The sequence below is a fragment of the Tympanuchus pallidicinctus genome, unplaced genomic scaffold (assembly GCF_026119805.1).
Source record: "Tympanuchus pallidicinctus isolate F22 unplaced genomic scaffold, pur_lepc_1.0 scaffold4, whole genome shotgun sequence".
In the NCBI taxonomy this organism is placed as follows: domain Eukaryota; kingdom Metazoa; phylum Chordata; class Aves; order Galliformes; family Phasianidae; genus Tympanuchus; species Tympanuchus pallidicinctus.
Window position 1 is genome coordinate 30,964,356 of NW_026294758.1, and position 138,704 is coordinate 31,103,059.

The window sequence follows — 138,704 nt, forward strand, 5'->3', positions numbered from 1 at the left end:
GAGGGAGGTACACTCATTTTGGCCTGCCTCTTCTGGACAATGTACCTGTAGAATATCTTCATACTGTATTTCACATCCCTCAACAAGTTCAGTTCTGCCTGCGCTTTGGCTTTCCTGATCCCATGTCCACAAGTCCAGACAGCATCCCTGTATTCTTCCCAGGTGATACACTCTTGTTTCCAGAGCTTGTATGCACCTTTCTTTGCCCTCAGTTTGCCCAGCAGGTCCTTTCTGAGCCATGATGGTTTACTAACTCCTCTGCCTGCTTTCTTATTCAGAGGAATGGAGAGCTCTTGTGCTCTTGGAAAGGCATCCTTGAACACAGCCAGCTTTCCTCGATATCTTTGTCTTTAAGGACAGCATCCCAGGAAATCTTTGGCCAACAATTCCTTGAACAGCCTAAAGTTTGCTCTTCTAAAGTTCAGGGTCCTGACTCAACTCCATATTCCTTGAGATCGCAAACTCAACGAGGTCATGGTCACCACAGCCCAGGCTGCCTCTAACCCTAATGCCTTTAATGATCTCCTCTGCATCGGTGACCAGCAGGTTGAAGGTCCTGCTTCATCTCTGGTTGGTTTGTCCAATACCTGAACCAGAAAGTTACCATCAATGGATTCCAAGAGTCTCCTATATCTCTTGTAGGTCTCTGTGTGGTCTTTCCAATAGATATCCAGATGGTTGAAGTCCCCCACCAGGACTAGAGCCCATGAGCATGATGTCTCCTGCAGCTGAAGCAAGAAGGCCTTGTCAACAGTATCCCCTTTATCAGGCAGCCTGTAGTATATCTTTATCACTAGCTGGTCTTTATTGGTCCTATCCCTAATTCTAACTTATAGGCTCCCAGCCTGCTTATTTCCCAGGCTGTGTTCATTGGTATAAAGGAATTTCAGCTGTGTTTTCTGTCTCACCATCTTTCTTGAGGATCTAGAATCCCTTAGAACAACAGTATCCTCCTGCCCTTCTCCATCTCTTTGTACTCCACCCTCTTCACCCATCAGGTTTGGTATAAGCCTTCAAACTACCTACCTGCTCAACCCTAGTGGCCCTGATTTTGTCCCCTTCCCCCTTTATACCTAGTTTAAAGACTTTTCAATGAGTCCCACAAGTTCCTCAGCTAGGATCCTCTCACCCCTTGGAGACAGGCTACTTCCACCTGCAGCCATCGTGCTGACTAAATTGCCCCATGGTAAAAAAAAAAAAAAAAATTCCTGTGATTGCACCAACCACTAAGCCATTTATTTATGAGATAGTTTTTTTTTATCCTCTCAGTATCCCTTCCCACAACTGAAAGTATAGAAGATAAAAACACCCGCAGCACCACTCAATCGCAAGTCTGTCACCAACTCTGAGACAGGATCAAGAGAAAGCATGTTGCAGAAATAAATTGCTGTAAATGGAGGGTGTCTGATGGTTCATGTAACTTCCAAAAGTACTTTAAAAAAAAACATTTGCAGAGTGAAGAATTTTGGGACAAACTATGAAGGCATCTGGGAGGAAGGATCATTCCACACTTCTGTTTCCTTTTTTCTGCAATCACTGTTAGCAAGAAGGCTGGGTATTAGGGGATTAGGAAAAAAAATCCTTCCTCAAAATAGCATCCATACAGTGGCACCGGCAGCCTAAGGTGTCACCATCCCTGGAGGTGTTTAAGAACTGTATGCATGTAACACTGAGGGACACTTTCCAGATGCACTGGGTTGTGTTTAACCAGCAGGAACTCTAATGGTTCTTTTCGAAACTTCAGAAAAAAAATCTTTAAAAAACTTTTTAATCAGGAGCTCTACTGAAAGATTTTACTGGGTCTGGCTGGGCTCAAGCTATCTTCCCCACAGTGGCCCACGCAATGCTGCGCCTTGCACCTGAAGTCAGAGCAGCACTGTTGCTGAGCAGTTCTGGGACTGCAGCCAAGCAGTGTGGCACAGCATTGGGGCTGGCTCTCCAGCTGCCTCCAGGGGCCAGCAGGTCAAGATGGACAAGAAGTCGGGGGACACAGGCAGGACAGTTGAGCCAAGTTGACAGGAGGGACACTCCATTCTGTGTGATATCAATCTCAGCAAAAATAAAGCTGGGGGAAGAAGTTGGGGGCACGCATTGTAAAGGTATTTGTCTTCCCAAGTGACTGCTATGTGTAACAAGGCCATGCCTCCCAGAAGGTGGCTGGGCATCACTTGCTGGTGACAAGTTGATAATTTTTTTTTTTTTTCTTAATGACCTTTTCTTTCCTTTCATTAGACTGCCACTACCTCAAACCCAGAAGTATTTTTTTTCTCCATCTCATTTTCTTTCCCCCAACCTGCTGAGAAGAGAGAGTGAGAGAGGGGCTGAGTGGTAATGTTGCTGCCTACTAGTGTTAAACCATAACAAGAACTCAGTGTTGCATGTAGGAAGTAGAAAACACTTAGGCTTTTTTCTTGATTGTATTCAATTGTAAACAAGTCTTAGAGCACATAACAAGTACTTTAAAGTGGGGGAAGGAGAAATACAGAATTTGTGCTTTTATTATATGCAGTTCACGTCGCACTGAATTGGTATCTGTCACTGATCATCTACTTCCTAGAGAAAGGAAATTTGCTATTGTTCTTTCACATGGATTTCAACAAAGCATTGGTCAACTTGAGACATGAAATTTTTACTTAGAATGGAGAGATGGGGAAATAGCAAATGATGCTAGAGTTAAGTAGATGACTGACAAAAAGAAGGACAGGAGCAGATAGCACCAGAAGCGTTGAGAAAAACTAAGGATCTGAAGCAATTTCAAGGAAATCACATCGACCACACTGATGCCGGTATGTGACAGAAGGTTTCCAGTACAAACAAGTATTTCTGTAGCTAAGAAAAGGCAGCAGAGGAGCATGAGTCTTTTAAGTAGGTTTCTGGTATCTTGAATAGTGACTAAAACAGCAGTCTTTTGCATTTATTTAACTTTGATAACCATTTTATCAAAAGTTTAAAGCAATTTTTGTTTGAGACCTCTGCCTTGTGCAAACTTGGCTTAAAAGTACCTGGCAGCTTCAAAATTTTGGAAGGGAACAGAAAAACTGGCAAATACACCCACGCATATTTCTCCATAGTCTTTTCCCTCTAGAAAGCTTGGCTTAAAATATTCATCTATGTATAAATAATGTGTTAAATTATTTATAATGTAGCACATTTAATTACAATTAAATATTAATTATAATACTAAAAAGAAACAGACTAAAAAGATCATCTGAAGCACTGAAAATACAAAGCATTAAACAAGGTTGTCATAAAGCGGTATTCTGCATCGCTAGCAGATGATCAGAGCTCTCACACATTAACCCCTGCAGCTGGCAAACCTTTTGTTTGAAACCAAGTTTGGGAACTGTTCCCTATGGAGGACAGAGGGGAAAAGGACCATGTGAGGTGGCATGGAGGTGTTCTCTGCTATTGTTGCTTACAGTGTTGAGTCCATCTGCCTTGAAGACAGAATGATGTAAATGTATAAGGGGAAGAGAAAAGCCAACTACAATTTGGAAAACAAACAAACAAACAAAAACCCTAGTGCTTCTGTGGCTCAGCATCAAGTGATCAGTTTTGCAGTTCTCCCGTGGTGGTGGGGGGCACAGTCAGCACCTGTGCAAAGCTTTTTTGTCAAACCTGGAAGAACTCATGACATTGTTGGACTGCTCCACGCCTTGCTCTGGATACACCTTCGGTTACTACTCACAACAGCGCTTCAGAACAAACAACATAGTCCAGCTCCGTCAGGCTATGCACAGCTCTGTGTGAAAAGTAAGGCTTTAATGGAAGATGGACACACTGAAAGCCAAGGAGATAGCAGGAAGATACTTCTGCCATCCAAGCGCAGTACTTCAGTACACTGCAGACTCAGTGGGGATATGCACATTTCCTAGATTCTGCCCTTTTCTTTGGCTTAATCAGATTATTCAGAAATTCAAAGTGCCAAAATATGACCCGGGAAATGGGAGTCATTATGTAATTGTATGCAATTAACAGGTCCATTTGGGAGACATCCAAGTGCAGATGTAGCACTTAACATTGTAATTCATTAATAAAATAAATATAATTTTCAAGGAAAAAAATTTTGTTTCCTGCTATACGGGACATAGTTTTCCTCTCTTTTTTTAGATTTTCTCTTTTTTTTTCCAAATCCACTACCCATTTTCTTAGCACACATTTCAGTCATGATCAACAGGAATTTCTGGCATTAGATGACTGTATTTAGTTTTTGCTGACTTTTATAAGCAATGTTGTGTAAGACATCTGATCTGACTTTTGCTGCTCTGATACATTTCAAGCATGGAAGACCACAAACTTGGGTGAAAATTTGAGACAGAAGTGATCTTACAGAAGTTAAGCTATGCTAGCTGTATATAGCTGCATTTCCCTCTTTTTGTTTTCTTCAGTAATACAATCACACTGCTGGAGGTGCAGTAAGAGAGAGCAAAGTCCTCTGAAATACTTTGCATGACTCTCAGATATATCTTCGTCAATTACAGACAAACAATATGTTATGACATGAAGACTACTGGTTTTCCTACTCAGAACACTTCTTCACCTTTAAGTTTACCTTTAAACACCCTTTTAGTAAACACTGTGATTCTCTCTGAGTTTGCATATGTTAGCATCTTTCTCTTTGGTTTTCCAGTAAAACATCTTAAAAATAATTCTGCACTTTTTCCTTTCTGTTGTCATCATAATTGAATTACATGTAGTGGTATGCATATGACTAAGAGCCATGTGCACTCAGAATGACTGCATAAATAAATAAATAAATAAATAAATAAATAAAATTAAGTTCAAATAATGCCTATAGATTTGGGGCCACTAAGTTGAACAGCAACAAGCTGAAATCCAAATTTCCAGTGAGATATGTACATTGCACATTGTGATATTCATGAATTCATTGTTTTACTTGACAGAAAATATTGAAATGTGAGCCTGCAATAATTTATTATACAGGTCTTTAAGTATAGTTGCTGTTAAAAAAGGTTTCCACAACTCACAAAAAATGGTATCTTCCGTCAGTCCTTTGCTAATTTGGCAGATCCTATTCTATCAGACAGGGCCTGTACTCTCGGGAATCCTTCTCACAAAAGGATTCCCCAGAATCTGAGAGACAATCCAATTGTAAGTTAAAGAAACTCACAGCAAGAGTGGCTGACTAAAGATAGCACTCTCTGAGACTAACAAGAAAATACAAAGAAGGAGTAAAAAAAAGAAAAAAAAAAAGTGAGAGGCAGAGAGAAAGGGAGCTTCCATGTTTCTCACTTCCACGTGAGGAGAATTATAGGTGTTATATTGTAGGTGTTATATGGGGTGAGCGGAATCAAGATCTCGAGAATTGAGTTTGGACTGGTTTGTCTTGCTTCTTTTCTTCTTTTCTTCTGCTTTTCTCCCTCTTGCTATCTGCAAACTCCATATTTATATGAAAAACTTGCATTGATTCTATTTTTTACACTTTTTAGGTTTACATGGGTTGACAAAACAGGGCTCATAAATTAAAGGACTTTTTGGAGCAGAAGAGCATGGAAAGTTGAAGTCAATCCTGTGCTGACTCAGGGGAATTGCAGATGGTGGCTTGTCCTGGGAACATGGGGGAGGTTACAGAGAGCCATCATCTTGGAAATCCATCCCAGAGCAGGCTTATCCAAAGCTAACAGCTCTTCCCAGCTCTCTGTGGTACTGCAAGATGCCCAAAGGAGGGAAGTGTAATGTCATGCCTACAGAGCAAATTAAACGGCCACACCTTCCCATCCCATGTCTGTCACAAATAGTTTGATTTTGATCCCTAAACTGGTATAAAAAAGTGTCCAGTTAATTCAGAAGCATTTGAGAGAGACTGCTGATCAAGCCCATTTACTCTTCTTTTTGATTAAGAGCTCCTGACTCAGGCAGGCTGGGCAAATCTTACTGTTAGCCTTTGCAGGCTCAGAATTGTTCTTCTTGCTTCAGATGGCATCACCGTGAGTCAGCAGATTGCCTGAGTACAAACTGGGAGCTCTGTTTTAGATCACTGTTCTCACATGCACTCCTAAAACTGATTAAATTAATACAAACATAGCTGGGCACAGCCTGTGTTGGCAGCACAGCTTCTGTCAAGCATGGGACAGATGTTACACAGTATTTTGTCAGCAGATGCAAGCTTAGTCCAAGAAATATACTTTACTTCATCCTCTGTAGTCAGAAATTATGATGTTCAGTGCAAGGGGGAAATAAAATGGAGGGGAAAACATTGGGAGGAAAATCTGGTTCCCTTTTGTCTGTTGAGTGATCAGAACTTAAAAGTATAGTCCATAATTCTGGAGTCTCAGAATTTGTCTTGGTCTACTGAGATTTTACTCTAGTTCAATGAGATTCTCATTTTAACAGCAATTTTTAGGAAATTGTCAGTATTTAATAAATACTAATAATGCACACAGCACAGAACCATGGTGGGAAGGTCTGCATTATCATTTTCCGTCTTTCAAATGCTTTTCTATACAACTTTCCCCCTTTCAACATAGGTTATCTGTGGGAGTCTGAAATTGTTTGGAACTACTCTGCACATGAAAAGCCTCTGTTTCAAATGTCACATATCTATTATTAATAGCAATAATGCAGATGACACAGCGGACAAGCATAACTGCCTTTTTGTGGCTTATAGATGCTTCCCACCGCTAAGAACAAAGAGGTGTCAAGTTCTAGCTCCAACATAAATATATATAACCCCTTTGGTGCAAAATTTTTGGCTTAGCACTAAGTAAAATAGCAGGATGCCAGAGTGGCACAAGGAACAGCTATGCAGGCAGGAGCTGAAGGTTAATGTCCTCTACATTAGGGGCACTCAGCGGTCCATGGTAAAGAAAGACATCTAGCACTTAGGCATGAAAGAACAGTTTCTTGCTCCCTGTATAGTGCAAAATAAAAAAAACGTTGTACATTATTTCACATGATACAAATAAGAGCAGAAACAACACAGTTTCTAGAACAAGCAAACAAACAGTACGTCAGCTGCTGCCTGCAAATTCAGCGAACTTCTTCCCTTTGTCCCAGGAAGAAATGTGTGAGAGGATTCTAGTCTGAAGATGCCAGCAAGGTCTCCATCCTATTCTGCTTAATAGGAGAAACTGTGACATCTCCTTCACTTTCATCCTTCCCTTCCCACAGCCCCAACCAGCTGCTTGAAGACAAGCTGAAGGGAATAAGCCCAGACATCCACACACCTCCTCACACCTTGCTGGCATAATGAGGAGAAAAGTTGTCCTCTGCTTCCCTCCCTGGTCCTTTATATCACAGCTGAGCATCCTTAGGAAAAAAAGAAAAGAAACCCAAAGGCAGCCAAGTCCTCAGCATCCAACCAGCAGGCAAGGCAGTTTCATAAATCGCTGCTCTGAAGAGTCTTATGGGAAGCAGGGAGCACCAAGTGGCACAAAACCCCTGGAGCAGCAGGCCAGTTGAGACATTATGGCTCAGGACTCAGGGCTAGATTGTACAGTGGACTGTCATCATTAGATGACTATGGACTATGTCATCATCAGTACAGTTGTACTCAGCCATCAGTATTACTGGTCAGCTGGCACCAGACAACCTGCTCTCCTTCCAGAGGGCTGGAGATCAAATCTCCGATTTAATGGCTCCAATTAGCAAGCGTCAGCTAAGCAAGCTCTGACAGATGCAGGGGAGTTTGTTCCATCAAGACCCACTTTAGTTTCAAGCCCTGTTCTGTCCTGACAGGCTAGCCTCCTTCAGAAACTGCTCCCACAAAAGCTCTCACTCCAGACTCATAGAGAATATGTAGGTAGTTCCTGAAGACAAAGAAATGAATATTAAGCAGCGTTCATCCCCGAGTTAGTGATTAGTTTCCTACACCTGCACATGTCTAAATTAATCTCCAAATTACAAGCAGATAGTCACGGTTTCGTATACTTCCATCCTCTCGATATCTATATTCAGACTCATGGGTACATCCCTCCTCCTCTCTGCGTGAGTAAAATGCCAGTGGGGCTGCTGATTGATTGATGGCAACTTGCATAGTGCATCCACACCTGCCTCAAGCCAAGAATCACCACCAGTATTTGCTCCAGCTCCAAACTGCTCCAGGGCAGTGAAGTTATAAATTGACTGTCATTTTCAAAAGATAAAAATAAAAATAAAAAAACTTAAAAAAAATAAAAAGCATGACAATTCTGCTTCCAGAACTTTGAGTGAAGACTGCTGTTAGTGCTGTGACAGGAAATGCTAGCCAGGAGTAGCACTCAGAGTAGGAATATGGGCTCAAAGCATGGTCTTCCATCTGTTCCCCATCCTGCAGCTCTGGGGAATGCAAGAGAGGAGCAGAACTACAGGCCCAACTCTGTTCCTACAAGCCGGATGGGTACGTCATGTGTTCACAACACTATGGCACTACTTTCTTACTCCCATTTCCCTGAGGGCTATGACTGGGAAAAAAATGAGTAAGGACAGCTCATCTCCCATTTTAAGAAGGCTACATTTTCACTTTGCCCCAAAGAGCCTGAACAGTGAAAGGTCACCTTGTCAATTGGTCAGGTCTCTGAAAGGCAGTCGTAACTTTTGCAAAGATAAGAACATGAATTATACAAGCTGATGGCCAGGTATGATTTCAATGGCATGCAACCTGTTCTGATGGGCAACTCAGAACAATGTACAGATCACAACAATCTCCTGCTGAGGTTGAGGCTGAGACACAACCATTCCCAAAGGCATACAAAACTTGTGTTTTTGTAAACCTGCCTTTGTTAGATCTCTACTGCATAATGAACTATTGCAAAAAACATCTGAACTTCTCTTGCACAAATAATCTGCAGAATTCTGATCAGCTAAGTAGTACCAGATCTGTTACATAAAACATGAAGTACACATCTGTACTATTTTTAGTGCAACGTAATGTGACCACGTTTCAAAAGTGTGACCCCTTCTCCATAAACCTGTGCTTTTCTCTATGAAGGAGATGGGGCATCCAGGCAGCCCTGCTTATGGCTCTTCACTCATGCAAAACTAAAATTAGGCTTCTGCCTGGGTGCACACATGGCCTTCTTTTAATCCACTGTTATCTACTGAATGGCCAGTAGAACAGGATGTTTTCACTTGTTTACGTAGTTGAATACAAATATGCGAGCTATACTCAGTCCATCAGACAGTTGAATGAAAGAAAACGTACCCTCTAATTCACAGTGCCCTCTCCAATTGTGATACCTGTATGGAGGATCCATGCCACATCAGTAGTAAAAACGAACAGCAGGTATTGCTTGGATGGCTGATTGTGAGCTGCGCATCAAGATTTTCATTTACCAAGGTGCTGGAGCAGGTGGAGCAGTGCTACTCTGACATGAAGAACTGCTGGGCTCTGTGAGCATCGGCCTTTCAGCAGCCCCTGTTACCAAAACCTGGCCAGGTAAGCTCAGTACAAGATCAGCTATATTTTTTTCTAATGACTTCCACACACCTAAATAAATAAATAAATAAATAAATCCCCAAACGTTGTTTCTACTTTGCTAACAGTTAGCTATGGCTAAGGAACAGCTAAACTGTTAAATACAGCAGCTAACCCAGTAATAGCTGTATCTTCAATTGCTGCTACTTGAATTTGTATCAGCTCTGATACCTGTAAGCCTTAATATATTCTCTGCAGAGGTGGACCTTAGCGGTGAAGTTTCTTTGTGGTTTTGGAAGCAAAACCTGTAATTATGTTACCCAAAATGTAACTCAGATTTTCTTAGTTGTGAATGCTGCTGCATAAACTTCAGCAGCATAAAATGCTGGTAGTATAGAAAAGGCATTGTTGAACAGTAGTGAATAAAGGCAGGTGGCAATATTTGTCAAAACAACTGGTCAGATACTAAATACCTGGACAGATATTTCCTAATATTTTAGTGATGAGCTGTAAGATGACCCTCTAGAATTCACAGAATCACTAAATTTGGAAGTGTTATTAGCATCCCTGATGTGTCAGAAATGGTATGAAACAGAGATGGGCATGAGAAATGCATGTTTTTCTCAGAAAACTACACATTCTTGCATTTGAGAGAGTGGTGGCAGGTGTGAGAGCTGCAGGGCCCCGAGCGTTGCCGAATCCTGGAGCCAATGGAGAGGACTGCTGCTGCTCTCTCGTTCCCTGCCCTGGGTCCAACCAGGGCACACACCTCCAACCCAGTGCCAGCGAGGTGGGGCACTGGGGGGAACTCCTCCTTCCTCCGTTCCTTCGACCGTTTGTTTGGGGACGAGCCCCTCATGCCACTGTCCGATCGAGGCAGACTGCGCTGAGTGCTGCAGGGCTTGGGCCACACTGTGGTGCCTGGGGTCTGCAGCAGGGTTGGCTACCCACTTCAACCCACTTGAAACAAGGATCAAACAATCCAGCATGCACATGAGTCGGCAGCTCACATGAAAGCCCATGGCATAATGAATGTTTCAATGTCCCCCATCCTTGGAGTGAAAGTTCAGCATGAGTATGTTCGACTAACCACCAACATCAGGCTCAAAATATTGATCGGCCCAGAACATGAAATGGAAAGAGTAAGCATGTACTGTGAAATCTGCAGAAGGCCCTGGAACACCATCGGTCCATCTCACCCACCTCACCAGGGAAGTAGAGCATGAGTGCAAGAGCTAGGACCTGAAAGATGATGAACTATGTAGTTCCCTGCCCGGGCAGGACAAAGCCATAGGAAACTTTGGTGGATGTCCTGACATGCACGCTGGTCATCCAATCCAGGTGTAGGGGCAAAAGAGCAATCGAACCATATAGTAGCTGGTTCCCTCTGCAGTTCCCCGAAGGATAGCTGGTGCTCTCAGTAGTGGGGCAGTTTTACCTGGTAAAGTGAATGATTAGAAGTCTTAGGGCTGAAACAATCTCAATTCTCAATTCTCAAACTTTCAATGGGTAAGATGCCCAACTCACAGGCATGAAGCTAAACCATGGAATACTGGCACTCAGTAGGCCTTCCAGCCTGCCGCCAGGTTTTGGGGCCAGTTTGGCTTAATTCTATGGCTAAATGTGGTGGGGAGGACTATCTATCTTTGTAAAAATTTGATTTATCTCTTTTTTATAAACATATTTTAAATATTGGAAGGCTACAGAGGACCAGGACACTGGAAGATAGAAAAGAATTTTAAACTTCAAACTTTAACTCTTGTGTTTTCACTTTGCTTCCATGTGACAGTCATCTTTTTGGTAACTTTTTTGATGATAGCTCCAGCTTAAAAAACAAGAAGTTAGACAAATATTGTAAGGCCCCTCTTTCACAAAAACCTGAGAGCCAAGAAAGAGTTTTTGCCCTTCGGCTCCATAGGAGATGTCCATTGTACCTGGACTCAATCTCAGAAATGTAACTTGACAGTAGATCTGGTCTGCAAACAAGATCTGACAAATCATTATCCAAAACAGCTTCCTCCAAAAGTGTGGTGTCACTTCAAAATAGAGGAGAGCCATTATGGACACATTAGACCAAGGCAACATTCTCTTATTTTCATGAAGTCTTAGGAGACCAGTCCATCATACTTGGTAATGGTTACTTTTGGCAGAAGACACAGCACTTAGTGGATGCTTTAATACTCCCGTCTTTTTCTTTGCCTTCCAAAATAACTGCAATGTTAGATAAACAGCCAGGACTGTGCTAGTTCTTTCCAGTAGAAGTTTGTCACTATAGATTTCTATTCTAAGCATGTATTCCTCATCACTTCTTGCCATGCTGCAGACTCCACAGATCTCTGAACTTCAGTGGTAGCTTCTCAAGAACAGGGCATGGAAGCAGGTGCTGGCCATACAGAAGAAAAGAAAATCTCCTCTTGCTCATAACAGAAGAGAATCTATTTGAAGAAGTCTCTCCAGGCAGAGACCTTACTCCATTCCTTCAGAGAAATAAAAATCTGCTCAGAGGTAGCAAGCTTGCTCTCCTTTTCTGAGGGCAAAAAGCTAAATGTACATTTTCATCACTTGTTTCTGCCGTGATCTAGCTTCAGGCTCAGAGTAGATTTCAAAAAATTCAGTACCTCTTTCCCAGTTTTTGTTTGACTCTCTTTCTGTATTTAGAACAGTTTTTCCTCTCTGTTAGACTAAACAGGTCCCTTTGTCCTTTCGATTGTGGTTAAGGCTTTGGTACCTCTTAGTCTAGGTATGGAATTACCATCTGTATCAGTATTGTCTACTGAGCAATTTACTCAGCAGTTGTTCATGCCTGTCATTATACTGAGGAGACTGAACCCTGTGAACTCATCCTCAGGCATCTGCAGTCACAATTTTCCACTTGCTCTAAATGTAGGATAGGAATAAATATGAAAAGAGAGGGAGCTTACACAGGACAGCAGTAAGTCAGAGAAAAGCTCTTGGGTCCTGATTCTCAACCCCTTGCTCAGCTGCTTTCATTTAGAGTGCTGGTATTGTTGAGCACTCTGAATAAAAGGTGAATGTGAAGTTCAGTTAGAGCACATTTGGTTAGTGCAGATCCCGTCGCTTCTGATTTTTAATGACTGGAGTTGTTTTGTGCTCTTTAAGGTGTTTTGTTTCAGTTTGTTTTGCAGACCTGAAGTCTGCAGTGAAATACGACTAAAGAACTATTAAATGCCTTCTACATGTAACTGAAAATAACTTTTTTGGAAGACTGAATTAAATAAGAGAAGTATATTCTAATTCTTATCTCCATTCTCTACAATGAGTTTATGGGGTCTACCTTTTATTACTTCTCATTTGTTTCCTGGAAACAAATATTTATATTGGAGATTAGTAAGTCCGAAAGGGTGTTGGATGTAGATACCAAAATAAAGCAATGAAGCAAGAATAAGTGCCAGATTCTGCACCTGGAACTGGGCAGTCCTGGCTGTACATACAGACTGGGGATGAGAATTTGGAGAGTAGCCCTGTGGGAAGGGATTGCGGGGTTCTGTCTAACAGTGAGTTGAACATGAGGCAGCAGTGTGCTCTGGAGCCCAAAAGGTCAACCGTAGCCTGAGGTGCAGCAGGCCCAGTGCTGCCACCAGGTGAGGGGAATGGCTTCCCCCTCTGCTCTGCACTGTGCAGCCTCACCTACAGCACTGGGTGCCACAGTACGAGAATGACATAAACCTGTAAGAGTGTCCAAAAGAGGGCTACAACGATGATGAAGGGTCTAGAGGAAAGGATATACGTCGAGCAGCTGCAGTCCCTTGGTGTGCACGTAGTCACAGCACGTCAATCACAAATTTTGAATATAACAGCAGGTGATAACAGATAAAATTTTTGGAGAGAGAAGCTAGTGTTGAAAAGAAAAGCACAAATCTTCCACTGTCTGAGTTTCAGCACAAGAATAAGCATAAGACCTTTACGCAGTCATATGGCTCAAAGCAGGGATGGAAAAGACGGTAAAGACACTGCTTAGCTTACTGTATTTCTTTAGATGTAAGCAAGTTTCAGGTTCTCTGGACTTTTTGCATTTAATTTGATTTTGTTACCAACAATTAGTTTAAATAAGCAAAGCATGTGTATTTTTTCATTCATTCACCATAAAGCACAAATAACAGGTTTTTTTGTTTTTTTGGTTTTTTTAGCCATTTGAAATAAATTATTAGGAGAACTAGATCTGTAGTGCCACTTTTCAGATTGGCTTTCAAGTCAGTACACTACCTCAGAGACCTCTGTTTCACCTCATTATTATTCAAAGGAGTTCAAATCAAATGAAGCTATCAGAAAGCAGAATGGCTTTTCCATATTAAAATTATCAGTGAAGTGTTAAATTTTAGTGCTTGATTACATTGCATAATTGCTTCAGGTTGCCTAATTAGTACAATATATAGAGACAGAAATGGTGAAATGCCAAGAATAACACGTTACATGAGAACAGGTACCAGGCTGTGAATGCAAAATAGATGTGACTAAGAGCTGCAGCTGTGGAGGTGTCGTTTGGTGCAGAGGTTTCCACAAATCACACAGTAATTTGGATCAAATCTTTTTCAATAACAGGTACACGTGCAAATATCCTCAAGTCCTAGCAGGTTCTGCCTGATTTTCTGCAGTGTGCATTTCCGCTGGTGTGCTGCTAATTTACTTGCACAATATGTCTCTTCAGTTCTTCAGTTCTGCAATGTAGGCAGCTCCTGATGATAACAAGACAATAGGCAATGTCAGCAAACTAGGTGGTGAAGGAAAAATAAATATATACTTTCCTCTTATTCCAAGGAATAAAGCTTTTCTGGAATGTCTTACATTCTGTTTGTTCTCTGAATTTATATAAATACGTAAGCATTTACATTATTAAACCAGTATAGCAAGTATACAATTGCATCAAAACTTGCTCTAAATGAAAAAATAATGTTGGTCACTGTAGGGGTCTACTTTCATTTTTCCCTTTTCCTGATTTCGGTTTCACAGCTCCACCACTGGCATTGCCGCAGACACAAAGAACTGTGAAATAAATTCAGGAGTTATGTATCCAGTAAAGCTCTTGAAGAATTACTGTAATGAGAACACAATGATCAAGACAGACAATGCATAGTCTGCAACTGATTAGGACAATGGCATAATTATGTTATGGAGACTCAGCATGGCTGTTTAGTTCCTACTAAAAACTACGCAGTCAAATGCAAAATATCATTCCTGAGAAACAACCACAGCATTCAGAAGGAGCGTTCAGTGACCAACTCTTGCCAACAAGAATCATGACAGCTGCAGAGACATTCAGCTGGAGATGTCAGATGGGCACAGCCTGGGGCACGTTGGAAACTGTCACTATATCCATTCTTATGAGCTAGTCCTGACTCAGAACAAATACACCTCTCCCTCTTAACAGCATTGCAGCTCAGTATACCTCAGGAACATACAAGAGAGGAAAAAGAAAGACTTGATAAAGGCAATAAACATATTCATCTTTCCAGAGATCTGGTTCGTTGTTCCTGCCACCCCCCTGGAGAAGTGCTTCTCCCTTGGTTTGTGAGGTAGCTTTCTTTCTCGATTAACTTGTCCTGCTGTGCAAGTGGGAGCTTTGCATGTGCTTTGCAGAAGCCCTTTACCTCACAGAGACCTTCGCTCCCTGTCACTTGAGATGTTGCATGATCTGAGGATCCACAGTGCACATTACACAGAAGGTGCCAGCACCCCGGTGAAGAATGCTGCAGTGGAATACATTTGTTTGTCACGAAAGCTGTCCTCAAGAAGAAGGCACATAAACTGCGTATTGAACTTATCATAGACAGAGCATCATACAAAATACAGTCCCTAAAACTCCTTGGTCCATATGCTCAGGAATATAATCATTTCTCCTGATTGCCTGTGATACAACAGTTTTGTTCTGCTAAGTACTTCAGAATACTGAAGTGTATAGTGTTGGTTTAGGAGAACATGTTCAATAAAATTTAGGAAATAGAGGAATGCATTTTTGAGTCCTTCAGACTTGTATTTTTGAATCTTATGCTTACAGTTACCTTGAAATTCTTTGTTTGAGCATTCCAATCTCATGGTCCATTTGCATTACAAGCAGATTATGCTCCTTCCTCACCATCCTCCTTCATCAGCTTTACCCATTTGTATTCTTCCTTCATAGAACTAATGCAGCTAGCTAGAATGTAAATCCGAGCACATCTTCCTCATTCTCCTCTCTGGAGAGCAATTGGGAGGGCAGAGAAGAATCAGTCAAAGGTAAACTTAGATAAAAAGCTGAACAGTGACCTAAGAAGGCAGAAATATCTCAGACCATGCTTAAAAGTATTCTCATGGATGCTCAACTTGGCCTTGAAATTCCCATCCTGAAGCATTACAGAGAAAGTCCTGGTGCAGCTAAAATTCCTGTCCTTAAGCTGTATGTGTATTTATTTTCACACAGTATATAGTGACCTGTGAGATACAAGCCATTGGTGAGTGATCTTACCTGGAGCATCCTTGAGAGCTGCAGCCCAACACTGCTCTACATATATGGTTTCACAAATCATAGCCGTGGTAAACACACTATATAAGCAGAAAACATACTTTTTCAATTATTCCAAACTGCTCTTTCCTTGATGCTCCCTGTCTCAATGGCAGATTACATAACACTCAAAAGTCACACAAGTGAGAGCCACTTTCTTTACCTGTGAAGGATGTACAGTATTTTAACATCTGGTATAATGATTGCTGTTGGCAGGAGATGAGGACACGTTTTGGCTATATCATCAAAGATACTCCATCCACCTTAAATCCACCTCACCTTTCAAAGCATTAAATATACTCCTGTATGACAGAATCTCTGGATAAGGAGTTCAGGTTATGTTTCTGAAGCAAGGCTCCCAAAACACCTTAAACCCTACACTTCATTGTACCACTTGTACACCACACCACTAAGGTGCTGAAACACTAGTCTTTCAGATTGCCTTGACCTGCTTTTGTCATTTCCTGCATGCCCAGTCATTTCTAATCTATGTGTTTGGTAGCACCTTTTCTCCCGTCACCCCACTCTTTCTCCCATCTGAGAGTGTACATCCGTGCTAAGCCAGTATATATCTTCAGACCTTAAAAGAGAGGGAGTATGCTTTCCTCCAGTATCTGCACAGCTCTTAATATCTTACAGAAATTGCTGACAGTAAATTTATACTAATTATGAGGGGAAAAAATTGTGTTGGCTGAAAAGGCAGAACAGATTACTGCTGCAGATTTGGAAAGAGAGTACAAATTCCATTCTAAGGATAAAAGGAGAATAGAAGCAGTCAAACCGTTCACAATTCTTAGTTCACCTCTTAGAGCAGCCAAAGTAAAGTAGTGTATTGAATACCTGTTCCCATTGGATAAGTTACCTGTTTCAGCAGTGCACAGCTTAGTTTGTCCTGGTTCTTTCCTAAGCTTAGACAGACACAAGTCCATCTGATGCTGGAACAGAAACTAAGTGAATTCAGTTCATTTTATATTGTTGGAGAACTGCAGTAAATGTAGCCTTTTCCGTGGAAAACCTAAAAAAAAAATAAAAAAATTACGGGGAGCTGTAGTCACACTTTGCTAAAAATCTAGCCAATTGCAGCGTAGTGTTGAACCATTGATAAGAATCAAAGTCCTGTGTCCTATTAGCAAAGAAAAACATTGACTTTTGTATTCTTTTTTAAGAGGAGACAAGGAAAAGCATATAACCATTTTGTTAGCAAAAAGAAGTCTCTCTTAGATGCAGACTTAAATCAGTTAATCAATTAAATTAACCATCCCAATTAACATAGGATGTTTTGACATCAGCCAATATCTAAAGATCTCCTTGTTTGGATTTTTAGCATCAGAGGACGAATTTACATCCCATTAAACCCAAAACACACTGGAATTGGAAATATCTGAAATAGCTCAGACACTGTAGTTTCCCAGATTCCCTCCCTCATGAGGGAGTTCATGAGTTTAAATACATTCATATAGGAAGCTGTGTGATTCTTCTATACACTAAATTACAATATTCTGGGAAATTGAGTTCCCATACAACTTCTATATTGCCAAATTCATGGATATATTCAGGGAAAAACTGCAAGAAAGCCTCAAATCTCAAGCACTCAATTACACCAGTTAATCTCGTTTTTATGTCTTGTGATACAGTATAAACACAAACTGAAATATGGACAATTTCAAATAAACTAGAGATTTTTGACAAGAGCATAGTTTCGGAGGACTCAGTTCTTTTTTTTCTCCCAGCAGACTATCATCAAAGTGAGTCTTCATAAACAAAGCTAAAATGGTTCACAATTGGCTATTGTACAAGGATTAATTAAATAAAACTGCTGGCTGTGAAAAGTGTATGCAGAATTTATAAGTTCATATTAGCTACATCATGCAGAGGCTAGTGCACAAAAGTTTTGTTTTTTTCTTTTGTGACGACTAAGAGAGCAATTGACAGTAGCAGTTATACTTTGAACACAACTGGAAAGGGAAATAACAGATAATAGTTGATAAAAGCATACCTCAATGGTGTTTTTTTTAAAAAAAAAATCTGTTGCTTTTATTCAGGAATAAAGTTGAGATTGGGCATTAAAGATCAGAGAAAAAAGTAGGAAGCTTTGAAGTCACGTAGTCAAAGTTAGAAATTGAACTTCTTTTTAGTTTCGGAACTCTAACAACTATTGAAACTTTTATTTAGAAAAAACTAACAAAAACAACATCAACAAAAATCTACCTGTATTGAAATTTTTGGTGTGTTTTATAAGTTAATCTGTTAATTTGTAAAACTGGGATATTCACCTTCACAGTTAAATGGGCTCAAGTACACGTGAAAGCAGGAAACTCAATTATAATATATGTCAGAGGAGAGTCTGCTTCTTCAAGTATACTTGGCCAAGGACCTTTCCAAACAAAAGAGTGATAAAAAGGTAGAAGCCATATACAAGACCACCCAAAGAAACAAACTTGACAAAAAATGTCTGGTGTAGTTCTGAGGCTTGGAAAAGTAGGTAAGTGAACAGCCATGCAAAAGGAAAACACATAAATTGTGAGCAGGAAAACTGGAGCTTGGGTTAAAAGCAGGCTGGAGTTTTCTACTCTGAGAAACAAACATTTTGTAATCATTCATAGAAACATTCAATCACATTTTAACAGCATGTGCAGGCTATGTATGAAAGGACTGAGAGCAAATGTCTAATGGCATCTGCATTTCAGCAAAACTTCCATTTCAGCTATGTGTAACTTAAGTCTACAAGACTACCCAGGTAAATCTGTGCTCCTCCAAAGGCAAAAGAAAAGTCACTTGCTTTATAATTGCTTCACCTAAAAAGTAGCATGAGAAGAGCCACACTGAGACCTCTGCCACATGGTAGCCTGCATCAGGCTCAGAAGCACCATTTTTGGGTGACTTTCCATTTTGAACTGGGAAAAGAATTAATTCCAACAGCAGATCAAACTAAAGGAGCAAAAGTTCTCAATTTTTGATCACTGTGGCTGTGGGAATAAAGTGACAGTCTTTCCTGGCTCAGATTCTGTGACAACACCATATGGAACTGAAGCATTGTGAATTCTCTCTCTCTCTTTCTGATCAGTTAAGAAACAAACTTGCGGCTAACTGGTGACTAACAAAGAAAAACTGTAACAGACTTGTGAATGCCTTGGAACAGACAGTGTACTGTATCACTCTTGTGAAAGCTGCAGAACAAATACACGTTGTGTGCCAGCACAATGGGGCTTCTGCATCCACCACATGAAGGAAGAAGTAGTATGGCTGGTACATCATGCACACAGTATGTGATACCAGACACACTCTGCCCAGCAACAGCTCCTGGCCCAGTTGGAAGAGACAATCATACAGCATAAAAGGCATTGACAACACCACAGCTGGAAGTGCACGACCCACCACATCATTAACCACCCCAGAAAGAGAAGAAGAAAGAAGAGAGAGCTTCAGGACACAAGGGATCCACACTGGTGACTTGCTTTTCTTTCCTTTTTTTCTCTCTCTTCTTTTCTTCTCTTTTCTTTTTCCTCTCTTGTACTCTCATCTTTCAATAAATAAAGGCACTATCTTGCTCGATCAAAAGCTTGACTCCATGCCGAGTCTTAATTTAAAGGGATTAGGATCAATATAATGAAGCACAGCTTGCAAAATGGGTGAACAACATTTTCCTTACAAGTAGAAGAAACCAAATCAGCCAGTGAGAAATCCTCTGGAATGAAAAATAAAGCATTCCCCATATTTAATATCTTCATTGGAGGATAAATGCTGGAGGGGAACCTCAAAATGAAGACTACCTCATAGAAATGTTCATTAAGGTCCCATTTCTCCAGTCTCCTGTTGTTGTCCGTGATTACAGAAAAACTTACTCTGCTGACCACTTCGATACACGTAACAACAACTGGATGGCTATTGTGGACAGCTTTCTTATTGTGGCCATGCAGGAATGATACATGTTACTGATCAGGGTACTTGGGAAGCAAATACAGTGACAACAGATAAGTCACACACCAGCATGTATGTAAGAAGGCAAAAGAAAAACTGAGAAAACGCTAAGATTTTGTCGCATTAACACTGATACATTCAGAAAAGTGTAAAAAGACCTCAGGCACAGAGAAAGAGTCGAAAAAGATTCCCCCATATTCCTCTAATTCCTCTAATGCATCCACTTTTGCACAGTTCTACAGAGTCTCTTGTAATTCATTTCCTTAACCCCAGGAGACCCAGGTTAGTCTAGTTAACCTCCTTTTTCACTAATTACAACGTTCCAGTTGAAAGTCTCCAAGGCTACATCTGGTTATTGCAAAGATCTGTCCTTCGTGGACAGAAGAGCTCGGCCTCTGTATTTAGGCTTTTGTATCAGTGTGTTTACTAGGTTTTCTACTTCTCAGATTCATCGTTCGTGTTGAACAGCCCTTAACCAAATAAGACTGCAAACCAGATAGTCTCATGTCCCTCATACACTGCAATGCTGTAGTCTGGTATTTTTGTTGTAACACAGGGAATCTTGAGGATAATCTTGCAAACCCTTGGAAGATAGAAGGGTTTTACTTTAAGGTAAAAGAGTGGCTACAGATCTGTACTTAATTTTTTTTATTTTTATTTATGTTATTTTATTTTCAGTTTATATAGCTTGAACCATATGCATTGTTCTCTGAATAAGCAGCCTCCTTTACTATTTTTTGGAGAGAGGGAAGAAGAGATTAGGTTTGATTTCTTATGAATAAGAACTTCTATGAATAAGTTTGATTTCCTATTTACATAAGAATGTGATTTAGAACAGTGTTTTGTTTCCACAACGAACGAGATAAAATAGGGAATGGATATCTGAGGAGGTTAAAAATAATGAAGACATTTTACTACATGAGAAGAATGTTTTGCAGATTGGCATTGATAGGTCCATCTTCTGCTCTTCACCCTTTTATAGAATTGATTACTCAATATAGGGCTGAATATTGCATAGAAAAACAGGAAAAAGAACTGATTTGTTGTGAATAATATTCAGATTTCAGTAACTCATGGGGCCAGGGGAAAAATAAGTGCAGCAAGGAGGTAGGGTCTCACAGACAAGAACATCAAAAGCTCAGCCCAAAGAAGCGTCAGCTGTCAGGAGAAGGAAAAATAGTTGTGCTTACCAAACTTCCTTATATAAATAACTGCTCTCGCAGAGAGCCACCGAAGATATTGATGGACATATCCTAGTCCAACAACATGCAGAGAAATAGTTTTTCTGACAGTACATCCCCTAACTAGGATTCAGCTTTCCCCTACCCAATTGTACCCATTCTGTCCTGCAGTGAGCCAGATCTACCATCCAAATGCTCATCAGCCTCCAGTGACTCCAGTTGTTCACAACTTCTCTGATAAACTTGTACATTTTATCAAAGCATCTTCTCAGCATCTTCTGAGCAGGGCTGGGCAGGTTGGGCAGGCTAGCTCAAATGTTGTAGTACTCTTTTCTCCATGTTTCAGCTCCCAAGCCACAGAGTACATCCTTCATGTGCAACAAGAAACAAAATTCTGCATCAACAGAAGTGGGCAGTGCCACTTGAGGATAACAGATGCCTTAGCTTGGCAAATCACTTCTGCTGGTGAACACTTATCTAGGATCACTGCTATGAAAACAGCCCAAAATGCCTGAAGACTTCTGAAACTTGTTGCTAGCAACAGCTCTGTATTGACATAGAGCCAGATTTTCTCTGTTTCTTTCATCTTAATTCATAATTTCATTATACGGACCTAGAAAAATATTAATACATGCAATTAGAAAATTTCAAAATCAGTCCATAAATAGGAAGGGGACAAGCCCACAGTTAGCTCAGTATTAAATGGAGCTGCATAATATCCACAGCAATTAAGCTGCAAAGTACCATAATTTACATAAACAAACAAAAAAAATGGGGGTGGATGTAGTAATGTTTGTTTCATAAAAAAACTGAATACTTGTTTCAAAAACAAACAGCTCTAAAACAACACTGTAGCCAACATAACACTGCCTAGTAATTCTGGCTGCTGCTTTTACACAATTAACCTTCCTTCCAGATGGAGTGGCATTTGGGAAAAAAAGATGAACTGTTCCTACCAGAGGTAGAGCGCCCACTGCAGGTACAACATACAAAAGATGTCAAGAGCTATGGAGCATCTAACAAACATTTCTTCCACATCAATGGCCACCAAAAGAGCAAAGGAGAAACAAGGCAAAATGGGAATCAGCCCAACATTTTAAGTGGTAGGCTATGACTACACACCTGAAACTTCTGCAAGAATGTTAGAAATCTCTGAGCATTTATACTCTTCACCATCATGAAAGGGTGCTGACAAGAGTTCTACAGAAGACAGCCCTTCCCCCCACCATTAGCAGGAGTGCTGTCTGAGTCCCATAAGAAGAGAGACGTGTCAAGCAGTGCCTGAAGATGTCTTTGAGGAATATCAGCCTTCAGCTTCATTGGCAAAACCTATTATGAACCCTCATCAAATATCCCATCAGTTACATGCTGGTGTTGTAAATGCTCAAGAGGATGGAATCAGCTGATCCTAAAGCTCTCTCACAGCCTTGCTGACTAATTTGAGTGAGTAGGGATCACTCCTGATTCCAATGTCCGAAGCCCAACTATGAACAGCCAGCATTTCTAGAGCTAGAGAGAACACTCCAGTCCTCTAGACTGTTCTTTCAGTCAGTTGCCTGAGAGTAATGACATCCGCTTCCAGCTTACTGTGAAAGTCCCAGATAGAGTGCTAAGAGAACTTAAAAGTATATCATTATCTGCAGGAGAAATATTTCATCTCTCTTATGAATATGAATAAATATTTATGTGTTTGTTTATTGAAACATCGCAGTGTCCCCATAGGACAGAAACTGCAGTTTTAACCAGCTCATTTCTGAAATTCTTCAGCATTCTGCTGCTATAACTGCCACTCCAGACAAATCAAGCACAGCTCATCTTTCCTGTCTGTATACACAAGCCACAACAGCCAAGGAGTGAGAGAGAAGCAATGCTAACCCCTATTTCTTCAGGTTCCTCTCATTAATGTTTAACCAGACAACAAAAGGAATATGGTATCACCAACCACAAAGAAGGCTTTTACTGCTGAAAAGTATGAATTATTGCATTTAAAATTAGTAAATGTATGTAGAGGAAGGCAATTCCTGAGCAGTTCCAAAACCTGAAAGCTAAAACAAATTCAGTCCTAAAATTGTGTAAATGTCACAGAAGCAATTTCAAAATATTTTCCAGCTCTTTTCCTTGGGGAACTGAAAGCAGCTTAAATTTTAAGTAACATTATGTAGCCAATGTCCTGCGATATTTGTAGATTCCATGTTTCTCCAGAAGAGTCAAATTTTCCAGGAAAATGGTTTCTTTATCTCTAAGTCCTGTCTAAACTCTCAACTACTTTCAAAACTATTTATTTTGAATGAAGAATAACAGAAGACACTCCTGATCAGCTTCCTGACTTTGCTGCTGCGTTTCACACCAGAATCCTCCACCACCATGAAGCAGACTGTGGGTGCTCTCTGTGCTCCAGGTTGCCAGGCCAAGGGCACGACGTGGTGCTTGACCTCCATGCTCATACACCACATCATCTCCCTACAAACTGTCCACAGCAATGCACTCACAACACACTCAAGTCGGAGGCACACAAACCCCATGAGCCACAGTGCCAAATCCTGGTGGGATCAGACAAGATCTGACTCCAAGCTCCCTTCCTTCAGGAAGCTGTAAACTATTTGGGATCTGGCCACAGGTGGCTCCCTCACAGCTCTTCACACATCAACACCTGCATAAATCCTCTCCAAGTAGCAGTTGGGCCCTGGCTGATTCCAGGCTGACATTAACAAGCACAGATCTCCTTCCTGTTCCTGGTGGTACCACCTGCTGAGTAGATGTGCCATGCCAGCACACATCGAGCCACACTGTCCTCTGCCTAAATGGATTCTCTACCAGCATAGATGCAATAAATCCTGCAAATTCTTTTCTTCTCTTCCTCCCTGCACTGGATGGAAGCTACAGTAAAAAAAAATCAACGTTCTGCATTGTTAGAAAAAGTTTAAAATAATTTAAAAGCAAATAGCATACTTAGAACAGACTACAAAGCTCTTCCGCTCTCAGTTGAGATGTCTGGCAGGCAGCATAGACATGAAGCTCACAGTTTTACAGTCCATGGTAACAAGTGAAGACAGAAACAAATATTTAGGGCTTTCATCTGAATGAGCATTAAAAACAGATAAGCAAATCTCTTGGACAAGTTTGCCTTTCCTTGCTATGCAGTCAGAGCAAGGCCAGAGGCAACAGAATTAACTTTTGAATGTTAGCAGTGCTGATGCTCACGAGAGGTGGAATTTCTGTGAACTTCAGCAGTGGATAGATGGTCCTCTAGGATTTTGTTTGTCATCGACATTGATTGAGCACATTTTCATGCCCATTACAATGTTTAAGCAGTTCTGCTGAGGCAATTCTATTCAAGCCTATAGCTCCCTGACGCAAGATTTCACACATTTAATGGATGTGATGGCCTCAAAGATTCTCCTCAGCTCCTCTCTAAACAAATCAGCAGCACTCACACTTGATGCCTATGGACCTCCTCTCATTGTGGATTAGAAATTATTTACATAGACTTCTTGGGCTTAAGCAGATTCATAGCTCTTAAAGGACTGAGTGTCTATAATTTGAAGCCTGACCTCATTGGCACTGCACTACTTTCAGGTTGTTACCTACTTACTAGAAAAGTTCCTTTATAAAGAAACTTCCCATGGACGCAAATCCTGGAAGAGGATACATAGCCTTTGGCAGTCTTTAAATGCTTGGTTTCAAGTATTCATACAGTTATATAGTCTATCTCTGCTGTTCTACTAGTTGAGTAATTTGATAGTTTTCCTTAGCATTTACTCGTAAGCCCTGGGTTTCTGCAATGTCGTATTTCAAGTACTAGAACCACATACTGGTTTCTTTGTCTTTTTGAACTTCTAAGATTTATCTATCTCATTTTGGGCTGAAATTTTCTGTGACTCATTTCATTCCCTAGGTGGTCTGAGAAAATGAATCCGATGTCTGTTTCTGAATTCTGCAGGCAAGTAAGATATATTCTTTCTTTGCTGGTTTCAACTTCAACCTGGTAACTCAAATGGCCAAAACATCACATTTTAGCTCTTCTATATACAGTGGACCTAGCTAAGATATATAGCTGAGGTTATATTAAGAGAATTCACATAATGGCTCTGCTTTCCACTGTTGACAATTGGTTGAACTGAACGTTTGCGCAATTGCCCTTGGTGTTACCTGTCTGTACACTGCCTGAGTACAGAGAGAGTTCCACATGCAAACACCAATGTTTGCATTGTTCTCTAACACCATCTTTCTCCAGCTGTGAGGGGAGATTTTGTTGTCCTTAGGATAACCTGCGAGATTTGTAATGGCTTTCTTGGGATCAGCTGTGGTCCTACAGTTCTGTGGGTATAGAGACCTTGTTGAAGTACACTTCTGCTTCACTGCCCGAGAGACTTGACTTTACAGGCTTCTATTTCCTATTTCTAAGGAATTTCTATTCAAAACTCTTCTCTGAATAATGTTGTTAAATTCAGTGTTAAAAATCAGGAAAGGCATAGGGATAATAAAACAATAATAAGAGAGATTTGGATTAAATCTACATGTGCACAGGTAGCTCTATTGACAGTCCCCAGATTTGACAAAAAGTCTCCAGAAAAAAAAAAACACAAAGAAGGTTTCACGGTCCAGAGGCTGCTGGGTTAAACAAAAACTCTCAAATTCTCTGGGTTAAACAAAAAATTTTAATGTCTCTGAAACAGAATCTGTGCCTGCACACATAATAAAAGAGCAATGAAAAACAAAATCACAAGCCAAAGTTTCTCTTTTCCACTCCAGTGTACTTTTGGACAGGAGGAAATCAATAGTCGCTGTGAGAATCTCTTCTGAAAGATCAGCTTGTAAGCATAGCTCCCTGGTGTCCTGAGGATGTCTGTGCTGCCCCTACAAGCAGGACAGTCTGGCCCAAAGATGAGAAAATTCCACAATAAAGTACACAGCCGCCTGTGTATAACATTAGCCTTAGATCCCTGGTAAATTGAAAGCTTATGGAAGCAGGAGAAGAGGAAAAAGAAAGTTTTGCTACCTCCTATAATCCAGGAATCTATTTTTTAACTCCTTTGTGTGCAGCAAAACTCAGAGAACATTTCTTTTTTTTTTTTTCCCAGTTCTCTTTGTTCTGCAAAATTCTCTTTGCTGCTTGAGAGGTTCACAGCCAAAAAGAGATTTCTTAGGATGAAATTTGTCCTGCTGAATGGCACATACTTGGTTTTCTCTCTCTCACTAAAATCCAAGGCTTTAGCAAGGTCAGATCTTTGCAGCTTCATCATCATTTTGCAAGTCATCTGCTGGCACAGGGACCTCACTTCTGGCCTGCTACCACAGCATCCACAGACTTGTTCTTAGAGAAAGTCACCTGAAAGTCAACTGGAAGTGGATATGAGCTTCCAGCTTCCATAAGCCATGGAAGATGCTTTCTCTTTCACAAGATTGCACTGAGTTGCAGAGGTAGGGAGCTGAAATTTGCCACTGCCCAACTGCACACAAGAGTTCAGTGTACCAACACAAGCAAGCTCTTGAGGAGCTGTATGTCAGGCTCTAAAATGCTGCTGGAGACTGAACTCCTCTGCACCTCGGAAGGTCACTGTGAGATTTTACTCTGAGGGAGTCAAGCTGTGGCAATCATGCATTCACCTCTCATCCTTCTTCCTATATACATTCACCCTCCGAGCACACTGCCCCTTGCTTAATAAGAACTTGTAAGTTCAGAGAGACTTAAGCATGTTTATATATTTATATATTTATATATTATATTTAAAAGTTATACAAGCAAACACTGAACAAGCAGAAAGTTATTTAGGTAGAAGTATAGGCATAATTTCAAGATTCCACCTTTCTTTTCTCACTGTGAATGTTTTCTTGAAGCTGAGAAGAATTACTGCTAATAGGACCTCATCCTATGCTTAGTCTCAGCAGCTTCACTAGGCACAGAGATATGACAAGCCTGTTAAATCTTCCTGCAGAAAAGAGGCTCCCCCAGAGGAATTCTCTGAAACTTGGGCAGTTATGACGAATGGCACAGATTCCAGGTGGAGAGCTGTAGCTAGTGATGTTCTCCAGGGGTCACTACTGGGTCCTGTCCTGTTCAACATCCTCATCAATGACCTGGATGAAGGGAAAGAATGCACCTTCAGCAAGTTTGCTGATGGTACAAAGCTGTGAGGAGTGGCTGACGTACCTGAAGACTGCTGCCATTCAACAAGATCTGAACAGACTGGAGAGTTGGGCAAAGAGGAACCTGATGAGATTCAACAAGAGCAAGTTTAGGGTCCTCTATCTGGAATGGAAAAATTGCATTCATCTGTAAGGGACATATGCTGACCTGCTAGAGAGGAGCTCTATGGAGAAGGACCTGGGTATGCTGGCAGAAAACAGGCTGGCCATGAGCCAGCAGTGCTCACTGGTGGCCAAAAAGGCCAGTGGTGTCCCGGGGTGCATTAAAGAGAGCACGGTGGCCAGAGGTCAAGGGAGGTGATCCTCCCTCACCATTCTACTCTGGAAAGGCCACATCTTGAGCCCAGTTCTGGGCTCTTCAGCTCAAGAAAGACAGCAAAGTACCGGAGAGAGTCCAGTGGACAGCCACAAAGATAATGAGGGTCATGGAGCATCTTCTGTAGGGGGAAAGACTGAGAGACCTGGGGTTGTTTGGTGTGGAGAGAAGGAGAACGAGAGGAAATCTCGTCAGTGCTTATAAATACGTAAAAAAAGGGTGCTAAATGGATGGGGCCAAGCTCTTTTTGGTGGTACTCAGTGACACGGTGAAGGGCAATGGGCATAAACTGGAACACAGAGCACTGAAATAAATCTGCCCATAAAAGTTGTGGAGTCTACCTCACTGGACCTGTCTGTATATCTTCCTATGCAATCTGCTGTAGGGAACATGCTTTAGCAGGGATTTTAACTGAGTGACCTCTTCCAATCCCTACATTCTGTGATTCTGTGACCTCACCTAAAATCACTGAGTATTTGGCAAGGAAACATCAGCCTTGCAGTTCTCAGCAAAACAATTCTTTTTAATGCAATGAGGTACTCACATGAGAAATGCATGAATCATCCAGTGATCCAGGTAAAGCTGGAGACAGATATACTGTTCATATAAAAGAAAACCAAGCACCATCCTTTCTCAAATACTACTTAGAAGAACATTCCACATTATAGAGCCAGACTCTAATCTTCACTCACTTTATTTGTGCAAGCATTGACAATTTCCCACTACTTCCTCATTACACTTGAGGTTCAGAAAAGTTGCCAGCTTGCTTCAATCTGCTTTCAGATTCAAGTTTTTTATGAATCCAAGCTCAGCTCCATCTCTGATCCACAGATATCAAATGCTGTCTAATCTACTTGGCACTCAACACCAGAAGTCTGAACTAGAGGAAGATCTTCCCATCTGCCAGATTGCCTGAACTTTCTGCAAAGGAAATCTTTCTGGTTTTACAGTGGAATCACTCACAAAAATGACAGTGAAGCACTGAGCAGAGCTTTAAAGGGAGTATACAGAGCCATTAATATCTATTACTTACTTTTTCTTTCATTTTCCAGAGTTCTCTCCCTGAATGAATGGTTTACACATTGTAAAGATGCTTTCTTCATGACCATCTTAACTGTTACAGCAGTATTAACTCTGACATGCTTTGTAACATTTTGTTTGTGATGGGCTGCATCTCACAGAACTTAAAGCTATGAGCACAAGTATTGACATGAATTTCACTACAGTATAAAACAGATTGTGCAAGAAGAGAACAGAAGCTTAAATATCAGATAGCATTGAGAGACTCCCATCAGCATTAAAGTACACTAGCAGCATTGGGAAACATTGCAATAGGAAACAGACAATACAGTTTTGTTTACCAAGTTAGCCTAAATTGCTGAAATCTTCCCCATCTGTCCATAAAATGATGCAGTCTTTGCTGCAGGTTACAGCAATTCTCATCTAGAAGGAATCAACTGAAAAAATTCAGTTTCAGAGACCACCTGCAGAAAAGGAGGCAGAACACCATTCTTCTACTCCAGGAATCAATTTGAGGAAGCAAATGTTCCTTAACAGAGAAACTGCAAGACAAAAGAAACATCCCTTAGCAAGCAGATAACTAGAGATGAAAAAAATAAAGATGTTTACATTGCTCCTGTACACAATCAGACCTTCTAGTGTCACAGAAAAGTCCTCAGTCATCGGCATAGGTTTAGATCTATTCTCTGTAAAATACCAAACTTCAGAAATACAACTGAATGAGAATGGGACAACTAATATATATATATATATTATATATGCTCTAACATCTGCCTTGATCCCCAAAAATTTCATAGAGAAGAGCAGGAATTTCTTCACCAAAATGTCACTGTGGGAACAGGGGCTGCAGAACTTTTCAAGGAAGACCGGTGGCAGCTAAACATGTAGTCATATCAGTCATTACCAGCAGAAAGGTAACTGCAAAAGAACTGGCCCCACAGCACCAATACCCAAATATAAGGGCTGGATTAGGTTCCTGAGCAGCATAAATGCACTAAGAAAAAGCCATTCAATCTATAGGAAAAGATTTATTTCATCAAATGATTCACAAGAAGACTTTTTAAGGCAACAGGAGATATATAATGTTCTTTTATTTTTTAAAAAAAGAAATGTGTATAACCCAATTTTTGTTACAAAATTCACTTCTTTTGAAGTATGTATGCGTGCAGAGACTGAGGGTTTCTTTTTTTCCATTTTCAGCTCATAGTTTATTTTTAGATCTAACCTTTCTTTATGAGCTAGGAAAGAAAAAAATTAAGCAGCAAAAATTCCCAGGAGGCGCTAAAAAAAAAAGGTGTTGCAGAACATCAGTTCTTGAGGAAGACCTGGAGTGACCTCAGCCCATCCCCAAGTCCCCATGAGATGATCCCCTCTAACTTGGCCTCTGACCACATTTTAGACCCCTCTGCCCCTCAGTAGGTGACTGCAGATCTGCCTTTCGGACATCTTTCTCCCTGATCACATCACACATTATTTCCACCTATTTCCAAGATCATGGGAGGATGCTGCAATGTGCAAAAGCCTTATAGGAGGCAGGTCAGCTCACACTTCTGAGTATCTAAAATCACATCCATTGTATGGATCAGTGGAGCCTGGCACAGCGCATTGGAAACTTTAATTGTTTAGAAAATACTGTAATCTGGAAACACTCCTTAGTGACAGAGGGAAACAGCAGAATATTTCACAGAAAGAATATCAAATCAAGAAATCTGTTTTACTCAAAACCCATTTAAGCGCTTCCAGGTAGAATTTATGCCAGTGTTGACAAGTTAAGCTGTTTATGTTACAAAGGAAAAAGGGAGCATTTTTTCATCTTGCAGATAGAGTTAGCTTGATTCATTGACAACACCATGGATCCAAGAAGTTTCTTATTTTTGAATCTTTAGCCCCTCATTTTGAAAAAGAACTATCACAGATTGAGAGAATCACCTTAAGTGCAAATTTGTGCATAAAAATTTTGCTGGACAACAGACGCCACCATTAGAAAGTTCGATTTTGGACTGTATCAAAAATGTAATATGGATAACTGTTCTAAATGGCAGCCTGTTCTGGCAGTCTGGGTTGCCTTCAAACCTGGAAGCTGTATCAAGAGCCTTTTATTGCCACTTGGCAATAAAAATCAGTTGGATTGGAAGTGCTTACCCAGCATGGTTTGAAGGAAACAGCAGTGGCCTCACGTGGACAAAAGCAGGGACTGCAAGGGGACTGCGATTTCTCATGTCCTTTCATCTGGAATGGCTTTCAGTCTCACTCTTCCACAAAGGTACTGGCCCAGCTGATAAGGTCAGTCAACCTATTACCTGCTTTGCTCACACTGAATTAAAAGCCTTTCTCAACACAGTGGTTTGGACATGCAGCAAATGCTATTTGCTATGCTATACGTGCTTCCTCCAACCCACCGACTGGGAAGCAGCTGCACTAGCAGAACAACTCATTGCTTTCACATCTCTCCAGAAAGTCCTACACTGCCCTCAAAGACAACCAGCATGAGAAGCCACTCTGAAGGACAGCCCTCACAGCAGTGCAGGCTGCAGGGCAACCCCCAGAGAGTGAAAGCCTGCGGAGAAGTAGCATCCCTTTTTGTTGACAGATGTGGTGGTTTCACACCAGCAGGTATCTCAGCTCCACACTGTTCTCATTCCCTCTCCTCAAAAGGACAGTGGGAGAAGATATGGTGCCCGCAGGGCTGATGCTCTCTGGTGCATCTCTCTGGATGCTCTCTGGATGCATCTCTCCACTCTCCTGTCTGCTGCTGCGCAGCAGTTTAACCCTTTCTTAACTTTGCTGAAGGAAAGTGTTTGCAAAGACTTTTTTTCCAGCAAAGGAACATCCAGCCTGATTCCTAGCCGCTGTCAGTGGCTTACTGAGCCAATTCTTGGTGGCTCCCTTCATTCTGGGCAAAGTTTTGCTAACAGAAAGTCAGGTGATTTTACTGCTAGAAAGCACCAGGCCTATGGGTTGTTCCTCCCATAGCCCACCCTCACAACTCCTGGTTCACAGTTTTCAGGCACTTTAGGAGGGGCACTTGCCATGTAGTTGCAATAAAGAACCTAAAGAAGTATTTCAGAGTGCTTTGCTGAAATTTGTGGCATAGCAGCCATCAGACAGAAACCCATGTGGGTTTTCATCTGCAACAGAACTGTATTCAAAGTGCCTTTTACCCATTCTTCAAGATGGCTTTTTTGAATTTCAGAAAACTTTGGGAAATACATATCTTTTCCTCTCTGGTACATATAAGGAAGGCTGCAAAGATTCTGAAAACCTTGTTGTTCTTTTCTTTTCTTTTCTTTTCTTTTCTTTTCTTTTCTTTTCTTTTCTTTTCTTTTCTTTTCTTTTCTTTTCTTTTCTTTTCTTTTCTTTTCCTTTCTTTTCTTTTCTTTTCTTTTCTTTTCTTTTCTTTTCTTTTCTTTTCTTTTCTTTTCTTTTCTTTTCTTTTCCTTTCTTTTCTTTTCTTTTCTTTTCTTTTCTTTTCTTTTCTTTTCTTTTCTTTTCTTTTCTTTTCTTTTCTTTTCTTTTCTTTTCTTTTCTTTTCTTTTCCTTTCTTTTCTTTTCTTTTCTGACTTTCCCTTCCCTTTTTTTTTTTTTTTTTTTTTTTTAAGATCTCTGCAATACTTTTTTCACGTGGGCTAAGATGTGGGATGATCCAAAGGAGCAGAAGCTTTCCCCAAGACTGAATGCGTTTTGTGGCACACATATGCAGGTGCGTATGCAAAGGGCAGGATTTTGCCCTTTACTTGGCTTTCTTCCCAAAGATGTGAGGGTTCCCAGCTTCCATTTGCATGAAGAAGGCTAGAAAGCCCTTATTCCTGAATATTACATAAAGCACCTTCGAAGGAAATTTGAAGGATTTCATATTCCCTTTCTCATCACTTACAAACTCTACCTACTGACACACGCACCACAACAGTTCTTCTTTATAAGCCCCTTCCACTTCTGCAACAATTTCTCTTTTCTTTGTGTCATAACAACATACAGCAGCTGCTCTATGCTGCACATGTGAGTTCAGTAGGAAGAAGAGCAGAAAGGCAGTTCTGAGCTACATGCCTGTTAATTCAAACCATCTAGACTGCAGCACAACGCAGTTCTTAAAACTGAGGGAGATGAAGAGATGTGCCAAATCAAGTGCATTTCTACATCTGTTTCCAGGGTATCACTGAACCTCATGAAGGGGGGTAGTAGAAACTGTCGTCATTGAGCTCCCTGTAGAGAACTATGGCTCAACTTATCCTTTTCTCAAAGGCTTGGGAACTGCAAAAGAGCAGATGCTGCCACAGAATGGGCTTGTAGCTGTTATTCATCATAGCTGCACCACTACACATTCAACATTTTTTGAGAGTGACAACTCTACTCTATTGGGAAAGAACAATCTGGTGCTTATAAATTCATATGCTGAGCCCTGAGTCTGACTTGTAGGGAGGAGGGGAAATATATCTGTACATGTGCACTGGTCATTGAGTGAACAGAAGGGGAGTCCATGATGGTGTTATGGTTCTTTGTCAGTTCTCTAAAGGAAAATGCCTTTGTTAGTGTGAGACCAGCACTGTTGAAAACTTACCAGAAAATCATGGAATCACAATATACAGCATAATGGCTTTGGACAAGGGGGGATTCACAGCATTGTATTTTAGAATTTCAGAAGCTTTTGTACTCTGGAGACAAAAAACATTTTTCTCCTATATCAAAACACAGAATAATTCATAAGATGTAGAACACTGAATGCATCTCTCAATTATGCTTTTTAAGGTAGTAATCATTTCTTTTTCCTGTCTATCTGCTAGTATAATGAAGCCCTCACTCTACAAGACACACCTCAAATGATAACTTTCTGCTAGCACATGATTGCATTAGGATTGTGGCCAAGGCCCAGTTCTGTACTAAGAGAAAAGTTTAAGGCTGTATTCTTTGGACAAGAATGGCACAGGGAAGGTTGTTTATAACACATATTATTTTCCAGACAGCACCTGCTGAAAGCAGCTCAGGAAGGCAAAAACAACTGGTGCAGTCCTAAGGCAATTGGGATAAGCAGTTATGATAGCAAAGGTAAAAGCAAAAGCTGTTCTTAATGCAATTCTTCAATTGACAGCCAAGTCACATCTCCAAGATGCATTTGCTCATGCATGAGGAGAGGTTTGCTGCACAAACGCAACCTTCAGTGTCATGGATCATTTCTTCTGTCCACTAGAATAGTCAAACATTACCACAACTGAGAAAAATATCCTTACCAGATGATAAGTCTATCATCATTTCACTTCTGTCAAAGTAACTGACCTTGACTTCAGACTCAATTAACATAACCTCCTTGCTTGCTTTTATGCTGCTGCTTCTTGTTTATGAGTCACCAAAAAAGGAAGTGAAAATCCTTCTCATTTCTTCACTTTCTGTATTAATTTAGGCAAATGTCAGTCTGTGGTTACTGGTGTGCTCTTCCCACAGAGAAGTATTCTGTCAGTAATTTGCCCATTATCCCCAAACACCTTTCAGTTCCTCACTGAAGTGCTCCCAAGTAACCTTTTGTCTCCACTCCCTTGCTGCTCAGAGCAGCCAGCAGCGCTGAAATCTCCTCTATTCCTTTTTCCCTAGAGCTCCCTTGCAGCCAGGGGGAGGAGCCTATGTCTCTTTCTCCCCCTCCTATATCTATTTTTCCCTTCCAACACATCCATAGGTAAATCTGTATTATCCAGATTAGTGTTCCCAGACTGCTGCTGACTGGGAATCTCAGCTGGGACTACCAGGTCAGTAACAGCCAGAGCCAAGAGACTTGGGAGGCACAGACCCGCAAACTGGCAGAAACTTCTAGTGAGCAGAGCCAGCAGACTTGGATAAATCAGACTTATTAAGGGTGATTGTGAAAGAGATTGGTGTTTCACAAACACATTGGTGTTTGTGAAAGAGATCTCTGCCTCACAAACCTGCCAGTGTTCCTTTGATGACTGGGACAACTTGCGAGCTTGAAACAATTTTGATGGATTTCAACACAGCCCTCAAGAGACCCAAATCTCCCATAGAAGAACAGGTTACACACAGATAAGTGTTTGTTTTTTTTCCAACAGAGAAGGATCCCCAAAGAGATGTGCATTAGTGACCTTTGCTGTTCCACACAATCTCAAAGAAGTTGTAAAACATCAGAAGGGAATAAGGAGGGCAGAAACTTCGCTAATAACATGAACCTAACCCAAGCCATCTAGAAAAAAGACAACTTTGCATATGTACCTGGTAATAGTGACTAGGAATAAAATAGCCGATGAAATTCCATGTAGATAAGCATACAGTGATGCAGACATAAAATGATGACCTCTGAGCTAATCACAACCACTCAGGAATAAAGTCTTTGCTAGTAATAAAGCAAAAACACCATGCTCAGCAGTCAACAAAAACATCGCAGAGTCAGAATTATTACAAAAGGGATAGGACATGCTAAAGGTATCACAATTACTGCCCTGCATAAGTGAATAAACCTTGAATGCTTTATGTAATGTTTTTCTAGCAGTCAGGAAAATCAAATGGATCTACAAATGATGCCAAAAGGCAAGAGGAATGATCAGATGTTCAATACAGCTTCTGCCTAATGAACGACCCAAAACACATCCGGAACAGAGGGAGAGGATTATGACAATGGGTACAAATTATGGTACAGAACAAAAAAAAGAATATGTGGTGTTACTTGAAACAACAAGGAGCTCAGAGAGAGCAGTCAAGAAATTAATATTCTGCTGTCTGCTCTGGTAAAGAGTTGAGGACATCACATGAATCTATCATCAATTTGAAACAAAGGAAAGAAGGTGACTTTTGAAACAAAATGTAATCCATCTGTGTAACTCTCCCCCTACAGAATGTGAGAGGCTTACATGGGTTCAGAAAGAAACGTGGAGAAATTCACTGATAGAAGCCAGTCAGGCAGTTAGCTAAGATCCTCCTTCTGAAAGAGTCCAGGAGAAAAAGCTAGGAAAGAACTGCTTCATACATGACCCTATTAATACAGCTTGTTGCACAAGCTAGCTGCTGGCCAGGGCCCTGAAGAAGGGCCAGACCTCTGGTCTCATATAGGACAGCTGAAGTGACCATCCTAGGCGCTGACACAGACATTTGAGGAATAAATTATGACCATCCCAAGGAACAAGTGTTTTGGACCTGCCAGGGCCCAGCAGCAAGCTCCAAGTGGGTCTTTGCCCCATTTGAAGCTGAAGCTGGAATTGTTTATACTGGTTAAGAAGCATGAGCTGCAATGATAACTCACAGAAACTGCAGACTGATAGTTAGGTTAGGTATGTAACAACACAACTACAGTCTAACTCTAGACTACAGCTTGCTTTCCCTATTAAATATTGTCCTAGTATCTATTCCATTATGCATCACAGTATCTGAAGAATGGGGGTAAAGAACATGAAGGACATAGACCTTAGCTGAAGGAAGAAGTTGTTTATGGGTTTAAATAATATCAGTAACACTGATGTCATTCTTTGCAGCATGTTTTCAAGGCTGTGTGCAAACCTATCTAATTACATATTATAATTATAAATTCTAGCATGCTAGAATACTAGCACCTGCCAAAATCTATGATGTCAAGCGGTGGACATAATTTAAAACAATGTAATTGTAATTCTGCCAAGAGTCGGCCCTGGCATATTGTATTAACCAACTAAGAGCTGCTCATCAACATTCCAACTGAGACACTGCCATTTTCCAGGCTTGTAACTCCCACATGCAAGTAACACTATTTCTCATTTTCTCTTTGCTCTAAAGAAAGAAGTGCTCAATTCCACTTAACCTCAAAATGCACAGGTTGCATGTCTTATAAGTAACTTCTGTCTGCAGTTTGCCCACAAATCAAAATGCCTTCCTCTTTGCTTTGTATCTCATTTTCACTGTAAGTTTCAAAATTCACTACTTGGATAGTTCCAGCATGGGATTTTTGCCAAATATTGACTTAAAGCAGAAGAAGATACTGAGAGTAACCGAGGTTTTTGGTGCTCTTTTCCTCTTTCTTGTTTACATTTTCGTGTGCCTTTCCTGCTGCCATGTGTTGGTAGTGATGGACCAATCACAGTACATGATATCATATCACGAGGGAGACTGAAGTCTGCTTCTGCCTGAAACAAGAAACAGTTTCCCTTTCTGCCTCTCCTAGTTTCTAACTTACAGTGTTGGGAATTTATCAGGGTGGTGATAAATGAAATTTATCCAGCAGACAGAAAAATCACAAACCTTCACAGGTCAAATAATGAGATGTCTTCTGAAGCCCTACTGCAGAGTCATCAGTGAAAGGTATCATTTTCCATCATCCCTCACACCTCCCTGCACACACACATTGTTCTCTTAGTCTGGACTCCTGCACTGAGGTTTGTACCAGATCCTTGCCAGGGAGGGGAAGATGTTTGCTTGGTTTTGCTTACTAAAGGAAAGTTCTCCCCTGATGATATGGCTATTGTGATTCCCAAGCTTCTTCTATCCCATTTCCTGTTTCCAGGTGATCCCCCCCTAATATCTTTCTTCAACTTCTTGGTCTTAGGAGCTGTAGACATGTAGAGCAGGGTTCCTAGTGACTAACCAGAATGCTTGCCTAATACAGCTCGTGGTTCCAACTGTCATCCTACCTTCCAAGTACCACAAAAGTTTCCTTTGGACTGTAATGTGATCCATTACCATGGCAGGCCCAGAAAGGCAAGTTGGCAAGCAGGCCCTTGGACATCTTGCTTCTCTCAGAAACATCTGTCCAGCCTCTCACCCAAGGGCAGATCTCCCGTATCCCAATGGCAGTTATGTCAGCATAGGGCAAAGGGGCTGCATCCGTAGCATGTGCCAGTTGACGCCCCGTATCACCAGCTCCAGTATCATCAGAGAGTACATTTAAAGTCAGTCGCAGCTTAGAATGTTAGCACCCAGTCCTTTGTTCACCATCCACCACTTCTGGGGAAGGACTTCATTCTGTAGCAGCCCAAGGGACAGTTTCCATACTGCCTGTGGTAAAGCTTCTCTGATTTCAGAGGAGAGAAATAATATTTCTACTACCAACCTGTATGCAGAGTTTTGCTCAGTTAACCCATCCTTGTTGCTTCCAGCACAGTTGCTTTCAAGGGATTATTCTTACCAGCTATGCCCAAATCTTTTCAGTCCCCACTGGGGTTGATTTCCCCAACTAGAGCTTGTGACATGGCCAGCCATCCCTGTAGGAAGACCCCTCTGTGTGGTATGGTACCAACATCTTAGCCAGTTATGTTCCTGTGGAGCCTGAAAAGTGCTGCAGGTTTGGCCACACTGCACAGTCAAGGCTATCCTCACTGCAGCACTCTCAGCGAAAAGCCATGTCAGGATTTTGGACACTTCAAGCCAAGGATCCTATCAGGAACAGACAAAGAGATCTGACTGACAGTGTTTCACTGAGAGTCACCCTGGACCATTATTCCCATACCCAAAGTAAAATTGATGTTCTGTTTGGAAACCTGATAAGTAATGGTTATTTCAGCCCGAGCTCATAATGACCAAAGGCAGAAAGGTGCGTCCTTCCCATCCCTGTGCTTCATCCTCTGTATCTAACGGGACCAGGTTGAGATACAGATACAAACTCCACAGACAACATAAGGATCACATCCCTTTTTTTCCAAATTGCATAAATTGCAAAAGGGAATGGAACAGATGTCATATGCTGCTCCTAGTTAGAGAAAATTATTTTTAATTGTAGATTATGAACCATATGTTTTAGTTCAAAGTCCAGTGTCACTTTGAGCAAAAATCAAATGTATCTACTCATTTTCTAGAGCTTGGCAGTACATTAAAAATTATGTTTTATACTGAATTTTTCTAAAGTATATAACAGTAATAAATAATAGAGAAATAAGAAAAAAAGTAATTGTAAAATATGTAGTGGTACTTCTCCCTGTACAAAATCATCTACCTGACTTTTTTAGTCTCCATAGGCTAAAAAGTTTAATTAAAAAAGAACACAATCATCAGACTACTTGCAGAAAATTCATTTTAGCACAAATTTCAAGGTGGAATCTGTCTCTCCTGGGGCAATGGTAATTCACTTTTCTGGCCTGACTTCTGGAAGCAGACTAAGAAAAGCAAAAGGAGAGTGACACTGAAGTAGACAGCTGTGATCATAGAATTATAGAATCATTTGAGTTGGAGTTAAAGGCCATCTAGTCCAATTCCCCTGCAGTGAACAGGGCTATCTGTAGTTGAATCAGGTGCTCAGAGCCCCATCCAGCCTGACCTTGAGAGTCTCCAGGGATGGGGCATCCACCACCTCTCTGGGCAACCTGTGCCAGTGCCTCACCGCCCTTACTGTAAAAAACTTCTTCCTTATATCCAGTCTAAATCTCCTCTCCTTTATTTTGAACCTATCTCCATATCCTATCAGGATCTGTATGGTGACATTCTCTGCTTGGATAAAGCAACAAAACAAGGACTCAGTCTCAAAAACAGTAAAGAATCAACAAGTCTGCAGGAAAATAATTGAAGACTATATTTATACGTTTTATTTTGCCTTGAATTATCAGATGTTTTAGTACATTTGGCTGCATTATGCAAAATAAACATTTTCTGAATGCTTACATGGTTGTTGTTTTTGTTTTTTTATTACCCACCCAAATCGCATTACTGAGTTTGACTTTAAGGCCATGGTCTGCAAAATTAAGTAATTGAATTTAAGTGGGGAATAAAATCAGTGATCGATGCTGAAGTAGTTTCACTAATGTATTTTGGGGTAATTTTGCCAGCTGGACTGGTTCTTAATATAAATCAAGGACAGCCAAGCACAGCTCATTGCTCAAAGAAGAAATGAGCCACGTGAGCAGATCCTGCAGCTCAGCACCGCGCTGGCTGTCCAAGCGCCACTGGGCGGACATGGGGGCAACAGCCACAGCATCATCCCATGTAGGGCATGCTGGATGTGAAATGTGAGTCACCTCACTGCCATTATACCTGTGCTGAATTAAACACACCGCTGTCCCAACAGAAGCCATGAGAATCACAGAATCATAGAATCGCTCAGGTTGGAAAAGACCTTCAAGATCACCAAGTCCAACAGCAACCTAACCATACTACTCTAACAACCCTCCGCTAAATCATGTCCCTGAGCACCACATCCAAATGGCTTTTAAACACAGCCAGAGATGCTGACTCAACCACCTCCCTGGGGAGCCTATTCCAGAGCTTAACAACCTTTTCTGTAATGAAGTTTCTCCTGATATACATCCTAAACACCTAAACATCCCCAAATTCTCATCTTAAAGGTTCTGAAATAGCTAAAAGCCCAAAGCAATGAAAAAATGGCAGAAGATCTGCACCCTTGTGCTAAACAAAAGATGTTTATTTTACAAAAACGTGATGAAAAGAGAATGTTTATCCTTTGAAGATGCAAGATATTACTCAGAAATACTAATTGTTGTTGTTTTGGCTTAATTAGAAACAAACAACAACAAAAGAAAAAAAAAACAGCCATAGAATGCCAAAAGTAATACATGTTTACCACTATATCTGAGGTAGGAAATGTCAATGGCAGATATACTGGCAGGCCATGAATGCTGAAGAAAAAGTAATGCTGAACCATCTGGGTGTTAAACCATCAGCCTCAGCTGCTTTTCTAAAGGACATGCAATGCAAACCCTCTGCTCTATAGAATCCAGGCTAGTATTACCAGTGATCTGAGTGAATGAAGTAAGCTAGTGACCGAAGCCAGAAGAGATGTCCACAACAAGTCACCATACAGAATATGAGACACATCTTTAACTTTGCAGGTGTCCGTCCTTCATTAGCATTCTTGGCCATACTGATTTCTTTTGCACAGATGAAAAGGCTTCCCAGAAAATTCTCCTAAGAGAAAAATCTGGATGGTTCATGCATATATCCTCTCTGCACTGCAACTTCTGAAACAGAAAAAGCCTTTCAGGAGCACCACAAAAGGAAACTTGTGAGCTTTCTCTGCAGTGGGAGAGTCTCAAGGGTAAGAGTGGAAGGAAACAAATTCCTTTTACCTGCTGTGAGTCATCTCTTGGTTAAGCCTGAATAGAAATGCTAGCGCTAGAGAATTCTGCTCCAGAGTTATAATCAGAGATATATATTATATATATTATGTGCTCAGAGTTAGAATCACATATTTAGTGAGTTACAAAGGTAAATGGCAGCCTTGGCAATCAGGATGCACTCGGGATGTGACTCTTCTGTCAGACTGCCGCTCTCCTTTTGAATTTTGAATCTTGTTGCTTTCAAACAGTGCCACTTCCCGGTTTAATTTAACCACTGCACTTCTAACACAGATCAGAACAGCCGAGGTGTGGACTAAACGCATTGCCAGAGGCAGGAGTCAGTGCAGTAACCCGGCTTACACTGCTCTAATGGAGCGAAGTCCTAGGGCTGAAAGTGAGGAAGCTTGAGCCAGGAGAAAGTCTTTCCAAAACCTTTTCTGTTTCAAGAGCACTCAGCCAGCTCCAAATCCACTTACTCCTTCTGACTAAATCTGCTCAATAACCATCAAAGTAAAGCACACTGCAGGTATCTCCAGCAGCTCCCCGGTACAGACTCTGCTCATTATCAAGCTCGTCTACTAAACCTCCTGCATTTCACACCATTCTGTTAGCTGCTCATCACTTGTAACATTCCTCCCAGCGAGTTAAATAAAGTTTACAACCATGAAATAAACAGGAATCACTGTTGCCTTCTCAAGGCTGAGTGCACTGCTTACATCTAAACTGAACTCCTCATCCAAGGGTCAACAGTTAATTTACTTTACTTATTAGCTGTGAAATCTCTCATGGAACCACACAGCTCTCTAAGCTTCTCTCTAAGGCAGGTGATAGTCGGTTGCAGGAGTAAAAAAGGAAAACCTTGAGCACAAAGAAACACCGCGGTTATTTAATCACTTGCACGCATTGCTTCCTGTGGTACTACAAGTATTTGGAGAGCATCATATCTGTCTTTCTTCAAATGCAGGATAGATGGCCATAATGCAACTGCAGTGGGTGGGTATTAATAATACCTCCCTGCAGAGACTTGTGAAAGCGGTTTATGTGATGCAGCTTCCACTAGCATTGCTTATACCTACCCCATCCATCTGAGGTGCCCTTGAAATATTTCAAGGTCAACATATAACCTTCTGCAGGCAGTGCTGGCTTCTTTCAGATAGAGGTGTCCAACCTTTTGTCCTGCCTGGGCCATGCTGAGTGTAACAAAATTGCCTTGAGCTACATACACATAAGTTTTGTACAAGTAATGACTTGTATTTATTTCCATGTATTTTGTATTTTGTATTTAGTGTCTTGTGAAAGTAATTTATTGTATTTATTTCCATGGAAATTACAAGCAATTCAAAGAGCACAATAACACTATTTGGTAGAGCAAATTTTCAGCTACCAATCACTATTTTTCAACAGTCACGACCATTAGCTGTGCCTCCTGATTTTCACACTGATGAAGAACCTGTATGCCACACTTGTAAAAATGTATAGCAGTGGAAGGTGACCCACTGTCACTATTGCCATTGCTGACACGCACTACCCATCATCTCACCATGCTCATCTTCACTGTATGGTCTCTATAAACATACAGCAAGTGTTGATGAATGTCAGTGGGTGCCCATTTTTCCACATGGAGGACACATCTTCACTTTATCCGCACTTCCACGTCAGCTGCCATTCTGTCAGACTGCCCCTCTGCTGCTCACTATCACACAGCAACAACATGTGATGGGATACTGGTGGAAAGGTTCCACCTCTACTGCCGTGCCACCACTAACCATAGCTGATGGTGTGGGCAAACATAATAAAATAGGAGGTATTACTTTTGGAACAGCCCTCACCAAATAAGCAATATTGTTACAAGTAACAAGAAGTATTTTAATTTTCAATATTTTTCTGAAAGAAATGTACAGAGCCATAGAACTAGTGAGATATGTGACCTTGTTTTGGTGAAACTAATGCATCAGTCAGGTTAGATGCAGTGGATAATATCCTTTGTGAGGTTTCAAGGTGCTTGTCAGAGATTTTTGGTGAACTCTTCCTCTACTTGATCCTTGACAACTGTTCACAAATATGCATATTGCCAAAAGGCAATGACATGAGTAAGGTGTGGTTGTGAAGTGAAGCATATTTCTCTCTGGTAAAAGAGGGATTATGAAAGCCTGGTAAACAGACACAGTCAGACTTTTGAGTTGAATATCTGATTGCAATTCTTTACACTGTATTTGAAAATTTACAGGTCATGTATTTCTACTAACTGAAACTGGTGTCGCAAACATAAATTAATGATTTTTTTGCAATCTTGAAACCCATTCTCAAACTCCTTTATCAAACCAGAAAGCACAACTGCATATTCTTTGCTGTTCAGAGCACTGTGATTAGCCAGTGTATCAAGATGCACACTCTATTTGCCAGCCCTGGAGTCAGCAGTGGCCAGCACTGCCCTCCTCACCACCTGATTTCAGTTGACACAGTGCTAATAGTGCACTGATGGTCTGGCTGAGTGATGGGCTGCTCTGCATGGAGGAGCTGCCGCCTTTAAACTGTGGGGCAGTGGGCAGGCCGCACTGCCAGCCAGGCCTGGCTGCGTGTTAAATTTGCCTGCTTAGGCACAAAGTAGTTAGAGGTGCTCCTCCTACAGAAAGTGTGTGCTTTTCAGCTTTAGGTTATATTCCAGAGAGCCCAGGAAAGCCTGGAAAGAGTTCGAAACCAACCCAGAGTTCCAACACTAACTGACCCACAGTCAGTTTTGCATTGAGTATCTGGAAAAACCTAGATTCACCTATCTGTCCTCAGGATTTCTGCCACCCTCTGTTGGTCCCATCCTCTCAGCCCCATTCATTCTCTCCCAGCTGTAAGCCAAGCTCACTAAAACTCCTCTGTACTCACAGGCTGCACAAAAAGAGCATTTTTTTGTGCAAAAACAGTTGGATGATGAGAGCTTTTCAAAATGATAGTGTGAAACTGGTCAGGTTGGAGGGAAGGCATCAAACATTGCCTCAAAATGAGCTCAGCTTCTGTTGTCCTTCCTGCAATTCACAACTAGCTCAAGAAAATCGGCTACAGAGAATATCAATAGGGACAGCCCTAGAAAGCAAATTGGCAGGGGGTACAGTGAAAACAACCATTAATTGCTTTTTGAGTGCTCTTTAAATGACAGCCCCCCTGTGCCTTTTACACAACAGAAACAGTCCACCCCTGGCTGTGACCCGCTTCCAGGCTGCCTGGAGAGCCTGTCACTTGGAGGAGCCATCAGGTAGCTGCAGTGCCGCTGTTAGTGCCAGCAGCATCCCCTGGCAGCTCAGCATGTACCTACTTTGTCAGCTATAATTCATTATTCTTGCTTTGGAGAAATTGATTCCAGCCCTAGCAAAGATGAACACAAGAGAGGAATCTATGCAAGTATAGTAGCTTTCCAGAAATTATTCCACACTATCATGTTAAAGAGAATAAAACCAACAGAGCATATGGTGCTCATGCACCTGTATCACCTACCTCACAGTTTGTATTCTCAGCAAGGGACTTGCCGCCAACACAGGAACAGTATTCTGCTAAAATTCAGCAAATCCAAGAACCTAAACCAAATCAGTGCTGCCTTTTAATGTGGTGCAGCCCAGTAAAAGGCTGTTTTCCTCATTTTTAGGGACCAGAGAGCAAGATGTGTGAAGAAAGGCTGCAGTCCTTTGGTGTGCTCAGCGCAGAGCAGAGGAGCTGAGAGCAGCCCTCATGGCAGCTGCAGCTCCTCACAGGAGCGGAGGGCAGCACTGAGCTCTGCTCTGTGTGACAGGGACAGGGCCCGAGGGAACGGCATGGAGCTGCGTCAGGGGAGGGCAGCTGGGGGTCAGGGAAAGGGGCTGCAGCACAGGGAGGTGGGCATGGAACGGGATGCCCAAATGGGCAAGGCCCCAAGCTCAGGGAGTTCAGTGAGAGTTTGGACACCACTCTCAGAGATGAGGTTTGAGTTTGGGATAGAATTGGACTGGATGGTCCTTATGGGTCCTTTCCAACTTCGGATATTTTACAATTTTTCTCTCTTACGGTGTCTTTCCTCTGTTAATGTAATAGCGTATTGGAAATTGTTTAAAAAAAAGAAGAAGAAAAAAAAGATAGTGCTCTGGAGACACTTGTAACTCTGCACCCAAGAAATCTGGTGTCAACTGCCTGCATTCTCCTGCTCTCCTAGAACTGTTGCTTTGTGTCTTTAAATGCTGCTCCAGTACAAGCACCAGAGATTTCTTAACCACAAGAAGAAAAGCCTTAAAGTGATAGCACAAAAAAAACCTTCAAAGGTATCCTGTGTTTTTAAGTCCTTAACTTAGGACAAGTGTAACACAAACACAAAAGTTCAAAACAGGCAAAAAGTCTGAAATGCCAATTTAGAATAAAAAGTCAGTGGTCATCTGGCCCTCATACTCATTTAGCTGACAGTGGTGACTGGCTAAATTCTGTTGCGACAGCACTGCCTGTAGCTGAAGATCTGTCTGGAATTCCCTCAGTCAGAAACTAGACACATAGCACTTGGCACACGTTCTGAAGCACAAGGCCTGGCATACCTTACAATGCAACTTTTCACCCAATGATGGAGACAGTATTACCTGTGCAAGTGCCAGTGGCAGTCTGGGCTTCCACTCTTCTTGCCCACCTGCTGCAATGTGCATTCTGAGCTTTCCACAAGTGTGTGCAATTTCCATGTACGAGAGCACTGTCTGACCTGTGTTTTTTGTGTCCGATGTGTGCCAGGGATGACTCTGCCCAGTTAGAGCACATATGAAATTCCAAATGTCACTCCAAAGATGGTTTCTTTGCAGAATGAAATTACATGTACTCTGAAAACTGCACCAGCTAAGCAAGGGAACAGCCAGAACTTGGCAGCAAGCTGCTATGTGGCATGCAACTGAGAGCTTTTAAAAGAACTTTTGAAAGACTTTTGAAGTCTGTTCGATGACTGAAATTTTATTGGAGACATTATTAAAATGGAGTTCTGTTGTTTGGCAAAGCAGCCCTTTCCACATCAGCAGTGCAGTACAGGCAGATGGCCAAGCATGGGAGGAAAGAACCCCACGGGGGGGTGAAAACAGAACAACTGTGGTGGAAGGACATTCTGAAGAGGAATTATCTCCAAAACTGTGTTTGGGCGCATGGAGCCAATGATCCTTCAGCTCATAAATGGTTTGAATTTAGTATACACAGGAACGAGAAAAGTAATTAATACCCTAAACCTGAACACTGGAGATGTGCACAACTGGTAGAAGTGCCAGGTAAACTGAAACAGCAGCCCCTAGTCCCAAATCAGATGTTCTACATCAGCTCTGAGCTACTCTGAGCAGTTGTGTTGCAGTTTCCAGTGTCCCCACACAGCCCCGTGATTATCAAGCGCTACTGACAGCTTTCTCTCCACAGCCTTCCTTGCACAAAGGACTGCACATAAGGCATAGCACATAGATTTCTTTGAAGCGCTGCAGGTCCTCCACTGGAAGAATTCAATAGGAGGGCTAATGAGAGTTTTAGGAGTAATTTGCTTTTGTTGTGGTTTAACACCATGTAGGTGGTGGTTTTAAATAGCTTATTCAAAATATCTTGTCAATTTCATTGCCTAGTTTTAAAAAGAAAAATCTTCCTGATGTTTCTGATACAACACCTGATGGACTTTTATGCTCTTTAAAGTTCAAGGCAACAGCTGCTAAAAACAAACAAACAAAAAAAAACCCAGAATTATAACTTCTTCAAATTGGCATGTCAGCAAGAAAAACAAGTGGTGTGCTCCCAGTGCCCTGAATAATAGTCACACTAATCTCATTGAGCCATCTGATAAGAAAAGTACCATCTGTGGGTCTGGCACTCACTCTCTGTGGATATTTGGTTGCTTCTTTCCAAGTACAAACTGGGGGAGTGCTTTGCTCAAAACACAAAAGCTATGTCAGAGGCTCCTTATCCTGTACAAGCCACCATCTCTGCAGAATAACCATGAAGTCCAACTGCCAAGCACCCAACTAAGCTGAGACTATGCACCATTGTCATCCTTGTGACAACAAATTGCAGCAACGGGATCCTGAAGAACCCTTCCAACATGAGAAACAGGCAAAACCAAATTGTTTTTGCAGCACGAGGAACCTTTTTTCACCTCTATTTAATTCTGAACAAAGACAAGTGGGTCTGTGGAAGATTTATCTTCTTTCCACTTTCAGACCTAGGGATGTCTGAATGAAGAGGAACTCCTTCGTTGCCAATAAATTTGCATTCCTGATCCTTAACATAAATAGGCTGAGAGGTGGCAGCAGGAGCAAAGCAGTAGGAATGTCACAGGGCTGCATCCTCAGGCTTCAATGTCCCACTGCCAGCAACTGGGGAGACTGGCACCCAGGCTTATACTGAGACCTAAGCCCCCTGATGGAGGGATTTGCCCTGTACATACATGTAGATATTATCACTATCTCCATTTTTCACCCAAGGTACTTGAGCAGTTTTTCAGGTTTATGCTGCAGAGGCTGCTGTGACCCAAAGGTCTGACAGTTGCAGGAAACTCCCTCTTACAAGTTGCTGGGATCAGAATCAGTGGTTTAAACAGTCTTGCATAAAAATGTAATCCTGACTTGAATTTTCTCAGTGCTCAGCTGTCTTCCTTGCCACAGAATTCTTCCAGTAGATAAATACATGTGAAGTTTAAAGGCCACAGCATACACGCATATACACAGGTAAGTGCACTCTGCACATGTTGTTTCTGGTGCCATTTCTGTGCTTGTTTCATCTTTGGCTTCCAGATAGAGGAGACTGTATACATCAAAACTACACTACTCTCTAGATCCCTAAATACCTGTACCATCAATCTGTTCTATGATTGACAAAATAAACTAAAACCTGTAATTTCATCCACTTTCTGCTCCATCAAGCATGTACATCACATTTGGTGTGTTCAAAGGACAACCTCTTAGACTTGCAACCCAGTACTGTGTGCTGGACTGAACTAATCAATTTTGGAAGCACATTCAGAAGGTTAAGGACAAACAGTGACTAATCTGTCAGCAGGATTGCATGGGGAGATTTAAACAGCACCTCAAGACAGATTTTGCTCCAGTACTGACTGACTGAAAGCCGACAGAATTCAACAGGCCTCACTGAACCCCAAATTTGGCTGTGCTGCCTGGAAGCCACACTGAAAAAAAGCACACTGTTGTAAGCAGAACACTGCTCAGCATTTGTGGGTTTTTTTGCTGCACTGCCTGGATATCTCGCACCATTCTATCTAAAACAAGCTGAAAGTGGGTCACCAGCTAGCAAGGAACACAGATTCGGAATAGAAAATCTTCACGTAGCAAGGTAAAAACAAGTGCATCAGCCTCAAGAAAATCCAAAACTAGATCAATAGGCAGGTATATAACTTTCATGCCCATTAAGCATGAAGCTGGGCTTCAGCATGGTGGAGGCAAAAAAAACAAGAGGCTTCCTGAATTACAGTACTTATGGTGAAAAATAAATCTCAACTTCCAACCCAGTGCTAGGCTAGCACATTTCTCTGAGCCTGATCTAGGATAACATGTCACAAGCTGTTCTTCTTTGTGCATTGTAGCACTGGCATTCCCTGGGCTATAGCTATCTGCCATGAAGGAAGTTTTGCAGAGCAGCATCCTGCACTGCTCAGAATCCATCAGACCAGCCTGCAGAGGCTGAAGGCTGGCCAGGGGCAGTCCTCCAACATAGAGTACTAATGGCCTCAATGGGGCTTGGAGAAACCATGAGCAGCACACAGCAAGCAGCATTGTCCCTGCTTAATTTTGGCTATAAATTATGTGCGAACAGATGGGATAAATCTGTTGTAACACCTGGTTGTGCAAAATGCCCTCCTCCTGAGAACAGGCCTGGAGCAGAACTGCTCTGCATCCCACTGTTAACATAGGCTCATCCTTCTGATGACACCTGGCAGATGCATCCTGAGGACACAAGCAAGGCCACCTCAACCTCCACTTTCCCAGATGGAAGCACATTTCACTCTTCACTGTTACAGCCAGAGAAGATGGAGATAAGACAAAGGGTTGTCTTTGTAGTTGATTCACCCCACCCACTGCCTTGCAAATGTGTATCAAGAATCTTACCAAGGGAAAAGAAACAAAAATCTGAAGAGCAAAACCATACATAAACATGTGACTTCACGAACTGTCACTAGCAAGCATCATATTATCTGCAGACACTGCCTATTGCATCCACTGCTCTGCAGATACTCAGCAACAGGTTGATCCCAAAGCTTCATAGTTTCGGTCAGATGAACAGTCCAACATTGTCCTATTATCATAAATAACCCCTAAACTATCCAGAAGCAAAAAAAAAAACAAAAAAAAAAAAAAAAAAAAAAAAAAAAAAAAACAAGCAGGACATTTGCAGCTATCTCTGTTCAGAACCCAATAACACACAAAGGAAATGCATGTGGCTAAAGCAAATGTGCACTGTCAGTGAGAAGAGCCCTGCTCTAATGCGCCAGCATGTGCTTAGGTTCCACGAGTCATTGCACTGCTCAGTCTAGGAACAAACAGCAGCTTTGCTAGACAGTTACAAATGTTTTTTTCTAAACAAAGAAAGACCCTATTGCTATTTATAGCTGTGTTTGCCTTCAGACCATGCAAGTTCCAGGGCAAAAAACAGCTCCTCTTAAAAAGAAAGCATAGCTAGTGTAGTAGTCAGAAAAGAAGCCCAAACAGGATAAAAGCACATTCCTTTGGCACCGTAGAGCAGAACTGCTGGTCACTGTCTCTGGTGCCAGAACAGCTGTACCACATGGGTGTCACCTCTCACAAATAAGCACGTGCTGTAACTACAACATTCAGCAGCCCCCGGACCATGGTGAGTGGACAAGAGAAAATCAGCAAAGTTGGTGAGGTTCCTTCACATCCAGCCGGGAGAGCTCACCACAGTGACAAGGACAAACAACCCAGGGAAACAAAGGAAGCGAGGCCAAGGAATTAAGAGAATCAAGACAGGTTTGGGGCACAATTTGCTTATATCACAGAATCACACAATTGCGGGGGGTTGAAGGGACCTCAAGAGATCATGGAGCCTAATCCTCTGCTTTATTAGGTTCCTTACAATAGATCACACAGGTAGGCATCCAGACAGGTGTTGAATATCTCCATAGAAGAAGGATCCACAACACTCTGGGAAACCTGTGCCAGTGCAGCATCACCCTTACTATAAGGACACTCTTCTGCATGCTTGTATTGAAATTCTTATGTTCAAAATTTAGGCCACTGCTCCTTGTCCTATCACTACACAATACTAAGAAGAGCCTGGCTTCAATGAGCCATGGCCCATTAGGAATTTATAAACATGAATCAGATCCCTCAAGTCTTCTTTTCCCCAGGCTGAACAGACCCAGGTTACACACCCTGAACAGGAGACGCTCCAGGCCCCTCATTATCTTTTGTGGCCTTCTGCTAGACTCCTTCTAGAAGATCCCTGTCTTTTTGTACTGGGGAGCCCAGAACTGGACACAGTACTCCAGATGTAGCCTCACCAGAACAGAGTAAAGGGGGATGATCACCTCCCTCAACCTGCTGTCCAGAGTTTTTAATGTATCCCAGGATACCATTGGTGTTCTTGGCCACAAAGACACACTGCTAGCTCATGGCCAGCCTGTTGTCCAGCATATCACACCCATGATATTGAGGCGTCAGTCAAATACAGATGATGCTGAAAGAAGGGAGCCATGTTGCAATTCAGAACTGAGAACTTCCTGTAAGGTTGCCCATCACAGAACTCCCACTCGCCTGGTAGTAACTCTTCTCATGTGTTCAACTTGAAACGCTCAAAACTCACTAAGTTTTTTAAAGTTTCGTGAATCACTGTGAATCTATGTAAACTTTTTGTGAGCCTGAGCATCCCATAATCCTGAAAGCTCTTGGAGAGTGAAGGTGAAGCAGTCATTGGTCTACCAAAATGCATGCAGGGATGGGACTGTTTGTTTTGAATGCAGATGAAAGAAGAGACTGCTCCTCCAGGGTGAGAAGCCAGTTATGTCTATGGAGTCAGGGCATACAATACCAGCAGAGGTGCCAACAGTAAATGGCCCAGAACCAACTGTTCAGTATCTGCTTCAAACCAATGTTATCACCATTTTCAAGCGATGACCAAGACTGCTATAAAGAGATCCAGTGATAGCCTCAAAGCTGAGGAGGAAACACACAAAGAACAGATGTCACAGCTGTGATGGTAAGGCTGAAATGAAATAGAAGAATGTATCTTTTCTAGATGATGTTAAAGCAGAACCAGAAGACACATTCTGCTTGACATCCATGTTCACTAACATACTATTGGTCTCTTTCCAGACACTCTGGGAACAAAAAACACATTTATCACAAACCCAAGTAACACTGTCACAATCCACTGCAGCTGTTTATGGAGACATTGCTCAGATGAGAACACAAAAACTTTCAGAGAATATATTATGCTGTAAAACACAAACTAAAGCAAGAAATTTTGCTCTACAGACTGCTGAGAACTAGCAGACCCATACAGAAGTAGCAACAGTATTTGGTGCATCAGCAGCAGCATTTTTCACAACAGCAGTGGTGTGATCTTAGAGCATCCAGAATCAGAGGCTTTGTGCTCTTGTGAATAAAGCAGGCCAAACTCAAGGCAAGGGACAGTAAACTTTGCATCCAAGGGAAGAAGAACTAAATAAACAACATTAAAGTCTTCCATGAAAATGAAACATCGTGTTCAACAAGTGTGGGAATGAAAGATTGCATGCTATCGACAGAGGCAGAGAACAAGAACAAGGCTTTTAAGGGCATCATCCTGCCATTTGAATAACCCAGTCAACGTTACTACTGAAGTCAGTTGCTTGGATTTATGTTTTGTTCTTATTTTCATAGTTACGCTGTGCATTTAGGTACATCAACATACAAGATATCAAGCACAGATGTGCCTAATTCAAGCCCAATCAATACAACATCTCTAAACAATGAAACTGCAAAAATAATATCATGTGAAAAACTACATGTGTTTATCCAGATATGGCCCTCATCCTACTCTTGGTAGAATACACCTGTAAACCAGATCCAGGTAACTGCTTGAATTTCTAGTGGAAAAGCTAATTGAGAGGACTTTTGAAAAAACAGAGGGAAAATAAAAAAAAAGCCAAATGAATGAAAGACAAGCCAGGACTTTCCACACAGTGGTACAGAGTTCATTGTGTTATAACCCCATCCAGATATACTCTTATAGTCAATTAATATATTTTATCTTTTTCTGACTACTCCAATCTCAAGAAACTCACAGTCATTGTACAAAAGGAGATATTTTTCTTGTCAACACTGACTAATAGTAAAATACTCGGTTAGTGAAAAAAGTAGTTCTTCATGTTGGATTACATTTTGGGGGAAAAACGTAGTTTGCTGCTCATTAGCTGTAGGACGGATCTATGTTTTCAGGGCTAGCTGCACAACTATTAGCACAGTTTCTTGCTCCCTTAGGAACTTCACGGTCAAACAGGAACCGTTTCTGCTGTCATTTAGCAGATTAGCACCGTGTTCAAGTCACAACAAGAGGAGTTAGTTGTGCCCCATAATGTGTTTCTGTTGTTCAGGTTTTCCACAATCCACAAAGCAAGCTAGTTTTAAATGACTCATTTCAAACTAACATAAAGTACTGATAATAGACGTTAAAAGTCAAATAATTTATTTTTTTTTAATGTCCAAACCAAAGCCAGAGAACATTTTGAATTACTACAAGTATATTTTACATGGAACAATATGAAACATTGACTTCTAAAACAATTTTTGCAACAAGTATTTCAAAAGTCACATGTACAACAGATGCTGATGGCATTGCTTTAATCATTCCTTAAGTGAGGTATACACGTTAAGTTAATCCCCATGTAAACCTGAGCAATTTCTCCATGACATAGATGCCAAAGAAAGAGACCACAACTTGTGTGCAGTGTTACGTTGCTACAAACTTTTGCTTGTGTAAGAGAAGCAGAGGTTTTCTTTTCCTAGCTACTCCAGTGTATACAGGGATCAGAAAATCTGTAATCACACTGGCATGAAATAGAAGCCCTCTGTTCTAGCACATAATCTCTGCACTCCTGGAATAGCTGCTGAAAATGTAAGGGCAGAAGCAGGCTAAACCAGGGCCATCACAGGTTCGTTCAGTGATAGATGAGAGCAACCAAGAGCATGAAGTACAGGGAAGTGTTAGAATCACAGAAAATGAGACCATGGAGGATTTACAAGAAGTAACACTTGCTCAGGAAGAATTAGTGCTAACATTTACCTACTTTTAAGTGACTACATATAGGCAAAGAGACCCTTTTAAGGTGAGTGTCTCACGAGGGTGTTTACATGAAGCTAAAGCGGTGGCAAATGGCTGATCTCCTCAGGGCAATTATATATTGGTACTATCAGTGCAAGTATGAGCTATGTGTCAGAACCTCTGACTTCAAACCAGCCCACAGTTGCTGGCAATTGCATACAAGCCAATAGAAAAAAAAAAAAAAGAAAGCTTAATAGTTCTCTCAGTATATAGACAGCAGTACACATGCTATGTATTTGCATTACTGCAAAGAGATTCTGCAAGGAATTCAACTAATGCTTTCCCATTTAATGTAGTATCTGGACTAGGTATTTTAATTAATTTCAGCTAAAAAACAAAACTCTGCATCTATGCTCTGTTCAGGAATTTAAATAAGTCTCAAGGACCTTGGGAGGGGGGAGAAGTATGGGGGGGAAGTCCATGAATTTACCAAGATGGCAAGCACCAACATTTGCCAAATACCACAACAGATCATTTTTTCCAAAGGCAAAGCATATTTGGGTCATAGTAAATTTCCTATAAGCAAGAGAACTTTCTTCCTAGCAGCTCACAAAGAGGTGACACAAGTGTGACAGTCCCCAAATTAAAATCAAATATGCATGGATATTCTTTGTAATTTGACATGTGACGCTAAGTCACGTCAAATCTTTCATCTAGAATGCTGCAGTCTGCCCTTGTGCATCAGCATCACCAGGCAAAGTCAGACTGAAAGCAACACACAGTTCTCATAAGTACATTTCTATCTACAAATACATATAGACATCAGGGTAACTATGTTTTTCCTGCATGCAGCTGAAGCAATTTCATTTCCTAGCTGGCAGTCATATGCCATATGTTTGTCACAGGCACATCACTGCTCTGAGCAGTGGGGTAATACTTCAGGCCATGCTTTTGTTTGTTTTGAGTAAAATGGGTTATAGACATATTGACTGTGACCATGTCATGCCACAAAATTATTTTATTGTTTCAGTCATGCTGGGTTGGTCAGTGCCATGATATTAGGCTGACTAGCTCCTCATATTCCCGAAGGAAAAAATGGGACAATAACTTCCAGCTTGACAGGATTTCAGTTAGTTTCTCTGCTTTTATTAACAAGCATATAATATTAATTGGCAAAACACTGAATACAAGCTTCACTATCATAAAATCAAAACATTAAGCAATAATCCAAAAAGGCTTATTCAGACAAAACTAGCCACCAATAGTACAAAAATTACACAGCAACACAAAGCATAAAAAATTGTAAACTTTCAAATGAAGCTAAGCCAAAAATATGGTTTTACACTGTGACAGTTTCAATATCTTTATTATGCCACATGAGAGAATAAAGGCTTAGTGGTTGCACTGGCTTATTGTCCCTCAACTGTAAAATAATCTTTTTGCAGAAGGAAAGAACAAACTCTCCTTTCTTTGAATAAGTAACTTGAATTTAAGGTTCTAGTAAACCTGTGTTTTCAGTTTCAAATAAAAATTAATAATACTGGAACATCATTCCAGCCTTTAAAAATCAAGACTCCATCCTCCAGCCACAGCTACCATCACCTGAACGAACCCTCTGGTTTCTGCAGAATCATTCAGGCTATTTGCAAAGTTAGCAATACAAGCACTCATGGAATTGGACATTTACTTCCCACCTTCTTACCACTCAACTGGGTAGGCCACTGTGGCTTTGAAAGATTTTCAGGAAGCTCCACAGATGAAACACAGATCAAATAGCAAGACTGGAGCTTTATTTTGTATACAAATAAATCATAAATTCATGGTAAAGTATTACTGTTAGCTTGCCACAGAAAGCAAGTTTCTAGAAAGTGTTTGTACTGACTGTAAATTTTCATGAAAGCAGAGATTGAAGTATTGTTCCCATCTTCCTTAATGTTCTCTCTACAGGTTTTTACTTCAGCAACAGATGCCAAGACAGTTACAGTTAATTACATCTTACGCACAGATTCTGGTGTTCAGGACATTTTTTTTCTCCTCTTATTAAAACTTTATGCAAAGGAACTGAAACATTAGCATCTCCAGTGAAATATCCAAACTGAAGTTATCACCTGAGGAAGTAGAGAAACTAGATTTTTCTGTACAGTCCAGCCTTCTGAACAAAATGCATGTTAAGTATAGTTGAGACTACAAGCTTACTAATATTTACCTGCTGATGTACAGACTGGTTGGCTTTTTCCTACTGTATTTAGCTCAATGGTAAGATGCTTCGTGCTGTAAAGCAGGCTAGTTGTATGGTTACATTTACCATCCAGTCGGAAAAAAATAAAAATAAATCCATCTCCTACAACTAATTATGTTGTTATGAAGACAAAAGAGCCAGATAAGCTTTCAAAGGCTCATAGCCTATTGGAAAAAAACAGCACCATCATAGTTGTAGTCTGATATTTTGTATGGTCCCATATCCCCAGAGATTATAGTGTTGTGTACACTATTGCACGACCAAAAAAAATAAATAAATATTTTCAGATTTGATGGTACACAAACATACCAGACATAACAATGGCACAAAACATTTTCAGATAGGCTGCAAGTCTTGCCGATTGCTTCCACAGTTCACATTAAGATTTCTTGCAAGATCATTTATTTTAGAATATTGCTGACAGACAGTTCTTGTACTCAGACAAATTTAAATCCCGCACTTCACTCTTAAAATAAAATAAAGAACAAATCAAAAAACAACCTTCCCAGACAACAGTCCCAAATAAAACCCCGTCTGAACAACTCAAAAATTCCATCTACACTCCTTTTTAACGGTAAGTAGATGATACATTTACAATTTAAGCATATGCCTAATAAATGCATGTTTCAAACCTATTGCACAAAAACATAAGTAATGTTCTTTATCCACACAAAACAAAAACATACAAACAAAAGCTAATTATACTCAATGTAAAAGGAAGAAGCTTGTAAAAACATCTTACAATTTCATTTTATATGCCCGTACATAAGGTTGGACCATTGAAACCAAAAATACTTGGACGGCAAAATAAGACAGAAGGCTTAAAATAGAATAAATAATTTTATAGAGTTAACTTTTAACATCCCAAATCTTATTTAAATTTAATATCATATATTCTATCTGAATTCTCTGTTTTTAATGAAACTATATTTAATGAGACTCTGAGCATGGGTGATTCATCAGTCTCATTGCTGCTGAGGGTAACGTAACAAGATACTTCTTTACTGCAATTATTTACCAGCGCAAGCAATTGTGAAAACTACTTCACAGTAGTGCCATCTTGACAAAATCCAAAATAAACTGAGTATGATCTCACTAGGACACAGAGATATCTATGCTGCGTCCAACTTTCCGTTCAGGTTTGAACAGAACCCCGGTTCCTATATAATCTTGATATAAATTAACTGTCTCTTAAGCTTCGCAGAAGTGAAACAGAGCTCTGACCCAAAGGAGGCCTCCCTCTCAGTTCAATTCAATTGCATTGTCATCTTCTAGTAAGGCTAGAGTAAATAAATATGTGGTCCAGACACAATCCCAACCCCTCCTGAGGGAAAGAATATCCATAGCAATGATGCTATGGCATATGATTTAGAAAAATAACTGGGATTTCTCTTATATTTTTCCTTTTCTTTTTACTGAAGAGGCTTTATCAAATTAAAGACATTGCAAAAGCAGTTGCACACAAATGAGAAAACAAACAAACAAACCAAAACAAAACAAACAAACAAAGCATTTATAGGTATTAATACTGCCTTGAATTTACCTATCTATATAGTTATCAACAGAATTTTCAAAGTACTGGTAGCACCATTATATATTCAAGTAATTCTAAATAGAGCTACAAACTTCCAAATATACATTTTGTACTGCAGATTATTATACCAAGAGAAAGACTTGAAAGGCTTCTGAATTTGCTTTTTTGCAGCTGAGTTCTCAGCTGTACAACTGAGTACAAATTAGTACTGTTCCAACTGCAGTGGAAAGTGCTAAAATCCTAGCACGCTTTATAAGCACTGCTTCAGAGTCTAGATGTACAAAAGCTTTCTGCAGTACACTCTTCCAAGGTAGGCAGATTTCTCTCAGGAAGCATGTGTATACATACAGAGTGTGGGTTAGTGTTTATATATCCACACACGAACACACACAAAAGCCACCTTAATCAACATACTCTCTGTGAGCTTTAATTCTGTGTCTGCATCAGGCGCAGAGAGTGGCCCATCTATAGCCCTGTTTGTACTCTCAGTTTCTCGCTAGCTACAGCCAGTCCCTTATTTACAAGGGAACGTCAACAGCATGAACAGCTCCAGAAGGGCCCAGTATGTCAATCTGCGTATGCATTTGTAACACCTGCTTTCAGTTTTTTACATTAAAGACTGTAAAAAGATAGGTTCATGATCTCATCTGCTAATTCATGTTAACCAAAGGTAAAAGCTGAAATAGATTTGAGCTGGAAACGGCAGAACAAAATTGGAGCCAAGTTCATTGCTTGTAGGAGCATGCATGCTCACACCAAAGGCCTGGATATGGAGTTCTGCCTAATGCAAGCATTCAGTCTACCTATCATCTTGCCCTCACATTTGCAGCCTTTTTTAGCATTTGCACCTCTATTACATCCCCATATTTCAGTAGGCTCCCTTTCTTTCTCTGCCTGTGTATCTTCTGATTTACTTCCCATTCACATCTGTGACTATAAATAAAAACGAGAAAATATTTTATCTTTGGAAAGATAAACAGAAAATGAAACATCCCTTCTGCAGCAGCACAGCTAAGAAAGGAGGGCTGAAAACTCCAAAGAATAAAAGTGCAGGAGGTATGCTAAGGAATGTGGTGCTTTGAAAGCTTGAGAAGATGACTTCAAATGCTGAGATAAATCTCTTTCACAATCAGCTTCCTGTTATCAGTAATAAATTATACTTTCTTGCTGAAGAGAGGAATAAGCACAGACAGACAAAGCAGGGCAGTTACAAGCAAGCTTACTTTCTTATCCAAAGGCAGTTTATAAAAAATAATATGTATAGCAGCTAGCATTTTCAGCTGATTGGAAAACCCTTCCAAAAGTTAGAAGGTTAACTGTTTCCAGATGTTAATAGTATGCTTGGAGTTCTAGATAACTCAACACGCTGGCAGCCAAATGCTCTTGTCCTATATGTGCTATACAATATACAGCTTGCAGAAATCACTTTCAACTCTGTTTTTAAAAAGGTGACAATTTCAAAAAGCCTTACAATGCAGTGAACACTGCTAAGTGCTATTGAGGGTGCATTCCATAACACAAACAGTCATATGTGTGTATATATATATGTACACACATACATGGCATTTATGTTACCTTGCATTTGCTAGGGCTGATGCAAGTACTGTTATCAATTAAGGCCAGAGGTGTGAAAATAATTTTGTCTGACCCCCTAAAACAGTAAGTAATTGTACTAAAGAAAACAGAACAGTTTCAGAAAAAATAGGTAAAGAAAATACGAAGCTGTTACTAAAATATAAAGCTGCTTCTACTTCTCTAAATTGTGCAGTATCACCCAATGTTGTCCAAGAGCCAGTGTTTCATTAGCCAGAGAGAATAAATTCTCTTTACAGTAAAAACTGATTTCTGCAAGCCATAGCTACATAAGAAATGTTTATATATATATATATATATTATATATATAATATATATATATATATATATATTTAAAGTTCATAAATCTAGCACTTTTGAGTATTTATCATTATGTGGTGCAATATATGCCACAGCAAAATATCAGGGCACATTAAAATCAGCTGCAGAGATTACAATTAATCTTACCAAATCACCATGCAAAAAGGGCATTAAAACTTTACTAAAACAGAAACTGAGAGAGAGCAACAACTGGATAAAACCAACAAATAAACCCATTGTTTTCCCAGATTTTCAAAAGTTTTCAATGCAGCATAATAAATATCACCAGTCACTATATCATTAGTTATGTTCAATGACCTACAGAACTTGATTAAAGCCAATGCAATCAGGCATACTATATAAGACAAGAACACTTTGCAAAAATATATTTTTAAATATTCAGAATGTGAAAAGTAACTAAATGCAACTTGGTGTCAAAAGCAACATTTTTAAAATCACCCCACAACATTCTAACTTATTTCTGTGTAACTGTAAGAGTCAGGCTGAGCTACATGGAACTGTGAAGTGTTTTCAATATCTGTAAACCTAGTGCTGGTAGTGTCTTGTTGAGTTTTGATTTCTTTCATATAAAATAAGTATAAATATTTTCTGTCCAGAAATCCAGATAACACATCCCCAGGAGAAATATTCAGAAGGACAGTCAGCTATGAAAGCACTACAGTCTTCCAAAATTATTCGTCTGATTCATATCATGTGATTAGTGATGCACTAAGAAGGTGCCAGATGATAGTCTCTGCAAAAAGCTCTGTCCAGAAGGACAATAAAGTTCTCTTACAGCAAGTCCATTTTGGGTCTGTAATGTAGCAGTAGAGGTGCTTTCTGCAAGATAGAAATATAGGCTAGGTTAAGAAATAAAGCCAGAATTCATCTTTCCAGTAGATAAAACTTTTGTTTCATAAACCAAGGCTTAAACAAACTATTAGAATGGCTGTCTGATCAGTCAAAATTGTATCAAGACAAGAAGGAATTTAATCTGTGAAAATCAAATCAAATGGAGAATCCGTTCCCTTTTGTCAGGAATAGTTCACCTTATGACCAGTTCTATCAAGACTGTTTAACTCAGGAAAACTACTAAGTGAGAAATGTAAATGCCTAGAATTCAGTATAAGAGTACACAGTACTTCATATATTTAATAGTTCAATTCCTCTTCTATGAATATATCCACTGTTTCTTTTTCTACATAGGTAAACTTGTAAACTTCTAACATCTATAGCATGTCGCATCAGGGAGTAGCTCACCCTGCAAAGAATCACTTCCATTTGTTCCAGAGCCTCTATGAGTTTCATCTTACACTCTCCACCTCTTTCATTTAAGATGTCAATACACAGTTGCCTTTTCCATTTGATTCAAAAGTACAGAAATCTCCATGATAACTATGAATAGTACATCAATTTGATGCTCCTGTTCAATTATTTATTTTTCATAAAAATTCCCAGCATTTTTTTCTTACATTAGGATTTAAATCCTCGCAAATTCAGTTAGCTTACAATTTGTCATTGTTTAAAGTTCAGCACAGTGTTATCCCCAGTAACCTACACTGAACTTGAGGCATCACCCATCAATCTCTAATCACACAGAACTGTAAAGGCTTTCTTAAATACTTTGTGATTAATCTGACTTTGCTATCCCAAATAACCACAGATTATTTTTATTTTATTTTATTATTACTGAGATATTACTGCATTTTCAAACCTCTTGATCATTCAGGAACAAATTCTAGTAGGATTCTAATAGTGACCTCTCTGCAAATCAAAGGCTGACCTCTGCCTTCTATCTGTATCTGCTATGCAGCTATATGTAGAAAAGAAACTGCTTTACTACACACAGAGAAGGAGACACTCTCCTACTCCCACCTGCACATCTTTCAGACAGCCATCCACAGCCACTAAGTGGTTCTATCTCAGTATACACTGTAAGCTTGTGTTGTGTTTGTTGTCCACTATTCCACCTCTTATTTCAAAGAGCATCAAATATACATACAGTGAATCTGTAAGTGTGACAACTCATAAGTGCCCAACTTTGCAATTCATTCTTACATCTGTTTCACTTGAGATGCTATTATTAATGTGATAACTAACATATTAGATGTTCCACTTTATTATTTAGTTGCAAAGGGGTTGTTCAGAGAAACACAATCAGTAAGTTAAAGATGTACTCAAACACATTTAACATGCCATGTTTATGCCTGCTAAACACTGTTGGAATTCTCCTTAACTAAGGCAAGCAAGCAATGCAATTTCTCTTTCTCCCTGAGGAATAAAGTTGTCCTGTTCAGCTACAGGAAAGAACTGTTTTGAAAATTTCTGCCTTTCCTGCATCACAGTTCCTTTCCCCACCTACACGGAGTACAATCAGTTTCACCTATCACAGCTAAAATTAATACTTTCTTGTAGCTTCCAATTAATTTGCCAGAGTTGATCACAGTTTGACAGCTGATGCAACATACCATCTTCCCTTGTTCGTTATATTTAATCAAATTTAATATTTACTGTTTGAAAATGCTGCATTAGATAGCCATGAGTTTGCAGTTATTGCTTTGTAACTGTGAGAGCCACATATTTTAAAAACATTCTTTATCTAGACAACCTTAATTTAGACATTTTATGATTTATTTGAAATCACGATGTCATACCTTAAATCTCCATCTTGTAACAACTACAAACTTGAGCGTGTGGTCCTTGCCAAGAATCTCTTCATTGCATAATATGTCCAGCTAACAATACAAAGAAGACGTCAATGTGTTGAGACACAATCTGTGAAATATGTTTCAAACAATACTACAAATTTTAGGCATGATTTATTTTCTCCAAAGACTATGGAACTATTCATCCTGCAGTTGCTCTGCAGACAAAGGTAGTTTAAAAAAAGAAAACAATGTCTTTTCTCAACATAGAAGTGCTGTACCTTCCTCTAATACTCTGCATGAACTGGACTTAACTTTGATTTACCTTCGCAAGCAGTGCTAATGCCCTCTTCCCAAAAGCTTTACATCATTTTATTGGGCAATCTAAAAATCTAGTGATAACTCAGACCTTGAATAACTTGCAGTGAGCAAATGCCTAAAACTTAACACTTGCTAACACAAATCAATTTCCTGGCACTAATACACTAACTGCACCACAACTTATATATCCTATAAGAAAGTAGGAGAGGTGGCAGAAGAATAAACAGTACCTGTTACAGTTTGTTTCTTCCTTAGGAATGATAGTAGGCTGTTACATCAGAGACTACTGGCATGGGGCAGGGGGCCTTACACACAAAATCAAAGCTCTGTCTTTAAAAAAATCTCTGATTTAAAGGGGAAAAAAGACTCCCTTTTCAAACAGTGATGCTCTTGTTGGGCTCCAGCCGCAATTCAACAGCTTACTAACCAGATGAGGACAAGAAAGAAGATGTTCCAGTTTTGTTTCAGGAAGCCTAGGTAAGTTTCGGCACTAAAATAGAGTGGTGTGAAATCAGAGAAGCTGGAATACAAGAACAATAAGGATACAAACCAGCTGCTGAGTAGTTTGAATAGAAAGATTTTGACACTACAGACTAGAAAGCAAATGATTGAGATGAAATGAGTCTGTGAGCAAGACCCAAAGAAGTAGTCAACAGAAGCTGCATTACATGTTTGTCGTAAGTGTTAATTTGGAATCTGAAATGCGAGAAGTGTGAAAAAATTGTATTTCTTTTGGTACAGTTCACCGTAAGTTCTTTATATGATTCCAAGTACTCCCTTGGAAAGGAAGGATATAACACGTTGGGTAGCAACTTCATTGACAGCACTGTCAACATCAGTAGTGCTTAATTATTTGTTACTGACTGTTCCCTGCAGTGAATGTGAAACCTCTGCAAGGGCCATGTTTATGAAACAGCCATATATGCACCTGAATATAATGTATGAAATAAAGCTCCTTAAAAAGTCTGTTTCAAGTGCATGTAGAAGATCATAACAAAGCCATTTGGCCCAAGGATGGACATGAAAAGATGTACTGCAAACTAATAGGCAAATCCTTTATAAACCCAAGCTACATTTTAACTGTAGTATTTAGGATAAAGAGTAATGGAAGAAGGAAAATCTACAGGAAATAAGACCATAAATCCTAAACTGAAAGTGAAAAAAATATTATATTTGTAGAAAAATAACTTGTTTAAATTCACCTCCTTAGCTTACAAAAATGACTATACAGAATACAATTTAAGACACTGTGTTTGCTGCTACTTTCAGGAAGTAAAATAAGATGTTGCTTTGAAAAAGAATGATCCCACACTTCTCCATAGAACTTTTTATGCACAGAATTATATTTGAAGATTAAAATATTACCTCATTAAAAGAAGAAAGGTTTAGTTTTTTGGCAATGAACTTCTTTAGATGCAGGACTGTTGCTTGTGCTGAACAGCGAATCCATTTTCGTTTTAATCCACGCAGTTTGCTGCTGTTGCATTCCAAGCAGATGCTTACCTTCAGGAAAAAGCAAGCAGTCAGAGCTGGGTGCAAGAAGTGACTGCAGTCCTCATTATGTATTCCATAAGCAGTTCACATTAATACAATGAAGTGAAAAATACTAATATTCCTTAAAGTGAAATGCATGTAGTCCAATTAAAGAAAACATTTCCTAAGAACTTGTCATTTAGTGATAAGCACGCTTGACTAAAAATTCTTCTCTTAATGATGGAAAAAGTATGTGTCAGTGCAAATTCACAGGCTACCAAAAACTCATGAGGACCCTACACCTAAAAAGAGTCTGAAATATAATAAGAAAATCGTTTTCAATTCTTAACAATTGTTTCTTCTGTAACTCCTTGCTTTTAATGCAATTGCTAATTCTAGAGAATTTTAATGTAAATTTAAAAGAAAATAGCAAATTTTAAAAGAATGGACAAAAATGATGTAATATACTTATAAAATTCTAAGGATAGGCATCAAAATAAAGTTTATTCCATTTCTATGCTTCAATTCTCACTTTTCTCATCCACCAATTTGTTATTTAGTTTAAGCTCTGTGATGATTCACTTTACGTGCAAAAAGGATCTAGTGTTAAGTACAATCCCTTTGGAAGTTCTCTTGTTTTATAATTGAAAATTAATCCAAGGTAAATTTGCACTGGAGACATATCAGAAAAATATAAAAGGCATAGCTGGTATATCCTAGCAAGAGATTTCAATTTCAAATGTGCACTGTATTTACAACTTGATGGTGGACTTTCCAGCTTTCATACTGTTTTGATGGCATAGAACTATCACTGTTCAGAAAAAAAGAACAAGGTTTTATTCATAATTATTAACACACATTCAGTTCAGTGTATCAGAATAACACTGAGACATAAATAATTCCCCATTCATAAAGGGACCCAAATAAGCTGAATCTGTATTAATCTGAAAGCCAATAAACAGTTTGAAACTCAGTAAAATGACAGAAATACCAGTGCGTTTAAAATATTATCTGTTCCTGCTATATCCCAATAAGTAAACCATACTTACACGAAATCACGGTGCAACAATGCATCTTGTTTTTGGCAGTGAACAAAAAAAAAAAAAAAAAAAAAGCCTGAAACAGTTTTTTCCTTAGTAATTTAACAAGGCCCTAAATCTAAAACCCCAGATAAAAATAAAACAAGACCTATGAGCCCACCTGTTCATCACTTCGGTGGTAGTCATTATCTTCTTCCTGTTTTTCCTCTGAAGTTTCTTTGTTTGAATTTTCATCTGTTTTAGTTTCACCTTAGGTAAGAAAGCAGATATGTGGGATATCACTTGTCAGGAGATTCTCACGTTAACATGATTCAAACAGCAGAGTTCATGACTGCAATACAGAATGACTTCCCAGACAGTAATTATTTTGTTTTGCAACACAAGCTGCCAACAGACCCACACATAAAAGAGCAGAACAAGTATACAGCATAGCGTTCAGTCCAGCTGCTAGCAGTGCAGGAGTTGTGAAGTTTCACTGAGTCCCCATGCGGGTACTATTCTGGAGATCGCCTTCACCAAGAGTGAAGCAGAAGCTAAAAATAAAGGTTACATGAACAAATAAGAAGCAAAACCAGCCTACGTGCAGTCTGTTGTACAGCATGATGAAGCAATTCTTAAAAACCAACTGGACACATACCTCTGGCAGCCCTGTTTGACAGTTATGAGCAGCACTCTACCCAAGAAAGAATAAATAAATAAAAACATTTACCATTTCGATGAGAATCCAGATGCTGCTTTGCAGAACATGTCTCCCCTTTGATGTCTCCTGGAACTTCCATGCCCAGTTTGTGATAAAATTCCCTTTGCTTTTTCATTTCCGCTGTTTAAAAAATTGTAAATATTAACCACTGCAATGAAGTTCTAATACAGTGTTTCTGATTTGCGTGTTCTACTTATTCTGATTCAAGTGGAACAAGACTGCCAACAAGTAGTGATGTTGTCACCACTTAATCCTCTATCTTTGCTACTGCATCAAGTCATGGCTGACCTTGTTTGCCAGAGTCAGAATACTAGTCATCTGAATAGCTACTATGGTAACATTCTTATGAAAATGAGATGATTTTAAGTACTGTGCCTTATTCTGAATCCTTCCCACAACATTTTAGTCAAACTACTGTTTTTGAATTTTTATTTACTGTTCTGATTTTCAATATACTAGAAATAATTTTCATATAATCTATTTCAGCTTGCTTATCAATATCTGAGAAATCCATTGTTCATCATAAGTGAATTAAGATATTCTATTTAAATGAAAGTTGTGATGTAAATAAGTGACAAAATGTTGTGACAAAAATATCATAGGATAGTTACTATAAAGTACTTGTTTATTTGAACAGATCCACTCTCAAAGAGGATTATTATTATTATTATTATTATTACTACTACTACTACTATTATTATTATTAAGAGAATTATTATAAATACAAACTAAAAGCCACCTGTTGAGGAAGGACTCGCTCAGTAGAGGAAAACTTCACTGAAACTAAAATCAGTCCAGCATTACATTCTACCTCCGAGAATTCTGGAAATCTGGCATAATAGGTCTATGTCCACAGTTTACAAATAAAAAAAAAAAACAGCAGCTGCATTGTGCCAATATGTAAAAGCTGAACTAATTTTGTGGTTTAGTAATAGCTGTGGTTTAGTACTTTTTGATTAAATATCCCATCTTGCATTTTTCTTCTTCTCAACAAAATTACTGCTAGTACAGATATGAAACCAAATCAATCACAAGAAATAGAACTAATGAAAGAACAAATTTTATGCTGTATATTTTATTTCTCCTCAATTTCCCCTCCCTTCTGTACTTCGTCACTTGAAACTGTGAGATTTTTTATTTCGTTGTGGGCTTTTTTTGCTTGTTTGTTTTTTAACTGTTACAGAAGTATGTGCAAAACTGTGTCTAAAAAAAGGATCATACTACAACTTACCTTCTTGGAGGCCTGGCACAAGTTTGTAAACAATATCTTGCATTGTTCTGTCATGACTATCAAGGGGGAAAAAAACAGAATCAGTAACTCAACTATCTTCTTTCAAAACATATGTGCTAAACAAGTCTCAGTGCTAAAATGATTTAAAAGCTCTAAGTCTGTTAAAAAAGAATTTCGATTTTCAAGCTTTACATAAAATAAGAGATGAGAATAGTTAGAAAGGAACTGAGATAAAGACTAAGATAGAAGGCCCATAAAAGTAAGAGGGAGAATTAGGCTGTTCCCTTCAGCAGTCAGGCACACATCACCAGTAATCTCGAAATTCCTTTAAACTTTAAGGTAAACAAATTTTTAGTAGAAAAGAATCACAGGTAGTATGTTTTCTGTATCTACAGATTCATCCCTCACCTTCCTGCATTACCCCTACCAGTCTTAACAAAAATGAAAGAAAATAACACACACACACGAAAGAAAGAAGACAACAACATAAAGAAAAATTGATTTTGCTCTTAAGCCATGCTTTTATCTATGAAGCCCATAAAGATAATATGCCCCAAATGAAAGAAACGTTAGAAACTCAACATGTCAGGACTGGTTGAAATTCTAAACCTCAGTAGCAAGTTCACAAATATAAATCTCTGTTTTAAATCATAATTTACTTACTATTTGCCTGCAATTTCTACATTAGTCTAAAATAAGTCACAGTCTGAAAGAAATACAGTACTATCCTAAATTCTAATCCATAAATAAAATCAGAAACAATCTAAGTATCTGTCTCAGCTGCTGCAAGGTACCTCAGTAGACCCTGCAATATGAAATCCTGGATCTGACTTAAATAAGACAACGGGCTTACAAGAGTAGTCTCGGGTTTCTCATCACCTGACGTGCACTTCACAGCAGTGGAGATCAGTGAACAATTACAGAAATGGTAACAATTCGAAGAGTGTAATGGATGATTATGTATCTCTTGAAGTAGGACTACATGGAGAACCAAAATATCATTAATCCTAAAATTCATATAATTTCAAGCAATAGCAATCCCATTTATACTGGCTTGGCACCACATGGATGTTTTGGCAATTTCTCCAAAAATATTTCAACAAAAATGAGTGAACCTACCATCATCTCAACGTCAGAAGTGAGCATTTAACATCATTAAGAATTGTAAAAGAGAAAACACATTTGGTTTATAGGTTCTTCAGACAAGGGAGATGAACACAAGTGAAGAATTCATGTTCTAACACATACAGTGAAACTTTTGACTAACGATTATTTATTCCATAAATAAATAAATAAGACAAAAGTAGGCTAGGCAGACTATTTTAGTCTCAAAGGGGCAGTACTTTATGACCATTACAGGTAGAATACTTCCTTTAAAGTGTTCTGTGACCATAAACAACTTGTGAATTCCTTTCTATATTTTCTCAATTTGATGCTCTGCTTCCTGGCCCCTTTTGGCTCTGAAAACAAAGTTCTAAGCCAAGGTATTGTATTCCTGTAGCTTTACAGTAGATGAAGATGTTGTCTTGAGTCACATAAATTCCTTCCTTCCTATTGGCATCTACTTGTGCATTCAAAGCATACACAGATAATACCTGACACATACATATCATATCCTATCATACTATACATGTATCAGACATTAAAAATAATTTTGCTGATTTAGTAAAAATATTATTTTTATACATGTTTCATTTATGTATCTTCTATGATCCATTAAAACTTGCTCAAAAATTAAACAGGAAAGTGCATAGTTTGCATGTTCTTAAGCCTTGAAAATCCTAACAGATGTCAAGGAGTTGAAAATTCATAGGAAAGTCTGATCTTGCATCTCCTCATAAAATTTCAATTCAAACTTACATTTAAATTTATTGCCTGCTGATCAGCACATAAGACATTTCAGGAGAAAGTTGTCCTGTATTAAAGAGTTTAAAACAACCTAGAGTGAAACTAGTTGCATTTCTGTTTTCTTACTTACCCAATATACTGCAAAGGGTGGCTCTGATGTATAACAATTCTACATGTTGGACAGGTGTTGTTTTCTTCCAAATATTTTACCAGGCAGCTTCTACAGACTGATAAAAGGGACATTCATAATTAAAAAGAAATAAAACAAGCATAGTGAAAAACAGAAAAGCCTGTTTTTATATCATTGCAAAATGCTTCTTACTGAAATATACATAACAGCAATTTTTTCCATCATACAGTCATGTCTAACCACGCAGAATGCAGTTTTCAACATTTCTCACATAGGCTCTAGATACAGGGAAGTGCTGCGCTTAGAATCAAAGCACCTTTACATAGACAGAGTCTGCCTAATACAGCACACAACACACAATCCAATTTTGGAACTTACTAGAACAGCTATTTCTATCAGGTCAGCTTGCAGCATCCAGTTTACACAAATGATATTACAGGCACTGTATGCCATTAAGGCACTAAGCCAATTTGCATTAACCATGGCTGCATACAGAAATAAGGCACGTGTGGAAATGAAAGTAGGACACAGAAATTATTTTAAGTAGTATTTTTTTCTTTTTTTTTCCTTTTTCAAGAATAGGAAGCTCCAAGATTGAATATCCGGTGGTTACTTCATTTCTAACTTTCACAGGGTATGTGACAGTTAAATTTCTCTCAGAAAAATAATTAAATGGGGACAGATCTTAAGTATTCATAGAAAGAGTTGGTGAAGGCTGCTAAAGCAGTGCTACATTATAGAGATGAATGCCACTGAAACGTTTTCCAGATACATATGCATGCTCATCTGCACCTGGTTCAAAATAAACTATTTATTAAGAAACAGTATTGGTAATATACACCAATATGTGATTCTCTGACTCACTTGAAGTTCTAAATACAACTCCAACTTTATATGCTAAGGAAAAAAAAAAATGAAATTACTTTTCTCTCAGGCAACACCAGTTTATTTAATTTTGGTATTAATGCACTCATTACACAATGTAAAAGTATTTCTGTAACTACAGTGCCATCTAGCTCTCAGACAGGATGATGGTACATTTCAATAAACAGCTGGTAATATCAAGAAAATTACACAGCACCAAAGCAGGCATAAGGACTTTGTACTTTATATTGTATTTACACATTCATAGTGACAGTACCACAGCTGGTAGAAGTTATGGTCATGTCAAGACTCATAGCTTTGAACACAAAGCATAGACCTTGCATAGCAATATGTGGCCGTGGAATGCCACAGCAGCAGTTCTACTTTCCTATTTCAATCAATCTTCCAGTCTGGAAGAAGCGTACATCAATTCCTACTAAACAGAACTCGGAGTAAGTCAGCCTATATTCTGATAGGCTTATTAGTCCACCCACAACAACTAAATAAAAAAAAACTGAGTATATTTTCTTGCTTTCACAGTTAAGCATATCCAAGAACATGCACTAGGAAAGGAATAGGGAAGTTGATTATTTATTTGTGTAGCTTCTCTCTTCTTGACAATTCCCATTCTATATCTAGTTCAACAAACAGCTGTTGTTCATCATCCTCATGAACTCACAAAATACTACCTTCTGTTTCTCATTTCAAAATATCGTTTACACATAACTTCAATGAATATCAAATTGAAAATATTAAGGTTTATAAAGACTTACATATATCTGACAACCTAGAACTCTGACCACGAGACAGAGGTACACTAGTAAAGATTTAATAATGAATTTCTACCACTGAATGTTTTACCTACTCATTTAGAGGCTTGCCTGTCACTGACAATCTAGAGATGGAGAAGAGAAATGAAGCATAAAAGGAAGTGAAAAAGTGTGTTTTCCATTAAGAAGATTCTCACCGCAGGTTTCCAGTATTCCCTTTACTGCTGAAAAGTCTACGAATGTCTGAGGAGAGGGATATGAAGAGTAATGAGGTAACTGCATAGTTATGAGTAGAAGCAGAAAGAAAATTACAACTCAGTGGAGAATTCATTATCTCAACAGGCAAGGCACTTTCAGGGTAGATTCTGCAAGGATGCTTTCTCAGGAGTGTGTATCATTAGTATTAATATACACAACATAAATAGCGCCAACTTGTAGAAAATGTTTTGTTTTTTGTTTTGCTGTTTTTTATACAAAGCTGTGCTTCCCGTCCAAAAAAAAAATAAAAAATCCAGTGCTACTGGACACACTTGGAGGTAGTATTCTGAAAATAAAAACAGGTAAGATAAGGGCTCCAAAAACCACAGAATGGTGATAAATAAAAAGCAAGTAGTGTTCCCTTGCTTTTGGAGAAAATATTATGGATTAGTAAAGACTTACTTCATAAATGAATGTGAGAAACACCTTAGATTATGTCAACAGAGAGAAAGGGTTGTTTGTTCTTGTGAAAGAACAAAAAAGGAATCTGTAGATCTAAGTCAGCCACATGACTTTGTACAATACTGTTTTCATATGTAATCCTGTTAATAGCAGTAGTTAAGAAGAAAATTAAGTAGAAGCCAAGCTTAAGGATCTAATTGTCTCCTTGCACTCCAGGAAGCACACTGTGGAAATTACAATATGAAGCATTAGCAGAAGGGACATAAGAATAAAAAGAATGGCAAGGAAGTGCGACAGAAACAATAAACTTATTAAACTTACTAATACTGTGACAGATGCATTTTAAAATGGTTTCTGAAGTTGCATGGCAAGTACTACTAAATAGACTAAAACAGGTCTACACAAACAAAACCAATGATGTTCTAAGCTTTTAGCAGATACAAGCAAAGAGAGGGCCCAGCTTACATAAATGTGTTGGTTCTGAATACAGCTCAAAAAATACTTTTGCTAAAATGTTGTAATATAAAGATATCTTTGAGTGAAAGGTGAGAAGGGCCCCATAAATGGAAGTAAAAAGGCAAGAAGGCTTCACAGTGACTGAGAATAAGGGGGGTGAAGCGGAATAGTTAGAAATAGTTTATAGAAGCAAGAATGTAGAGCTTGTTAGAAAATAAGGGATGGCAGACACTGGGTCTTAGATAGTGAGGGGAATGAAGGCCATACAGATAAGGGTTTGAGAACAGCCCGAGGACATTTGGCAGAGAGATGATTAGATGTTCATGAGGCAAGAAGAAACTGTTTTGGGGGGATGCCCCCCCAAAAGGTCAGAAATTTACAGCAAAAAAGGTCAGAAGCCTTCGCGAGGAAAACAACAAATCTTCATGCCATGACCCACTACGCATGCCCAAGAGGGGAGGGTATGCATGCTAATGAACTCTCAGGGCTGTAATGAGTATGTAACTGAATTCTGGGAGAACTATTGATTATGTATCAGTTTGGTCTATATCTGTAGCACTGTAGCATTCTTCCTGACAGTGTGCAACTTGGAGGAATTATCCCCCTTGCACCAGGGCTTTTGAGCAACTGCCAATAAAACATACCTTCCCTATATCCTTACAGGTTATAGGGTTTGATTTCCACATGCCAATTTCACACCCCAGATGGAACCCACTCTGGCTGCACGACCAGCTGAGAGAGGGGATGCCTTTGGCGTGCCCCGAGATTTCTCAGAAGGACTCCCTTTTCTCACCCAATCATTGCGGGAACAGAAAAGGACCATCGGCGGACCAGGTATGTGACTGGGAAGGGGGACCTGTAAGTTGTACGCAAGGAAGAGAGCTATTGCTCCCCCTTAGGTTAGTTAGTTGGTGACAGGATAGAGGGTATTCTGAAAGGTTGCCTGGGCTCTCCTTGCTGTGGTAGCAGGAGTTTTGGGTTTGCATGCTCGTTCACCATCTATTGCTATATTCGGTACCACGTATTTGAACAAGCCATTGTATTAGTACCACCAAAATACTCTCTGAGGAATTTTGAACTTGGCTAAGACCGGTCTTGTGTGTCCTGAGTGAGTGTGATGTGAGTGAGTCACAGCAAAGCTACAGGGTAAGAGTGGAGTCCCGACCCACACTTCTGTCCTCCCCTAAGGGAAAAGGACTGGGACAGACGAAGCGAAAGTTTGTCTTTGTCGTGTTATCTGTTTCACTAATTGTCTTGTTAACTGTTGTTCTTATCTTAGTAGTTGTAAAATACCAAGTGGATTGGGAATCAAAAAAACTGTTTTGATGGTATAAGTGTAATTGTTACTGGTATACAGAAGTAGAATTGAGAGTATCTGGAAGTATAACTGAGGGTACAGATAGTGGAATAACGTACAAAAGAAAAAGGGTTAAAAGAAAAAGTGAGTTTATCTGCGCTGGCACGAGAGCAACCCCCCTGCACTGTTCCCCTGAGAGCAGAACTTGGTGTGAGAGAGTGAGCCAGGACAGGGACTGCTGCTGTAAACAGCATTACTTGCAAAGGGGGAGACAGGGAGGATAGGGCACTGGAAGTGAGAACAGCCTTCATCTGCAGGGATCCAGGAAATCTTAAATCCCACTGTTTGCACTGGAGGCCTCTGGAGAGGAGGAGATAAAACTGAAATATGATGTTAGTGGTTGATGTAATGACAAGAGTTTGGAAAGTGAAAATTTTGGGAAGGACACAGGCTGAGGAAGGCAAAGATGAGAAGGGTGTGATACGGATGTCAGGACTGAAGGGAGGTGAGCGACATGAAGGAAAAACAAACAAAAAAACAGATTGAGAAACAGAGATAGTAAGGAAACTTGGAATAACAGCAGCTGCTACTGTTGTGGCACTAGAGCAAGGCTGTAGGACCCAGAGATCCACTCAGAGAGACGGGGGGGCTGGAAGAGCCCAGGGAGGGCTCCACTCCACTGGAATGAAAGCAGTGTGAAAACTGTGGAGAAAGAGGGAATCGTCTCTGGTTGCAAAGCCAAAGGGTAGGAACCTGGGAAGTTTATCCTAGCAGATTCACTGGTTAAATTGCAGCTAGGGGAGCAGGATAAATAGGTTTATCTTTTGGTGGATATGAGTGCCTCTTACCACCCATAAATGATTTTGGAACAGTAGTAGGAGCTAATGCCCAGTAAGAAAAGGCTTACTTTTTGGGATCAACTAAATATAGGCTGAGAAAACAAGTAGGAATACATGAATTCCTGTACATGCCAAGGTATTCTGGCAAGAAATTAAATAACACTGGAGCTAAGGATCAAACGCTATTAACTGATTGAAAATTCTAGTCTGGCTTTAACACAAACTGGGAAAAACAAGACTGTAGACCCAGAAGTTATAGAAATCTTGAATAAGATATGCTTAGGAATGTGGGTACAGGATTTGAGGGCAAGTAATAGAACAATTGAATGCATACACTCAGTGGTGGCAAATCCATCCACTTTATTAACCAAGTTTAGGAATGAGTAGGTGAAGTTTACCTTCTGGATTTGAGGGATGCCCTTTCTGCCTGCTTTGGCCAAAGGAAGTCTAAGGTTATTTGCCTTCGAATAGGAACACCCCAATACAGGGAGAAAAGGCTCAGTTAACCTGGACAGTGTTACCCAGGGTTGTGAGAACAACTCAGTGACTTTTGAGAGCTGGTCAATTCATGAACCTGAGATTGGGTTCCTCCATCCCAAGGCATAACTTTATTGCAGTACGTGGATGTCACAGAAACAAAAAAGGACTGTGTGCAATAGATTGTAAGTTTGCTGAATTTCTTGGTTTAAATGATTCTCAAGTTTCTCAACAGAAAGCACAAATAACTCCATAGCAAGTGATGTATTTGGGATATGAGATTACAGCTGGACTTTGAACCTTAAGGACTGTCAGGAAAGAAGCCATCTGCCAAACCCGAGTCACAACCTGCCAAGGAACTCCGTACGTTCCCAGGAATGACAGGATGGTGCTGACTGTGGATACACAGCTATGGACTGTTGGTAAAGCCAAAATATTATATGAAATGGGAAGCAAGGAGGGCATTCCCCAGCTGAAAGAAGAACTCATGAAGGCTCCCTGCTCTGGGGCTACCAGACATGACTAATCCCTTCTGGCTGTTCTTGCATAAAAAACAAGGAATAGCCCTGGGAGTTCTTGCCCAGAGCCATGGACCCTATCAAAGGGCAGTGGCACACTTCTCCAGACAGCTTGATGAAGTGAGTAAGGAATGGCTGGGGTGTTTGAAGGCGGTGGCTGCACTGGTACTCAATATTCAAGAAGCCAGTGAAGTTATGCTAGGCCAAAGAATAACACCAAAGAATAATAACTCATACAGTGTCTGCTGTATTGTAGGTAAAAAGAGAGCACTGGCTCTCACTCCAAAGGTTCCTGAAATACCAGGCCATCCTGGTACAGCAGGATGATGTAGAAATAATTGTAACTAATATCGTCAACCCAGTATCTTTCCTTAGCGGAACTCCTGGAGAACCAGTATTTCACGACTGCTTTGAAACAACTGAAGCTGCATATTCCAGCCAGTCGGACCTGAAGGACGAGCCCTTAGAAGATGCAGAAGACAGCAGTTTTGTGAGACAAGGAAACTGTATGGCAGGATATGCAGTAGCTGCAACTGACAAGATCATCGAAGCACAACCATTACCTGAGGGGACTTTCCCTTAGAAGGCTGAAATAACTGCCTTGAAATAACAAGAGCCTTAATTATATGGACAGGTGCTAATTACATATTTGGGATGCTACACACTGGTAGTAACATCTGGAAAGAGCAAGGATTGCACACCCAAGGAAAACAGCACGATGTAAATCTACCAAAGAGCTTGGCTATTATACATTGTAAAGGACATCAGAAAGGTAACACTGTACAGGAAACTGGAACTAAGATGGTGGGTCAGGCGGCAGAACAGGCACTTGAAGAATTTCATTCCAGATGGTAAACTTAAAATCTCTGAAGCTGAGTCAGAACCTGTAAAATACTCTAGAGAGAATAGGAATCTAATTAATGATTTAGAAGAGAGGGCAACGATGGCAATTTGATTTCTCGGAACTCCCAAGAAAAAGGGGGTATTGCTGTATGTTGGTACTGACAGCTTTTTACAGTGGCCAGAGGCATTCCCTTAGAACTAATAAGGCACGTGGGGTAACTAAAGTATTGTTACAGGAGGTTATTCCAAGATGCTGAGGAACTACTTGGTCTGTCAAGGAAAGTGCACCGTCAAAAGTTAAACTCATAAAGAAAAGATGAGTCGGTTACTAATTTGCTTTATCTGGGTGTTCATGGCGTGGTGTCTGTGGCAAGTAGATGTTGTGTGCTGTTACATTTTGTATTTTGCCTGCAATAGTACTATGTTTTGTGTTATATTTATTTATTTGTTATTGTTAAATTTATGATTGTCACTCTTCTCCCTTTTATTTGGATAAACCTTACATTTCCATAATTAGCAGAGGCTGCTATTAAGGAAGGTAATAACACTTTCATTAGTGAGCATGAATATCATAATGGAAGTAATATAATGAACCCAGCCGTCATCTGGGTAAAGGTTTCTGGTGGCTGTGCGGAGATGGGAGAGCTCAAACTCCCACCGGGCATAGTGAGAACTACTTGGACTCAGTATAAAATCCAAGGAGGGTTAAAAGGGTAAATGACCAATTGGTAAGATATAATATAGGATACCATAGTTTCGTGAGAGCCCTTATCCTGGTCTTAAGAGTGGAAAAGGCTATAGTGAATATCTCTGCAACTCTAGAAATAGTAGAAAGTGCCACAACAAATGCACTACAAACGATCCAATCTTTGTCCAAATAGGTCATCCTCATCCTCCAAAACAGGATGGCAATAGATCTATTAACAGCTAAAAAGGAGTAATCTAGCAAGTGGAAATCCTGCTAGATTAAAGAAAAGGGGGGATTTGAAAGGTGAGAAGGGCCCCATAAATGGAAGTAAAAAGGCAAGAAGGCTTCACAGTGACTGAGAATAAGGGGGGTGAAGCGGAATAGTTAGAAATAGTTTATAGAAGCAAGAATGTAGAGCTTGTTAGAAAATAAGGGATGGCAGACACTGGGTCTTAGATAGTGAGGGGAATGAAGGCCATACAGATAAGGGTTTGAGAACAGCCCGAGGACATTTGGCAGAGAGATGATTAGATGTTCATGAGGCAAGAAGAAACTGTTTTGGGGGGATGCCCCCCCAAAAGGTCAGAAATTTACAGCAAAAAAGGTCAGAAGCCTTCGCGAGGAAAACAACAAATCTTCATGCCATGACCCACTACGCATGCCCAAGAGGGGAGGGTATGCATGCTAATGAACTCTCAGGGCTGTAATGAGTATGTAACTGAATTCTGGGAGAACTATTGATTATGTATCAGTTTGGTCTATATCTGTAGCACTGTAGCATTCTTCCTGACAGTGTGCAAGCTTGGAGGAATTATCCCCCTTGCACCAGGGCTTTTGAGCAACTGCCAATAAAACATACCTTCCCTATATCCTTACAGGTTATAGGGTTTGATTTCTACATATCATGAGGCAGCTACAAAGGACATTTAACACTACTACCATGAGTCTTTTGATTGGAAAGTTAATTCCTCAGATGATATCTACCTTGGCAAATGAAACTCTGATTCAAAACAAATAACGGTCCTGGCACTGCCACCTTGGACTAAATTCCTCCACAGAAGGAATGATTTATGTTGAGTCCTTCTGGACCTTTGTTCATCACCATTTTTCAAACCTCATCTCATTATGTCAGCAACAAAGATATAGGGATGAATTTATAACTTCAAGAGAAATTATTTCGTTTCTGTTGTTGCTGTTTGTTTTTGTTTTGGCCCTGTTTGTTTGTTTGTTTGTTTTAAATCTAAGGCTTTGTGATGTTCTAAGGCCTGATTCACTGATGTGAAACTTGAAATTCACAGTGCAACATAACAGCCTCAGTTAAATGTTCCAGAACAAAACCCTATTTCTAGAGTAGAAAGTAATTTACTTATTCCTCATCAAACATGTCTGCTCTCTTCATAGAGACAGGAGAGCAAGAGCAAGGAGACTGCAGGTAGAGAACATATGCTGTGTCAAATGTCACCGAAGAGAAAACTATGCATACTACATTCTATCCGCATGAAAATAGGCTGCATTTTTTAATATGTATATTATCACTTGTATATGGCTTCAAGTTCATGCATTACAGCTTTAACATCCTCTCTTCACTCACTTTGTGAAAACAACATCATCATCTTCTTAATTGTTAATTTAAAAAAAAAAAAGTCTAGAAAAGCACGTATTTTTCTGGCTGCTGCACAACAGACTTTTGAATTTCATCTAAAAATTGTTACATCATGTTGCACACCAAGGAAAAAAAACCAATCTCTTGAATGTAATTATAATCATACTTACATGTATGTAAGCATTCTGTTACAGTGGTAGCATCAATCAGGTATCCATTGCACAGACGACAGGTTATATGGGCATTAATGTCCCAGAGCTTAATCTTTCTGGTTAGCATCTTTGGTGTCTACAGAAAAGAAATACAGAAACACAGTTGCAGTGAATTTAGTGATAGGTAATTTGGTGATAAATTATTAACTATAATTCACCTTAAAGATATGTTTACACAACTTAAGGTTCTCATACATTCTATATGTATAAACACATGCATGTACACACACACGATAGCACTAACTTTTAGAAAACTTCACAGAAATAGAAGGTGTGAAATACTGGTCATTTCACATTATTTCAAGTCAAAGTTTCACTACCGCACTGTTAATAAGCTGCTCACTGCCCACAGGACTTGGATTTAAGGTGAAATCCTATCATTCTGCTTATCTAAGCAGTTACTAGTCACAGGAGAAATTTCACACACACACACACACCCAAAAAGAAAAAGAAAAAAGAAAAAGAAAAAGAAAAAGAAAAAGAAAAAGAAAAAGAAAAAGAAAAAGAAAAAGAAAAAGAAAAAGAAAAAGAAAAAATCCTCAGAACAATTAGAAAGTATTTTTAAAACTGAGAATTTAAAAGAATTGCATTTGACTTAGCATAGCATGTACAACTACACTTAAGGCCTGCCTTTATTCACTATATTAAAGCATAATTTTGAAGTCATCTCAGTAACAGCTGAAAAGTAAACCTGGAATTTCATTTTATTTAAACGGAGGTTAATAGAAGAACATGTTCCAAATTAAAATTGCTTCACTGGCAGAACTGCAGTTTGTTGTACTAAGAAATGTGAATTAGAAAGCTTTTCATTCTTCAATACAAAGGAGAGCATAACTACTACTAAACAGGCAAAAATGAAGAATTAAAACTTAAAACAGCTCATTAACTTCTTTGGCCGCAATCTCAGCTGCTCAGAGAAAGCAGTTTACAAAACCTATGACTTCAGAAGTACATTGTTACCTTTAAAATATATACATATATATATTTATCTATATATGTATACATACACCTATATAGAGAGAGAACATATATACTATGTATACAACATACACACACACACATGTTCTTCTCAATACGCTGAGAAAAAAACTATGAGAATTTATTGTCACCATAAGTTGACAACATCAATTAAATGGCAGGCTAAACTGGCTTATAACTTAGTAATTTGCCTCCTGCACTTCAGATGTGACCACATTATTGCATTGCATCTGTTATGGTAATAGTCCATGGCTCATAAACACTAATAGTTTTCATCTAGTTTAATAGGGAATACATTTCAGAATTTTTATGGTAACTCATTTTCCCCAAATTTCACAAAGAAATACGTAACTCAGTTTACCGTATCTTTTCTCCTTTGTTTATTGAAGTGGTATTAAGCAGAAAGGACTATATATCATAAAGCAAACCTTCATACCAATCTGATCTAAACTAGAGTTGACAAAGTACTTTATGTTCCATTATAACATTGGAAAAGCACGTAATTTATCATAAGCTCATGAAGTTCTGTATTGTCCTATACAAAATGTACTAGGAGGAATTCTAGTACTCACAGTTAAGGAACAGACAAAACATCAAACTTGTTTTATGGCATCTGAGATTTCTTAATTAAGGTAGCAACTAGCTTCTGACAGAAGAATGAGAAGCACGATACTCTAGAACTCAGATCCAAACATATGTCAGAATCTATTCTAGGAACTTAATTACTCTTCTAAATCTTAATTTATAGTTTTGTTTCTAATTATTTCAAAAGTAGGTGCATACTCAACATTTTCAATCTAATTTATGAGGTATCCAGATAAAGAAGCTACTGCATGAATTACTTAACATTTCTAATACTCGGGGAAAAAGGTTTTAGCATCATTCTTACAAACAGTTCAGGAGATGGTTTTAAACTACTGTTCACGTAGAGAGCACTTTGTAAATCTCAATTCAAAATGTGTAAAAGAGAAGTTAAGCTACAAGGATACTTAGGCATCACTAATACAACCGCACTTGTAGAGACAGGAATGCAGAACGAGGCATTCAGGATTACCACACATTGATTCCAACCACTAAAGAGGCATAAAAGTCAAAGAAGTTATAGTGAAAACTGCAGCAAAAAAAAATATTTTCCAGTAAAAGCTAGATGCAACCTTTTCTGCCACTATAGTAGAGACAAGCAATGTTATTACACGAATCACATGACAGAGCACTAGAAAAAACCTGCAGCAAATGTAAATCAATTGAGATGGGACATAATATTAACAGAACAACAAACAAACCATACAGAGAAAAGGTAAAAGTGCTACGAAGTGTAATAAAGTCAATTTTACCAGGAAAAATAAATAAATACATAAGGATGAAACATACTCCACTGGCTGGATGGAAAGCAAAATTATACACTCCTCAGCAACAGAAAAAAATACATGTTAAAAACATGGAAAAAATACACTCAATATAATATCCTAGTCATGTCTATCTGGCAAATTCACGAACTGAAATGTTAAAGAAAGTTATCATGTGATATGAAATCATGTAATTTCAGGGCACAGAACAGAATCTGAATTTTTTAAATACCATTTTCAGAACTTAACAGCACTTTTTCACTGTTTAACACTGCAAATATTAGGTTCCTGTAAAAATTAACAAAGCAAATCTGTACAACACAGTGCTTCATTTGTTCTCCTACAGTTATCTTCTTAAATTGTAACATACTAGAGCAAGCAAGGAAGTGTAGATATGTTCCTGAGTATCTGTAGACCGAACAGTGACATTTGATCTAAAATTGAAGCTTTTCACTCCTCACCTAGCAAACAAGTGTTAGAATCAAAAAACAATGCTCCACTCTCAAAATCTTGTTGCTGGAACAGAAAGAAGTCACAGCTGTCAATCCTAGAATCATGAAACACTGAACAACAGATGCTTCCTAATGATCTGAATCTCACCCGCTTTTACAGGAAACATAATACACAGATAAATGATCACTCAGCAGGCTACAAAGATTCACAGGATCATGCTGATTGGAAGTGACTTCCCAAAAGCTCTAATCCCACTTGTGCTCAAACAAACAGTGAATTACCCTTCGGCACAGTCCCGCTTCACTCAAACAGATCCAGGAATGAGTACTCCACAGTCTCTCTAGGCAACCTGTTCCAGGTTCTGACCAATTGTCATTGCCTAAAAAAAGCTCCAATTATTGAATGGCACTGAATGGTCCTGCACTGTAATTTGTGTGCAATTCCTCTCATCCCAAAAGCATGCACCTCTGATAACAGAGTGGCTCCATTTTCTTGATTACTGTCCGTAAGCACATGAACATAGCAGCACCATCTTCCCTTACACTTAGGGGAAAAAAAAAAGAAGAAGAAGAAAAAAAAAAAACCCTAAGCACAGCATATAAAAACAGCAACACCAATATCTCAGACAATTGCTGAAGAACCACCACTGTTAACCCAAATATTTAGTACTTTGCACCGGAAAATATTTTTGAATCAGGACAAAATTACTTGGAAGTGTACTGCTTTAAAGAAATAGGAAACCTTCTGGAGTTTGAGAGACCTGAATCAATTCTTGAAAGAAGTCTTGTTTTAAAGTGTTGTGGTTTAATCCAGCAGGCATCTAAACACCACAAAGCCATTCACTCGCTCAAGTGAGAGAAGCAGAACTCACAGAATGAGATAAAAACTATTTATTAAGGCAGAAAATGAAGAGAGAAATAGCAGTAGTTATCATTATGTGTATGCATAATTACACATGTATACAAAGCCAAGTGATGCACAAGCAATTGCTCACCACTCACCAACTTATTCCCAGCCAGTCCCTAAGTGTTGGCTGCCCCCTTGGCCAACTCTGCTCAGTTTTAAATTTTTTTCACATGATGTCATATGTTAGAGAATATCCTTTTGGCCAGATTAGGTCAGCTGTCCTGGTTCTATCCCCTCCCAGCTCCCTGTGCTCCCCCATCCAGCAGTTTCACTGGCAGGGTGTACAAGAAACTGAAATACTAAACATCCTTGGCTCTGTGCAGCACTGTTCAGCAGCACCTGAATGATTCCATGAAGCAAAAAGTTTGATACATCCTGCCAACATGCCAAAAAGATCACCTGAACCAAGAATTGTGTTTCTTCTTAGTTCCAACTAACATCATTTGACACCAGACATCATTGGTCTCTGACTGTCTGGTAAGTACTTCATGCCAGGAGGAAACACATGAAGACAACTACAAGGACATCTGCACTATATCTCTAATTAGTATAAATAAATATAAACAAACAAAAATGAACACAATCAGGAGATGTTGGCAGTGAATATACGTGTCAGTCAACTGGTCTTAGTCACTTTAGTGTTTCATCCACTAAGGCAGCTTTCCATTATGATGATCAGGCAGTTTATTACAGATCTCTCCAGTACAACTGCGTCGCCAATGTGGCCAAATGCCCCTGTATATGCTTTCACCTTTCAGAGAGACTGCAGCACTGAAAACGAACACTAACTCAAGTTCAAAAAGAGGATAAGCAAAGAAACTCCTTAGAAGTTTGGCCTTATCATTAATATATATACTAGTCAGGAAATTTGGGCCTACATGAGGCATACCTCTCAAACCAGCATTTCTTTTCAGAGTTTGCCATCCAGAGACCTGAAAAGACAGAAAAATAGTCTGAAAGTTAACATCCAAAGTTCCTCAAAATCCAGCTGCCATGTAGAAATACCTAGCTCACCAAATTCAACTAGAAGTTCCTACATGAATTTAAGACAACAGGCCAGGGGAATGGGGGTGGCACATGATTTGTATTCGATTAAGAAAGCAGGAAAAGTCTATCGGAATTAGAAAGATGGAAAAGGAACTTCAAAAGAAGATGTCAGTCTCACACAAAAAGACACAGATAACATGGGAACCACAGAAGTCCAGCTAGTCCTATCGCCATGTGAAGGCAAAATCTAGAGAAAAGCATTATCTTCACAAATGACAGAAGAAAAAACAAACAGAAGGATCCACAACCTATGGCTTACTTAGATAGTGATCAGTTTGAAAAAAAAAAAAAAAAAATTTTGGATTGGTGATCCACAGCCAGATAAGAATTATTCTGGGCTTTCAAGCTACATTTACAAGTAATCTGTAATACATAAAAATACTGTAAAGAAGATAATCTATGTTTCTGGAATCTCTATAATTTTATTTTGGAAAGTATCTAGAAAAAAGATGTTTGTATCACCTTCCAGAGAGAGGATAATCTCATACATATATCACAGTATGAGAAAAGAAGGAAGTTTTCCTTATGAAGTGATTCACACAAGGAAAACTCAGATGTTAAGAGACAGGTAATGAGTACTACTGCGTCCATTGTCCTGTTCCACAAATCAAAGCACAGCCTGTAAATGCTGATTTCAGTGTGATAATAAATGTGTGATTATAAATACCACGACACAAAATATTTACAGTAGCATTAGGCGCAAACTACAATGCAAAAAAAAAAAAAAAAGAAACTCTTCATAACTGTACTGTGAGGTACTTTTACTGCACTCAGAGAAAAACATACTGCTAACTGAAAACAAGGCAAGGCTGCATCAGATGCTACTTCATTGCAATCCACAAAAAAGATCTTCACAGAAGTAAGATGCCTTATGTGGACAGGAGGAGAAACAAAGAGGTATCTGCGAGCTGCCGCAAGATTTACTTTGCAGCACAACATGGAGAACACTGCAGTCAACAACACAGCTGCGAAAGATGGATTTAGAAGTTTAACACCAGTCTAAGAGCACATAACAACATAAACCTGTGAGCAACAAGGTCTTCCAAAGAAACTGCCATGCACCTTCCCTCACAGCTGCTGGGAGAGGACAAGGTCATACCTGAGTTAAGCTGGAAAAAGAAAGTGGTACTGAAGTGGTAAGGAAAGAGCCAGCAAACAAGTTTGTCCTAAAATTCCACCATATGCTTCCGGTTCTGGTAGCACAGTGACAGTGATGCACTACAAATGATTAATACAAAGAACATGAGTGCATTTAGAGATACCAATTGAGAACTCGGAAAGCAGACTCATCTGCTGATCCTGGACACTAACACATTAGAACAGAGCACTACTATTCCAGAATGATTTTATTTAGAGGTTTCTTCAAATTGCTACTGCTATTCTTGATAACTTGACAGTTTATCTAACTGTAATTCTCTTTTGTACCACTCAGCATTGTAAGGCAAAACAGGTAATTGCCTTGACCAGCTACAAATCCAGAACTGAAGTGAATGCCTGAAGGATTCACAAGTCATTACAGCACCACTCTATTTAAAGCATAAGCATTTTGTTTTTCTTCTGCTGAAATATAGCATAATGTTACCTCATTAAAAAGCAAAAAAAACAGAGCTCACAGTGGAGAGCCTGAGGAGAAGCAGCTGTACACAGCAGATGTTACTAATTTTGCAAAATAATTACTGAAAGGCATTAAGGTTATATAGCACTGGAAGCAGAAAGAAAACAATGGCAGGTATACCTCAATTACAAAGACTATGGAATTGAGTGAAAGTCACAGCTCTAAGAACAAAATATTAAAGTGAAGGAACTTTGTGCACACCCAGAACTTACTAAATAAACGTTTCAAATCAGGATCCAAGTCTGCAATAGATTTGCTAATAACTGCATGTGGATGAAATACAGTACACACACAAACATAGATATATAGCTAAGAGTATCACTTAAATTTTAGAAAACAAAACACCAGTTTAATATTAATTATCTTCACTTCTACAAACGTTTCCATCATAGGACAAGATATTTTATGAGTCAGACATTTATTGCAGAAGAACAGGCATGACCAAAGAGATACTATAAAAGCCTTCTCCAGGGCTCTGGAGAATAACAGGGTTATTACCTCAGATAAACAACTTCAGGTGCAGGACACCTTTCTTCAAGGAATGGAAGGACAGAGTGAACAGAGTATTTGTAGATCTTTTGGCTTCAGATATCAATCATTTGCTTCAACTGTTTTCAGGTTTTATTATCACTGAGTATACACAATTTATCTGTCACTTAAAATCAGTAATTTCAAATATAGTGGAAGGTTCTGAGTTTAGTAAAAATGCATAGATAGTAGAAAAGATTCTTCCAAATTGAGTTATAAAATACTGTAAACTTAAACAAAAAATTCTTTGTGTTGTATTTGCCAAGCACTATTTAATAAAAGAACCTACCAAGCTAATATTTTTCTTAAGCAGGCCCAATGCTTACATTTGCTTTGGCAAGCCAACTTCTGATAAACAGCCAATAAGAAACCTTTTTATTACTTACTTTATCCACATAGTTAAATGCTAAAGTAGCAAATGTGTACAAGCATTCTTTTTAGAATGCCAGAAATTCCTCTCATCTCCTGGCAAGTCATTTTTCCTCTTTGAAGAAACCTATCAGCACCAGCAGATGGCACTAATTCCCTAACTTCATAAAGCAGGTCCACCTGCAACTTGCTTCAGCACTGAGGATATAAAACACCAGCACCCAACTTTTCAGCTTGCCTGGTCCGCACTGAGCAAACAGGAATTGTCACCGAATCACACAGAATCACAGAATGGCCAGGGTTGGAAGGGACCTCAAGGATCATGAATCTCCAACCCCCCTGCCACATGCAGGGCCACCAACCTCCACGTTTAATGCTAAACCAGGGAAGAACTGTCTTAATGTTTTTTTTTTTTACTTACATATAATGTGGTTTTTATTAAAATGTGAAAAATAGAGAGCAACAGAAACATAAAACCATTGGGATACTGTTTTTGTGATACTACTGCATCATTGTCTGATTTAATTGAAGTAGCCACAGTTCTTAGTGAGCTCTCAAGGACTTAATCAGATCTTTAATGAAATACTGCTCTTTCTGTACTTCATCCTTGACAATAATTGCTCACAAATGTATGTACTGCCAAAAAAAGTGATGACATTATTAAGGCATGACTGTGAAGCACGCGATATTTTTCTCTTATGAAAATCAAGTAAAGAGACATGACCAAATTTTTGAGTTGAACATCTCACTGCAACTCTATATATTCAATTTGAAAAATCAAAGTAATATATTAATGTCAACTGAAAACGGAATCACAAATATACCCAAAATATTTATGAGTTTTCACAAATCCTGAAACCTATTCTCAAATCCCTTTATCAAATTAGAAAGCAGGGCTGCACATTTTTTGCTCTTCACAGGACTGTGTTTAGCAAATGCACGTATGAAATTATCTGCTGTAACTTGAGCTTGCCATAATTCAAGTTTAATTTCAAACACTATTATGCTTTGAAACACAGCACAGATTAAGTTGATTTTCACCTTGAAGGCGTATGTTTAGCACATGTCAATGAGCAGTCAAATCCACCAAAAATGCTAAACGTGTGAGCCTTTTTCAATGTTCACGTTCTGGCACAAGTTTCCATTTCGATTCCAAAAAGGATTTGATTTCAATTTGCAAATCATTATATTTTTTTGGTATTTTATCCTGACTTAGCGACCTTCCTTCAAAAAAGTAAATGGGTGTCCGCATAATAATCAGCATTCACATTTTTAAGGAATTCCTGGAATTGGTGATGATTCAAGCCATTGGATTTTACAAAATGCACAGCTTTGACGATGATTTGCATGACATTATCCATTTTTAAGGCTTTCACACATAAATTTTCATGATGTACGACACAGTGATATTTCATCAAATGTGAGTTATCAGTGGCAATTGCATCTTCTTCCATTAATTTTATAAGTCCTTTTTTCCCAGCCATCATTAGGGCACCATCAGTAGCTATACCAGACATGTTGACAAAGGTTGAAGAAAATCACTTTAGCATATTTTTTTACTGCTTCACACAAATCAAGCTATTTATTGTGTCTGTTAATGGCACCAAAGAAGCCATTTTCTTTACTACCTCTAATGAAAATGGCAAGTGGAGCCATATCTGCACCATCAGTACTTTCCTGTATTACCAAAGCAAAAAATTTGAAATCAGCAGCTTTAGTCTCCAAATTTCTTTCAACAAATGTTCCCATTTCTTCAGATCACCTGGCAACATTCTGGTGACACAAACTGATTTTACAAAATATATATATATATTTTTTAATCAGGACACATAATGTCTGCCATGCTTTCCATACATTGCCTAATAAAGTCATCATCAGTTAATGGTTTTTATTTTTTTGCAATTAGATTTGCTACCACATGACTAGTTTTTAATAGTAGAGTATGTTAGAGTTTTAGCTTTTCAAAAAAGATATCACTGAGATGACAGACTTTTTTCAGTTCTGCTATTTTGTCGATATGAAACATTCCTTGATATGCACTGCATTTGGCAGCATGTTTCTGCATAAAATGTAAACTGTAATCTTTGAAAACTGACACAATTTCCTTGCAAATTAAGCATAGCGGCATATTATTTGTCTTGACCCATGTGTCCATTTTTCCTTCAACACTCTTTCTTCATCCATGATTTTTCTTGTGTGGGGGTTCTGTTTTCTTCTGTGATGCCCATATGCAGTCTGAAGTATTAGTATCAGCAATCACTGTGTTTTACTCAGCGAACAGCACAAGCGCATGTCACAAGTAATATCCACAGGTTTCAGTGTGACTGAGTGGGTACAAGGGGTGCAAGAAGCAGAGTCAGCACTGCTTTGTGCTCTCCCCACATCCTGGGGCTGGGCCAGGCTATGTAGTGGGGAAGAGTCACTGCCACGACGATGCAGGGCAGGCTTCAGTGTGAGCTGTGCCAGGCTGCATGTGGACTGCAGGACACTGATTGGACATGCCTGAAATAAAATAAGCAAGTAAAACCCACCCAGCCTTACAAATCTGTTGTTTCTGCTTTCCCAAAATAAAGAACTATTGAGCACAAATGAAGTATGCAGTTTTATGCTGAGCAACTTGCTGGGGGCAAATGTAAGCTACCTGACAGGTCGAGAGTCTTCAGTTCCATTAGAAATTGAACTATATGCTTTTCAGCAACTCAAAGATTAAAATAGCCTGCAAGAATTGGATGCTATTTGCTTCACTTTTCTGAGTATCTGCCTCGCTGCTATGCTGCTACCACACTACAAAAATTCATATGCAACTGATCCTAGAGAATGGTTTTAAATGATTTTATAATCCATCATTACAATAATTCCCCAAGGAACACCACTTGACTTCTCACCCGATTTTAGCAATAGCATCTTGAATCACAAGATTCAAGAGTTAGGACAAATAAGAATATAAAACTATTAGTGTCTAAAAGAAAGCTATGATCATCTGGGCTTGTGGAGACGGGCTTTGACAGGCTGATGGATCCCATGATGGGCCTTGAAGTAGTTAGGAAGGATATAATTCACCCATCTTCCTCTCTGGTCTTGAGTGTGCAGATGAGCCGTACCATGGAACCTAACAGATCTCATTAAATATGTTCACAAAAGCAAAGTAATGCCGTTCTACAAAGGGTAATACTGAAACCGAGGATGCAGAACACAGGACAGACCGTCACTGAGTACTGATCTTCTTCCAGTAAGTTATTTCCTAAGTGGCCAAGGATTCTTCACAAGCAGTATTTTCTCCACACACGACCTACCATTACAAGGCATTCCATTGAGCAGTATGAAATACTTCTTCCTCCTTAGTCTCTCTCAGAGACTGTGGTCCCTTCCTCTCTAGAGAGAGTCAAAACCTACCTGGATGTGTTCCCGTGCAATCTGCCCTAGCTGACTCTACTGGAACGAGGCAGGTCATAGAATTACAGAATCAGAGAATGACTTGGGTTGGAAGGGACCCCAAGGATCATCAAGTTCCAACCCCTCTGCCGCACTCAGGACCACCAATTTCCAGATCTGGTACCAGACCTGGTCAGACTAGACGACCTTCAGAGGTCCCTTCCAACCTCAACCCATGTTGTTTGTGGTGCATATGTGACTTGCCTGCCCACAACTAGATTGACAGCTTGACTTCTCCAACTAACACAAAGGTCTCTACAGTTTCATTTTCAAACCAATTACAATCAGATCTCTGTTCCTCCAGAATCACTACTTCAAAATAGAGGCTTACATTAATTTCACTTACAAGATATAAAGCTATATTTTAAGAATTTCACGAGAGGACCAGAAAGCTATTGTGCTAGCTTTTTCAGCAAAAGCAAGTGTCAATATTTAGTTTTGCTTTTACATATTTCGGTACTTCAGAGTTTTAGGAGTTTTGTTTTTCAGACATTTCACTGTTCCCTAATCAATCAGAAACCTTCGTTAAAAGGTGTAATTTTCTACGTTGCAGGCAAGTTCCTGATTTCTTCCCAGTATCTAATATTATCTGATGTTTGTGTCAGAAACACAGTTTCAAAATACTTTCTGTACAGAAGACATTCACAAAGCCAGTCATATAATTAAGTAAAATATAGCAGAAAAAGAAGAACAACTACAATGGAACCTAACTCTTTAGCCTACCAGCACTGAAATAATAGTTCTTATGAAGAACTAGCACAAAAGAACAACAATAGAACTTATTTTGTAGTCAGCAAGCAAAAGCCCCTTCAAGACAGATATCCAGAAACTTTCAATTAATGTATAAACACAAGTAGCCCTATAAGAATAGGGAAGAAAATTTTAAAAGGAAACCACATCATGAGCCCAGTTTTAAACTGGTTACGTGAGTACCATTTACAGAGCCTGTTTGCTGTTGATTTTTTTTTTCTTTCATCTGTTGTCTTGTTTCCATAAGTGATGAGTGAAATGTTTTTCCTTCAACTTCCTGCAATCATAACAAGCTATGCCTGAATACGTCAGAGGTAAAACTCCCTTTGTGGAATAAGCACAAGCTGATCTTCAAAATTACTCTCAGTATTTTAGTGGTAAGTTTTATTCTAAACACATTTTTAAGTCAGAAATTCTTACTATTCATTAATCATTTCACCTTACTCTTAATTTTAAACAATTAAGATATAATGAAGAATCAAAGAGTAGCAGATGACCACAAAAAACAAAATATAAATATGAGCTTTAGATAACTTGCTTGAAAGAATCACGATTTAAATTTTCTAAAATACCATGACACGCTCATGCCAATAGATAATTATTAAAAAAATGGGGGAAAAAGATAACCACATCATTTTCTGGGAAGTATCTTCTAGAGTCTATGTTTTATTCACTTCTTTGATCTACTAAAGAGACTTGAGAACAGAATATAGTTTGGTCTTTTCTGAGAAGACCTGCCTAACAAGTTAAAGGAGAACTACCTGGGGTGTAGTCACACCATTACTAATAGTTGCACACAGATGGCTAAGATGTGTGCACCCTACAGTGAAACACATTTGCTTTTTACACATTTGTCTCGAAGAATCACATAATCATAGGTGTTGAAAGGGACCACTGGAGATTATTAAGTCCAACCTCCTGCTAAAGCAAGTTCCCTACAGGAACGCACAGGAAGATGTCCAGGGAGGTTCTGAGCATCTCCAGAGAAGAAGTCTCCACAGCCCCTCTGGGCAGCCTGATCCAGTGCTCTGTCACCCTGATAGTAAAGATTTTCCTCATATTCAGAAGGAACACCGTATGCTCTGGTTTGTGTCTGTTGCTGCTTGCCTTACACAGCTAGGAAGAACCTGGCCTCACCCACCTGACTCGGACCTTTCAGATGCCTTCAAGGTCACTGTGCTGCATCATGTTTATCTTGGTGCCCCCCAGGCACTTTTCTGCATAGTTGCCTTCCAGTCAGGTGGCCTCCAGAAGGTCAGGTGCCTGGGGCTGTTTCTCTCCTTACAAGACTTCAGCATTTCCCCTTCTTGAACTCTATTTGGTTCTTCACTAGCCTAGCCAGTGAAGCCAGTACTGGCAGCACAGCCTAGCCAGTACTGGCAGCACAGTACTTCCCCAGGCCCCACTGCAAGTAAATTACATGTAGAAAGTAATACAGATGTTTGAGATGCAGAAAAATAATAATCAGGACATAGAACTGAAGCTACCTATTTAATCTTTATTCACCGGGCATACTTGTAAGACTTCATGTTAAACATGTTAAAATCACAGATGAATCTGTTTCTTACTTTACCATAAAATATTTGTTTTTGATTACACAGAGTAAGTTATGCCCTTATATAAGCTGTCAACATAACATAGATGACAGTCTAACTTTCTCCCTTGTGCTGTACAATTAAATCACACAACATGGGGGAAAAAAAAAGGAATTCAAGTAAGGTAGAAGAAATAGCAATACTGCTGAAGACAAGCTACAGACTCACAACTGAATCACATATCCTTTCACACAAACTTCAGTAATGCATTTTAATTTCATTTTATATCAAGGAACAAATACCAATGCATCAGAACTGCTGTAGTAATTAACATTTTTAGAAAATTCACAAAATATTAAATACCATAAAGATGTTACTATTGCAGAAGAATAGTATTCACGTTCAATTTCATTTCAACATCTTTAAATCTTTCTTTTAGAAGCACCCTACAGAACATTCTTGTAGGTACACATGAATATATACACATATCCATCTATGTTTACACATGCATATGTGGAGGGAAAGAAAGAGAATGAAAGCACACAAACTGTGCAAGTGGTAATTTGAAAGAGCATAGAAATTATGTACTCTGCTCCTATAAAGCCAGTGGAAGATTTTAGCACTGAATTACTTTAGCTCTGAACGTGAAAGCAAACAGCATGATAAAATACTGGACTGAGTTCTTCCTGACTACAATGAGGATTGAAAATAACTTCATATGAACATGGATAAAGAATCAATATTAAATCAAAGCATTTTAAAGGATTCTGTTTAGGAAGAGGAACAATAAGTACATTATACTTATATATAAGGGGTAAAAAGTAAGAGAAAGGCAGATTTTTAAGTATAGAAAATATATATACACACAGTAAATGCAACTTGGTCTACTTCTTCCTACCTACCATCACAACTGCTAGCTCTAGTGTGTCATTCCATGTTTCTTTCCTCTCTCAGTCTTCCCACTACCTTAGCTCTTTTTACAATCAGAAAACAGATAAATATGTATTACAGTCAAAGACATGTAGGCAAATTTAATTATGGAAGGAATAATATTCTCATAATTCAGCAAGAAGAGGTTTTTCAAGTGTCAACAGATGGCAGGTATCTCCTGTCAAAAATAAAACATGATCATGAATGAAAAAGTATGCACAATGAATTATTTTCTTATTTTAATATGAATATTAAGTTTCTTTTCAGAAGCTACCTTAAAAGCAGTTACAGTGAGCTTACAGATTTCAATGATCTCCTTGTATAAGGATGCATTATCTTAAAAGTCAATACTCACAAATCATTGCTACAATCCTTAGATACTACTTCTATACTACAAAGCAAGAAAAAAAAAATTATAAAAGTGTACTAAATAAAAAAATGAAAAGAGCTGGCCACTGTCAAGAGCACTCAGAGGAAGAAACAACAATAACAAAAATCGTACATTCATGTAATTAGCCAAGAATGTACAAAACAAAAGACGAATCCAATTCTAAGAGGACATCAGAGTGGCTAAAAATGACTGCTGTTTTTAATCTTTTCTTGAGGTGTATTAGGACACATTTTTCAAACATTATAGCCATTTCAAAAGCAGCACACTACAGTCAGTGTTCCTACATTGCATCATTCTCATGTGCACTATTATTGTAAAGCCTGCCTGTGAACACATAAAACACAACCACAAAAATACTGGGACATTCAGTATTGTGAATTTCTGTGATTTAAAGCAAGGCAAAGTTAGTAAACATTTCCTGCTCACACTGGACATTAGGATGTCCCACCACAGGGGTCAGAATTTCCAAGTCCTCTACTCACATTCTTCGGACATAACAGGAAAAGTGGTTTTGTGAAAAGCTCTGCAGTGAACAGCAATGCCTCTGGAAACTTGCAGGCTAAAAGCATATGAGCTGGCCTACGCAACAGCATTAAAACTGCAGGTTTTCCTTTTCTTACAGCACCAGCTGCTAAGGGAAAACAGCATCTTCTCACCTCCAACTCCAACCTTCCCAATCACTTTTGACCCTGAAACAAGTGACACAACGGGCAGAGTAAAACTCAGCAACAGAAAGGCAAGGGGAGGGAAAAAGCAAGACAAGAAGGCTTTGGAAATGTCAGAACTCTTTCAAAGAGTGGTGTCTTGCATTCATTTCTGTTGCGTTCACATGAACTGTACTGAGATTAGAGATGTGGTACTTAAGTTATGTGACATACTGCAGTAATATTAAACCCATTCAGAGAAAGCTAGGTTGCAATTATTACCTAGGAATTTTCTGTCCTCTTTTGACATACCCCAGTTGATTCAGTACTATCTCTGACAAAAACCAACCACTATTAATTACAAAGAAAAATAGGAAATGTAAGCATCGTTTGTAAATTCTGTACTCACTAGTTAACAGATAATGCAGCGATACCTGACCGTCACAGAAATGACAAGCTTATATTTTATCTCAGCCAATACCCTTCTCTCCACAGTGCTGCTTTCACTGCTTTTCAGAGTTGCAAAAGTACGCAAATACTAACAGCAAGCATCTCTGAACAGCTGCAGCATAAACAGAGACTCCTTTTGGTACTAGATAACCTGAAGAAGTGATATAATCCCATCAGAAGAGGTAGTTTAATGTCTCAAAAGCTCCACAATATCATAATTATTTTTAACTTTTGAGAATTTTTTTTTTAATCAGATGGACTTGCTGGAAGTGCATATGCACTAGCCTTTCATGCAGATCATTGAAGCATATGATTACAGTGAACTTCAGTTAATTAAACTTTTGTTTAGAACATCTTTTTATTGATTACAACCTTACAAAGTCAATCTTCCATACATTTTCTTGCAAGAAAAAGCTTCTGAAAGCTGTCACTTTTGAAGAACATATTTAGCCTTATCTGCTATCTAGCTTTCTTGATTAGCAGAACTCCAGAACTTCATAATTACATTCTTCAAAGAAGCTCGTAATGGAATCTCACTAAAACAACATAGGTAGTGTTGCTTCAGATCTTTGGGGCATATTGAAAGTGACTCATGAAACTGTATAGAATCTTCTGCTGGATGGAGAAATTCATTTATTCACAAGAAGGTTAAAAGAGAGTTGGAGAACACTCAAGGGAAGAGTCTGTAGTGCACAGTGAAAAGGGTGATTTTCCTTTGGCAGCAACAAGCCATTAGTTTGGCCCCACTGCTGGTGAAACCACAGCCTTCAAAACTGATCAGCAAGCTGTATTCAACCCGTCTCTCTCAAATAAATCACGCTTCAATTGTTATCGATGGACTCCTAACACATTTCTAAGAGCAGGAGCAGGCTAACAATCTGTGGGATGCAGAATAGCATCTATGACACAAGTTCTGTCACAGAACCTAGAGTTCAACAAAGCCTTTGACACTCTCTCGCAACAGTCCCTTGGAAAAGCTGGCAGCATGTGGCTTGGACAGGTATGCTGTCCTCTAGGTAAAGAACTGGCTAGAGGGCTGGGTCCAGAGCATGGTGATGAATGACATTAAAACCTGTTGGTGACTGGTCACTAATGGTGCTCCTCAAGAACCAGTACTGGGGCCAATCCTGTTTAATATCTTTACTGATGACCTGGAGGAGGGGATTGAGGGCACCCTCAATAAGCTTGCAGATAACACCAGCTTGGGAGGAACTGTTAATCCTGCTGAGGGTAGTAAGGCCCTACAGAGTGCTCTGGATAGGCTGGATAGCTGTGCTGAAGCCAGTGGAATGAAGTTTAACAAGACCAAGTACCAAGTCCTACACTTTGGCCACAGTAACACCAGGCCACATCCTAAGTTTGGGGCCGAGTGGCCGGAAGACTGTGAAAAAGGACCTGGAAGTGTTGGTTGACACCTGGTTCTACACGAGCTAGCAGCGTGCCCAGATGGCTAAGAAGGCCAACAGTACCCTGGCTTGCATCAGAAATGGAGCAGCCAGCAGGAGCACAGAGGCAACTGCCCGCTCGTACTCAGCTCCGGCAAGGCCACACCTCAGGTACTGTGTCCAGTTTTGGCCCCTCACTACAAGAAAGACATCGAGGCCCTGGAACGTGTCCAGAGAAGGGCAACAAATCTGTGGAGGATCTGGAACACAAGTATTATGGAGAGCGGCTGAGGGAGCTGGGATTGTTCAGCCTGGAAAAGAGGAGGCTCAGGGGAGACTTTATAGCTATCTACAACTGCCTGAAGGGAGGTTGTGGTGCACTGGGAGTCAGTCTCTCCTCCCATGTGACTAGCAATAGCACAAGAAGGACTGGCCTCAATTTACACCAAAGGATGTTCAGATCAGATATCAGTTATTAGATATTCTTCTCTGAAAGAGTGGTCAGATACTGCAACAGGCTACCTGAGGTTCAGGAGGTGTTCAAAAAACATGCAGATGAAGTACTAAGGAACATGATTTAGTGGGTAATATTGGTAGTATGTGGATGGTTGGACTGGATGATCTTAGAGGTTTTTTCCAGCCTTTCTGGTAGTGGATAAGAACCACTGACTGGCTAGATTTGATTCTACAAAATCTATTTTACATTTCTGACAAAGAATCACTGCCTTAATTACATACAAATTCTTCTTTATGCTCTGCTTTTTCCTTTATTTAGTGCTAGGGGTACAAGGTCATTTCTGATCAGTGCCCATTAGAATCACTTATAAAACTTGGAAGAGTCCTTAAAACATCAAAGTCCTTAAAGATTGTAAAAGTATTATAAAAACCACAGCATTATGTCAGGAACTAGCTTGCTTTAATTAATGAATACTACTACAACCTTGTTGAAAATTTAGCTCCAAAAACAATTAAAAAGGCATTTCATTTCCATTCAGATCTCATGGACCAAAACAAAAACTTCAGTGAGACTGTACAAGAGAGGACCTGAACACATATAATTTTTATATAACATTTTAAGTCCATGCATTTGGGAGAAAGCAATTTATGACTTAACCACAGCTGAAACAGATTTAAATCTTCATATTGTGCCCTGTTCAGAACAAATGAGTAACTCACAACACCAACATCCTTAGCTGTCTAGCTGTCACTTGAATTGATGCTGCATTTTCATGGATTGCCCTGTAACTCCCTCTGTATGTGGGAGCTAACAAAGGCTTGAAAGGAACTTGGGAAGTCCATCACGGTGAAGCCAGAAGCAGCATAATGGACTGTGTCATCAAAAAAAAACAAAAAACAAAAAAAAACAAAAAAAACCACATTCTGTTTTGATGATTGTTTAAAAAAATCTTGCCCCTTCTCCTTCCCCTTATAGCCTTAACTTTTAACTTACTTTGTTGAAAAATCTTAATTCTAGGTATCAATGAAACATCCAGTTTATATGTAATGTTGCGTGTGTTTCTACAATACTGAAACCAACTGCTTATTAACAAAGAAAAGGTTTATCACTAGTTAGTAATTGCTGGGTAACCCAAAAACATATTTTTAATCCTTTTATCCAAAGCTGTTGCAGAGCTCTACTAGAAATAAATGTGGCAATCTCATGCAAATATTGCCTGTTTTTAAGAAAGAGAGGACAAAGTTCCTTCATGTAGGAACTGAAAAAAATTCCATTTGATATTCAGCAAAAGGCCTTCAGGAATTCAGGTTTTCAGTCCTTGACTCGATCTTTTAAGATGAAATCTGTGACAAGAAGTTACCAGCAAGTCTGAAATAGGAAGGTACTGCAATTTAACTAAATAAACATTTTATAAGCAACCACTTTTCTTTTTAATGTAATTTAACAAAACCCAGATTACAGCACTTAACCATTAACCAAACAGAACAAAGATTTGGAAGAACTTCTTTAAACAAAAGGCACAAATACATAATCGTATCAATTTCATTTATCAGAACTTTCAGCAGTACTGATCTGTCCAACAATCATCTTTGAACTGCTATGAAGATGAGTAATGTTACTGGAACAGTCCCTAGATCACTAAGATGGATGGCAGGTATTTCTGTGTTTCTCCTGGATTCAACTGTACACAAAGTAACTTGCATACAGGTAGATACTCCATATGTAGACAAATGTGCTCTGCTCTCATTCACCTCTTTCAGAAGTAAATTGTAGCATCCATTTTATAGTTACTGACTCTCCTTTGAATGCTTGCTGCTGCAGATTACTTAATGCAGACACACTCCTGACCTTCCAAGTGACTACATATATTAAAATGACTCTCATGTTTAACTTCATGTGCTGAAAACACATTATTTCCTTGAAATGAAATTATACAGCTGAATTTTAACCAAGAGCAGAAAAGCTACTTCCTTTCTACCAACATTGAATCAGTCTTCTTTATCTTTCAGTATTCAGTGAGGTAATTCTTATCTTGAAGTCTTGAAACATCAGTTTTGGAAAGATGCTCCATCTTTTTAAAAAATAAAAGATACCGAAGTTTATTAACTTAGGACCCTAAAGAAATACAGTTGTTAGAGTGAAAGATATCAAAGCAGTAAGTGCAGAAATTCAGGACCATCTAAGTTGGGACTTGCAGGTACTGCAATAGAACAAAAGCAACATAGGAGTGTGCACATCACCTTCAAGGACAAAAAGATTTCTCCTTGTTAAAAATACAGAATAATGTGTTACTAAAAGCTTCCTTTTCTTAACACAGTGACATACAACTGTTTCAATAATACATCACCCCATTAACAGTTTAAGTACATTTGTCAGTCATTGTTAGTGGGAAGAAGAACTCATAGCCTCCAAAGTTCATTCCAATAGCTTGTATTTATTTCTGTCAACATACACTGCAAAGGCCTGCATTCATCATCTAAAATTTACTACTTTCCTTTGTTGTTGTGGAATGTTTTTCAAGTACTTAAGCAATCTCCATTTATTATCTCTGAAAACATTTCGTTTTGTTCAGTATAAACAAGTTTGCACTGCTAGATATCATGAACTGAAGAATGACAGTCAGCAATGAGTCTTCACTACTTAAATCGAGTCAATTTTTAAAATGAAAGTCTTTTTTGTTTAGGCACTGTACCAAATTCTGACACTGTTGTTAATTTCACAGCAGTTAGTATTCTGCAGGCACTTTATGTTTAGAAGATACAAAGTACAGGAGTATAAAAAGTAGGGAACTCGAGCATTATTATGCAAAGCATATAACAATTTTTAATAGACGTTGATGCAAACAGAATTTTTTTTTTCCACTATGACCATATTCAAAGTTTCACAGGAAACTGCTGCGACTACTTCTCACTGCTGTAAGACCATAAGTACAGTAGAGGAAGAAAAGGGAAGGAAAAGTTGTGACACTGACACCACTTAAGACACTTCAAAGCCTAAGCACCAGTTTTCCTGACAAATTCTTACTAGTTTTTATTTCTAACACACTAGCTCAGAAACAGGGTGCCAAAGCACTTGTGCTTAAGTCTCTAGCAAACTGCTTCCTGAGTTCCACTAGCCTGATTGAGGAATCAGACAACAGCCTATGATAATTCAGTTCTGGTATCCTGCATTCCTGCTCTCTGCCCCTTTCCTTGAAAAACAAAACAAAACAAAAAAAACCCAAGAAGAAAAAAAAGGAAACTGTTTTCAGCACAAACTAAACCACACTAAAGAACTGACTTCGTCCAAAACTATGCCAAGACTGCCAAGACATAATTAAAGTATTCACCCCGAAACCTTGACATGCAGAAAACTTCATCAAATGATAAAAAACACATCAGCACAATTTTACTTCTCCTTGCTAACACTGATGGCACAAGTACTGGGTCCAGCTGGGCTGGAGTTACCTTTTCTCCAGCAGCCCACACAGCACCTGTGCTTGAAGCAAGAGCAGCAGGCAGTGTGGCATAGCACACAGCCCTCCAGGTGTCCCCAGGACCAGCAGGCCAGAAAGAGTGGGAACTCAGGTACAACAGCTGATCCAAAATGACCAGGGGGACACCTCATCCTGTGTGATGTTGCGCTCAGCAAGAAGAAGGAGCTGCAATGCCCTCTATGAAGATGTGTCTTCCCAAGCATCTGCTACGTGCATGAGGCCATGGCTCACAGGATAGGTGGCTAGGCATCATCTGCTGATAGGAAATAGAGAATAACTTTTCTCCTTTTACTTCTGTATAGATTTTACTTTCCTTTCATTAAGCACCAAGACCAAAAAACTCACTTTTTTCCCCTCTATCTCATTTCCACACATCTTGCTAAGAAGGGGAAAGAGATTAAGCAGCTGTATGGTAACATGGCTGCCTACCAGCATAACACCAGTTCCATTATTCAAAGTCTTTTACCTGCGAAAGGCTTGATTTTTTTAATAAGCAGGAAGAGTAGGGTGCAGTACCTGAAGTAATCAATTCAGGCTTCTTCAATTCATATGCAATGATGATTTCCTCCTAAAAATGTTCTATCCCATGGTAGGGCAAAACAGTCTGTGGGCTATCTACCCAGTACACAGCAAAGAAAGTGAGCAAGTGCCTGCCATCCCCAGAAGAGCAGAAATGGATGCACAGCTGGCGCAGAGCCAGGGTGCTCAGCTGAACTCCCATCTTGCAGCTGCCCTGTGAAGCTGCAGTCAGACCTATTGAGAACAACCTATCACATAAACAGCACCTAAACCAAAGACTGGCACTTGAGTGACAAAAGCACATATATTTGTAGTAGGAGAACAAATAGTTGAAGGAATTAGGAAAGAAATAACAAGGTTGGTGCATTAAGAAGAGTGTGGCCAGCAGGCTGAGGGAGGCGATCCTCCCCTCTGCTCTGCCCTGGTGAGGCTACATCTGTAGTACTGTGATAAGTTCTGGGCTCCCCAGTTCAAGAAAGACGGGGAACTTCTGGAGAGAATCCAGTAGAGGGCTGTATAAATGGCGAGGGGCCTGGAGCATCTCCTGAGTGAGAAACACCTGAGAGACCTGGGATCATTCAGCCCGGAGAAGAGAAGGCTGAGAGGGGATCTTACCAATACTTATAAACATTTAAAGGCAGCTGTCAAGTAGATGGGGCCAGGCTCTTTTCAACAGTGTTCAGTAACAGGACAAGAGGCAACAGGCATAAACTGGAACACAGGATGTTCCAACTGAACATGGGGAAAAAACTTCTTTACTGTGAGGGCACTGGAACAGGCTGCCCAGAGAGGCTGTGGAGTTTCCTTTTCTGAAGATAATCAAAACCTGTCTGGACACTTTCCTATATAGCATACTTGTAGGCAACCAGATTTAGCAGGGAGTTGAATTTCATGATCCACAGAGGTCCCTTCCAACTCCTATGATTCTGTGAACAAAAAAAAAAAAAAAAAAAAAAAAAGGAGGTAGGGGAACAAAGTCACTCTCCAGGAAAAAAAAAAAAAAAGAGGTCATTTAAGACAAATGGAATCTGGTTTACTGTGCTTTTTTTGTTTGTTTGTTTGTTTTTTTGTTTTGTTTTTTTTTTAAATTCTTTCCACTTAAAATGGCATAAACAATAAAGAACAGAAAAATCCCTACATTTGTGCAAAAAGCACAAGAAACTTTAGGGCAGTGCTATTTTATCCCTACAATAATTTTAGTTTGTCCAGCTCTTGTCTTATTAGACATGCTAACAATACTGGCTTAGTTGTATTAAAATATTATAGCAAACAGCACAGACATTTAAAAGTGTGGGGTTTTTTGTTGTTGTTTGGTGGTTTTTTTGTTGTTGTTGTTTTGTTTTTTAAACCAAAGCACACACGACATTTGTAACTACATTTCATCTTATCTGCCTGCTCCTCATAGACCATGAGTTGGGGACCTACCACACTGTTGTCCCGGGGATTGGTCACACTGCTCAAAGGAAAGGTACCTCAGGCTTTTGGCAGGCTTAATGAAACCACCACAGTTACATCAGCTCGATAGTGAATTAAAAGAATCATACAGAGATACATGTATTTGTGTAAAGTGAGTACTACATTTTGACACAAAAGTCAACATTTATATCTGTTTAAGATCTTAGCAATTTTATTTCCCCCCCTTTTCTTGTAAGGATTGAAAACAATCATGTTCTTCCATCTTCTCTAACAACATCTTTTTTTTTTTTGCCACAGCAACAGTAAAAAATTCTTTAACCTTGTTATGCAAAGAAGCTCACATTATCAGCAGAATAACAGTGCTTGAAAACTTACATTTGTGATTAGAATTTTACCCGTAAAGCCATCACAATGATTTTCTAACTTCCTTACCATTAGGTATACTGTTTGGCATGAGAGAAGGGAGAGAGGAGGGTCAAGGTCTAGCAGTATGAAAACATGTTTCATCTTCCACAAATAAATAGCATTTCACAAAGAAGGATGCCTGCAATTATCAAACTGTTCTGCATTTATATTTCCTGGCTATCTTGCAACAAGCAAGGATTGCCAAAAGTTAACTGTCAAGCCATTTTTTCACTGCATAATCTAATAATGTGTTACAGTCGAAGACAATTTCATGTAACATAGGAATCACCATTCACTCACTCCAAGATTAGTGTTAAAGAGATTATCAACAGGTAGTTTTGCAAATTCTGTTAAAGACAAAAAAAAAAAAAAGTTGAAAGCCAGATCACAGAAAAGAGCAACACCATCACATTACAGCCATCTCATCTGTCAGCCCTAACACTGCAATGTGACACCAGTTCGAGAAACACAGTCCTCACAGAAAAATCCACTGCAAAACGGTAGCACAAGACAATTCAACACTTACAAAACTGATTTTTCCTGTGACCCAATCCCTGACTCTTGTTTTGTTTTGAATAACAGCAGCAAAGTTTTGCTATGCAGTGAGCTAATACTTAAGAGTAGCCAAAAGGCCTGAAGGTCATTGCAGCAACAAATTAAAGTGTATCTACAGAAGACTGGTTTCATTTGACAGCTGCTTTTCTGCTGTTTTAGAAATTACTGGCAGTTAGTGTCCACTCCTTGCCAGAGAAGGCCACCTTGAGGCAAAAAAAAATCCTAACACATCATTTAGGTGCTCATTTTAACAGTATACTAGCACAACACAGTGATGAAGACAGCTTTAAGCCTGTCAATATAAGCTCAAAGTAGCAGAAGAGCAAAGGGAAACTTTAGAAAAAAAGAAGGTGGAATGAGGGCTAGATCCCCCAGCTTGCTGTTAGCCACAACTCCCTAGGGCTCTTCTTACACTCCAGATGCTTCAACGGCATATATAACATCTCCAAAGATGGTAGCCATTATTTCCCTTCCTGACTTACACTCAGGAAGATTTACACTTCAATAGAATAGTCATGAAAATGTTTTCTAAATTGCCCAATACCAACAGCTTAGTCCAATCTCTGAGGAAAAAAAAAAACACCACCATTTTCCTTTATCACACTCTACTCAGCACCAGTTGCAGTTAAAGTAAGTTTCACATACTGCAGCAAGCAAAAGAATTAACCACCTCCTGAAGTTTCCTTTCCCAGTTCCATATAGTTATTGCATCACATACTTCAATCCAATTTGTTAGAAAACAAGCCACTGAACAGCTTAAGTTGTTCATCCTTACCTTGTCACAGTATTGGCACATTGCAGGTTCTAACGTAGGGTAGTTTTAGTCAATCAATGAATTGCAGATATGCTCTGCACTGAGATCACTGCAGAAAATTCCTTGGAATCCCTTAGAAATTTACACATACCTAGCTGCAAGCTGTTGGTTCTCCCTTTACAGCTTTAAGAATATATGGTAGCATTAACAACAAAGACAGCATCAACAGCCAACTGAAATAAAATAATAGACCTAATAAGAACAAAAAATCAGTAGAAAACTGGATCAGCAGTCCAATTTATATATATATATATATATATATATATATAAAATATATGTATGTATATATATGTATATAATGTATATATATGTAAATATATATAAAAATATATAATATTTACATATATATACATTATATACATATATATATACACATATATACATATATAATGTATATGTATGTGTATACATTATATATATATATATATATACACACACATATAATGCCTATTTACTATATATCTATATCTGTATCTCTCCCTATATATATACATAGTAAAACAGTCAGTCATGTGGAAAACTAATATGAAAGCAAATAATCACTGAATGGCTGCTATGCTGTCAGGAGCCAGGTTTGCACTGCACCATTTCATGAAGACATGAACAGACAGTGCATATACTGCAGAACCTTTCTAGTTCGCAATAGCAGATCAAACAGCAACAAGAAGAAAGCACCTGTAAAAAGTTTTAGCCGACAGATGACTTGCATTTTTACATCAGTCTTTTATTCATTCTATATGAATAACTGTCAGCTATCCATCATTAAAACATCGGTAACTTTCAGAATTACCAGAATTGATGGGTTATAGAAATTCAAAGTGATGGCTTTATCAACAGAAGTCTACAGCCACATGTTGACACATACTATTCAAACAGTTTAGGAAGAAAATATCCTGTGAAAATGCTCTGTATAATCAGGAACATCTCATGCAAGGAATATTATCAAGTAAATAAATAAACCCCACTGTTCTTACTGTGCCATCATAATTAGATTCCAGATATACCTCACTTCTCCCCCAGGAACTTTTAAATGCAAAATCATTTTTATATTATATTATTACTTCCTACCATGTGCTTCAAACACAAGATAAGTGATCTGTATAGTAGAAAAATGGAAGAAACAGTATCTAAATGCAACATGATAACTACTGCAACATTGCAGCAATACTTACAGACTTGCATTTGGCTCCTCTCAGCACTTCACCAAGATTTACTTTTGGAGTCTGAACTATGGCATAAGGAACGATCAAAATAATTTACTGAAGTTATTAAATACACCTCAGTTGTTTAAGTACATGACACCTGCACCAATATTCTCTCCTCCCGTTCCTCAGAACACAATTTAACAAAATACCTCGTAGGAAACACATAACACTAAAAGCTGGGCTGACCAGGACAAGAATGGACACTGCCTCACAGTGTGCTCACAACAGATCCCTACACTGTAAGTACTGAGCAGGTTTTGTCTCAGGATGTACCAGATGCAGATCTCTTTGTACATTACAGGCATTTGAAAAAGTAACTCCTGAGGAAAGACGAGTGCATTGCTTTGACTTTAAGCTAAAGCTAAGGGAGGAGTGAGTTGACTCCCCCCCACTATTTGCATGTTAGAACTGTCAAATCTCTGCAGATGGTGATAACAGACGACTAACTCAAAGGCTACTTGTCTTGGGAAGCAGTTTAGTGGCTAGGGAATCTGGGGGAAAATAAGTTAATGATGGTGGCTACAGAAAAAGAATCTGAAACACTTACGCTTATACTTCATATTTCTACATCTTAAAGACAAATCTCAATGAGTCTCTCCATTCACTTCCAAAAATTCAATTCAGTATCAACTTCTGTTTCTGACTGTTGAATAAAGACAACAGTGTGGTGCTTTAAGAAGTCTAACTCCACTAGGCAAGTCATGTGAACAGCCCTGTGGAGCAATGGAAGGAGGACATGCAACACTGGTATAAACGTCTTTTTGTGCCTCTCACAATTGCAAAAGCTACTTCATTTAAAGACCGTAATTTATTTACATAGTCAACTACAGAATGGCTTACAAGAATACAAGATTGACCAAGCACTTATTAAGGTCCCATTGCAATAATTCAAGTTTTTTTTTTTTTTTTTTTAAAAAAAAACTCCAGGGTAAAATGTTATGGGTTTTGTTTGTTTGTTTGTTTGTTTTTAGTTTTTAGGTTTTGTTTGTTTCCAAAACACAAAAGCAAAACAAAGTAATATCCTCTTTGAATCTGTGACACTTCTAAATTTAAGCCATTTTCAGGTCTTAACCACACAACCCATGGCCAGGTAACATTTTTAGAATTTGTCTGTTACATATTAGAAGAAACATACTCCTAATAAACAATTTCTGGTGGCAGCATCTATGCTTGTGCCTCAAAGATTACATAAAAAAAAACTGACTGCAACTAATACAGAACTTTCCACACCCACTACTTTCAAGATATTCAAAGAACGAAACCTCCAGGTGCTAAGAACCACTTAACACCACATGGATCAGTAGGCATAGATGACTTCTGGTGACTTCTGTCAAATTAGAGAATCTGAAGTGCAGAAAAGTAAACTAAAATTAGCGTCTCTAGCTATCCAGAAGCTTTTCATATGCTACTTCAGAAATAAACTTATAGGGACATACAGTCATTTTCTTGTGGACAAGGGTCAAGATAAGATGCTTGAATAACGTATTTTAGGAATATAAAACAACTCTTCTGTGAAGTTATTATGGAATAATCTGATCTTGGCAGTGACATCTACCCCACTCTAACTGGTCAAGAAAAACATGTACAAGATGAACAAGCTTAGAAGGGCAAGATTAATAAATTGGAATGTATACAAAAGATTTGATTTGGTGCCACCAAGAATATTTAATAAAGATAAATGTTATTTTTTAAAAATATCTTGCAGTTAAAATATTCCTGATCAATAGTTAGATCCAAACTTTTGGTAAAATAAGCTATTAGAACAGTGTTTTGAATAGACTAGATTTGGTACTTCACTGCAGAGAATAGATGTGGATTGTAGCAATGAAATTTAAACCTTTAAAGTGCAGATTTAAGTTAAAGTAATGCCATTTTATCAGGTCCAAACTCATTAGGAAAAGAGGGTTGAGAGGAAAAAGAAATAAATGTATATATGGATTTTCCAGAAGAGAAAAAAAAAAACAGGACAGGCATAGTATACAAGCATAGCAGAAAGACCTTTCTTTCACCAAGGTTTTAACTAGGTACATCTAAATCCTCATCTAATGCAACCAAATACAAAAAGCACGATCATGAAGCTTAAATTGGTTTAAGATACAAGACAGCTTTGCAGTCAGTCTTAGGAAACTGTTACAGGTGATTTAGTTATGTCATTCATTTAACAGATGAATTACATTCATGCAACTGTTTCTGAATAGTAAATTTTCATCTCTAAACCTGGTTTATGTACTCCATTTATTTAATGGAGTACAATTTCTGACCATACTGTTTCCATGCTAACACAAAAGAACAATTTCTCATATGCAGACTTTTGCATAGAACCAGAACAATGTGCACTTGTAGAAGAAATTCTAAGCTACCATCCAACAAGTGGTGGTTGGGTATGCTTGATTGGTGGTTATGCTTGATTTTCCCAGAGAAGGAGTCAGCTAAGCTCAAAAAACTGTATATGGGAAAGGGCGTGCAAGTCCATAAACAATCAACCAGTACAGTCAGAAAGACTACTGGAATCGCTAGCTGTGGAACTGGGTGGCTTTCATAGGCATAGTCAGAGCTGATCATGCAAGCAAAATGGAAGAAATAACTCAGGGATGCAAAGAGAATTACTTCAAGGATTAAGAAAGAAAAATCATAAGCCCAACTCCATTATTATTACATCTGGAACAGCACAAAGGGAGGAATTTAATTAAAATCTCAGGCCATTATGACCTCAACCCTGAGAACATAACTTTGACCTCCAACCTCTCTGTGTCCAAATGATTTTCAGGCAAAGCCACTCTAAATGAAGCAAATTTGCCACTATGTTTAAAAAATAAAAAATAAAAATCTTCAAATAAAGCTTGCTAATAGCCACTGCTAAGTACAACTAACAAATATGGTAGATCAAAATAAACTTTTAAGTGCATTTCTGCTGTCTAGTAAGTTAAAATACATTTAGCACTGTCCTTCAAGTAAGTAATCAATTGAGCCTCAGCACTCATCATGTCAGTCTAGGTACTTAAACTAACAGACAGTTGAGGTACACCAGGAAACGTCAGAGCCAATTCTTCATATGTAAAGAATTTACAAGTTAGTCCACTGTATTGCAGCTTTCAGTTTGTTCTTTCAGATGACAAACTAGGGAAAGAAAAAAAAAAAAAACGATACATGAAAAAGTAAAACAGAAAAAAAAAAAATCTGCAGACAACGCACTGGCCATACTCACGTATTTTCACCACTAAATGATTTTTGTGGTTACAAACATTTTATGGACATTATAGGAAAACATAGCAGAGATGACTTGTTAAAACATAATGTCATTCTTAGTTGAGCACTCAACATTTGCATTTTATTCTGTAAAATGGTAATAATCATGTAATAACTGAATATAGTATCATACACTGACTGTCCGATTATGCATGGAGTAGAGTTCTTAAGTAAAACAGAAAAACTTGATGACCACTTGTAAGTCAGCAAATAACATGACATTCATCACAGCAACCTGAAAATATAACCTTCCTCTAGTTAATTAAGTACAGCACAGCATATCATTGCACACAAACAAAACACACAGAATGCTTCCCACCTTAAACAGAAATTAAATTATGCTATTTTAAAAGCAAGGCCATCCTCACTCGTAAGCATTATGGATGGTTTTTTACCACCAAAACACAAGCCCTTTTAACATAGACAAAATTTTAAGTTACTGTCAATCACAAAGGCAGAACATGAAGTAGGTACCCAATAACGACAGCCTAAATACACATCTACAGGGATAATAAGACGTCTGTTTCTTGTCATTTTAAAGAGATGGGGAAAGTAATGGTAGAACCAGTTGCACTTGCCTATTTCTTCCTTACAGTTTCACTTGCACTGTGATGATGCGCGCACGCGCACACACACACACACACCTCCCCTAAGCACTTTCCCCCATAAGCTCTGTCAGTTTCTAACTGCTGTTTGAATGAGAGGCAGTCATTAGTGTGCTAAGTAGTCATCTCTTCAGCACAAAGAACAGGTAACTCGAACTCACCAGTTTGTCACACCCTCTACTTTTGGATGACCTATGCTACCCCATAATTTTGAAGTACTTGTTCTGATTTTTAAAAAAAAAAAAAAAAAAAAAAAAAAGGAGGATAAACAATATCGCTGATAATGCCACCGTTGTTTTATTCCTTCCTACAATGCTGCAACATGATTGCAAGACTTCCAGGTCTGTGCCGAAACAAACTTCAATCAAACTTCCAGTAGCAAATAAGGCTTTCAATCTCACATGGTCTCACTGCACTGTATATAGTTTTCAGGCTGTTGATTTAAATACAGAAGCACTTATATCCAGTAAAACTAATTCATGAATCTAATTCAGAGTACAGTAGCAATCTTTCTCTTGGCCACTTAAGAGTAAATTACAGAACAAACGAGCATATACAGCACATCTTCATTCAGACATGAAGCAGTGCTATTTATCGTAACAGCAAGGATTGCTTTCAATGCAGAATAATCCTTTTGTCTCCTTTTTATTACACTTCCAAATATCAACTAAACTTACAGTCTAATACACAAAACTTGTGTTTTCAAATCGGCAGGTGCGAAGAATATGACACTATAAACTTACTTGAAGACGGAACTTCAAAAGATGTCTCGCATAATTAAAAGATCCTAGACACGGGCAGCTTCTTCCTGGCTTTTAACTTACTTCAGTCAAGCTGTCCTGAGTAAGTTTCCTCTGTATTTCCTTTAAACCCAACAGTATGCCTAATCTAGCAGGTTGGAGTGGTTTGAAACATCATTATGCATCCTTGCTAGCAATAACAAAAACAAAACCATGTTCAAATCACTAAACCAGTCAACACTACTGACTACATTCTTTTGCATCTTCAAACACCATTATCAACACAAGCTTTTATTTAGTACCTCTACTTCCAATTGTGTGTCAACTGGACAACATTTCCAAAACAACAACAAAAAAATAAAAAAGAAAATGTCTAATACATACAAAGAATATCATTACATTTTTCTTACATTTGAAGCCAATGTCTGTCAAGACAGTAGATAAGGAATGAAATGCTACCAGCTGCATACTTTTCAAAACATTACATTCATAACCACTTTGCAAGTTATATCTAGCTCAGAGCTTTAATGGAAGTGCTGCTTCTTACAGACGAGTCAGTATTTTATTCTGGAACTATTTCAGTCTTGGGAGATCTCTAAATGTAAGAAAAAAAAAATAAGAAAGATAAAATCTAAGTAGGCTACCTAGATTAAACAGTCATTTGGGGGGGAAAAAAAAAAACTAAATAAGTGGAAGCTGTTGAAGCAAATGTAGAAACATTACGTATGTCTCAAGTATAAAGTTGAGAGGTGACCTTCCCTTACTGATTCTACATAGCCAGTGTGAGTAGGCTGGGCAACTGCAGCAACTACAGATGACTTGGGAGTATTGGTGAAGGTAAGCTGGCTGTGAGCCAGCAATGTGCCCTCACAGCCCAAAAAAGCCGACAGTATGATAGGCTGCAAAGGCAGTATGGTCAGAAGGGTGAGGGAGGTGATCTTTCCCCTCTCTTGCCCCTTTGCCCTGTGCTGCAGAGGCCTCACCTGGAGTACTGCATCCAGATGTGAAGTCCTCAATACAGGAGACGCATGGACCTGTTGGAGTGTGTCCAAAGGAGGGCCACAAAAAATGATCCCTGCGCCTGGTGACACTTGAGGTCAGGCTGGATGTGGCTCTGAGCACCTGACTGAGCTTTAAGTGTCCCTGGTCATTGCAGGGCATTTGGACTAGATGATCTTTAAGGGTCCCTTCCAACTCAAACAATTCTATGATTTTATGATTCAATTCCATACTAGCAAGTTCAGGATGGTACTTCACAGCCTTTTAGAAGCAGAAATCTTTCAAGGCGTGATAATTATCAATACTAGGAATAGCAGAAGTTATTATGCTCGCATTGACACAAGTCGGTTTTAACAACATTTTAAAAACATTCTATGTTGATTGTCTATGCCGACATTAGAGCCACCAGATCAGGTGGGCTGCACAAACCCACATACAGAACTGAAGCAGATTTCCATCATGTAGAATTTTAAATAATGCTTTGAAAGCTGCATCCTTCCAAGCTTCCAGTTGCAGTACTCTTACACATCTCTTTAGAAAAGGGACAGGTGTTTTCCTAACTATGTTCCTAAGGACATGGTCTCACCGAGTACCATCAGTTCTACTCTGTTCAGATCTGTATTCTCATAAATACACCGTAAGATAGCTGTAAGAACAACTTAAGTTGAAGGAATCATAGAATGGTTTGGGCTACTAAAGACCTCAAGTATCATCGACTTCCAAGCCTTCTGCCATGAGCAGGGCTGCCTCCCACCAGCTCAGCTGCCCAGGGCCCCATCCGACCTGGCATTGAGTACCTCCAGGGGTGGGGCATCTTGGCAGCTGTGCCAGAGCCTCACCACCCTCTGGGTAAAGAATTTCTGACTAACACCTAACCTAAATCCCCCCTCTTTTAGTTTAAAGCTGTCCTCCTTTCTCCTATCACTATCTACTTGTACGAAGAGTTGATTTTCCTCTTAAGAGCCCTTTCACTATTGGAATGCCACTATCAGGTCTCTCCTGAGCCTTCTCTTCCCCAGGCTGAATAAAACTAGTGGAAGGGTGCAAGGCTTCTATTTCAATTCATTTTGTCACCAACCAAAGGGCTGTGTAACTGCACAGCATCCTTTAAGAAACACACAGTGAGTTTCACGGTACAGACTCCTTATCTGACCTGCCACTAAATACATATATATATACATATGTAAAGTTCACACATGCCCTACCAAATGGCAACAACAGTTCAGAAAAAGCAAAACAACAACAAAAAAAGCCACAGTACCTGGTAGCAAGAAGACCTGTAACAATGTACTTAGCAGGCTTCAGAGAGGGAATCAGTTTACATTAGAAGATCAATCTATGGATGAGATGAAGTAGTTAAGATGAACCTAGGTTTGAGAAGCAGCTCAACTTTTCTCCCCCCTCCTCCATTTTAAAATGCAAATCTTTTCACCCACAACCTTAGCTGTTCTGTGAGACTTCAGAAGGCAATTATGAAAGGCAATCTGGAGAAATACTGGAAGTATTTGCTGTTTTTCTTGGATGTTCAAGAGCGTACAGGGACAATGAAATGGAGTTTCTGAGTCCTGGCTCCTCAGACACATCTATTTCCTGCAGAAGGCAGGAAATGGCTAGGCTGCTTCAACACAAAGCCTGCATACAGCGATACTTCCATACTTCCAAAAATACCTGCGAAGCAGCAAAGGAAGACCCAGGCTGTGGTAACAGCAGACCTCCGCTGCGCCCCATTCCGCTCAGGGCACGTTCGCTCCAAACGAACACCCCTCGCTTTGGGTCTCGAAGGAGCCAACCCAAGTCACTAAAACTTGCAGAAAACCACCACAAGCTGACCACGCGAAACGCGCACACCCACACACCTCGGACTATGCGCATCCAGCCACTCCAGCGCCGGCAGCACGACTTTGTTTCTCGGGGCTTCGGGCACCCCCCCACGCCTACCTGCGTGCCCCCAGACCACGGGAGGGGCTGCGTGGAGATCGCAGCACACAGTTCCAATAAAGCCATACGCAAGCCCCGCATCCCCCTCCCCCCACCTCACCCCCCGACGGCGCACACGAAGTTGACGCGCAGCCCCCACGCACACAGAGGCATCGGGGCCGCTCCCTCGCCCCTTCCCACCCTGCCGCGGGCCGCACGAATCCCAAGCACGGGCCTCCCCCCGCCCCAGGGACGCTGCAGGCCCCGGCCCCACTGACCTGCCGGGGTGGGGGGCGGCGCCGTGTCCGTGTGCGGGGAGGGGCGCGGTCTCCGGCCGCCGGAGGGGTCCGCCGCTTCGCGAGCCGCCGGCGCCCTGCCCTGCCCGTCCTTCGTGGGGAGAGGGAGGGCGAGAGGAGGGGAGGGCTAGCGGGGTAGGGGGGAGGGGAGGAGAGGGATACCGGCCCCTCTTCCCCTTCCCCTCGCGGAAAATGAAAAATAAATAACAATTAAAAAAATAAAAAATAAAAAACGACGTGTGGGGGAGGTGTTTAAAATTAAAAGGCTCGGCCTGGAGTTTAAAACAAAGAGGCGGAAATAGCCGAGCGCGGCCCGAGAAGAGCCGAGTGGGGGCGCCGGGCTCAGGGCGCATGCGCCGGGCTCGGAGCTCGCTGCTCCCTCCCCCGAGGAGAGGGGCGGCCCACGCGCGTGCGTGCCGGGGGGCCCTGTGTTGGGGGGCGGCTGCCGTGCCGTGCCGTGCCGTGCCGTGCCGTGCCCTTGGTGTCAACGCTCCCGGTTGCTGCGGGAGGTGCGAAGCTGAGGGAGGAAAGGGTCTTGGACCGTGCGGAAGGCGTGGAACGAGGAGAGAACGGGAAGTGTGTGAGAGAGAGACTGCGTCGTGTTACCTGGTGTCGAATTCGGCTCAGATGGAGTCCGTACTGCGCTCATACCGCTCCTTGTGTGGCTTATCCTGTGTTCCTACTACAGACCTTCCTATCACATGCAGCTTAGACCGTGGGTTAGAATAGCTTAAAGACGTATCTGTCACAATCAGACCAGGTAGAAGATGCAACATTTCAGCAAACTCTTTGCCCCTGCTCCAGCTAGCCAATTGGCTATGGTCTTTAGAGGTATATCTGCTGTGGCATAGCTTTATCTACGAGCCACCCTCCCTTCAGATCTGCCAGCTGTGTCATGGACCTATCCACAGCCACACGTGTCCAAGGTCTACCTACTCAAGTGCGGATTTACTAATGGGCCACAGCTTTGTACCTGCTGCAGCATGGACTTATCCCTAACTGCTGTTTTGAGGTGTTCCTGCCCTGGCACAACATCTTTAATTGGCCACAGTCTTTTTAGATACTTGCTGTGTTGCAGTCTCATTCCCGGCCACAGATGCTTCAAGGTATTCTGGGCTGTACCTGCTACATTGCAGACTTTTCCATGGCCACAAATGCACCAGGGTTTATATTCTCCCGTGTGGGCTTATCCACAAGTCACTAGCTCAAGTTCTGTCTGGAGTTTCAGCCTGCCTAGTACAGCAGCACAGCAACAGCAGCAATGCTTTGGCTTTCAACCAGCCCAGGCACATGGCCATGGCTGTTACCAAAGTGATCCCAGGCATAGCAAAACAATATGCTAAGAAGTACAGCAAAGGAGTACAGCAGAAGGCAGCCAGTAACAAGCTCTGAACTCTTAGATACAGTAAGGCAAGCAAATCCTATGGCAAGCACAGGGGCCTACCAATTTGCAGCTAAACAGCCATAAAATCTATATATTTGGTGTAGCATACTCCATGCTCCTAACAAATCTTGTCTTCTTCAACACTTTGTGCCACACAGTGGGCCCAAAAAGCATCTGTTGTGTTTAACAGCAAGCAGCCGAGCCCTGCACTGTCCTGGGGACGGGGGAGAAAAATGAGAAGATAAAAGTGTAAGAACTCCTGGGTTAAGGACAGTTTACTGCTCAAAGCCACAAGAGCAAGCAAAGCAAAGAAAGGGATTTGATCACTACTTCCCATTGGTAGGCAGGTGTTCAGCTACTTCTAGGACAGCAGGGCTCATCATATGTAGTGGTTTCTTGGGAAGACGAATGCTATCAATCCAAACGTGTCCCTTTCTTCCTTCTTTACAAAGTGCATCATATGTTGTGATGGACCACATCACTTTGGCCTTCTTGTGTCAGCTGTCCTGGCTCTATCCCCTCCCAGCTCCTCCTGCTGTCCCAGCTCCTCACTGGAAGGGCAGTATAAGTATAGAAGTCCTTGACCATATGAAACTGAAACATCTGTGTGTTATCACTGCTACTTTCATCAAAAATCCAAAACACCACGCCATACTAGCATCTCTAAAATTAACTCCATCTCAGCCAAAACCATGATGGGACAGAAATAGCAGTAACGGACTATAAGAGTGTAATTGTAAACTGCATGCCTGCTTATTTATTTATGTATTTATTTTTGATACCTACTGTTTCCAGAGCCAAACACTACAGATTCAGAAAACCACTATGTCAGTTATTCAGTTTTCTTCTGCTAGGAATGATTTCAGAAGATGAAACCTAAAGCAAAGTGACATGGCCATGTCTACTCAAGCAGTTAATTTTCTTTAAAATACCGTTTGTTACGAGTGAGTTGTGACCCCGAGAGAGATGAGGCACCAATTTGCTCTCTTTTCAACGTTTTTCCTGTAATATTAGTTCTAATGCCTTTGGCAATGCTGTTTCAGAGTATGCTAGTCCATCCATATCTACTTATAAAAGCAGCCAGTAACTAGCATGTTTAACATAATGACAGTCCCGAAGAGAGTAATGGAGCAAGTCTACCGATGACATTTCTGAACACATGAAGGAGAAGAACATGTCATACCAATGGTAAATTGCAGTGGACCAACTTAGCCACTATCTATAATGAAATAACTGGTTTTGCAGATGCTAGGAAAACTGTGGATGTCTGATAGTTTGACTTCAGCAACGCTTTTGATACAGTCTCCCACAGTATTCTGGCTCCATAGTAGGACATGACTGCCTGGATGGGTGAAGACTTGGACGGTGAAATGTTGGCTGCGCTGTTGGTCTCAAAGGTTATTGGTTAATAGGTGACACTCTGTCTGAAAGCATGTGACACATGAAGTTCTTCGGGGGTTTTCTTTTTAATACTTTCTTAAGGCTAACTGTGTAATACTTCTGACAATGACTTGGACAATTAAAAATAATTTACACTGTCAAGTTTGTGGACAGCACCAAACTAGCTGTATAGTCAATACTCTGGATGACAGGGCTGTCGTTAGGAGGTGCCTAGATGGGCAGTAGAAATAAAATTCAACAAAATCCTGCACCTGAAGCATACTCCCTGCACTGCAGGCTGAGGTCTGTCTGACTTACAGGATAGTAAGACTGTTGAAGTTACCTTATGAGTTCTTATGAGACAACAGACTAAATGTGAGCCACAAATATGTCCTGGCAGTGATGAGAAACAACAGCATCTTGGAATATAGCAGGTCAGTACACAGGAAGTTGCAATTGCTTCTTCTTACTTGTCACTTGTTAGAACAAGTCTGGCACAGAACATCCATTTTTGGGTGCATCAATGTGAAAAAGTTATTGATAAACTTGAGCAAGCCCATCAGAGGCTACCAACATAGGAGAGGGTGGGAAGAACATGTCCGACCTGGAGAAGCTGAGGAAACCAGACTAGGTCTGCCTTGAGAAGAGAGAGCTTCAGTTAGACCTGCAATAGCATTGACAAGGGAGTTACATACAAAAAGCAGAGCTATAATCTCTAGTGAGATAAACATCAGGAGAATGAGAGACAATGGTCATAAATTGAATCAGTGGAGATTCTGACGGTACAGAAAGTGAAACAGATCTCTCTGAGGACAGCTTAACTTTCAAAGAGGTTCCCCAGGTAAACTTGAACCTCTTAGGTTTTTGAAACAAAGCTGGGGAAAGCCCTACTTTAAGAAAAAAGTTTTATCTCTGGGTGTACTTCTCCACCTTAATGTTTCTATAATTCTCATTTTAATTGTCAAGCAGAGAAATAAAAAATGTCCAGGCAAATTCAGGTTAACTGGAAAAAAAAAAAAAAAAAAAAAAAGAGAGAGGAAAAAAAATAGTACTTCAATTGGCTAAGTCGTGCTGGGAGGACAGCAACTTTCTCAATTTGCCCAAGAGCAAAATTGTGTCTTAGATGATGTGTGAATTCATTGACTTAGGTGACTAAACTTTGTCAATGAACTGTTGACTACTTTTTCTGTATTTGCCCTTCACCTTGGCTGATATACATTTTGTATATGTATATAAAAATATATCTATAATCTCATATTTTGACACCTCTTTTACACTTTTTCCTCTTACATTATCAGGTTTCTTCTTCACAGACGTCACTGAATATGTGTATCAAGAGTTTAAAAACATTCCCTCTCCACCAACTTTTGCAAAGCTGGCATGCATTCAGAGTTTCCATTCTTGAAGATGCAAGAAAATTGGAATTTATTTTACAGACTTGTAGGACGTCATATTGCTTTAGGGAAATGCTTAGAAAATCTGAATGTGCTTCATTTAATAATACCAGAATTATACAGGTGCTGTTCTAGCATAAAGTCAGTCATGATATTTTGGAAATGCAATCATTATTTTTAAAAACTTTGAGAAGACACCATCAGCATTTCTCGCTGAATTTGTAGAGTTTTCTGCCTCATAAGCCTCCCTGTTCCCACTGACATTTGTTAACAATAAAGAGAAGGTGCACAGCATTTTTACAGCAGAGTCACTGGTTGAGGATGAAAGGGACCCCTGGAAATCACACTCAGAAGCCTCCCTGCTCATATAGAGTCAACTAGACTGAGTTATATTACTTCCTCTATTTATAACTAGATCAAACACTGTCATTTTGACAGTGCAGATTTTGGTGTGATTATCCTAATGTCTGAATGTCAGCATTATAGTTTGATTCTTACTCAAGAACCACTGGGAACTGTGTTCTGAACTTCACCTTTACTACAAGTAGATTCTGGCTTCAGAGATGAAATCTATTAATCCTCCCATTAAAAACCAGAGATTTAGTGGATCAGTATAGGAAAACAAGCAGAGGAAGCGGGAAACCGACATGGCTTGGCAAAGACTTGCAGATCAAACTGAGGGATAAGAAGGACACATACAGAGAGTGAAAACAAGGATGCTTCACCTGGGAAGAATACATGCTGTCTGGACATGCAGAGAAGGGATAAGGAAAGCCAAGACTGCACTCAGCAGGGGATGTAAAAAATGACAGAAGAGACCATGGAGTGTCTACACCCTCTGATACATGCAAAGAGAGAACTGAGTACAACAGACATGGAGAAGGCTGAGGTACTGAGCAGGTTCTTTGCTCCAGTCTTCACTGGCAGCCAGACTTCTCGCATCTCTCACACTCCTGAATCTCACATCCCTGAACCTCAAGGTGAAAGTGAGAGAAGAAAAATCCCTCCTATTATAAGAGCAGAGCAAGGCTGAAACTGCCTCATAAGACTTAATGTGTACAAGTCTATGAGGACAGATGACGTGCAACCCATGGTTCTGAAGGAACTGACTGTTGTGGTTACCGAGCCACCATCCATCACGTTTGAAAAGCGGCTGTCAGGTGAAATTTTCAGTGACTGAAAAAAGGGAACCATCACTCTCACATTCAAGATATGTAGAAAGGAAAACCCAAGGTGTTTATTCACCATACAGAATATCAATGGTTAATGGGCTGGTTCGGCCCAGTTCCATGACTAACAGGGCAGAGGGACACGCAGATCCACATCCCAGAAAGGGGTGAGGGAAAAGGATAGAGAGATGGGCCCCAAAATTAAACAGCAGCAACAAATTGTTAGAATTGTTAGAATTAGACAATTAGAATTGTTAGAATTGTTAGAATTGTATTGTATTATAGTGTGTTGACCCTAGTCTACACATACACAAAACACTGCTAAGGTTCTTCTTTGCCTTCACATGCATTATCCCTAGCATCACCACGTTAATTCCATCAGTTCCGTTTTAGATGCACACCCAGACAATTTGTACAAAACCAAAAGCAGAGAAGTAGAGGTAGAAAGATCAGAAGTAAATACTACAAAGGAGGAGCATTTGGGAAAAGGTCTGAAAAATCTTCAGAAATGATACTAACTGCAAGTGCCACTCATGAATTGCAGGAGCGAGGGTCTCTTAAACAGAAAGGCTACAGACTATTAGAATGCAGTATATGATGCTCTTTCCCTTGGGGATTTCTTTCTTTTAATTTAAGTTGAAGCTTTGTTATGATGCTGAGATGCAAGATTCAATGACACTACAATGAAACTTGACATCTGGATCTGAAGGGATTGTACCGGGAAAACCAAGGCACAGATGGAACTGAACTTGGCAAGGCATGCAAAGAATGAAAAGAAGGGATTCTACAGGTATTTTGCTCAGAAGAGACAAAGGAAAGTGCACTCCTTCTGATAATTGAGAAGGTAGGACTGGCTACAAGAGACACGGAAAAGGCTGAGGTATTCATTGAGTTTTTTTCCTCAGTCTTCAGTGACAGTCAGACTTCCCATACCTTTCACGTCCCTGAACTTCTAGGAAAGGGCTAGTAGAGCAAAATTCCTTCTACAATGAGCAAGTCTGAGGCCATCCAATGAAACTGAACTTGTACAAGTCTAAGGGAATCAATGACATGCACCCCAGTTGATACAGCTGCCAAACCATTCCTCATCATATTAAAAGTCATGGCTGTCTAGTGAAGACTCCCATGACTGCAAAAAAAGGAAACTTCACTCTCATTTTCAGAAAAAGGGAGAAAAGAAGACTTGGGAAACTAGAAGCTGGTGAGCCTCACCTCTGTGTCTGGAAAGATCATGGAACAAATCCTCCTGGAGGAGATGTTAAGGCGCATGCAAGATGAGGAGGTGATCGGTGATAGCTGCCACAGCCTCACCATGAGTAGATAACACCTGACCAGGTAGTGTTCTATAATGGAGTGATGGCACCAGTTGATAAATGGAATCATGGAATCATATCCATCCAAGATTGGAAAAGGCCTCTAAGATCATTCAGTCCAACCATCCACCTACCACCATTATTTTCCACTAAACCATATTCTTCAGTAGCACAGCTAGGCATTTTTACAGGGACAGTGACTCCACTATCCCCTAGGCAGTCCATTCCAGCGCCTGACAACTCTCTCAGAGAAGAAGCATTTCCTAACGTCCAATCTGAATCTTTCCTGAGAAACTAATGAGGTTCAACAGGGCCAAGTGCAAGGTGCTGCACTTGGGCTGTGGCAATCCCACATATGTGCACAGACTGGGAGAGGAACTCCTTGAGAGCAGCCCTATGGAGAAGGATCTGGGGGTCCTGACGGATGAAAAGCTGGACTTCAGTCAGCAGCGTGTGCTTGCAGCCTGGAAGGCCAATAGCATCCTTGCCTGCATCAAAAGAGGTGTGACTTGTAGGAGAGGGAGGGGATTGTCCCCCTTTGCTCTGCCATTTGCGGCTCTATCTGGACTATTACATCCTGCACGTTGGGCCCTCAACACCACAAATGATGTGGAACTGTTGGAGTGAGTCGAGAGGAAGGCCACAGAGATGATCAGAGGGCTGGAGCTCTTCTCCTACGAAGAAAATTTGAGGGAGCTGGGCTTGTTCTGCCTGGGGAAGAAAAGACTGCAGGAAGACATTATTACAGCCTTTCTGTACTAGGAAGCTAATAAAGAAGACAGAGATTGAGTTTTTACATGGGTAGATAGTGGCGGGACAAGTGCAATGTTTTTAAACTAAAACAGGTGACATTTATATTAGATATTAAACGGAAATTCTTTGCTCGGGGGTTGGTGAAAAACTATGTTGAGAAACGCTGTGGATGCCCCATCTCTGGAGATGTTCATGGCCAAGTTGTTAGGCCCTGGGCAGCCTGATCTGGAGGGTGGCAGCCCTGTCCAATGCAGGAAGTTGGAACTGGATGATCTTTAAGGCCTCTTACAACCTCAGTCATTCTATGATTCTGTGAAACTTGACAGAATTCAATTTCATTTCATTATCACTTCATTTTCATTTTCATTGACATTATTCACTTACATTGGCCAAAGCACCCCTCACACAAGTCCTTTTTTTCTCGCATCTCTTCAGGTTGATGACTTCTTTTTTCCAAGAGGTTGCTTCAAGACCAATGCATAAACCTAGCAGGCTTAGAAACCATGCTAAAAGAGTGGGTGTAGCTCTGCATGGCTGTGTATTTACCCTGCTGAAATTTATCTTTGTTTATGTTGTCCCATACATAATTTCAACCATTCACATGTGTTGCAAGTCACAGTACTGGATACAGGCCATTGTGCAATTCATGGTCAATGTTCTACTCCCAACCATTTTTCTGTATATGATCAGTTTTCACCAGGGCTTCTCCAAGCAGAAATACCTTGTATATTGGCTAAAACTGCTGAGCAAAACCAACCTAATACAGAGCTCTACTTATTTCCATTTTTCATTCTTTTTTTTTTTTTCTTTTTTGTCTGGGATAAAATCTGCCAATCAGCAGACAGATCATATTTTTAAAATTGCAAAGGAGAAGAAGAAGATTCATTTGTCTTCAGTTCAAATATATTGCCTGCATATATTTTTAATATTTGGGTTTTTTTCCCTCTATCGAATATTGTGATAGAAAAAAATACTCCTGTACACAAAGCATACCATGTGAACTGTTTGTTTATACTAAAAGTACTTACAGTTTTATATTTATATTAGTCAGCTGCAGTTATCAGTCACAACTTATTCACTGATGACTAGCATTTCTATGGATCTTGCCTGAAATTTCTGGCATCAGTTCTAAAAGAATTGTCTAATGCAGATATAGTGACAAGAGGTGCACTCAGGTATCCCTTTAGGATACTCATTTGACTGAATGGAGTATCAGGGGTCTTGGAGATCAAGCAGAGTGCAAGCAGGCATGCAGTGTATTGTAAGTTTCACACCAGCATGTGCCCAACTGGAATGCACCATCATTAATGGAAGACAAAACAGTACATCAGTCCTAATATCATCTGAAGATGTCCCAAGTGATTAAATACATTCCTTCTTTGGACAACAAAGATCCTTCAGTTAAATAAGACAAGAAAAAGGGAGGGGGAGAGGGAGAACAGGTCCACACAGGAACAATGTAGAAATGTTGATCCTGCCTATGGGAATTTCAGGCTGGACCTGGTCTTGAGGAAAACTCCTGGAGGTATCTGTGAAGTAAACAAGAGTCTGAGCCATATGAAGCATGGGAAACAGGCTCCAGCCTGTTACCTTTGTCACTGAGAAGAGCCCATGGTCCTGAACTCTGGTGGAACTCTGATTCAGTGGGGTTGACAGCAGGGTATTATGGGACCTAAGGACAGGACCCTCTAAGGCCTAAAATTTCTGATAAGCAGCATTTTATCTTGTGGGTGGAGATACCATGTTATATTTGTGCAAAAAGTAAATCTCATTTCACTGTCTGTGAGTCAGTAATATGGGTTTTCCAATTGTTGATTCAATTGATCAAACGTCATACTTGAAGAAAGAAATGTGAGGAAGAGCATAGAAATAAACAGGTCTAAAAGATATGATCTAAGATGACTAGGGGAGAATGGAATTAGTCTAAATGCAGTTGAGGGAGACTCATGAAAAATAGCTGAAAGTTCTGAGATACTTGAATAAATATTTTTCCAGTGTCCAACTATGAAGACGCAGAGAAGGTGTGTAGTATCTTGGATAGTCAAAAAGAGGCTAAGGAAGCATCTACCAGAGGCTCACAACAAATATGTCCATAAATCCAGCTGACCTTGCTGTGGAAGCGTGCCATGGAAGGAAAAAACAAACAAAAAGAGCAAACAAGTCAAAAAAGCCTCCATGCAACAAACAAAATAAGCAATCAACCAACCAAGAGATTAATAAACAACCAAAAAAAACAGGAAGGCTTCCTTGTAGTTTGTTTGACTTATTTTTACTTCTGGGAATCTACCTTCCAGCATATCCTCTAAAATTGTCCCGATTTGAAAGGGCCATTATCAAGACTTCACCTTAAGTGAACTGTATATATTCACCAGCTATTTTTATGTAGATTTCAAATACAGGAACTGTTTAGCAATTGTCGCGTGCACTTCTGGGAATGAAGTATTTTCAGTGAACAATTCAAACTAGGTAGTCTCCAGACATTTCATAGTAAACCAAAGAGGTAATCTTTAGCAGCACCCATTCAAATTCTTCATCTCTTCCTGATGATGCAGCAGCTGTTTGATCTTTACATTCTGATCTGTTTTTTGCAAATATCTAATTTTAGCTTCATACTTAGTGTGATAGGTCTCACTGGAATTTCCCATGGTCTTGGGTGAATCATTGCACTGAACAGGGAATAGCTTATACAGTTCCACTCTAATTCTACAGTTTTCTCTCTGTATTCATCTGATCATCTTATTCCAGTTGTATCTCCTTCCTGTATTCTTAATCTGCTGGATGGTACTCCATTTCTAAAGTCAAACTGGTTTCCAGTTTTATTTTTTAATAACATATTTTAACACACAATTTTCAAATGAAAATATCTGATTTTCTCATGTTACATTGGCACTTGCAAGCACGGAAAGCTATGTCCTGAAGTGTATCAGATTAGATGGGCTGGACTGTTAATTCCCCAGTGACAAAAGGTATTCAGGAGTACAGTGAATGAAGATCTTACTTGTGAAAGGATATGGGGGATTCAATCTAGACAATCCCAGGTTAACTGATTAGTCTCTCTCACAAGGATGAGTCTCTCAGCTTTTTTTGGAGCAGGATCTGCTTACCTCACCACTTAATTATCACCAACCTCCACAGGAGCATACAAGACACTCAGTTTTGGGCAGAAACTCCCAGGACTGGATCAGATTCAGACATTTATAACTGAAGGAGAAACAAGATGTCTTCAACCAGTTTTGTATTGACTTGTCAAGACCTGTATCTGTTTATAGGATTTTTTTTTTCCAATTTAACCTCAAGTTAATTAACAAACACCAGTGAAAAATAACTCTACCTTCCCGTAAGGAAGACATGGCATTACAATTTGTTGCAAGGCAATTTGTTTTGGTTGATATTGGAGGTCATACACCACAGAAAAACTAAAGCTCACTCCCTGTCTCTGCAGTGTTTACCTTGGAATAGTCTGTACTTACCTACTTCACATGGGAAGAAGAAAGAGATGGAGACCAAATGGAAGAAGGTATACATAGTGGCACGTATAAGCCACCCCTAAAGGTGTTGTGTATTTGGGGTAGGTCTTGAAGCTGGTATTTATGCCGGAGAACTGGATAAGAGTGGTTTTAGACACCTCAAATCAAGGCAAATCTCTTGTAGATGTTCACTTAGAGTGTTTGGTCTGTACTGCTCTTTCTTACCATAGAACCTAATCATGTCTTCACCTGCTACCTCCCTGCTACTTCATAGCAGATGGAAACAGTATTTTTAACTTTTTCTTTAAGAAAAAATATTAACTGAAAACACAGGGACAAGTGGGAGCTAACTAAAGATGAAATTCAGTCATCCCATGAACATATTTGCAACATGTGGTCCTGCAGAATTTGAGCCTTCTCCATATATTTATTGTCTTGAGGGAACAAAGAAGGGCAGGGAGAAAGAGGAAACCTTCACCTCCAGCACAAGAAGGATGTTTTGTTTTGTTTTCAGAGATTATTAATATTTTAATATTAATATTGTCTGGTTGCTGACTCAAGCAGAGTCCAGCTGCCATGTATGCAGCAGAAAGAGGATAATCTCTCCTGAGGAAAGAAACAGTAGATCAGCAACTGAGGAACACCCAAGGTGAAATCTCAGTGTTTTCACAAATGTCTTGTGTCATTCTGGCTATAAGGTTTCCTTCTTTCCTTGGTCAACCCAGCCAGATTAGGAGAAGGAAGAATTCAACCTGTTTAAAGGAACTATATTGACCTGGTCAAACCTTTCCAAGTTTTTCTGAGGTACTAATGAACTAGCATGAAGGAGAAGTCTGCAATCCATCAAGGAAGAATGCTACACAATACAGAAATGGTTTGCTTAGCAATGTAAGGACATACAGTGTAAATCTGGAACATCACAACAAGGAAGGAGCTGAGAAGAGTTTTAAAAAATGATGGCCACAGTGTCTGATGTTCCTTCAAATTTTGGAAGGTTGATGGACAGTAAAGCAGGAGTCAAGATTTCAGTAATGCCTTCAAGACACTGCAATAAATAACTGTACTCTCTAAGAGGAAGAATGGTGGGCAGAAGCATCAGACATTATTTTCTTCTGACCTCAGACAAGCTTAACATGTGACTGACCTGAAAATGGATTTCAGTTTTCTCGTAAGTCACAAAATGTCTCTTCCTACAATTAACAGGAAAAACTGGAAAACAGCTGGCCACCACAGGGAAATTCCACATATTGACATTCTCATCTGCCACCTAATCTACCAATAAAATTAACAACTGATGGCTGAAAAAAGCATAAAGTGAGTTGCTTTCAAAAGTATCAAAGAGCTCTGTACTAAAGTGTACTGAACATAGGCACCTAGTCACAACTGGTGGGAGCAGTGCACATTTCCCACCCACTGAACAGCTTTCTAGTTTAGGTTACTACAGATAGAAATTGGAGGCCAGAACTAAATAGGCATCCCACTCAGCCACTCCAACTAAGGGGCAAATGACCTCTGCTGGAGCAGCATGGCAGATAGCTGGAAGGCAGGAATGAACCACCATTTCACCTGCATATATCCATAGCCAGACTCCCACATGTTCACTTGCAGAACTCTGCCCTAGGCAGTGCCATCTGCGCTGTCTGCTTATTGGTGTCAGTCCTGGAGAGATACTATTCAAGGCAACAAAAATAATTGCAGGTTTTATGTTTAAATTATTGAGCACATTTAAATTATTGAATACATTTTCTGCCTACAATACTGGAAGTGTAGGTTCCCATCAAAATCATGGACATGTGGTCCACACTCCCTTAACACTAATAGGGAATGTTACAAACAGGCAAGAGCCATGTTACGTAATGCATGCCTAGAAAACAATGTTATGCTACTCTTCCTCAAAATTATTTCAAACATTTGTCTTCTCTTTTCATCTTGGCTCTTCTCATCATGTTCTTCTCATGCTTAAATTTTGCTTTGGAGGAGGCTTGTAGTCAAAACACGGTTGTGCAGAGTCAGCACTTGCTTGTCTTCCTGAATGTAGCATGACCTACCAACTCACCAGTAGTGGAAAATGCCCTGTGCGGTATAGGTACAGCAGTGGAAGTAAACCAAGTGGCAACAAAGCTGCTCATCTGGGCTGCTGACCGAGAGGAAAATATTGATGTAAAAGTATGTCATATAGATGATCACATGCCCAAGAAATACACTACTGAAGTACATCAAAACATTGAGCAGGAAGATAAGACTGCAAAAATAGAAATAGAAAATAGAAATTGCTCAAGTAGGCCCAGTATGGGAAGGTAGGGATGAGATGTCTGTGGGTCAGTGGGCCCACAAAACTTTCTAGGAAGAGAAACAATATACAGACAGGCTCATGATTGAGGTGTTGACCTGGCAAAGGTCACCCATGAATGTGAAATGTGCTACGAGCAAGCAAGCTGTGCAAGTAAAGCCTCTTTGGAATACAATGTGGTGGCTAGGATTTTTATATAATGAAGCATGGCAAATTTACTGCATTGGACCCTACCATGAATATATCAGGACAAGTGCTACATACTATATTCATTATGCTGGAAGCAACTACATGATGGCTGGAAGCACACCCAGTATACCTTGCCACCATTCGAAGTGCCATCTTGGACCTTGAAAAGCGAGTTTTGTGCCATCATGGTACCTCAGAAAGAATTGAGTTAGACTATGGGACTTCCATTCCAACCTCATAATCTCACAGACCAAGAGACAGAGCATTGACTGAATATTTCATATTCTGTATTAGCAATAAATCTTGGAAATGTTTGGAGGTATAATAGATTATGCTGTGGGGCATTTGGTGCTGGGGCATGGCATTTTGCCAGGTGTGGTTTAGGTTGGATATCAGGAAAAACTTCTTTACTGAAAGGGTTGTTAAGCACTGGAATAGGCTTCCAAGGGAGGTGGTTTCAGTCACCAACCCTGGATGTGTTTAAAAAACTGTTTGGATGTGGTGCTCAGAGACATGATTTAGCAGAGGCTTGTTAGGGTGGTATGGTTAGGTTGCAGTTGGACCTGCAAGGTCCAGCTTCAAGGACCTTCAAGGTCTTTTCCAACCTGAGCAATTCTGTGATTCTATAAATCTAAAGAAGCAACCTGAATATTTATCACCAGAGCAAACTGCCAGCCATCCTGATGCTGCCCAAACACACATTGTGGGAGGAGGGTACGCAGGGAAATGGCTGGGGAAGGCAGAATGAGTTGCTTTTCTCCTGCGAAAAGGCAATCCTATTACTCTGTTAATGGCATTGTTTTTGCTTAAAGACCCCTGTGCACTTGGTGGGTGATGCAGAAGGATGGGGAGATCAGTTTTGTGCCTCAAGGAGATTTAACTTTAAATAATCTATAATCTAAGTTGTATGTTATAGAAAGACACTGCAGACCAACAGGAGTCAACTCCATGGGGAACTGGCTGAGTGCAGCAAATATTCAAGCTAAGCTAAGCTGGCATCCAAGAATCCAGCGTGCTCCTTCTCCTGGCCTGACTGACCACCTCCACATGAGAGGCCTAAAAATTGAGAGTTTTTATGGGCAGTTTGGGAAATGGGAGTAGCCCATGAAACAGGCAGACAATATCCATATATCTATCAAGGGGCAAGGTATAGTGGTAATGAAAATGTATAAATCTATTACGTTGGATATTATGATGATCAGAGGATATAGATATACTAAAGGAAGCGTGACACATGTCTCTCATAGACTAAACTAGAAAGATGGTATGAAATTACATGGAATACGAGGTGGAAGTTGTACAGGGTCCAACTGGGCTGGAGCCACCCTCTTTGCGTCAGCTCATGCAATGCTGTGCCTTGTGCTTGAAGCCAGACCAGCACTGTTACAGAGCAGTACTGAGTCTACAGCCAAGCAGTGTGGCACAGCATTGTCATTGGCTTTCCAGCTGCCACTGAGGACCAGCAGGTCAGGATGAGCAAGAGGTCAGGAGGGAACAATGCCCGAAAACTTAACTGACCTGGACATCCCATACCATGTGATGTCAAGCTCAATAAAAGCTGGAGGAATGAAGGGGACTATCATTATGAAGGTGTTTTTGTCTTCCTGACTGATCACTACATGTACAAGGCACTGCCTCCCAGAAGATGGCTGGGCTTCACTTGCTGGTGGGAAATAGAAAATAATTCAATTCCTTTCTCTTTTTGTTTCTATATGGACGTTCATGTTTTTTGAGCTTTTTTTTTTTTTTTTTTTTTTAGGGGGGACTAAGGAGAGATTCTTTTTTTTTTTTTCATTAAGCTGCTCCTATTTTAAGTCAGCAATAATTTCCTCCATCTCACTCCCTGCCCTCCATCACCACTGTACTCACATATACTGCATCCAACATGTGTGCTCTTCAAGGCTGCTTCGGCCTTAGAAGCAGTTGTGGAAAGTCAGTACTTGCTAGTCATCTTGAATGTGAGCATGAATGTCAGCATGATAGGTCACTGGCAAGAAGTTATATAAGTTATCTGCTTTAACAAGATATGCTTTTTAAATATTCCTACTCAGAACAGAAGCTGTCTTTCAAGGACATCTATTTCAATGTATAAGTTCAGTTTGAAAGAACATGTCTATTTTTGTGAGGTTTTGTGCTCCAAGTCACCACCAGATCAGGCTTTGCAGTTCTTCAGATTATGGCAGAGAGTAACGGACTTTGTTGCTGGTGCAGAAGGAAGACCTTTTATTGTACGTGCTTACAACCTTTTATACTCACGCAACAATGCCTCGGTCACAGGTACCAACCAGGTGCCTTCTGTGTGTTTACGTCTGGTGCAAGTAGCTACCAAGCTTGTTTACTCATTTGCAAGATAATGACTTTCTTTGTCCCATGTCAGATAGATAGGGATTTGAAGAGAAAAGGCTTGTCTATAAAAACTGTAGGGTGGGCTTCCCTCAGAAATGGCTGGGGTATTAACCTTAGGGCAACAAGAATGAGACAAATCAAAATAATTTGTAAGTTCTCAACTCTGAGTGAGACTTAATTCAGAACGCAAAACACTTCCCCAGATGAGGCGCTGAATGGTCGTGTCACCGTAGAATCATCAAGATTGGAAAAGACCTCCAGATCAACTGAAAATCAACTCGTTCAACCATCCACCTACCACCAATATTTCCCCACTAAATTATGTCTGTTAGTACATCTCAATGTTTCTTGAACACCCCCAGGGACAGTGACTCAGCCATGTTGACAGGCAGCCCATTCCAGCACCTGATCACTCTTTCAGAAAAGAAATTTTTCCTAACATCCATCCTGAATCTCCCCTGGTGCAACTTGAGGCCATTCCTTGTTATCCTATCACTAGTTAACTGGGAAAAGAGGCTGACATCCATCATGCTATGACCTCCCTTTAGGCAATTTTAGAGAGTGACAGGGTCTCCCCTGAGTCTCCTCTAGACTAACAATTGCAGTTTCTTTGGCCACTCCTCGTAAGACTTGTGCTTCAGGTCCGTCACCAGCTTCATTGCTCATAGTTCCAAGGCTGACTGGCAAAAGGTGTTCTGGTTAATGCAAGTTTCTCCAAATCTTCAAGATAATGAAGAAATTTAGCTTCAACCATCCACTACATACCCAAGGTACTTGGACAAGCTGCCACAAGCATAAGACTTCCTTGCTTCAGTGACTATTTATCAGTGACTATGCGGACAATCATCAGTGTTTCCACTGATAGCTGTGAGGAGCCTCACTGAAAAAATAACAAATCAGTAAGATCACAGAAAAATAGACCTAACCAGAACCAATGGGGAAGTTTGAGGTTATGATATGCTAAACCAAGCAGAAGGTTGAGAGGGAATAGAAACCATGTCCTAAAATAGTTTCTGACATACCAACAGGCTCAGACGACAATAGCACATCTCAAATGACAAATCTGAATACTCAAGTTCTGGAAACTTACATGTAAATTACAGCTTAAGAACAGACATTCAGTCTGCTTAATAAAGTGGAATATGGTCATACAGCCAACAGACTGGTTGCACCTTATGCTGCACTGACCTCAGTGTCTGCAGGGCCACTTCTCTCTCTTCCATTTATCACCCCTATACCCCAGCTGCTATTGCAAAGTAGTTTTAACCTTCTCTTGAATATATTACCACAGAGGTGCCATAAGCACTGCTGGGGGAATCAGCTTCCCCAGAGGATCCCTTTTCGAGCCCATAGAAGCAGTGGTATCTGAAGTGGGAACACCACGGGTCTTTTCTAACACTAGCAGCCCCCAGCTACCAAAACATTGTCATGTTTATGCAGGTGAAGAACTCTGTAGGTTGGATCTGAGATTCTCCTTGGGAAGTAAAAAGCACCTGTTAACAAGAAGGAAGTTAAGAGGAATAGTAGTGCACCAAGCAATGGGCTGTTCAAAAGGGGAGGGAGGCTGGGAGGTGTGTACCCTGGGATCCATGAGACAAACTAAGCAGGGCAAATGAAAAGATAAAGGCACTGGGAAAAAAAAAAAAAGAAAAGAAAAGGAAAAAAAAAAAAGTTCACACACTAGTAATTAATACTAAGGGAAAGAAGAATATTGCAGAGAAGAAGAAGAGCTGTTCTGAAAGTAGGAAGGGAAAAGGGGAAAAGGGGAAGAAAGAGGGAAGGTGGAGGAGACATCATATAAGGTTTGTATTTATTTTTTAAGATTTACAGAAAATGTAGAACCTACACGAAAAACTTGTTCCCCATTTATCACTTCTAGGTGTCTATATAGCAAACACACTGCTTCCTTGAACTCGTTTTAACAGCATTTATTAGGTAATAATGTAGAGGTCGGTCTCTCTTCTTTTAGGCTTGATCCAAGAAGAGTATATGGCAAAGGCACAAAGCTGCTACTTTACTTGTGGGATTTGGATTGCATTTCCAAACGAACCCAAATGTATTACTTTCTCTTGTGCCTTCCATGCAGGAAATGCACTAAGGTTCAGTCAATGTTGTAAATTTACATCCTTTTATCCAATTTTACCCAACTCTGAAAGGGCATTTTGGCATGCAGACTTTATTCTACAAGCCAGCCACTGTAAATCCCAGGGATTTCTGGGTTGAGCTCTTTCTGTGTAAGGAATCTCCAGGCTGGGGCCCACAGGTAGCCTTCAGCCTTTACCCAGCAGAGTGTGAAAAACCCTGTAGTACTTTCAGGTTTATGACTAAGATAACTTTTCAAAAGTAGTTTATATTGAAAATCCTAAAACTTGTATAATGTGTGTTAACTGCCTCCTCTTTAGTCTCCTTCACCCCTGTAATATCTATCCTGTTCTGTAACAGAACCCTCTGGTGCGGGAGAAATAAATAAAGTGTCTTAGTGGAAAAAAGTTACTCCCCTGGAGATCTGAAACTTGTTTCTAGAAGCTCTCCTGCAATGGCCACATGCAGGAGTGGAAACCATCCTCCCAATATCATACACTCTCTGGACAGTACTAGAAGCAAAAGACCAGTGAAGCCCTGGCTCTCATGCCCTGACTCTTGATGTACTAAGGACTGCAGCTCCATCTCTCAAGAGTGCTGCAGTAAGGTGTGTCTCCTTGACCTCAGTAAGGTGATATCTCCTTGACCAAGCCGCCTGCTGCCACAGACTTTGTGGTGACTGGAGGCTGAGGCCATTGCTTTATTGTGGAATATTTTGGAGACTGGAGAAGCATTGAACAGATTTTAGAAAGGGAGAGAATGAACAAGGACTGTTTACATAAGCTGTGTTTCTCGGGAAACACAGATCAAAACAAGAAGACTACAGCTTAATGTGAGCCATTCAATTTATTTAGATCAGGTATTCCCATAAAGGAGCAAATCATGGCTTTGTGGCACATGTAGCAGTCATCCACTGATTAGCAATCCCCTCCTGGGTGTTAATGAGTCAGCCAGATCACCCACGCTATGAAAAATACTGATAAAGTTTAGAAGGCGTGCCATTTTCCTTGACAAAAAGGCAGCGCTGATTAGTGAATCTAAGTCTGCTGAAATCCCTATTCGTGGGCAGGAACGTATTTATCCCTTCTGTGAACTCTGAAGATGATGTTATTCACCAGTGACTAATGGGTTAGAGTGTTCTGAAGAGGTGAAGTACAGGAAGTATTACATGCTCACTCTCTGAAAGTCAGGCAACAGATTGTGGTTTCTTAAGTCAACACCTTTAGCCACTTTTGAAATATTTTGATCTTTATATTTATTTATTTGTTGTTTATTTTTAATGAGAAGCAAAACTAAGATAACAACATACTTTCATCTTTAAACTCCCATTGTAGTTTCCCTGAAGCTTTTTTGGGCTTGTGTGAACGAGTGCCATGTTTCTCTAAGAATGTAGAATGCTTAGGTCATTTAAACAAAACTGAAGGTTATTCTGCAGTACCAATAATTATACTTACCTGCTTAGAAAAACTAGATTCTAAGCAGAACATTTTTCTGCCTTTTTCAAACTTCATATGTTGAACTCAGTAACACTGTTTTAATCTTTTTGGTGAGCTAGTCCTTACTGCCAAACTTGCAATGGGGAGAACGGGGGAACACCCTGGTGGTAAAGGACATAAGGTCAGCACTTAACAACACTAACATGGATGATATTGTTTCTGTAGTTTGCACTCTGTGAAATCAGGTCATCAATGTCAACCAGGTTTGCAACTCCGAAGTTTTGCATCTAGATCCATGGTAAAGGCATTCACATTATATTTCCACTACAAATGAAGAGGAAGTTAAACTTTTACCTGCAGACTAACAAAGTAAGCAGGCTACTCAGTGGGCTGTTGCATGGCTGTGTGGACAACATTGGGACCACACAAGAACAGAACTGCAGGTAGCCAGCTGCTCTGGCCTCTTCACTTTGAGATGGGCCCCCAAGAGATTCTTAGAGGAGGATTGCTGCCCTTTGGCAGCACTTGGGAGAGGGCAGAACTGGTCCCAGTGGGGTCCCAGTATTCTGCAAATAGAATTTTTATGAGTAATGAAGGTTTGTATTGGATCCACCACTGAAGGTAAGCCTCTAATAGTTAATCTCTGTCCATTTATTTAAAGGTTCACGTGACACTGGGCAATTCAAAGATATGTTGCATGCTATAACATACAGTTCCCAGCTGAGTGCTTTCAGCATTTGCAGACTAAGCAGCCATCTGAAAATTTGTAAAAATAGCCTTTTTGGCCAATAATACCAGCTCAATTACCAGAGTATCTGAAATACATAATACATACAGTGTTCAAAAAATAGTTATTTAGATAGTTAAAAAACATTGCAATAAGAAAAATATCCGCAGGAGCTGGGAGACCTACAGCTCAGTAAGTGGCCTCAGAAGCAATTAGTCCTAAATCTAACACCAGGTAGACACTGAAAATCCTGTGGCTGTAATGAACAGAAAACAGTACATGATGCTACTTTCTGAGAAATAGTTCTGCTACAAACAACACAAAATCTGAGGTATATCCTGATTTGGAAGTATGCATAGTCTTGGAATGGTGCAGTATGCAGGAGTCACCATACCCTGAAGAGAAGATCCTTAGAAACAGCTCTGCTGGAAATAGTAGGGAAGTGCAGAAGTTACTTCCATCTGACCTGCTCTGGTTCATTTTGGGTCCCAGGGCTGTCACTGGCAGTTTTGTGAGCAGAAAACACATTTTGACTTCTTTTCCCAACTGTCCTTTGCTCATTAAAATTCTTCCTTTCCAGTCTCCCTAGGGGTGCTAAGAAATATACTGGCACCACGGGTTTCCCAAGGTACTCATCTAACCCTAGTCAGAAGACACCAGCTCGGGACAGGACCCAGCCCAGATCTGGCATGTCACAGCTCTTCCCGGTGTGCTCTTCCTCCCACACACCCCATGGATCTCCAGAGAGTGGGTTTAAACACTGACAGGGCTCTTGTTCATAGCCACTCCTCCAGTATGTAATGCCCCTGACAGCACGGCTCCATCTGTGCCACATTTCCTAAAGCATGGGGGTGGATCTGCAGCCTGCATAATTATTTTCTAAGACTTCCACAAACCCCTGCAGCCCCAACTGGGCAGAAGTCTGAGGGCAGGGAAGGTGTTGTTCCACGTTTCTCCCTGCCCACTGACTGAGTTAGCCTCAGTATCAGGGACCAAACTACAAACATGGGATGAACCAAAATGCAGGCTCCTACAAAGCAGTGACTGTGATTAATACACTGTGATCATGCCAAGACGTGTGGGTTAGCTTGCTGCAGTTCAGATTTAAAAAGAAAATTGAGAGATGCTTTCTTATTATGAGAAATGCATGAAAGACTCATAGTGACAGGATATTTCTATGGTGACCAGTACAGCACCATATTTAGACTACAACATTAAGAGAGGTTAATGTTGCAGTACTGGCTTTGAAGGAAACAGATCTTAGATAAGCTAAATGCACTTTAGAAGGAACACAATTATTTCATTAAAAAAAATATATATATGTAGTCTGCATATAACAGACTGAAAAACTGTTTCAGTGTACAAACTCAAATATAATAGCTTTTGGATTCTCAAGTATAACTCTGCAGTGACACTGATTTTTCAGTATTTCTAGTGTAAGATTCAGAAAACAAGACAGAACAATAGACACACTTGTGAATCTAGATACCAGAGGAATACAAAGGCTGTATTTTCAGCTTCTCAATAGGAAGATATCATAGTTCTTTTTTTTTTTCTTTTTTTCCACAGCGTGCACACTGAGATTTTGTTACACTCAAGCCACTTATCTAGATTTAAACCATATACTATTTCCTAGAAAATGTCCCACCTTACTTGCTGGTCTTTAACACAGACTTACAGAATCACACAGGCTGAAAAAGACCTTCAAGATCATCAAGTCCAATCACCAGCCTGACCTACTGAGTCCCAGCTCTAAACTATGTCCTGGAGGGCCACCTCAACATATTCCTTAAATATCTCTAGGGATGAGAACTCTACCACTTCCCAGAGCAACCTGTTCCAATGCCTAACCACCCTCTCCATAAAGAAATTCTTCATAATACCCAGTCTAAACTTTCCCTATCACAACTTGAGGTCATTTCCTCATATCCTATCACTTGTCACCTGGAAGAAGAGACCAACATCCCCCTTGTAGCAACATCCTTTTAGTTACTTTTAGGTTGAGGTCTCCCCTCAGCGTCCACTTCTCCAGATGAAGCAGCCTCGGTACCATCGGCCATATATCTTGATTTCCCTTCACCAGCTTTACTGCTCTTTTCTCCACATGCTTGAACGACTCATCACCCTTTCTGTAGTGAGAGATCCAAAATGAAATACAGTGTTTGAGGTGGGGTCTTGTTAGGGCTGAGTACAGGGAGACAATTACTTCCCTAGGTCTACTGGCCAAACTGTTTCTGACAGAAACCAGGAAGCCATTGATCTTCTTGGCTACCTGGGCAACTGGGGGTGTCATTGGATGCACGTGCATCCAGCTTGATGATCTTTTTGAGCAGCTGACCAGGCTGCAAGACGAAGTTGCCGGGCTGAGGTGTATTCAGCAGATGGAGAGAGGGATTGATGCCTGGTATTATGCACTGTCATTGGCAGACTGACAACTCTGCCATAGGTTCCAGCAAGGGGAAGAAGATAAGCAGGCTTTCAACCTGACAGAGGGCAAACACTAGGATGAGAGAGACTAGAACCTTGTTTCTGCATGGAGCAGAAGGAGAAGCCACCCCCTTGCCCCTGAAGCTTTCCTAACCGGTAGATATGAAGCTCTGGGGATGGAAAGAGAAAATGATATGAGTAGTTGTTCAGAAATGAAAAGGGGCAACCACATTAAGAAGGTCCAACTGAGATCCTGAGTCACAAACAGTGCCACTAAAAAAGGCGAAGAGCCTTAGTAATTGGAGACTCTACTGAGGGGCACTGAGGCACTCATCTGGTGCCCACATAATCTCTCTAGAGAGGTCTGCTGTCTGCTGAGGGGCCACATTCAGGATATCTGGAAGAGGATCCGAAGTATGATAAAGCCAGAGGACTACAACTTACTCATGGTTTTTCAAGCTGGGTCACGCTTGTGACTTTTTGTGAATTTAAAGATTTCAAGAAAAACTTTGTATCCCTTGGGAATTTGCTGAAGGGATCAAGAGGGAAAGGATGCAGTGTTCTCTTCAATCCTTCCAGCTGGAGACTGGGATCTGGGCAGGAGTAGGAAAGCCAGCCAGTTGAATGAATGGCTGCATGGATGGTGTCACACCCAGGGCTTTGGCTTCTGTGATCTAAGACATACCTTTGGTAAACTGGGCACGTTGATGTTGGATGGGTCACAACTGACCATAAGGGGAAAGAATATACCAAGACAGCAAGCTCTTTGGGCTCATCACCAGTGCTTTAAACTAGATTTGATGGGGGAAGGAGAATGTACTGCTGAGTAACAGAGAACAGTCAAGGAATGCTGTCATTTTAGGAATCAGTAGGGTAAAACATCAGAGGTTTTTGGTAGGATTCCTCTAAAAAGGTAATATGGCCAATAGTCCAGCTGAAGGTGCCTCTACACAAATGCATGCAGCATGGGAAACAGGTAGGAAGAGTTGGAAACTGAGATGCAACTAAAAAACTGTAATCTTAATGCTCCCACAGAAACTTGGTGAGATGAACTAGAATACCATATTTGAGGGCTGTCAGCTTTTTGGAAGGGACAGGCTAAGGTGTGAGAATGTCACTTCCTGCCCTTAAAAGGAAGGGAAGGGGTTTCCAGATTTGCAGATACCCCTGGTTAGATTAAGGTAAAATGATATACAGATATTCGCACACATCATTACTTTTAATGAGAGTTTAAATTCTACAGTCATCCCCAATGTTGATAATACTTAGAATCTACCTTAAACTGTGTGGCTCAACTATATACTTAAGGAACGAAAATAAGTCTTGCAACTACTTAACAACTTTATGACTGAACAGCTATATAAGACATACAGCTTTTAAGAAGCCAAAATAGGTTTTGCAATTACTTCACAGGAGACAAAGAGCAAGAAGAAAAACTGAAGAATACCGAGAAACAGTGAGTCAGAAAAATGAATAGGAAGATTGGTCAGCAGTCTATTTCAAAGGCCTATTTTGAAGAGTTCCAGTGTCAGCCCACATTGCTAGAGAAGGGATGGGCGGTTAAGTGTGTTCATCTAAAGGTCATAGTCTCAAATGGGCAAACAGCAATGATGACTAACAATAAAAAGATGAAGAAGGCGATCCTGGATTCCCTCTCAGGCAATCTTTAATGCCTGCTAGGTTTGCAGTACACTGTGCTAAGGTCATAGACAAGTGAGTTTGCAGTAACAACTTTGTTGAAAATAAATTTGTAGCCGAAATTTTCTTGTGGGAAGGGTAGGCCAGTTTGACAGAAAAGCAGGACTAACCTGTTAAAGGATGGGATATCATACTTGCTGATATCAGCCTCCGACTGGTTGTCATGGTGACGGCTTTGCACTGCAAGTGTTTGAGGCGTACCAAGCACGCCCCAGAAAGTGTTTTTTGTTGGTCCTTTATAGAGGGGTAGGGGAGTGAATAGACTGTGAAGAGCTGTTTCTGAGAAACAGTCACAAACAGGTTGAGAGCTTGTGAGTCAAAATTAGGGATCATCAGATCAATAAAGGTCAGGTCTACTACAGGCCACCTGATCAAGAGGAGTCTGTTGAGAAGGCCCTGTTACTTCAGCTTCAAGAGGATTGAGCTCACAGGCTCTCATCCTGATGGCGGATTCCAACCACCCATGCATCTCCTGGGAAAACAACACTATGAGTTGCAAGCAATCCAAGAGACCCCTGGAGTCCACTGAGGATAACTTCCAGGTCCAGGAAACGGACAGACCCAACAGGGTTGAAGTTTTACTGGACCTGGTGCTCACCAGTGCAGAGGAGATTAAAGAGGTTAAGATTGGAGGCAGTCTGGGATGTGGAGATCATTCCCTGGTTGAGTTCATGCCATCTCCAGACAACTGGGAGAAAAGGAGGTTATCAGGAGTAGTCAGCATGGGTTCACTAGGGGGAGGTCGTGCTCAACTGACCTGGTGGCCTTCTATGATGTTGTCACATGCTGGGTGGATGGGGGGAGAGCAGTGGATGTAGTCTACCTTGATTTTAGAAAGGCATTTGATACTGTCTCCCATGACATCCTTATAACAAAGCTGAGGAAGTGTGGGATAGATGAGTGGACAGTGAGGAGGGCTGAGAACTGGTTGACTGGCAGAGTGCAGAGGGCCGTTGGCAGTGCAGAGTCTGGCTGGAGACCTGTAACCAGTGGTGTTCCTCAGGGGTCAGTGCTGGGTCTGGCCTTGTTCAACAACTTCATCAATGACCTTGATGAGGGGATAGTGGCCACCCTCAGCAAGTTTGCTGATGATACAAAATTGGGAGGATTGGCTGACACGCCTGAAGGCTGTGCTGCCATTCAGCGAGACCTGGACAGGTGGAAAGCTGGGCAGTGAGAAACCAGATGAGGTTTAACAAAAGCAAGTGTAGAGTCTTGCATCTGGGAAGGAACAATTGCATGCACCAGTACAGGTTGGGGGATGAGCTGCTGGAGGGGAGCTCTGCGGAGAGGGACCTGGGTGTCCTGGTGGATGACAGGTTGGCCATGAGCCAGCAGTGTGCCCTTGTGGCCAAAAAGGCCAATGGCATCCTGGGGTGCATTAAAAAGAGCATGGCCAGCAGGTTGAGGAGGTGATCCTCTCCCTCTACTCTGCCCTGGTAAGGCCTCATCTGGAGTACTGTGTCCAGTTCTGGGCTCCCCAGTACAAAAAGACAGGGATCTCTTGGAAAGAGTCCAGCGGAGGGCCACAAAGATGGTGAAGGGCCTGGAGCATCTCTGCTATGAACAAAGGCTAAGTGAACTGGGTCTATTTAGCCTTGAGAAAAGACAACTGAGAGGGGACCTGATCCAGGTTTATAAATATCTGAGGTGTGGGGGCCATAGTGGTGAGGCCAGTCTCTTTTCAGTGGTACGTGGAGACAGGACAAGGGGAAATGGACACGAGCTGCAGCATAGGAAGTTCCGCACAAATGTGCGCAAGAACTTCTTTACAGTGAGGTGACGGAGCACTGGAACAGGCTGCCCAGGGGGGTTGTGGAGTCTCCTTCTCTGGAGATGTTCAAGTCTCGCCTGGACGCCGACCTGTGCGACCTGCTGTAGGGAACCTGCTTTGGCAGGGGGGTTGGTCTCGATGATCTCTAGAGGTCCCTTCCAACCCCTACAATTCTGTGATTCTGTGATCTCAAGGAACACAGGCCTGACAAAGAACAGAGGCAAGTCCCTGAACTTCAGGAAAGCAAACTTCAGGATGTTTATGAAACCCCAAGAGATCCCCTGCAAAACTCTCTGGGACACAGGAATGAAACAGAGCAGGCAGCACTTTATGGACACCTTTCTGAGAGGACAAGAGCTGTCCATCACCCAGATTAAGAAATTAGGCAGAAGAGGCAGGAAACTGGCATGGCTCAGTAATGACTGCCTGTCAGATTGAGGGACAAAAAGGAAAATATAATCACTAGAAGCAGGGATGAGTGGCCTCGTAGAATGAGGGGTGCCGTCCAGAAGTGCAGAGATGTGTTCAGGAAAGCCAAGGTGCAGGTGGAATTAAACTTTGTGAGGGAGGTGGAAAACAACAAGAAGGGTTTCTTCAGATATACTGGCTAGAAGAGACAAGCAAAGGAGAATGTATCCCCTCCAATAAAATGAAAAAGAGAGCTGGCCTCATCAGGCATGGAAAAGGCTGGGGTACTTAGTGAGTTCTTTGCCTTGTTCTTCTTTGTCAGTCAGTTTCCAATGCCTCTCATATCCCTGCACCTCTAAGCAGGGGTTGGAAGAGCAAAATTCCTCCCAGTGTAAGAGCAGAGCACGTCTGAGACCACTTCATGAAGCTGAATGTCTACAATTTTATGGGGCCTGATGATACACATCACAGGGCTCTAAGAGAACTGGCTGATGTGTTGCCAAGCTGCTCTCCCCTATATTTGAAAAACTGTGGCTGTCAGGTGAAGGCAAAAAGAAAAGAAAAAAATCAATTTTTAAGAAAGGCAGAAAGGAAGACCTGGGGAACTACAACCTGGTGAACCTCACGTCTATGCCGGGAAAGATCATGGAGCAGATACTCCTGGAAGCTATGTTAAGGCACAGGCGAGAAGAGGAGGTGATCCAAAAACTCACAGCACAGCTTCACCAAGAGACGGTCTTGCCTAAATAATCTAGGGGCCTTGTATGTTGAAGTGATAGCATCAGTGGACAAAGGAAGGGCAACTGATGTCATCTTATTGTCTTACGGGAACTTATCTCTACACTTCAGAGAGATCTATTTGAAGGCTTGACTATTAGATGGATAAAGAATTGGTTTGATAGCTGTAGCCCGAGGGTTTTTGTAAATGGCAGTATGTCCAGGTTGAAGCCTACAATGTATGGTGTCCCCCCTGGGCCCACCTTGGGACTGGTGCTCTTCAATATCTTCATCAATGACATGACAGTGGGATTGCTAAACCTTAGTAAGTTTGCAGATGACAGCAAGCTGAGTGCTGCAGTTGACACAAAAGAAAGAATGCCACCCAAAGGGACATATACAGGCTAAAAAAGTGGCACACAAGAACCTAATGAGGTTTGACAAGGCAAAGTGCAAGGTGCTGCACTTAGGTTGAGGTAATCCCAGCTACATGTACAGATCTGGAGAATTCGCTGAGAGCACCCACGTGGAGAACAGCTGTGAAGTCCTGATGGACAAAAAGCTGAACTTGAGCAAGCAGTGTGTAGTTGTAGCCTGGAAGGCCAACAGTATCCTTGACTACATCAGAAGAGGGGTAGCCAGCAGAGAAAGGCAAGTGATTTTCCCCCTCTACTATGCCCTCATGAGGCCCAATCTGGAGAATTGTCCAAGCCTGTGGCCCCCAGTACAGGAAAGATGAGAAGCAGTTTGTGCTGGTCCAGAGAAGGGCCATGAAGATGACCAGAGTACTTTTCATGTGAAGAAAGGCTGAGGGAGCTGGGCTTGTTCATCCTGGAGAAGAAAAGGCTCCAGGGAGATATTACTGTGGCCTTCCAGAACCTGAAAGGAGCTTATAAGCACAAAGAGGAGTGACTTTTTATATGGTCTGATAATGATAGGACAAGTGGGAATGGCTTTAAATTAAAAGAGAGGAAATTTAGTTAGATGTTAGTGAAAACTTCTTTACTTAGAGTTTGGTGATGTGCTGGAACAGACTGCCTAGAGAAGCTGCTGATGCCCCATCCCTGGAGGTGCCCAAGACCAGTTTGTATAGAACCCTGTGCAGGCTGACGTGGTGAGTGGCAATCCTGCCCATGATAAGAGAGTTGGAACTAGATGATCCTTAAGGTCCCTTCCAACCTTATTCCAACCAGCTATTTTATGATTCTATGATTCTATCATCACTGGTGCCTGACCACCAACTGGATTAAACATAACACATTAAGTGTCTCTTCCTGACTTTCGAAAACAGGACAAATCTGGACAGACTAGTTTGAAAAAGAATGAAAATACAATTTTACTTGGTAGACCTGAGGCCAGTGTGATTTTCTCAAGTTCCTTGCAATAAGTAATTTTTTTCCCTTATCTCCTCCAAGGTGAGAATCCCTAAGGGTTCCC

At 40.1% G+C, this 138,704-nt stretch overlaps 1 protein-coding gene and 1 long non-coding RNA gene across 10 annotated transcripts; both read right to left on the reverse strand.

The window, feature by feature from the left end:
* Positions 1 to 12,799: 12,799 nt before the first annotated feature.
* LOC128089632 (uncharacterized) lies at positions 12,800 to 16,860 on the reverse strand. 2 transcript variants are annotated; one of them, XR_008210625.1, is made up of 3 exons: positions 16,714 to 16,860; positions 15,373 to 15,546; positions 12,800 to 14,049 (listed from the first exon to the last, which is right to left on the reverse strand). It is a non-coding gene; the product is annotated as an uncharacterized LOC128089632 (long non-coding RNA). The 2 variants fall into 2 exon arrangements; XR_008210624.1 differs by having other exon boundaries at positions 12,800 to 15,060.
* Positions 16,861 to 58,160: 41,300 nt separating this feature from the next.
* PCGF3 (polycomb group ring finger 3) lies at positions 58,161 to 110,453 on the reverse strand. Of its 8 annotated transcripts, XM_052701239.1 has the most exons (12): positions 109,957 to 110,084; positions 109,362 to 109,436; positions 81,478 to 81,520; positions 79,964 to 80,225; positions 76,864 to 76,981; positions 67,679 to 67,775; positions 65,701 to 65,756; positions 64,479 to 64,589; positions 63,930 to 64,018; positions 62,622 to 62,759; positions 60,945 to 61,025; positions 58,161 to 59,130 (listed from the first exon to the last, which is right to left on the reverse strand). In XM_052701239.1, exons 5-12 carry the CDS (start codon positions 76,970 to 76,972, stop codon positions 59,083 to 59,085), a joined length of 729 nt encoding a protein of 242 aa, XP_052557199.1. In that variant the 5' UTR covers positions 76,973 to 76,981; positions 79,964 to 80,225; positions 81,478 to 81,520; positions 109,362 to 109,436; positions 109,957 to 110,084; the 3' UTR covers positions 58,161 to 59,082. The 8 variants fall into 8 exon arrangements, with proteins under 8 accessions (XP_052557199.1, XP_052557198.1, XP_052557201.1 ...); XM_052701238.1 differs by lacking the exons at positions 79,964 to 80,225; positions 109,957 to 110,084 and adding an exon at positions 110,296 to 110,410; XM_052701241.1 differs by lacking the exons at positions 109,362 to 109,436; positions 109,957 to 110,084 and adding an exon at positions 110,296 to 110,334.
* Between the last annotated feature and the right edge of the window lie 28,251 nt (positions 110,454 to 138,704).

Bases quoted from the DNA above. Each gene is read 5' to 3' on its own strand.
- PCGF3 (XM_052701242.1), bottom strand. From the start codon at position 76,972: ATGCTAACCAGAAAGATTAAGCTCTGGGACATTAATGCCCATATAACC. The intron at 64,590-65,700 runs GTAAGTTGTAGT...TTTTTTAAACAG, and splicing joins TGTGCCAGGCCTCCAAGAAG to CGGAAATGAAAAAGCAAAGG. The intron at 59,131-60,944 runs GTATGACATCGT...TCTATCTTGCAG, and splicing joins TTACAAGATGGAGATTTAAG to AAAGCACCTCTACTGCTACA.